Source organism: Alligator mississippiensis, chromosome 9, assembly GCF_030867095.1.
Source record: "Alligator mississippiensis isolate rAllMis1 chromosome 9, rAllMis1, whole genome shotgun sequence".
NCBI classification, from domain to species: domain Eukaryota; kingdom Metazoa; phylum Chordata; order Crocodylia; family Alligatoridae; genus Alligator; species Alligator mississippiensis.
In genome coordinates, this window is record NC_081832.1 from 44,494,213 (window position 1) to 44,638,391 (window position 144,179).

At 46.5% G+C, this 144,179-nt stretch overlaps 1 protein-coding gene and 1 long non-coding RNA gene across 6 annotated transcripts; both read right to left on the bottom strand.

The window, feature by feature from the left end:
* Window positions 1-12,835: 12,835 nt before the first annotated feature.
* CXXC5 (CXXC finger protein 5) lies at window positions 12,836-111,326 on the bottom strand. 5 transcript variants are annotated; one of them, XM_059733431.1, is made up of 4 exons: window positions 111,187-111,326; window positions 64,889-65,036; window positions 28,123-29,107; window positions 12,836-13,804 (listed from the first exon to the last, which is right to left on the bottom strand). In XM_059733431.1, exons 3-4 carry the CDS (start codon window positions 28,909-28,911, stop codon window positions 13,760-13,762), a joined length of 834 nt encoding a protein of 277 aa, XP_059589414.1. In that variant the 5' UTR covers window positions 28,912-29,107; window positions 64,889-65,036; window positions 111,187-111,326; the 3' UTR covers window positions 12,836-13,759. The 5 variants fall into 5 exon arrangements, with proteins under 5 accessions (XP_059589414.1, XP_059589412.1, XP_059589416.1 ...); XM_059733429.1 differs by lacking the exon at window positions 64,889-65,036; XM_059733433.1 differs by lacking the exons at window positions 64,889-65,036; window positions 111,187-111,326 and adding an exon at window positions 110,979-111,150.
* Window positions 111,327-116,226: 4,900 nt separating this feature from the next.
* On the bottom strand, window positions 116,227-119,577 carry LOC109283077 (uncharacterized). Its single transcript, XR_002090105.1, has 2 exons — window positions 119,434-119,577; window positions 116,227-119,058 (listed from the first exon to the last, which is right to left on the bottom strand). It is a non-coding gene; the product is annotated as an uncharacterized LOC109283077 (long non-coding RNA).
* Between the last annotated feature and the right edge of the window lie 24,602 nt (window positions 119,578-144,179).

Here is a 144,179-nt window from a genome sequence, read left to right on the forward strand (position 1 = left end):
CTGAAAGTACATGCTAGCTAATATTAAAAAGGGGCTAGGGTTGTCTACCATGGGCCAAGGGGAGACAAATAGAGCCAACAGTGGGCTGCAAATATGGAAAGGAAATTCAGAAGAGCTTCCTGACACAGACTGAGTAGGAAATGGAGGGGCTTGCCAACTAGTACGACTGAAGGAGACTTTTGCATTGATGTAGCTGCACTCATGTAAACAGTGACTGGGGATAAATGTCTGAAGCCTGTAGAAGTTGCATTAGGATGTGTCCCTTAGGAGCAGTTTGCACCAATGAAAACATCTCTGGAGTACATAAGCCCCAGAGACATTATGGCAATGACCAGAGAAACCCCGCTGGGTTAATTCCTGAAAAAGACAACCTTCCATGAAGCCAATTAGCTGGTCCAGGGGCTCAACTCTAAGGGCACTTCTTGTCATTGGCACAATCTCTGCCCTTTTTTCTAGCAACAGAACTGATCTGGGCTGTAGAATGCACAATTCCACCTCAAACACTGATCGCTAGTTTGTCTTCAGTTTCTCTCAGGGTAGGTGATTGCTAACCCCTGCAGACAGCTGTGCCCAGCAGGAGATGGCAGTTACCCCTCACCCCCACACATAGTGGCCTGCCAGGTTCACACTGTCCTCGTTTAGCTCCCTCTGTTTCCCATATACAGCTTACTGGCTGCATGATCACGTTTCTCTGTTGTGTGTAATGAGGCTGCTACCACCTGCCTGCAGCGTCTGGGTCCCTGCTGCCGCTGCTCCACCTGCCTTGCCACTTTAGATCTCTTGCCCTTCATCTCAAGGCAGCAACATCTTACCATTCAAGCAATGACTCCTAGGGATTTTGCTGTTTCCATCACCTCACAAAGCTCTGCAGTACCAAGCCTCTGGGGGTGGTTCCTAGATTTGCTACTCGGATGGTGGCCAGTTCTCACTCCCCACCCTGCCTCCTGCCTGTTCTCAGCCTGTTCCACCTCACTTGAGAGTCCCAATCTGTGTGATCTTCCTCCATCTCCTCCTTCATCCCCTGCTGTCCTCTATAAAAGCTTTGTGAGCACCTCCCAAGGTTGGGGTGCACCTCTGTAGAAGACCTCTCAGCATCAATTGCAGGCGGCTGCAGGAAGTAGTGCTGGTCCTGGTGCTGTGCGGGGTGGCACTGCTTCCTCTGAACAGTGTGCCAAGGTATCCGTGTGAAGTGTGATGATAAACTCAGCACCAGTCAGATCCAGACACTCTCACACCACTGGCACAACTCCCCTTGACTTCAAACATACAGTAGTTGGTCTGATGGCAGCAGTGCCCAGTGCCAAGATTCTCCTTGCTGTCACAGCTTTGACCTCCTGCCAGTTCACCCAGCAATGCTAAGCAGGAATTCAGCCTATAGGGGCACTAACTCCCCCATGAATTCCTTGCTAGGCCTGCCACTCAGTACTTTACACAGAGCAGCTCAGCAAACAAGAGCATTTTAATCCTGGTCACTCATTCACCTGACCCCCAGTTATCTTTCCTGCTTGGTGCAGGGGGCTGAACCCGATGACCTTCCGAGGTCCCTTCCAGACTTACAATCTATGAATTAAAACTATGAATTCAGTAATAGCCTCCTGAAGCCAGCGACTCTGGCTTAGGTCGTGAATACAGTGCTTTATCCTGTCAGGCAGGGGAATCCCTGCTCTGGAAAGTGTGTATGGAGCTAAGTAAGATGACAGCACATGGATGAATAAGATGGTGGATCTAGCTAGGGTTCATGCCTCACTGCACTCTATTCAGGGCCCTATGCCTAAAAATGCTAATGAGATGTTTCAGGTCACTACCACAGTGGCTTTCTGTTGGTTGCAGCCTTGGTTACCTCTCTGGCCATCCCTCACCCTGGCCTCTTTGTGGGGACTCTTCCACACTAGGTCACTGCAGGCTGTTAGGGACAGCCGAGTCCTGGTGTAACCCTTTAAAGCTATTGCCCCTGAGACATCCCTCCTCTAATGGGCATGTCTAGCAGAAGGAACTGCCTACATGAGCTGTTTTAGAGTAGGGAGCCAGCTCCTTTAAATTCCCTGTTGAATATTAACAGAGTAATTGCAACAAAACACCTGAAACACTGTTCACCCAGCCAGGTTGCGCCTCCCCAGACATCCTGCCTGCTGCCAGTCTTGCTGTGCCTCCTGAAAAGGACAAGTTGGAGTAAAAGACGTGAGCAAGAAGCACACTGAACAAGTAGCTGAACTGCTGACTCCCTCCCTGAGCCCCATCTTGTCCCCCTGAAGTCAGCGGGGCTTTGGCTACTAAGCCCAGAGCAGGATCAGGCCCCACCACGCTGGGAGTGAGATTCCCCATCCGGCTCAGATGAAGCACATTTTGTTCTGAGCTTCCTGCATCCTGCCTGCGTTCCCCACGTCGCTTTGTTCTCCCAGGGAGGGGGGCGTAGAGGTCAGAATGAGGGCAGGCTGCTAATTGCGTCAAAGAGCAAGAGAGGCTGGGAGTGAGGATTCAGCAGCCAAGCTAAAGCAGCAGCAATTCAGAGTCCAGAACATCAGCAGGAGTTGAGAAAGGAGGTGTCGAGTCAGGCTGCAGCCTGTTGCAGAGGAGAGAAGGGCAGTGAGGACAGGAAAAGGACAGAGGAGAAAAAGAAAGGGAGAAAGAAGAGACAAGGAGGGGAGGCAGAAAGGGAGAACAGAAAGCCAGGACACTCCTTTGCTCGCTACACTGATGAACAGTGTGGAAAACTCATAGATAGATGTGCTGGGTGAGGATGGGTAGATAAATCAATGGGTGTGCATAGGAATTATCAGCTAGCTAGAGAGAGGGGTGTAAAGAGAAAGGCAAAGTGTGAGTAGGAATAAAGTGGGGAAGAAAGAAGAAAGGAAAAATAAGAAGTTGGTATGAAGAAGGAAGGGAAAGAAAATGGCAGCAGAACAGAAAAGGGAGATGGAGATGTGTAACAGGGGGCCTGCTTGGGGCCGATCTCTGTGGCCCGCCACCTGTTCTTGGGCTAACCAGCCACCTTCTCACCCACCACGCCTTGATGTTCATTGATTAATTAATAGATGTCGATTAAGCAGGAGGCTGCCCATTTTGCTGCCCCGATGCCAGGGGGCGCTCTCTGCGGCTCCTTTCCTCCTCTACACCGGAGTCCAAGCCTCGCAGATGATACCAGCAGCCCTCCAGCCAGGTGATGTTGTTGCATGGCCTCCAGCAGCCGAACTGCCCTGTTTATATAGACAGCCCCTGATTCAAAATGGCTGCCCTCATCAGGTACCTGGTGGCTGCCAGCTCCAGGCCCTTGAAGTGGCAGGTACACACAGTGCCCTGCCACAAGATGCCCTGGGTGATGAGAAAACAAGGAAGAATGAGAAAATAGGAAACCTGAAAGGTGATGGACCACAAGTACAATGTGTAGTCCCAAAGGCCCTAGACCAGTTGCTTTGCATTGGCCTTTCCAGAAGGTCTCTGAGCTGCCCCCAGCCCTGGGGAGAGGTTGGAGTATTCATCCCTTTCTTTCTAAGTGGCCTCAAGCCACTAAGCACATAAGTCTGGATCCTCAGCTGATTTACATGAGCCTGCCTGGTGCTACTGAACTTAGTAGAGATATACCAATTGGCACCAGCTGAAGTGCTGACCTCTCAAACTTGTGTAATTTTCCTCAGTCACTTCATAATTTCTGTTGCGTTTTTCTGAACCTCCACTAGGATTTCATGTTGCAGGTACCAAAGTGCCCACAGCACACTGCCAAATACTGGGGTGGCCTTAGCAGCTGTTAGTGGGATGATTCTTTCCATGGTCCATGACATGACAGCTTTTTACTTGCAAACGAAACTGGTATTTCTGCTTTATAGCATTGCAAACCCCTATTTCCTTGCTGCTTATTCTCAGCCACCTTTCCTTCAGCTCTTCCAAAGCTTTCCCTTCCACTGAATGTTTCTAGTTTAGGTTGTTTCCTTTCTAAGGATGCCTGTAGATGTGCTGTGAGCTTGCTCCAACAGGCTGTAATTACAGTGTGTCAGAGCAGACTCAATTAATCGAGTCTGCTGGAGTGTGGTAATTACTACGCTCCAGCCAGCCTCTGTCTCACGTATCAGCATCCCCACGCTTCAAAATGGTGGTGAGGACACTTCAACTAAAGCTCATCAAATGAGCTTCAGTTCAAGCGTCCCCACCACCAATTTGAAGCGCAGGGATGCCGATACATGAGATGCTGTGGCACTTTAATTAGAGCGGCTCTCAGAGCCACTAAAAACGCCCTCTGACCCTCCCCAGAGCTCATGTAAAAGTGCCCTAAAGTTTTAACAAGCATTTTTCCATATTGGTTTTTACTGTCCATAGGCATGAATTATTTATATCTGGGCGTTTGCTATGAGTTCATGATCAAGACCCTTGTTTCTATCCTATGTAGTAAATGTATAACTTATTTGGTGATTGTGACAACTGCCAACTTCGTAACATCTAGATTTTGTTTGTATCTAGGTAATCTCCTGCTCCAAATCTTTAATGAGTATATTAATTAAGACTGGAGCTCCCACCCACCCATGTAGCAATACACTAGACAGCTCCCTTTGCTCAATACCTTTTCTTTCTTCTGCAGTTCATCAGCCATTTCCAGTCCATATGCAACCTCATCTCCATACCTATTTGAATTCATTTTCAAGTTTTGTAGGATACAGTATTAAATATTTCCCAACGAGCAAGCTGTAGTACATTGACTACATTTCCCTAATACCCACAGCCTATTGTTTTTCTTTTTTAAAGAACATTGTTGTCTGCCTCTATTTATTCTTCATAAACCCTTGTTACCCATGGCACATGGTTCTTTTATCCTCCCTGCTAGTTTTTTCCTGCAGTGAGTTCATCCTTTCTCATTCATTTCAGATGCCCTTTCTCCCACACTGGCTTTAATCCTTTTCTACATCTCTACCCTTACCCTAATAACACTGATTTCCCTATATGTTTCTCTTCATTCCTTTGTCTCATGCCATTCCCTTCCTACCCTTGCATTCATCTGCTCTTGGTCTCCTCTTGTCTTTCTCTTCCCCTAATGTCAAATCTATGCAACCCCCGTTTCTCTCTACAGTTCAGTCCCTGGTCTCCTCCATTTGCCCAAACCTACTCTCCCCAACTCCTTTCCTTACATCCTCCACCCTTCTCATCTCCCCAGTCACACATTTTACGTTCTTTTCTCCTACCTTGATTCAGCCCCTTCTTCCCTAGTTTCCTTTTCAGCCCCTCTTCTTGCCAGCCCTCAGACTTCTCTCCTTTCCGTCCAGTGGAGCCCTTGTCTATCCCTAGCTGCAGAACAGCTCCATCTCTTCAGCCTGCTGAGGATTCCCCTGTGCTACTAGGTCTTAGTCTCATGAAAACAATGACCAGGCTTACAGACATCAGCTCTGCATAACACCACCTGGAACAGGAACATTGGGACTGTCACTACAATGCCACTTGAATACCTCCCTCTGGAGCCTGAGCAGTCACACACTGGGCTTACTGGCTGGGCTTTGGAGGGAAGTGTGGAACTGGGCAGCTCCCATCTGGGTGTTGCCCTCAGCCCCTGATATCTAGCTTCCCCCAAGTCACATTTTTTTCTAAGACAGCAGAGGTGTCTGGATTCTTCATGAATGGGAATATACTTTCTGCCTACAGAGCTGGCAGGCCTGATGGCTGCAACTGGAGTACAGGAGAGCGAAGGCAGAGAGAGACACTGCAAAGCAGAGTAGGGTGCGAGCTAGATGTGAAAAGCTGGGTAGGTCATTACTGACTCCTTGGACTAATTTCTGCTCCCTGAATATCTGTCATGCGCTGGCCTGTCAGGGAAGCAACCAGGTCCAGTGAATGAACTGGCCCAGCACCACAAAGCCTTCTACTTCCAGCTTTGCTCTGTGGCTTTGGAAACTGGCTTCCCTGCTTCTGTCTAGATTGTAAGAGGTCCAGGAGCTTTCCTTCTCCCTAGAAACCTGTTTCGCTTTGTGTTTGACCCACCTGGACTCTGGGAGCATGTGGAGGATCCTGATTTCTGCTCACAACAGCACTGCTGCGAACATGTACTCCCTCTGTAGGGAACGTGTTTGCTTCCACAGTCCATTCTGCTGATTGCCAGCTGAAGATAAACAGCCCTGATGTGAGCAGTGCTATTTAAGCAGCACCAAGGGCCCCACCGCCCATCTCTCCTTCTGTGACATGGACCAAGAGTGGCAGCAGAGCCAACAAGAATGAAAGAACACGCAGCTGGTGCTACCACCTGTGCCTGTCGAATGGCAGCCAAAGCTGGGTCTCTGATGGCGGGGGAGGTTACAGAAGCTGACTGTGACTCAAGGATCTGGGCCAGAAAGCACTTGCCATGTCCCTGGCTCCAACCTAGAATGCATTAGGGAAGAGGATTATCATTATAATTAATGCCAGTGGGCATGGAGCACTCACTTGCTCTACTGTGGGTTGATTCCCTCCTCTCCTCACCCCCAAGATCTGGCTAGCAAGCAGCTCCAAAATCAAACACCTGTACACTCGCCAGATATGCATGTGGCTGCTGCTGCACCATCTGCAGGGCATGGCATATGCCAGCTGCCTCACCAAGGGTTGTGGAAGGAGGAAGGCTAGGCAAGGGCTCAGCTGGAGAGAGAAAGCCCATGCTCCATTCAGAAACCTCTTCCTCTGTTGCCCAGCTGCTTTCAAGCTTCTCAGCTGGAGGAGATTGCTCCTGCACCTTCCTGGAGGTGTCCGGAAAAGTCCTTCACTAATTGCCAATCAAGGAGGCATCAGCATTTTACTGCTGAGTGCTCTTCTCTCCTTGGTCCATTTGATTCTACAAAGGCCATCACTTTAATAGTAGCTGTGCAGGAGGCAAAAGGAGAAAACCATGCAGTTCTCTGGGGTCTCCACATCTGACTACTGGTATCTTACCTTCCCTGACTTTATGGCTTTGTCTTTGATCTTTCTACCCTGCTTTTCCTCTCAACCTCTCAACTTTCCTGGCTCTGGCTAAGGGAGTAACTGGGATTTCGTTGACTGTTCTGCAGCCCCAACTATTTTTCTCCATTTCTGATCTCTATGATTCTCTGCATTATGAGATGTAAGTCCATGGCTCTGTCATGAACTGCACCCACTAGTCAGCCATTGGGTTTCATATTTATCACCATTCCTATGGTAGCCTGTCAGACAAATGTTGTACAGATGGGCCTTCATATAGATTCAGTGCAAGGGACCGTCACCCAAAGACATTTACATATGGACACCTTATTTCCTGCTTGGCACTGCCCTCCAGTTACAACAGAAGAGTAAGAGCCCTGTATGCACTTGCTGCAGGCCATGTCTTTCACTTTGGCTCCTTATTGCTCTCCCATACCTTCAGCTCAGGCCTTCTTTCCATCCTGGCTATGAGAGCCTTCTCCAGTGTTCCTTCTGGGACAGCTTTACTGTGCTGCTTCATCTTGATAAGCCAAGGCAGTAGGATCTATGTATAAGCTCTCTAGGGTGGGAAGTGAAAGTCTTTGCTTCTAGTTCTGGCTGCGGCTGCCTTAATGGGTCTCCCTGGGCAAGATGCTGCTACTTTGTGCCTCAGTTTTCCATCCTGAAAAAAGGGAAGTTCCAGGGTTATTTCCCTTACCCATTCCACAGGGTTGCTGTGTGATGCTTAACGTGTTAAGTAGATGGGTCAACAGTGTAGTGGTTAGAGCACAGGGGTTAGGTCAGTCAGCTGCCAGTTTATGTTCTTGGTTCAACTATTTACTTTCTATTTGACCTGGAACAAGTCACTTCCAATCTATTTGGGCAACCAGGTTAGTCCCTGTCTGTTGAGAGATATCTGCACCATGCCTAGCACCATAGGGCACAGTCAGTGCTCTGACTTGTAACTAACAATGATAATCATGTCTCCGTCTTTGCATTTCACCATGATTATGTCTCCTCCCTGCCTTTCCCTTTGCAGCAAGGTGTGGGGTTGGAGATGCTGTGCCAGCTGGGTGTGTATAATCAGTTTCCCCTGCTTTTAGCATCAGTGGCTTAGCTTGCACTGGAGATTCATTCACCTTCATATCCCAGCCTCCCTTTGCAGAAGCAGCAAGCATGTGATGCAGCAGGCAATGCCAGAAGGATTGCGATGCCACTATGAAAGCCAGTGGAGAGAAGGGAAAGCTGCTCCATGGAAATGCAGAAGTTGTTGCTCATTAGCCAAGGAGGGAAGTGAAAGCCACTGGAAAGACAAAGGGACCTGTTCACTCTCATCTATCTGAACATGTTCCTCGCTGCACAGGCCCTTCTGATAATGCACCTTGGCCTTAGCACGCTTTTTGCCTTCAAGGCTCAGGCAGAGAACATGCCAGTTTCTTACATGCAGCAATCACATTATTTGTTAGGACAGCCAGCCCTGCTTTACCTTCCTGCACTTCATGCCTTAGTCAGACGCAGACTCCGTGCTTTAGGAAGCTACCTCTCCACCATGCTTTCATACTCCCTTTCTGTTGCCTTAGCAGTAATGTCTCTTTGCCTGCTGGGCAGGATTCTTCTGATGCATTTGGCCTAACGAGGGTGATGGATTTTCTGGGCATTGCTTACCAAGTTGCTGTTGACTGTTCACAGAAGAGCAGGCCTAGAAGCTGGGCGATGTAGACTGATGTCCATATTCCAGCTGTGATTGCAGTCTGATACGTAAGCGGAAGGCAAACCCCGCTCATGAAGCAGTGCTACAAAAGGGATGGAAGTTATAGCCCTGTTCTCAGCTCCCGCTGATCCACGGAGAAGGGGCCAGGTTTCTCTCGCAACAACATGCTAAGCTCACACAGTTGCAGATGTTACCTACAATCATAAAATCATCCTGAATCACCTGCTAAGTGACTTGGGCCATAGACCAAGCTGTTACATTGGCATTATTATTATTATTTAGATTTTTATGACTCAGAAATCCTTTGGAACCAATAGCAAATGGGTTTGAGCAAGATCAGAATGCATTTCCCCTTCCCCATTCCACCCGTGTCAAGTTTCCCTAGGCCAATGGTGATTGGCATAAAAGGCAATTTCCTTTGGGCCATCTGAAAGTGTGTTTCACTCTCATCGCATGTCACCTTATCTATAGAGGGATAAATCCAGGTGCACAGCAGGCTCTAAGCAACGTCCACTGTACCTTAGCATGACGTATTGATGCAAGCTGTCCTCCATACTAACCAGCCTTTGCCATGTCTTGTCTTGACCATAGCTTTCAGCACCTGCAGTGAAGGCAACAAAAGCAGCATGGAGCACTGCAACTGGAGTCACAATACCACTGACTTGTTTCATAACCTTGTCCCATTACTTCCTGCAGGTCTCTCTATCCCTTTCTTAGCCTGTTACTGTATAACCACAGCAGCACACAGAGAATGAGCTATCCATGAAAGAAGAATGACTCAGTTTCATAGTTGGTAGGGTCGGAAGGGACCTAAGAAGATCATCTAGTCCGACCCCCTGCCGTGGCAGGAAAGAGTACTGGGGTCAAACGACCCCAGCCAGATGTTCATCCAGCCTTTTTTTAAAGACCCCAAAGGGTAGGAGCCAGCACCACTTCTTTTGGAAGCTGATTCCAAGTCCTAGCCGTCCTGACAGTGAAATAGCACCTCCTAATGTCTAGCCTGAAACTACCCTCCGCTAGCTTGTGTCCATTGTTCCTTGTAACTCCCGGGAGTCCTCGGGGGAACAGGGACTCTCCCAATGCCTGCTGGTCCCCCTTGACTAGTTTGTAGACTGCCACTAGATCCCCTCTCAGCCTTCTCTTTTGGAGGCTGAACACGTTCAAGTCCCTCAGCCTCTTCTCGTAGGGCCTGCCCTGCTGACCCCTGATCATGCAGGTGGTCCTCCTTTGGACCCTCTCCATATTGGCCACATCCCTCCTGAAGTGCGGCACCCAGAACTAGACGCAGTACACCAGCTGCAGCCTGACCAGTGTCGCATAGAGGGGGAGGATCACCTCCTTGGACCTGCCTGAGATGCATCTGTGGATGCATGACAAGGTGTGGTTGGCCTTCCTCCCCAGGTGCATTACCCTGCACTTGTCAGTGTTGAACTCCATCCTGTTCTCGTCGGCCCACCCCTGTAACCTGTCTAGATCTGCTTGCAGCCTGTTCCTTCCTACTAGCGTGCCCACATCCCCCCACATCTTAGTGTCATCTGTGATTTTGAACAGGGTGCTTTCTACCTCTTGCCCAAGTCACTGATGAAGATGTTGAATAGTGCGGGCCCGAGGACCGAGCCCTGGGGAACCCCACTGCCCACATCCCTCCAGGTCAAATAAGACTCCTAGATGTTTTAGCTGAGAGGACCAACTAGTAGAGACCTTGTAGTTGTATGAAGCTTATTTTTTCTCCTCTTGCTCTGGGACACAGGATTTTGTGGGGCAGGGACCATTTACCTTCAGTAGGGCCATGACCTGACATCTCTTGATGCTAGTGCTAATGAAATAGCTAATGATGGTAATAACTGTCTCACCTGACATGATGCATTACTTTGCAACTGGATTTGCCCTATGTGTAACAACATCTTATACTTGTATGTTATCCTTCATTTGAGGACCCTAAAGTGCTTTACAAAGAGTCAAGAGCATATCCCCACAGTATGCTCTTGAAGAGGGGTAGTGCCATTTTCTCTGCTTCTCAAGACACAGAGGGGACTTGCCCAAGTAACTCTGGGAATAGAGAAGAGAACCCATGTCCCCTGACACTCAGACCCCTGCCTTAGCCACAGCACAGTCCATCTCTAGCAAATATCTTGGGAAGCCCATTTCCTGTGATGAACAGCAGCTGATGCCCACATCCTCTCTCAATAGCCTGCCCTCTCAGTCTAATTTTTCCTTTTCCACACCTGACTCATGACCAAGATGGAGAAGGTCTTGGCTCCACCTCTCCCCACAACCACAAAGCTGCTTCCCAGCACCACTGAGTTGGCACAGGGGGTTGACCTCAGATGCTGCTGAGCTTGTACAACAAACGACCACACTCTCCTTCCCCACCTCCAGCATGGACCATTACAATGTGGTAGCCAGTCACAGCTAAAAGGGGTGTCTCTCAGGCATGAAGCTGTCTACAAAGTCTCTTTTATGAGGGGATTTATGGGTCAGCTCCTGCTAGGTCTAAATGCTCTTTCTAAATTCCCAGAGCTTCACATCCTCCAAAGGACCTGGTGAGAAACCTGCTTTGAAGCAGCACATGGCCATTCGCTATCACAAAACTAGATTTACCAATTCACAGTCTTAAAGTAAATTTGTTTTACTGAACATACAGCTACCCAAACTTACTTGTTAAGAAAGTGCTCCTGTTTCTAAGCACTCATTTTTACTTGTCTTGACAGAACACGTCTAAATACAGTTATCTGTGGCATGTTAATTTTATTGTTTTGCAAGAACAAGTGGCATGCGCTAGATGTTCAAACTCTAGGCTAGTTCAGACTCTAGCTAGTAAATATTCCCAAGTGAGACAGCTTTTTAACAAAACTACTTATATGCTTAAATACTTGTTGATTTAACAAGTGGTGGCATTTATTTCTTGGAACACTGCTGCATTTCCTGCCATGGGCTCAGGGAAACTAATGTGTTTGACTCCACTGGAAAAAGCCTGCATGGTTATTGTGAGACTGGTAGGAAGTACTCGTGCAGCAAAGAGCTATGAGTGTATGGAAAGTGTCACCTGAAAGAGGGAGGAATAACCTTGCTGCAGCTGCTTGTTAGAATGAAAGGAAGAAAGAAATGCTATAAGAATGCTGTAATTCTGGCTGGCTAGGACCTAATCCAACCCTTTGGTGTAGTCAGTGTAGTCTACACATGCGCTTTAGCTTATTTTAATGCACATTAAAGCAACACAAAATGCTCTTTAGCTTATAAGCATTAAAAATAGGTTAATGTACAATTTTCCAGTACCTCAAAATGGAGGTACTGGATTTAATATGCACTACCTAAAGTGCATTAATTCAATGTGTAGATGTGCACAGTAAGAGCCTTTTCATTGACTTTGCTAGGATTGGGTCAGGCCCTTGGAATATATGGCCAAAGGGGAGGGCAGTTACAAAGGACTCAGAAACAAATTTATAATTCTGCTATGTAAAGTAGGAAGCCGCATTGGATCCAAGCAGGGTGGAAAAAGATCAAAGGCAAAGCAGTGAACATTCATGGGTTATACACCTTTTAGATTGGCGGTGCCTTTTTCTGGAATTCAGCATTCACTTAGCACAATGTGTCCACTTAGGATGGGACCTTTACCATGTTCAGGGTAGACCTAATTTTACTCTTGCTAATGCCAGTGGCCACCCACTGACTTGAGAGATAACAATGTTCTAGGCTTGCACTGACTGCTTTTAAAATTTCACCAATAATTTCCAATACCACTTGGCCTCCATTTATACAAGGAATGTAGTGCAGATTCCATCTTCAAGCACAAGTGGTCGATTCTTCCACAAGGTCCCCACCACCAACAACTATACATGAATTTCCAAGGATGCTGTTAGTTTGATTGTCCACCTGCTACCTGTAAAACTCTAGTGATCAATTCTTGTACAGTTTAGGACTCCTGAAGAACTATAATAAACCCAGACTTAACACAGTATATATTTTGCAGAACATGTGTTATACAGTTAACGTAACATACGCATTTTGGGGGAAAAAAACGTCGATTGCTCTATTTGTACTGGCAAACAGTTACAGATCTTTCATTTATTTTTAGTCTGCTAATAAAAAATAAAAACAAAGCAAAACAAACTCCCCCACAAAAACACCCCAAACCATTATTACCAAGAAGGCAAACTTCAGAGGATGCCATGATACAAGGAGCGACGTATCCAAAAGGGACAGTTGCTGTTTTGTTGTTCTCGGACTGCATGCAACGGAAATGGACAGAAATAACAGAGATGTAAATCATGACACAAAACATGCATTCATTTTATTCACAAAACAGCCTGGATCGCTAAAACATTACAAACAGCATTTCAATTTAATGATGGAGAGAGAGCTGGAAAGACGGGGATTGAAACAGAAGAGAAATATCAGTTTTCATAACTGCTTGAAGCGCAGGTCCTGCAATATTTTTTATTTTTCTTTTAACTTCAGTAAGTTTACAAAAATGGTTTCTATAAGTAAACCGTTGCAATTAGGATTTTTTCTGTATGCAGTATTTCTTGTTCTATATTAATAAACTAACAATGTCTTTTTTTTTTAAGACTGCCCATTTTATAGCCATTTTTCTTTTATCTTTAATACCAAACTTCTTGCTGGTTAAACTTACATATGTGAATGGTTAGGAAAAGGGAAACTACATTGCTTTAAACATATTCTCATTTATAAACATGAAGTTGAGGCATTCTAGAAACTATCCACTCTATTGTAGGATGGGAAATAATCAAATAAAAAGTATAAATGAGGGTGTAATTAAACAACTGTGCTAAATTACAGTAGTGCTTATTAGTAACTAGATTTTAAAAGGTTACTGTAAATTTACATTCCCTACACAAGAACTGCATCTTTCACACATAAACAACATCAACACCAAAACACAGAAAGAAACTGATTGTCCATACTCTGTCTATTAAGTCTTGGTACTTTACAGATCCATTGTAATTTTTTTTTATTTGAAAAGCAGTTAAATGTTTTACTAGGACTTGAAGATGTTAAACAAACGCAAAAAAAAATATAAAAACAGGAATGAAATTTGCGAGAAAATATTTTTGGTTCTAAAGAGACACAGGTGCATCCATTCATTTCAGCCAAAAAATTCCTTGCCTGAGACAACACAAGCAAGCAGTGACATTGCACTTGGATGACAGAGCTTTGGAATTCTCATTCCTACTGAAACCATCTGAATGCAGCTCCTGTAGGAAGCATCACCTTCTGGAAAGAAAGAGAGAAAAGAGAACAGGGACACACGTTAGGTCAACTCTATGGGAGACATGCACAAGCAGAGCTGGCCATACAGAGGCCTCCTCTTCACACACCTCTGTTGCCTTTAGACTGTCCTTCTTGGGCTGATCCTGAAAACCTTCACACACATTATCAGTCCCTTTACTGCTCCAACAGGAAATTCCAGTAAAAGTCCCCCCCCAGCCTAGTACAGAAGGGACTACAGGATCTGACTGATCCATCACACGGGTGGGTTTCTTTGGTCATATCTATTGACCGCTAAGGCTGCCACGTTTACGCTACTGCATGGCCCAAGAGGTATTAACAGACTGTATAATATAATCAATTGGGAAGATGGTTTAAGGCACCAGAGTAAAAGCAATGTATGACAACCTACAATCATATGGAGTATACAGTCTGCCCCTGAAATGTAAGGGTTTTGTTATTCTACACCTCATTTGTCCTGCCCAGGAGATTTTTTAGCAGCTGCAGCCTTTGTGGGCAGGCGGAGAAAGTCAATGCAAAAGGAGAAAATCTACATAGGACTTGATAAATAAATACCTGCCTTGTTATCAGGGAGGGGGAGCAGAAATATCCTAATCCAAGGGTTCACAAACCCCCCACCACCTTGAACACGTGCCTCTGGAAATACAATGCAGTATTCTTCCCTTGCAGCTCCTGTTTCAGGCAGTCAGCTAGCCACTCCCTTGCTGGCTGTAATGATCTCACACTGCTCCCTAAGCCACCCCATTGTCTGTCTGCAGATTAGGGCACAAAGGGATCCACCAACGGCTAAGGCGCTCTGAGTGCTACGTGGTACCATGGGAAACGCACTCCAGCCTCTGTGCTCCTGCACTAAACTGCTTTGCGTTCATTATCAAGAGGCCCACCACCCAGGAAGGCTCCATGCAAAGCTGGTGTACAGAACACAAGTTCTTTGCTGTGCCTGACACGTCCTGGGCATTCCCCAGGCAGGATCCAGGGAGGGGCTCACATTTGAGCCAATGCACCCCATCCTGAGCCAAAATTTGAAACTTGGCTAAGATGTTAAGCTCCTTGATCCTTGTATTGAAGCAGCCAGACAGAGATAACCTGAGTTCCAAAGGGGCTGAGCACCCACCTAATCTTTGTCAGAAAATGTTACAAATCATAATTACATGGCTTTGTAGAGTTGGAAGACAGTATAGGGTACCGTGCATAGTAGCCACATGGATGTGGGGTTGGCATATGTTAACACAGTCTAAAACATGCAGCCTACTTTAGCCCAGGAGAGTAAATCCAATGGGAGCTGCAGAAACTCGGCACCTTTTGAAAAAACAGCTGTTTCTATTTGGTGCTGGAATACAGATTCAGGAGCCCAGTAGCAGACACCCAGATTTGAGAATTTGCCCTCAAGATCCTTGCTCCAGAATTGGTCTTACAAGATTCTGGGTGACTCTGACTGTCACCGCTGCCAATGGATGAGTCAAAACAGAATCAGGCACTCCATCCTTGCTCTGGTCAAGTCCTACAGATCTCAAGTGGCATTTGTTTTCTGTGTGGCTTCATTAACAGCTTTGGGATTGGGTCCAGTGCGCAAAAGGCTCAGTACTTTAATGGTGGGCAAACATTCTGGGCCAGAGGCCTCCTGTTCTATTCTAGCAGGTCTGGCATAGCCTTGAGCCTTGTCTACACTTGGAAATGCACTTGTTGCTGACAGCCCTACTCAGAACAAGGTTCACCTGCACTATCTGAACCACTGCTCTATCCAGTTCCCCCTTTGCAGGAAAACTGGCCATAACTGCTCCTTTTCTCAGCAAGGGGTAAATTCCCTAGTGAGGACTCATCCTCTATAGGCTCTGAAAAAATTAAAAAGTGTAAAGGCAGGAAAATTAAGAGTTAATCCATGCCTGCTCCACTGAATAGGCACAGATTTCTTAACAATCAGTTGAGCTAGTAACTAAAGCCAATCCCTTGTGTTCTGCATCAGACTTGTCTTAAAGAGCATGTTGTTCAAAACCTACATCTCTGATGCATCTTTTAAACGGTTCCTTAGAAAGTGAGACTCAGGTGACATCTATTAATTAATGTTCTCTTTTCAAACGAACAGCTCTTTTACCAAGCACATACCCTCAGCTTCCCTGCACAGCTACTGCATGCTTCTGTCCACTGACAAAATTCAACAAGAGAAAAGGAGGCTTGTTTTGAACAGCTATTACTCGGCTTTCAACATGGGTCAGGCCTTAACCCTTGTTTCCTGCTGTGTGAAGCTACAGAGTTAGTTTGTGATATGGATAAACGGCTGCTCCAGGCTGAGCTGAGTCCCAACAAACTTGCTTCACTCAGGGTCTGTCTGACCCAGGGCTGCTAAACTGTTTTTATTCTTAAGAAAGGAAGCATGCCAGCCTGGGAAAAAGATCTCTCCCCTACCCACAAGGGCTCATATTAGAAGGGTTTCACTTGAGAGATCAGAAAAAAAAGCAAAAAAAAAAGGAGCCACAGAGAATGCTTGCTCCTGAAAGGGCATCTGGAAAAACAGCTCTGCAATTGTTCCAGCAGTCCACTCGCTGTTCCAGACACAATAGAACAACCTCCTACTTCCCCCGTGTCTGATGTAGATTACAATGTCCAGCTTCCACCAAGTCGGATACAGAAGAGGAAGGGCAGCCTTTCCAGCACGGCTGGTATGGCAAGGTAACTTTCTTTACAAAGCTCCCCTAGCCTCATGCTGACTGTTGAGTCTGCCCCAAACCTCCCCTTCATTTCAGGCCATTAAAAAACAGGCAATGGTGGAGTGCTTTGGTAAAACAGCTGACTGGAATAAGAAAGCCAGATCCTGAGATGGCACAAATTAGCCATGGAAAAAACCTTTGAGGGCACCTGATCCAGCCCCAACAAACAATCTGTGCTTTGAATCACTGTTCAGCAATCCTGCATTTAAATGATAATGCTTAGCACTTCCTATCAGATGGCAACCTGCTTTGCCAGAGCACAGGAGCACAATCACGCACATCTCAGAGGGGAGCCACCTTCTCCAAGATCAGCCAGAGAATCAGGATTAGAACCCAAGTGCCTACCTCTGGATCAGCCCCTTTCCCTCTTGAGTGCTGCCCACCTAGCTATCCCTGATCACACCCCAGGCCAGGCTCAGAAGATGGCCTCTTGTCAGTGCAGCCCCTTTCATTTACAAAGATCGCTGCAAAGCCTGAAAACTACAGCCACCCTACACCACTCAGAAACACAACAGGGGTTTCCTGAGAAAAGAAGGAAGAATGTATTCATTAAACCAAAGGAGGTGGTTGGGGCTGGCAGGAATCAATCATCCATGCTACGATTTAGCAAGGGCAGTAGGGACAATGCCTCTGATCTGGCAACCAAAAGTGGTCAGGGCCTTTGGTTTACATTTATCATTGGCAACACCTCCAAAAACGAAGTGCCCCTTGAACACCCATGTCCACTGGCTCCATGATATTTAGGAAGAAAAGTGCTGCTTATAGAGGGCCCCACAACTGTGTTGCCGATTGCTGCTCATCAAACTCAAACCTCAGGAGATGCCACCATGTCACTGCACACAGAGTCAACCCTAGGGGTGTGCAGGACCTGAGGCATATCAGCCTGTGTGGGGGCTGGCAAGCGGCTGGAGTGCGGAGCAGGGGGACATGGGGGTGGTGAGCGAAGCGTGGAGCCGGGAGGGGGCTGGCAAGCAGCCAGAGAGCGAAGATGGTGTCATGTGGCAGCCGTGCACAGTGGTGGCACCCTCAGCACAGGGTGCGGGGCCCCCCAAAACGCGGGGCCTGGGGCAGTCACCCCGATTTGCCCCCAAGGGACGGTTCTGACTGCATGAGGGAGAATAACTGAAATAAGGAGATGCCACTTCTTAGCCCTGTTTAGACAGTCAGCTAAGTGAACTGAAATATAAACAACTTGTAATCTTCCTACTGTGATGTGAAGGCACAACCACATGTGATACACAGCAAGAGAGGGGACTGCTTTTCCAAAACTGATGTGGAAAGATCTGCTCACAATGGCAGGTGGCAGCCACAATGTAAGAGACCAAGAGCATCTTGTGCTGGGGGCTGCCTGCCATAAAGGCCAAGAAAACTAACCAAAGCCAGATGCACTTACTAGACCATGGAACCCACCATTAGGGGAGGGTTTAGGTGGTGATGGGGAGGGAGTGCAGGAGGTGGGGGGTGGGATGACAGGAACCAAACATACCAGTTAAATCCCTCCCCTCTGGTTCCTGCAAGTTGAAGGCAGTCTCAGATATTTCAGGAAAACTGCAAAATACTGCAGCCACCTCCAGGTGAGGTGAGTGACCAATGGTAAGACAGGCTAGCATGGAGCACCTTTCTGCAACCATCTCCTTCTGCAGCCAGCTCTTCTGTGTCAAACGCATCCAACTTGATCCAAGCCCTCATAAAACGATGGGCAGACCTATCTGGCCTGGAAGAATCCAGCACATTCTCTTCTCTTTCCCTCTTTACAACCAAGAGGAAGCAGCAGCCTTGGAAAACTAACTTATTTTTCTAGTGAAGGGTTTCCCTGAAACCCAGTGGGGCGTGACATTTTCCACAAAATACTCCAGGGCCTTCCTAGCACTGTGGGAGTGCTAGGTCCTGTCCTACACACGAGGAAGCACCAAGAAATATATTAAGAGGTACTGTCTTTTAATGAGGACACAGGGGATAGGCTCTTTACCCATTCATGTATCATATGGGCCATGGCTGGACTCTGTCCCCTTCCTCTGGAACACAAGATACAGAGCAGGGATGTCCATCAGACACAGATGTGGAATGGATGGACCAATACTCTTAGCTGGTCTGGCTATTCCTGTGTTGCCAGGAGTGGTCAGTTGCATAGCCGCCTGCTCATTCATCTTGCTAATCTCCTGCTGCTGGAGCTGGATCCCAAGGAAACCACTCTAATAATATTAATCAACAAACAGAACTGATGGTGTTGGCCCAGGAAAGAGGCTTGGCACTGTTTGATGAGAACCAGTGCCCTTGGCATCCCTGGACTGTCCAAATAGCAAGGTAGGCATGAAACAGCCTATCCTTCAAGTATTTCAGCAAGGTGGAGAATGCCAAAGTGTCAGCTACTGATGAGCAAGCCATTCTTGGGCGCCTATACAGAAGTGCAGAGGTAGATTCAACAAAATTCCAGTGCATCAGAGCAGACTCAATTAATTGAGTCTTCTGGAGCATGGCAATTACCGCACCCCAGCAGCCTCCTGTGTCTCGTATTTCAGCATTTCCGAGCTTCAAAATGGTGGCAGGGCAGTTAAACTAAAGTTTGTCAAACAAGCTTTAATTCAAGCACCACTGCCACAATTTTGAAGCACAGGGACGCTGATACATGGGATGAGGCAGAACTTTTTAATTAGAGTGGCTCTTTGAGCCACTTTAATTAAGCGCCACCCAACCCCACCCCTGGAGCAGGTGTAAAAGTGCCCCTTGTGCCTGAGCGCTTCACATTGAGCCTGTATGTTTCAAAGAGCCTCAGGGCTGCTCCCATTTTGGTCCATCTGAGTTGTGTGTGCAAACACTCCCCTACATGTTTTAGCCCTAGTAAGAGTGTCTTTACATGTGCTCTGGGGTGGAGGGCAGGGACATTTTAATTAGAATGTGTCTTGGGACCCACTCTAATTAAAGCACCTGCAGCATCTTGTGTACTCAGTGTCCTGCACTTCAAAATAACAGAGGGAGCATTTTAACTAAAGTTTGTTTGGTGAGTTTTAGTTAAAGAGCCCCGCCACCATTTTGAAGCATGGGGACACTGAATACGTGTGACACAGAGGCTGCTAGAGCATGCTAATTAGCATGCTCCAGCAGATTCGATTGAGTCTGCTCCAACACGTGCTACTTAGCATGCATCGGAGCAGGCACTGGGCATGTGTGTAGGTGCCCTAAGTGTGCAAGTGTCTGCATGAACAAGGTTACTTGTCTCTCTGCAGATGCTGTTCTGGGGGGTTGACTGTCCTCTCGCCTGCTTCAGAAGGGAAATTCACACTCTGCAAGAGAACCTGGGGGAGCAGCTCAGTAGAATCTTCCTCCCTGATAGGCAAGGGCACACAAGTCAGATCCCAAGATTATGCCCTGGGTAGAAGTTTGGGGGCCCTGCAGGGACTGGAATCTATGCTCTAGAGTCTGCATAAATGTTGGGCAAAGGCAACTTGACATTCAGGTGTGCAAGGAATTTCCCAGAAGCCTGAACAGGGAGGATTGAGCTGTATTTTCCTTGAGTGACTGTAAGGGATACCACACAGAGGACCTAGATACAAGAGCAGCATCCTGGGTGTGAATACAGTTGAGGCCAGCAAATATAGCAGTTCTGGTGCCTTTTCAGCACTAGAGAAAAAGCATAAGGAGAGCCTTTCCCCAGTGTTGTATGTACCCTGGCTGTTAGATGATTTATGACAGTCTGGGTCCATGTGCATGGTGGTTAATGCACAAATGTTCAGGCCATGCTCAGAAGCAGAACACCGAGGGTCAGGTATCCAGGTTCTAGCCATATTAGTCCAGAGGCAAAAGGAATCAGAACTCATGGCAAAAGGGTGCCTGTTGCCCAAAAGCTTGCAAATAAAGATTTTTTTCTGCATAAATCTAGTTGAACACCAAGGGTAGCATTCTATTCTTTCCTGGTTGTCTAAATAGCCATTTTTTGGTCATCCACAGGGCATTTTTGATATTTATGGTCATGGGGTAATTCTATTCCTGGACATTTGAATGATGTGAGATATGTGAATGTGCTGAATCTGCATGTCTGAATCTAAAGTTATTTTCTGTTGAATCTGCTAATGCTAATGCATGTATAGTTTTACTTTTAAGTTCACAATCTATTCTGTGCCTGCCAGTCTGGCAGCACTCTTTCCCACACTTGTGGCTGAAGCCATTAGTTTACGAATGCCTTGGACAAACATAACAGATGACTACATGGTAAAGTCAAACAAGCATGTGCAGCAGCAGTCATAGTCTGTATGCACACCATTTGTGGAGGTGTAGACTTAAGGAACCTGAAAATGTAGTTATCCAGAATAAATGACTACCAGACTTAGCTCTGGGAACCAAAAAGGGATGTGTGTGCATGCCTGTCCCCACCCCTCCCTCTTTTGCCCTTAGGGCTCAGTAGCTAGGGCACTCACCTGGGATACTAGATGTCCTGGGTTCTCGGCCCCGCACTCACCCAGAGGGGATTTAAAACAAGGCCTTTCTGCTTTCCAGTACACGCTCTAATTACAGGTCAGGCAAGGGCACTCCACTGGAATGATGGGTAACAACCAGTCTTTCCCCCATCTGAGTGAGGGGGACAAAAACCCAGCCTTCAAGTTCTCAGAGGAGTGCCCTAGCCACCCAGCTATTTATTGTGCAATATGGAAGTCTCACTCATACATTTTGCTTCTGCCACTCTGTATACATATGTATGTAGTTAGCTATGTCTCCAGGAGTAGACTACACCTGGGCATGATAAGTACCAAAAATACTCTGTAAATGACCAAAGAATGGCAACTTAGGTGATCAGGAGAGAAAGGAATGCCTCCCACCCCCCAGAACAGGCAGAAACTAACTGGCATCTACTATTGGTCTGATGGATCCGCAGAACTGCTTATCTGTTCCTGGGTAACCAGGCTAATAAGTCCTCCTACCTCCAGGTTTTTGCCAGGTTATTCCAAAATGCTTTTGCACTATGAAAAACCTGTCCCACAATTCTCAGCTTTGGCACAAGCAGTTGAAAGAGATGTGAAATCCACCCAGATTGTCCTATGATACATGGATACAAACACAGTAGACAATAGGGTAGATATGAACAAGCCAATATAATTAACACTTGCTTGAGCACGGAACAAGGCACAAGGCTGTTGCATGGACAAACTGGAACATCCTATTAGCAATCCCGTCGAACATTTTTGATCCTGGTTAACATGGTTTGGTCTATCTCTGGCATATTCATAGATGTAGTCTATGGTGTTTCCAGAGAGCTGCACTGCACTAAGAGAAAGGGCACGCACACAATGCGGACTGAATAACAGGCCTTGGTTAATGAGAAGAGACAGTGCCTGGCACCCAGCAGGATTGTACCACAGCTGGCTTTCTGCACTTGCTTATGGGCAATAAATAACCCATCCCTTCTACACTTAAAATACATCTGGTTTTTCTGGGGAAATTTATCTTGTAAGTTGACAAGTAACCCCACGGCACAAGCATTGTTTCCCAACAATTTCTGCAATTTGCAGTCAAATCACTGGGGGAGGCAAAAGAGCAATTGGAAAAAAGATGCTTTTGTGCTAGTTACATGTCTCATCAGCACCACCAAGAACAAGTGCTGTTTGGGAAAAAGGATGAGAGTTAACCTTCTCGTGCTGGCCTGGATTTCCTGAAGAAATGTCCCTCGCAAAACCAGATGACATTCAAAGGACCTGTTAGCCGACACCTCTGCACACATGTGCCTGAACTACTCTAGCAACACCCTCTTTGAAAGTATTTGTTAAGATTCTTCCATTGTAACCGCAAGGAGCAGATTTTCACTGCCCAGTGTTGAAGATATTCATGGCTTGGGCAGTCCTGCTTGGTAAACCCCAGCTACTTCACACTTCCAATGATCTACAGATCTGCATCTAAATGCACTGTACTATTGTACATGGGGGGAAGGCAAATTCATCTTAATGGAGCCAAGACTGGTGCAACTGTATTTGAAGTCCTGCAGTGGGCAGAGCTGAAACAAACAACCATGGGTAGAGATGAAGCCTGGTGACTCTATTTCCATTTACTGGAGGGATGGATGCAATGAGCTTTTTGGCTTTCACCCTTACAGCTGCAGTGCCTTGGGTTCTGTCCTGCAGAACCTTCATTATTGAGATGCTAACAGATGCCAGTTCCTCAGGCTGCTTGGTGAGCAGATAAAGGTTAATACCAGTGCTGGGAGTTGTGTATCTTATGCCACCATAATTTTTAATTTTATCATCTTACTGCCTGACTTCTACATCAGTACAGTGTACATGGCTCACTCCTTTGTCTGGAAGCTCTTCTTGCTGTTCACTGTCAACAAAAATCTTCTTACACCTCACCCTCTCTTTAGCATGGACTTATGCCATCAGTGCTATCCTTGTCTCAGCACCATGGCATGGCTTGCCTTATGAAAAGCAACGTATCTGATGCCAAGAGCTGGGTGACACTCAAGGAAGTTATCTTGGAAGATGAGCTTCATCCCTTCTCTCTCCCTTCCCCCCCGCCCTTCCAAGGACACTTTTGTCCAGAGTGTAAGGATGGCTCATGAGCTCTACTCTACCACAGAGGGGTCAGGCAAATGGGGGAAGGCAGCCCTACCCTGGGTGTGGATAGTAGCAAGTACTCTCCTGAAGAGCTAGGACAGTGCCCACTGGTGCATTCACACAGCAAGGGACTCCCTTCAATTTCAGCTGTTCCCTAAAGGGGGGACCCAGGTGGCTCTGAAGAATCCTTTTGCCAGAAGCTCCACAGGGTCCCCAAGGCCGGCTTTACAGATAAAGCTCACTAGGTACACGCTAGAGACCATAGAGGCTTCAGCACTCCTCTGTGACACATATGCAGGGTCCAACACTGTTACTTTCACCACAGCAAGCAAGAGAAGTCAGAACTATCAGAAGCTGTGGAATCAGGGAAATCAAATGCTGGAAACACAGCTGCCACTCCAGGCTCTGAAATGCCGGACTTGCAAGGCCTCCAGACAAAGGAGCTACCCTGACCCAGGGCAGGCAAATTCATTCCTAGTGCAAGTGGAGCCCAGATTTATACCTGGGTAGGTGATGCCACTGCCAAAGGCCTAAGGTTGCAGGAGGCCTCCTCCATTGCCAGCATTCAACCTGAACTGAGAAAAATGCATTTGTAGCCTATTCATTGGCCCCATTCTGATTAATGATGAAAACTCCCACCCACCTACAAAAGCTGCATGTGCTCAGCAAATGCTCAGCACTGCTAAGGATCAGGTCCTATATACAGAGAGAGGGTGACATGTGATTAGAAGTAAGCAGATCCTAGATACATCTACTGAGCAAGTTAGTGCCAAACATTGAGTCCCAACTCACTGCACGTCCCAGAGCAGGGAACCCACACCTGGGACCTCGAGCTGCACTAGATAAATGTTGACTTTTATCACTGTTTTTCAGGACTGTTCAAATACATTATGTGAAGAGATTTCAGGCACTGGGCCAATCCCTAGCCCTCTGCCATGACTACTCCTGTGACTATTTGCCATTCAGCTTGCATGACTTGTCACCTGAGGGCAGATAAGCAATGCCTTTATGCTGCGCCTGGGACCACCACTGAGGCACACCCTCCTGCCCACTTGCTCCTTCTTTTCCAGCATCAAATCCCAGAAATGAAATGATATAACCACCTTAGAGTGTCTCTGACCATGTGCCAAGAACTATGTCCAAGGCAGAGAACTCAAGAGTGGTGCTGAGGTGTGAACTCGGGTTTGTTCTCCGCCAGCTACATTGCCTCATTTCCAGGATCTGGCACATACTGGGCAGGAGTCAAAGGGTGGCCTTCTCGGTCCTAAGCATAGCATAAAGGCAGTGTAGTCAAGACTTAAATCACATGGTATTGTTTCTGTTTCCTAACTGAGATGGCAGAAACTTTCCTAAAACAGGTGAATGAGGTTTCAAGACAAGTATGTGTTGCACCTGCCATGAGAGAATTGCTTTCGACAGACAATCACATTCAAGAGTGGGAAAAAGGAGGGAAAAAATGAATACAAATGGTTGTGGATTGCACCAAACTGGGCTGGTAGATCATTCTTTTTTAGTGTTTGGCCTATTTGCTCATTGATCTCAAAAATAGCCAAGTTCACAGAGGAAGGAAATATCATAGAATCATAGAAAGAAGGACCAGAAGGGACCTGTAAGATCATCAAGTCCAGTCCCCTGCCATGGGCAGGAGGTAATTGGGCTCAAATGAGCTCAACAAGGTATTTGTCCAGCCTCCTCTTAAAGACTTCAAGAGATGGCGACTGCACCACCTCTGCTGGAAGTGTGTTCCAGATTCTAGTTACCCAAAATAAGTTTTTCCTTATGTCCAGCCAAAATAGTTAACAAAATACAGTTAACAAAAAATAAGGTGAGGCTGAAAAGATAGTCAATGCAACACAAAGGCCTCTTGAATCTGTCATCAAGAGTAATCTTTGGACAAAGCATCTTTTCCTAGCTATCACTAGCAGTGGAGGCTCAAGTACTGAGGCACAGAAACCACTCCTGCTACATCATCAACATCTCCATTTGGAAGAGGAATTACTGCCACCTTCAGATGGTGCTACTGAGCCAAGAAAAATGAGCAGAAAATTGCATTCTGAAGGAATTTATCTGTCTAATGAAGCACTTTGGCCAACAGTGACAGATGGATTTGGTGGAGCCATAATCACTCATAAAGCCTGTCTAAACATGGGTGATTTCCCAAATCTGTCTGATAGCATAGAGAAGATGAAGTCTAAGAATAGACTATTTTAATAAGAAAGGAGAGAAACAATGAAAGTGCCAAAAACCAAAGGAATTGGGGAGTGCCTGTAGTCTTCATCTCCCCCCAGCTTCAGCGGCTGGAAGAATATAAAGGATCACCTTAAAAAGTGGAAGACTGCATCCCCTATTGGCAGACCATTCAAGTATAGCCCTTGTCTTCTGTCAAGTTCAAGATGAACACAGCTTCTGGGATGACATGATGAAAAGAGTGGCTGTACATACATTTGAGGATCTGCTGTATTTTGATAATTCTGTAGCACCCTAAAGGATGGAAACTTACTTGAGATTTTAGAGCCAATAACATATCAACTGTCAATTCACTTCTACAGGCACATCAAGGTGCACCAAGATTTCTTAATGAGTTACAAGCCCTGTATCTAAACATTCCTGCAAAATCACTCAGAAAGGAAAGGGATCCATCCTTATAGGGACCCCAACCCATATAAATTAAAAGCCCCAAAATCCCAGTCAGTCACAGAGCAGGAAACAAATCAAATGGGTGAGTACTACATGGGTTTCCCATGCTATTTAACTTCCATATAACTCTCATAATGCAGGGGGGAAAAAAAACCTTCCTCAACCTACTGTGAGCTGTGGAATCTATTGACCTGCTTTAGGACTCTTCCGAAGAGCTGAACTTTTTTTCCCCGTCTCCCTTTTTCCAGATCACTGAATCAGCAAATTAGAACAAGAATATAATTTAGCAATACAGCAGTTTTTGAAAGACATTGGTCCCCCTATGTCCACCGCCCAAATAGATTTTTTTTCCCCCTTCACTATTCATTCAGATCTGATGCTAATTGAAAACTTTGAACGTGGTTAAGAAAACAGCAAGTTATCTCTTTTGGAAGACGTCAGAGATTGCATAATACCCTCGCAACATGGTACAATATTTTTCTGCCTCCATGGAGACTGTGATGTTTTTAACCTTCAGCAACTTCATGGGAGCAGTCTTCAGGTGGAGGAGGAGAAAGGCACATACAGATTGCTGGCTGATCACTACCAAAACCTGAATGTGGATTAAATGGAATTTACAGGGAACTTTGTTCAGAGATCTCAGCCTATCCAAGTGTGGCCACTGATCCACAGCAGAAAACAATCACTCACAATTTAGCTATTTCTGCTCAGGACTGTGCTAGCAGGGAGAATCAATTCCTCAGTATCCACTCAGTTCTTCGAGGCCAAGGTTGCATCCCTAATATGCAAGGGAAATACAAGACCCAATATACAAGATCCATTATTGTTGCTACCCATATCATTTTTATGCTAGGGCTTGGAAGATATTATAAGAGGTATGCACATTCCTATGGAAGCAAAAATAACCTAAGGAAAAGAAAGCCTCCTGGCCCAAAAGAATGCTTCTGTGAGAAAGGTTTCCTAGAATTTCAAATTTGAGAAAGCTGGTGGACAGAGGGTAACCTACCCCCTGCATCAGCAACACAGCAAATCCAGTACTGGGGTTGAGCTCTTACAAACAGGCAGACCAAAAGGAGGAGCAAAAAGTGCACCAAAAAGACTCCATCCTTATATCCTATTGTCATTGATCCTTCCTCCCTGACAGGAGTGACCAGCCTGCAGTGTGAATGGCCGCACACATGTGGTATTAATAGTAAAGCACTACAGTTCATTACTATGTCATGTCTGGAACATGCTCAGAGGCACTTCACATAATCTAACCTGAAGTGCACTGGGAACAGGTGGGTTCTTACCTTGATCCACAAAGCCCTTGTTGACTTTCAGAAGTATCTGATAAGGCAGTCCATGTTACCTTGCATATGGCCTCTAAATGAATCACATAACTCCCCTGCACTGTCATTCTTTCAGGAACCAGTTTCCTAAGCCAAGCTGAAATGTTGGTGTAGCTTTTCTTCAAGGCCGCACACTGCTGTCCTGGCTCTCACAAACTTGCCACTGATTTGAGAGTAAAGTCTTAAAGCCTGACCCTGCAACGTGCACAGCATCCTTACGACTCACTGAATTCAGCTGGAGCTGGAAGTTACTAGCATCTGATGACAGGGTCTATCCTGATTTTGATTACTCCAGTGCAAATCTAGAATAGATATTTATTCTTTGGTGCATTTGTACTGGAATATTCAAGATCAGGATCTGGTCCCTGAAAAAACATAGCCTGCCTTAACACTTGGCACTTTTACCAAACAAAGTGGCTGTCCCTGATGACTTCACTAACTTTCATAACCTTAGTCCTTAACAGTTGTCCTATGGTGCTCTCATTTGCTCAAGAATTAAAAGCCTCTTCTTTATTCCCTTTCAGAATAAGAAGCAAATTAATGAATTCCATTAGCATGAGCTTTAACAGTCAATAGTGACTGATCACGGCGGGTTAAGCTCCACAAAACCAACCCTAAAAAATCAAAGATTGAAGGCCAAAACCAAAACACACTGAGGTCCATGGAAAGCCTCCTCATTGACTTGATCATATTATGGGTCAGGCCGTCAGGCCCCTTAGCAGTTTGATTCACTTACCAGTTTAAAAACGGTTACCAAGCAATGGCTAATTTGGCAGGTGAAAATCTGACTGCTAGTATTATGTAGCAAATGGGCATTATAACTCAGAGGGGCCCCTCCAGGAGTCAGTAAGAGGGATAAAAATACTCTGCCAAGGGTTGTACTCATCATGGCAAGATCTATTTCACCTCTAACTACTAACTGGAATGTGGTGGAGAAACATGAGGGGAAAACTACCCATCTGCATGTGATGCTAAATGTGAGAAGCATTACCAACAAAGTAAAAAGGACCCGGTATTTTATTATCTAGATCAGCTTCCAAACAAAACATTGCGTCCCAAGAGGAAGGGTGGTATGTCGGACTAGACCCAGTTACCTCCAGTGCTGCAGAAGGCTTCTTTTTGAGTTCCTCACATTTTCGGAATTTGCAAATCTGATGGCCAGTTTTGCGATTCCTACAACTGCTGCACTGCTCGCAGTTTATCCGTCTTCGGCATGGAGGGCACATGCCACATCTTTTCCGTTTCTTTTTCCCAGAATTGATGGCAGATGCCAATTCATTCTGCATTGGATACTCTGCCAAGCCAGCCATATGGAGCGCACTCTCTGCCAGAAATACTCCAGCAGGGGTCATAATGAAAAGGCCTGGGTTTATGGGAAAAGCCCCCAGGTAAGGAAAATCAGAGGGGCTGTTCATTGTCTCTGCAGCTGAGACCGCTTCCATGTCAGAGATACCGGTCCCGTGGTCAGTCGGTAGAGGAATGTGCTCCTGTACCGCTCTTTTGAGCATATCTGTAGACTGAGCAAACTGTTGTAGGCTGTTCTGTCCTTCTGAGGAGATTTCTGTCGCTCTGTCTGATTTGCTCAGCATATTAGAGATGTTTTTGTGCTTTGAGGTAGAATTACTTTTATCCACAGTTGCTTCATTGCCATTAGTTAAGGGGGTGCCTTTCTCTGAATGTTCACTTACCGAGCTGGTGCTGCCAAAAGTGGAGTAGTGGGAGAGTGGACGGGACTTCTTAAGACTTTTATTCAAAGGTTCACTTATTATCCCACTTTTGTTTCTCCTCTCAGAGTTGACAGGGGGATGAGAGTCATCTTGGTTATTTTTTTCCAACATGTCTGGTTTGTTCCCAGTATCTTGATGGGAGCCAGGATTGGACATGGTGTTAAAAAAACCCCAAAAACAAAACAAAAACCCCCGAACCCCACTTGCAGTGGCAACAAACAAACAAACCAACCACCGAAAAATTATATAATGAGAATAAACAGAGGGAATCCTTCCACGGCTGCTGCAAGGGTCTTCAGTGCAATTTCAGTGCAATGACATAGTCTGCTGCTCTGATACAAAACATACGACTCTGGAAGTAGAAAATAATAGGCAGTTAGTACTGGCAAGTGCAAACATGCTTTCCAAAGAAGCTCTTCCTCCCCCTGCACTGAAAATCTCAGTTCTGTTAGCAAAGAAACTAGGGAGGAATGGGCCTCGATTCCAAACAGCTCCTCTGGTCTTTAAAGTTTAAAAGGTCAAGATAAATATTAAAGGCTCTAAAAAGAAAGTCCCAGCCCATGACCATCATGGTCCATTAAACCTCCAGGATCTTGGTTCTCATCAACCACCAGTGGAAATCAGGATAACCCCATAGAAGTCATATCCACTGCTCTCACTGACGTAATGGGTGAGCAACAGGTCCTTGAGGAAGCTGCAGTCACCTTTGCGCTTCCCTGAAGTCAGGGCTGCTAGCTTTGTCTGTGGCGTAAAATAGAGCAGTCGATTCTCTGGTCAGCAATGGGGAAATCATCAGACTCCTCACAACACTGCACCAAGGCCAAGTTGTTGCAAGAAAGAACATGGGAGTCATGAGGGTATCTAATTGATTTCCCCCATTAATGTGAACCTATTTTCATGGTGTACCCAGTCTAGGTAAGGACTGAACGTCATTTCAGCTGGTATTTCCAGCCTGTTTCTCTCCCCTGCCCCTTTGTTAACCCAGCACTGCTGCTCTCCATGCTCCTGAGGTTGGATGAGAGGATGCTTAGCTTTAGTTTTATGAATGAGTGTTGCTTACTGAAATTCAGTTTGGAACAGCCCACCCGGGGCTCTAGCACAAAGCCTGAAGGTCAGGTTCATAATAGGCTAACAATGTTGCTTCATTTAAAGGTTTGCAAAATGCTACGTGAAGGGATGGTGAGGCTTCCTAAAGCCTCTTGGACCTAACTCTGATCTCTGTTTTTCCTGTGCAGTGCCACAGGACCTGCCCCTCTACAAATAACTGAAGAAGCAAACTGGATGGTCATAGGAGGAGACACCGAGGTCTGTGACTGCAACCCATCCTACACAAGTAAATATGTTGGTGCAGGTCCACTCATTAGCGTAGAATTCATGGCCACACACACCCACACACAACAAAGCCAGAGTAATCAGGCTTTAGCTGAGAAAAGCTGCAAGGCTTAAGGGCACGGAGCCCATCCCCCACACAGAGCGAGCAGGCTGCAGGGCTTCTCAGCAATTCCTTCCTGACTACAGCTCCAGTCCATGAGCTGGTAACCAGCTTCCAAAAGAGCCATAGCCACTGCACAGGCACAAGCAGGAATTGCCACCACCACCACTAGCTTTCCAGAGGCTCCTTCACACAGGCCTACCAGCTTGGAGCCCATCTTCTTCCTGCACGAGGACGTGAAGATCTCCTGCACAGTTGCTCTGCCCACCCCTACATTCACAACATGGCTGTCATGGGACTTTGCTTCACAAAAGGTAATGGGCAGACTTTCCCTGCCCTACCCATCTGGAGCCATGCTGTAGCATCTCTTCTCTGTTGCAGCAACGAGCCCAGATTACTTCCAGGAGATAATCATTGGCACACTCCTCCTGACTTTTATCAATCCATCATTCTTCCCTTTCTTGCAGATATTCTTCAATTAACACATCCTATTCAAAAGGTCTGCACTGCAAGACTAAACTAGTGTATCTATCTCTGTCCTTGGGGCCTACAGAAGAGAGATCAAGTTTGCAAACTCTCAATAACTCAAGTCTTACACAGTATACAACCCTTCCGTCAATATATAACTACATGGGCACTGTGATACCAGCTCAAAAGCTGAATATTTATCTCGCCATGGCCAGATCAGTGTACTGGGAAGCCACAGTGTAGGAACAGGAAGACATCCCAGTTCACCCTGATAAGGGAAATGGCTTGACTGATAAGAGAAGCGTTCCTACCACTGCACTAGTATCACTTTCTTCAGCTCTCATGTATTATAATTTATCATGCATCGATGCAGATTCTGCGTTTTCAGCCTGCAGGGTGCAAAAATGGGTGAAGGGTCATGACCATGTTGCCGTTCTCATGCTGGTAAGTGGCTGGGCAGATCCTGTCTAGACAGAAGCGGGGTCTTGACTTGGAAACAGGGTTCACAATATGGGAAAGGCTGAGATATGGGATACTTATAAAGTTACAGGGGCTATGGGACAAATTCAGATAAGCAGGTGGGATGCCCATGGAAGACTGTGGGATGCTTGGTGGCGATAAAGACAGCAGCGAGAGCTAGCTAGAAGGCGCATATAGGGGATAATGTACAGTGACTTGCCCTGGTCTGTCAGAGTCCATGCACAAAACTCTAACAAGAACTACTGGAGGCAGCGGGGCCCCAAGTTTCTTTTAAGCAGCACTCTGGTGTGACACACCTTTATTACAAAAATGCCAGGCACTGAAGCAATCTGGGGCCGGGAGAGGGGGCGCAGCAGGAAAGGCATCTAACAAGAGGATGTGAGATAAAGCAGCCCAGCCTCCTTATCTAACACCCTCCTGCTACTGCTTTTCCTGCTGCCCCTCCTCTCTTCCGCCCCCTCCGCATGGAGGTCCCACTTGTTCTGCTCACCTACCGGCTGTATAGCTGGCAGCCAACTCCAAATTTACGCCCAAACTTGACATTCTAACAGTTGCTTTGAGTCACACACAACCCAAATGCACATGAATGCACATGTCCAGGCCTGGATGTCTGCACTGGAGACAGAAGCCAACATAGGGTATCCAGTGCCACCATGGTTATCCTAAGACCATTCCCAAGAAACAAGCCCTGTCGACTCACTCCCACTCCATACATGTTGAGACTGGTCCCCATCAGAGCCATGCCAGGTTCTGAGGAACATGTCTGAGACCCAGAGTCTGGCAGTGCTTCAAGAAACCAACCAGAAAGCAACTACACTACATCTTTTGGCAAGCATTCAGTGACTGTCTCAGGCATGGGCAGACAAATCTAGCATTGGCAAAAGGAGGCGCTGTGTCACTGGAGTGGTCCTGACTACTTACAGCCCCAACAAATTAGGCCCAAGGATTCACACAACCCTATCATACATCATGTACGACCCTGCGTCCTAGAAGTGCCCAAGTGCTGGTGGCTTGGAGCTTTTTTTTTCCTGGTGCAAAGCCCACATAAAAGAATCTGCAGACCACCTGTGAGGCCATCAGCGGATCCTTGATGCCAAACAGAGTGGGAGGTGGGTGACTACTATACTGTTGCAAAGCTGATGCCATGCAGCTCTCGCAACAATCTTCTCCCCTTCCTGGGCATCCAAGGGGTCTTGCCAGAGCTCTCAGGGCATGGTGGTCTCTCTGCACTCTTTCTCTGCCAGAATAGCAAAACCAGGCCTGTCTGGGAGTTTCCAAGATTTATTATGGCCCTGACCTTGCTCAGCTGTGTCAGAATACAGACTGTTCCATAGCTGTGTGCAATATAGCTACAGATCTACAGGCAGATTGTTGCAGTTATGCCACGGCCAGTCAGGAACGCCATAAAAATGGGAACTGATTTATTCCCAAAGATGCCTGTTGCTGCTGCTTATCTGGAAAGCACATACTCCCACTGAATATGGAATGGATTCCCCCCTGTCATCCACAGCATGGCAGACCCAGTCCCTGCTGGGCATCCAAGTTCCTCAGGAATAGGCAATTCGTAGCTCTTACAATCGGGTGGCTACAACCCCTGCTGAGCTCAGAAGCTGAACGTCTTTGGATAATTAGGAAGGCTCCATAATTAGGATAACGGACTGGCCAGCAGGCTGTTCCAATTAAGCAGCTTCTTCTCTATAGCCAGCCACCTCTGGGGCACAACATGGCAGGTGCAGCAGTGAGGTGGAACAGTTCGGACCCACAAGTGCATATGAAATGCACATGTATCTGAAACTGATATGGCAATGTAGGGATGTAGAATGCAATTACCTGGCTTGGAACTTTGCCAGGACATGAAGCCTCATACTCCAACATTTGTAAGTAATGCCCTGGGATTTTTAATGACTGTCTAGGGTCAGAACTGGTGGTTTTACAAACTTGTCATTGAACCTGGGGATTTCTAAACTTGACAGGTGCAATTTAGTAAAAAAAATTCAGCAACTCCTCCCCCCAGCCCCCTCAAAACCCAGATGTTTTCTTTCCAGTGTGTCCACGTTCTGGAAGCAGGCACAAGGGCACAGATGAGCTGACTCAGCAGAAACCTAAGGGCTTGTGCACAGCAGTGAATCAGTCCTCGATTTACGGGCGTGTTCAGCTCACATTTCTCTCCCATTTGTAGTCTTAAGGAGTTTAAGCTGCAAATGACATTGCTAGGACACCTTTCCAGATTCCTGAAGTTTCCTCTTATTAAAATCTTGGGATGTGAATCTTGCCTGAATATCTTGTTAGAAAGAGTCAGAATTAAATTTGTCATGGCAAGGGAAGATCTTTGAAAGTTGAAGTAGTGGTGGCCAAAAAATTAGCTACTTTTAAGATGGAGCTTGATTGCTTGATGAAAGGCATTATATGATGTGGTTGCCTGTGATAGCAGGGGACAATATGATGACCCAGGCGACTTCCTCCAGACCTCTGTTCCTAAAATAAAGAAAGCCTGTTCTGTATATTCTAAAGTGATCAGGTTATAAAGCACATTTCCAGTGTATGAAAAGGATGCCATATAGAGAGAGGTCAGACAGGCTGCAAACAGAGGTCGCCTTTGTGCTGCCATCAATTTTATCGCTGTACAAAGTGAAGCACACTGATGTTGATGCCATTTGACATGCCACAAATGCCTGAATTTGTGGCTGTGACAAAAGGCAGTATTAATTTGTGTCGCTATTTTGTGGCAGATGTCTGTGTGTTTTCAGTCAGAAGAGCACAGGCAGCCCAGAGCTTACCTGGGAGCACCAGCCTGGGCATCCTCATCTGCAGAAACATCTCCAAGCTGGAATCCCCAGGTGTACGTGCTCTACAGGCAGTGAACCCCAGGTCCCCCACTTGCAGAGGCAAGTCCAGGAATCAGACTCAGGGTGCACCTCTGCAAACAGAGAAATCTGAGGTTCCCCCGTTTTATAGAAGAGTGTCCTGAGTGTTGTTCCATAGGATCAGGCCCCTGCAACTCCTGGGAGCCACAGTGGCCTGGCCCTGCAGGACAACAGGCAACATCGGTTTCGCCCAACGAAGCCGACCACTACATCTCTAGGTCACTAGCTTGAATACAGTTCATGGTTAATCAATACTGATCAAAATTTATTACCAGGTCATGTCAGCATAATCAGAATCACTATCAAAGCTGGAACCCATGCTCGTCCATCTTGTATTTATCTACGTGTATATGTGTACAGATTTGTACCAGTCCGTATTAAACTCAATCAGGTATTTACAAAGGTAGATCCTCCTTTGTGTTTTACTGTAATGGTCTAAGCTCTACAGCTAAGTACAATAGGGAATTATTTTCCTCTTAATAACACCTGTATAAATCAGGAGTGACTTGACTGAAGTCAGTGGATTTACTCTGTTGTAACCCTGGTATGAACAAGAGAGTCAGGGCCAGTGCTACAATACCATTTTGGAACAATAGTATCTTTTCATCAGGGCTTATCATTACACAGCATGAAATCAAGGGAATGGTTTTTGTTCAATCATCACTGGTTTACAAAGGAAAGCTAAGATTGGGGATGTTGTGGGTTCAAAGAGAGGAAAGAGTCCCACCTCTTCTCTGCACAGCCCTGATCATCGCAAACAGGGGCCCTTATTCACCTCATGATGCAAGCAACTGAAATTTGTTGCATCTGCTCCCAGGCAGAAGCCAATGGCCACATCTCAGATACATGTAGGCACGTGGCTAGGTATACACAGAAATCCAGAGGAGTTATAGCAGCATGAGTGGTATATCCAAGTCAACTTTCATCTAGCTCTCTCAGGTAAAATGAAACAGTCTAGAATCCAGTACACACTGCTCAAGCGAATCTGGAAGTCTGTATAAGTAGCTCAAACTGAAGTTCATGCTGCTGTGTCTTCATTGCTTTTGTTACCTGAGCTAGCTAGACGAAAGGGTGTTCGGGTAGCCTGCCAATGCTGCAATCACTTTCCAACTGCAACATAAATGAATCAGCTGGGTAGGTACATGCAACCTTTCAATGTGGCAACTCACATTTCCCAAGCTGAATATGGCTCATCCCATCCTGCTTTTATGTTAATACTATCCTTTCATAAGTTAGATAGGTTACACAAGGCCCCTTTGCTGGCTGCTTTATTGGCGTAAGTTTCCATGAGCTCAAGCTTGCTTCATCAGATGCTGTGTCCTTTCACAGCATCTGATGAAGTGAGCTTGAGCTCACAAAAGCTTATGCGCTCTCTTTGATTTAGTTAGTCTACAAGGTGCAAATCTACCCTGTCCTCTACCTGACTTCAAACTAGCATGGCTGACTACTTCTCCCTGCTTTATTGGTACAATAGTTTCAACTGCCCTTTATGTCAAAAGGCTGGTGCTCTGTGGGAACTGCGGGAAGGAGAGTATTCATCTGCAGGTCTGTTCTCCTTGGAGCATGATAGATCCTTTCTGGTTGGTAAAACAGGGAAAATGAGAAGCAGCAATGAAAAGAAAAGGGAGTGAACACAGGAGAGGGCAGGAGAGGGGACATAGTGGATGGAAGAGACAACGGCAGGAGGGAGAACTTCTAAGAGGTCATCTAGATTCTTCTAGCAGGCCATGGTGGGTCTGGTTTTGTTATCCCTGAGGGACAGGTCTAGGCCATGGTGGTGTAATCTATCTGAGCCAGTGAGGACTGAAGACCTCTGTCTCAGGGTGTCCGCATCACTACAGTCCTCCTGACCTTGTCACTGACAGTGACACTGCTACTTAAACCAAGATGCCACCTGCTTCTCTACTGATGAGGCATTTGCAGGTGTTTTGCAGGTGAGATCTTCCAAATGGCTCAGCCTTGGCTTAATTCTTCTGTCACTGACATCAAAAGCAAGTCTCCCATGGGCATCAATGGGAGAAGAGTTAAACCAATGCTTTGAAAAACCCACCCTGCCTTTCTACAGCACCCCCATCAAAGGATGTGAGCACACTTAACAAAATAGCCACCCCCACCTCGCTTGAGGTCCCTTCATATTCCTGCCATAGAAACACCACCAAAAGCAAGAAGACATGCCCAGGGTCACACACTGAGTTAGCAGCCTGAGCCAGGAGTAGAATCAAGGTCTCCTGAACCTTAGCCACAAAAACTGGGGGAAGCCTGGGAACAGTTTCAAACGCAGTTCCCCCTTTGATACACCCTTCCAACTGCTGGAGCTTCAGATTTCCCAACTGTGGGCCCCACTGTCCAGATCTGCCTTGCTGTGCTTCTCTGCTTCATAGCCTCCTGCCTCATTGCAAACCACAGCTGCAACCCTTTCCTTGTCCTCCTTGGAACAGGCACTGCATCCTCCTCTGTGCTGGGAGAACACTTACCACATGCTAGGCATGTCTACACGTGCACCTTACTGTGTATTGAAGTGTCACTGTCTACACATGTACTGCAATTAGGTTGGTATGGACTAATTTAGTGCACCATCAGATAGTCCCATCAGCACCCTCATGCACCAGTCAGCCATTCCACAGCATGTGGAGCCCCATCAGAGCAGCCCTGGGCTGGCAGGCTGATCTCCTGGGTCCCCTGCCAGCCCAGGACTGCTCCAACCAGGCCCCATGTGCAATGGCAGGGACTAGCTGAGGCAAAGGTGCTTCAGCATGGGGGCTGCTGATGCCTCAGCTAGCCACTCCACAGCACATGAAGCCGTTAGAGCAGCCAGCACAAGGCTGCTCCAACAAGGCTCCACGTGCTGTGGACTGGCTGGTTGGGGCACAAAGATGTTTCATCTTGGGGACTGCCTGCTGGCTATTCCCGCACTGAAACACCCTTGTGCCCCAGCCAGCCCATCTGCAGCACATGAAGCCCCACTGGAGCAGCCCTAGGCTGGCATGCTGACCCCTTGGGTCCTCTGCCAGCCCAGACTGCTTCCACAGGGCTCCATGTGCTGTGCATGAATAAACTCTGAAACTAATTGCTCCAGAGTTTTTTGCTCCCAAGCACACATTCAAACAGTGCACCCTGGAGCAAAAAAATCTCCAGAGGAATAAGCTCCAGAGTTTATTTGTATGCATTAATTGCACATGCAGACACGTCCAGTGGGTACAACTGCTCTCTGAAAGAGAGCAGATCACAGTGCCCCTGTCCTGCTGTAATCTCACTCTGGATTATGTAACCCTAGGAAGTCTCAAATTATTATAATTATTATTACAACATTAAATAATACTGTACTGTAGTAAAGGTTAGAAGCCCTGCTCATAGAACAGATCCCCACTGTGTTGGGCCCTGCACAAACACAACACAATGAAAACCCCTGTCCCAATGCACTTATCTAGTTTGCCTGAAAATTGTTCAGCAAGATGTACCATATTAGAGCACTGGTCAAGGCTTGTACCCTGCAAGGAGTTGTTCTGGAATAACTAGTTCACATTAAATTTATACCCTTCCTTATTCCAGAATAACTTTTTTACAGAGTAAAAAATAATGCATCCAGAAGAGGCCGTTTGGCAATGAAAGGGGCAGGACATAGAAAGAAGGATGCAGAAGGGGTAACAAGGTGGGAAAGGAAAGAAGGAGAGAGAGAGAAAGAAAAAGGAGGAAAAAGAGAGAAAGAAGACTAGCTGGAGAAGCTGAGCTAGAAGGAAGTAAAGGCAGAGAACATTCAATGGGCACTTCCCCATGAGTGGGAACATGTATTTGCTCAGAGACAACTAGCAGTGGCACACATTTGTGCCACTGCTAGTTGTCCCCGGCCATGCCCCGACACACATTCTCTGGTACACAGGGTGAGAGGTAAGGTCTGGCCCCAGCAGCCTTACCTGGGTTCCTGGGGGCCTCCTGGGGATGCAGAGACAATGATCTGGGCATGCAGAGCCTGGCTGACAGCCGGAGCATGGCTCTGGCTGGCCAAGCTCTGGTTTCAGGTGGCACACATGGCTGCAGCCAAGTCATGGACTTCCTGGTATCTAATTTTGTTGCCACACTGCAAACATGCAATGCAGCTAGCAGAATCATGAGCACTGCATGCATTTCACGTCACCTCAAAACAGGTACATGGCCAATGTGGCCATGATCAGAATAAGGAAGCTGTCTCCAGGGAGTTGATTCAGGTGCTGAGAGGGCAGGAAGACTTGGCTGGATTGCTGACCACTGCAAAGGAAAAGTCAGGCTCACTCAACTTCTTCAGATGAGCATAAGTGAGGACTGCATCAAGCAAAAAGGGCCTCACATCACCCACGAGTGATCCCTCTGGCTATGCAAAACTTATTTGGCTCCCTGCAGGGAGCCCTGCCCAGCCTTCCTGGCCAAGAAGAGGATGGTTGGGATACAGGTTAGAGGCATATGGGGTAAGCTGTAATGTATGGGGACTAGAACACCCAGCAGGAGAGGGGCAATGGGGTTCAGGGAAAGGTTGGAGCTGGAGCATCTACATCTATGCCTCTGCACCAATCATGGCAGAATTGGGGCTTCTTTAAGCAAACTGAGGGGCACTCCCAGCACCCACAATTCTGTGGGATTCAAATCTTCAACAGAAGTAGTGTCTTACCTATATCCTTTGCCAATTATTTTCCACCATCATTCCTCCATTCCTAGTTCCGCAATGCCTTTTTATTCTTATAAAGCCCCCCAAAACTTGCCCTAATCTTCTCTTTAGAAGAACAGAAAGAAAGCAAGCAAGTAAGCAAAAAGCCCACCGCCTGGACTTGCTTTCTGCATTCCCTCCCCCGACAAGAACATTTTCTGGGCACAGTGTGTCATCTGTGCTCATGTCAGAAGGTGCTTAGTTTCAGAGACAGCATTAAGCATCATGTGATACACCCATTCATTCAGTCACCATACAGGGCAGCTTAGCAGGCTGGAAGAATGCCAGGGTTAAAGGGGACACTGTCAAGGTCAGGCAGCCCCAAAATGGACCTACCAGGCTTAGAGCTGTTTGAAAAGTTCAGGCAGCTCTTGGGAGTTCTGAATTATGCCCCTACCCACTCCCAACCCACCTGCCCCCTCTGCCAAATTCAGCTTCTGCAGCCCAACTGCTTATGGTCACTCCTGCAATGACAAATAAGCCAGACCCTCAGCCCAGCTATTCAGGAGTAACTTCTCTGTACCAAGTGAACTATTGCACGCAGCCCACCCAGCCACAGCCAAACATGCAACAGCAAGTGAGCCAGAGTGATGAGTCCAGAAACTCATGGCCAACACAACACATTCATGACAGCCAGCCCCGAACGTGCAACACAACACAGCAGCACTTAGACACACCCACTTACCAGCCTGGGGATCTTAATAACAAGCCAGATCACGTGATCCAACAGGCCTCTAGCCAATAATAAAGCAGTGCCCTCACACACACACAGGCCACCACAAAGAAGATGGAGACAGAGTATTTTTTCTTGCTGCACAAGGCATGACAGGAGACAATGGACTTAGAGTACTGCAAAGAAGATTTACCATATTTACTCAAATACAGGATGACGCTAAATATAAGATGACCACCGAATAATTAGACTCTATATATGGAAAATGTATACATTTGTTATAATTTTCCAAGTACAGAATCTAATTATGGGAGGTTTGCTTTGAATTTGTCCCCCAGCTACTGCTACAGCACAGAAAATAAATCTGTGGGTTTAGGTGGCCCCCTTACCCTCTTGCCCTGTCAACTTCTTTCCCATGCAGCCCTTTTACCCCCTTGTTACTCTCAGACCCTGCTCTCCCCGAGCACATGGAAGCGAGGGGCAAATTTGAAAGCAATGGCCTTGAAATAAACATATCTCTAGTAATTTGCATGTACAGGCAAATTATTGTGGATACTCATGGACTTAGTTCATTGAGAATTGAAGCATTTTACCTTTTTTGAAGCTGCTGAAAGTTTAGTCCAAAGCCAAAAGGCTTAGTTTGCCATATAGTTCACTGGGCTGGGCCCCAGAAGAGTCAACAGTGTGTCAACCCCATAGTGGCTCAGTACTGCTCAGTATGTGTGTATTCCAGATACGCCCCCTCCCCACAAAGGATCCATCTGCTAATTAGCTTCTCCCACCATGACTGAAACCGGGTTTTTTTGTCATGAGTCCTGGGATCCTACAAAAATGTATATGCAGATGAGGTGCAGGACAACCTGATCCAACTTCACCTCATGGAAGGTGGCATCACACTAATCATATATGACAAGCTGAGAGAAGGGGTGACAGAGGAATTCTCGGTGACCTGTTTGGGGCTCCATTTGGTGATGTTTGCCAGACATTTAAAGTTGATAAAGAAACAGGAATCATTAGAAATGGAGAAGAAAGACACAACTCAGCTGTGGGAGTGAAGAGGAAGTCAAAATGTATTCAATGCAGTGGCTCACTATGACTTGGAAAAGAGTTGGGGCTAAGGAGGACTGCGTGCCTGTGCCAGGGCCTGCTCTGTTATTTGGAATAAGTTGCTTCCTCTTTCTCTGCTTCACTAATCTGTTAAAAGGGGCTATAGAAATATATTTTTTTTTTAAATCTGTAAAAAGGCAATAAAAATGCCTACCTCGTTTGTAAAAAGCCTTGAGATCTGTGGATAAGAAGAGCTACGTATTACTATTTCTACCTTCTATGATTTCTTCTTCAAGGGCCATTTGTTCAAAAAACCACTCATGACACAAGGTACACGTATGGCTGTAAAGAACATGTCATGCAATGCAAGAATGATACAAACCACAGTGTTCAAGCTATGTCCCAAGCTTTCCTCTACCAACATACTCTTTGTCCCACCTTCCCAGGGGAAAAAAACAAAACCACTTATTTTGCACTGAGAAGCATTGGTAACAAACAGAATTTGCCTGGAGTTTATCACTGACATCTCCAAATAATCACCATTCCACAAAACATTCTTTGACGACAATTTTTCTCTGTGGAATAGTCTGGATGGTTTGAATCTCATAGTAATATTTATTGTCTTGACTATAATCTCTGCCCCTTATAGTGTTTTGCAAAGACAGACAAATACTATATGAGAAAGAAGAAACATGGAGTAGGGAAATGACTTGGTCCTACAGTGTCAGAGCTGGGACTAGACCCTGGTCCCAGCCACTCCCCGGCCCATTGATGCCACTCCTGGGCCCATTTCCATGGGGCCACACAATGTACCAGAACTTACAAACCAAAAACACAACTTTAAACCCCTACATTTGTCCCATCCCCCAACCCTTTACAATGTTCCAGCTTTGGTTTTCTTTATAGCAACAGAACCCTGAGAATGTAGCTCCTTCTTTCTCTCTAAGGGGGCAAAGAAAATAAAAGGTTCATGTACTTGCTAATGCCTCTCGCCCAAGCAAAAGAGGTTCATGCTTTTAGATCTAAAGGCCCTGGGTTCCATACTCCCAGACAAGACCTAGCCAGTGGCATCATTACAGGATAATGTTACTGTAATACTAACCAGTTCCAAGAAAGCCCTTAAAAGAGCCCAGGCTCTGCTAACATCTCTCATTCCAAAAAGCCCCAGCACCTTAAGATACAGCCATCATAAAATGACAGGCAAAGATCTTTCTGATTGTTGAAATCATTTATCGTGGGAGGGGAAAGAATATACAGTTCCTTGTATTAATGTAAAGACAACAGATTGTGATTTCCAATCTCCCTGTATTATTTCACTGTCCAGTGCCCAGCATTGCTGGAAAGTAATCAGTTCCTTCAGATGTAAAAACTCTTGTCTTTAAAAATAACTTCTGCTTTCCTTTAATTTTAAATAAATCACTCTCCTCCTGTAACAGCCACTGTTCGCTCAGCCGTGCACTTAGAGCTACTACTGTAAAACATCCAGAAAAAAAGCCTTGATGCTGAAGTGCTCCCAGGCTCATGAGACAAAGGCAGAAAATAAAAGTTCCGCTTTTTAAATTCTTTCAGAAAAACTCTGTTTCCCATTGTGCATTGATTAGCAGTCTCTCGGTGCCACTGCATTGTCTGATACTTAACAGGCAGAGGTGGAGCAAGCAGAACGCAAAAGGAAAACAGATGTCTTTTCAATCTCAAAGACGAGGAACTGCAAGTCCATAATTGTGTACACTGCGGGATTTCTGTCCGTCCATCACCTCAGAAAGCGCTGCAACCGGCCACACAGTTTATCTATCCATCTATCTGTCTGTTTATCGGGGCATCTGTAATGTGCTCAGCCGTGTGGTAAGATGCAATAATTAAAAGAATCATTGTTGTCCAAACACAGAGCAGTTTTTCATTCGTGTGTCGCCACTAGTGTTCCATGCAGGGGGAATGATTTCTTATTTAAGAAAACTGTGAGGTCCATACTTCTTTTAGCTTCTTCATTTGGGGACAGACTTGTACGAAGGTTATAGGTAGTTTCACAGCCATGGGTCTTTTACCCAGAAGCCCCTTTGCCTAGTACACCTGGCCTCCATCATCTGTAAAGACCCCTTGCAGACTGTGAGTGTGTCTGCTGGTAGCATAAGAATGGTCCCTGTGTTAACAAAGTCCTAGTTTACTGAAGGCTTTGTACTGAGAGATTGGGATCTTAGGATGAACCTAAAATTGTAAAGAGACCTGAAGCCCCACCAGGATGCTCTCTTACCAACCCGTGGCTGTCAGAAGAGAAGCTGTAGCACATGGAACTAGCCCAAGCTAACTAAAGAATACACTCCAGCAAGAATGGGATTCACCAATTAAGGAATAAAAAGGCAACAATTTTTGTGAAGGGACATACACAAGGGTCCAATAACACATACCTAGCACACTGCAAAGCTAATGGATATGGTGGAACGTTCAGCTTGTAACCTAAAATTGATATGCACTTCTCAGAGGCCCCTATACTACAGAAACACTGATGGATACTAAGAGAAAGCAGTCACTGTCTCAAAAGAGTGATATGCACCTACAATAAAGGCTGTAGTCAAATCCATTTGACCTCTATGCCCTGATACACAAAGCAATGAGCAGGCCCCTTCTCTAAGGCGCTCCAGGATCAAACTCAGCTCTCAGATATGTGTGTTCAACTGCCACTGTCTTGAATGGAAGTTGCACTTTCCTGCCCCAGGGAAGAATTTGGCTCTTAGTGATGAAGTTTCAAAGCAGCCTCTGTTAACAGCACAGCATCTCAAGGCTCAGTTCCCAATCTTCCGACTTCTATGGCATAATCAAAGCCAGAATTGCAATGCTGCTACTCCACTTCCCTTCCCAGGTGATGCAGGTCAAGTAAAAATTAGCTATGATTACTAATTACAAATCCTGGCCTAACTGCTGAGAGGCTCTGACAAAGGCAGTAAGTGAAATGCATGAACCCCATGCTGCCAAATTCACTGGAACCCCTCTAGACACATTCAAATAAAGACCAAAATCTGAATGTGGAGATCTCAGGGAACTGTCTTACTCTTTGACAGCCATTAAGTTAACCGGATTGCAACTGAGCACACAGGAACCCAGGAAGGAAAAGAGATCAACTGCTTTCTGTCAGGTCCTCTTCTCACCATAGTTGGTTCCATCCTCCTCCAAACGCATTTTGGAAGCCAGATGGACCCAAAGAAGAATAGAACAGGGCATTCTTACAGTTATCTTGCTAAATGCCCCTTCACACTTATAATACAGCGAGAACCTCAGATGATACATCGCACCTTTCTCTTTCCAATGAACATCCAATGAACATCCACCACTGCCAATTATACAGAAGCCTTCCAGAGCTGAAAAGACAGGAATGTTAACACCATGCCCATTCAAAACCAGCAACAAATAAGCTCTGATGATCACTCTCTAATAGATACCTTTTCTGTGAAGACCCAGGATCTCTCTCTCTATGCTCCCAAAAAAGAGGCAGATGATCTTTTAATGCAAATAACCCTGTATAAACATTTGTACTTTGAAACAGATCTAGGAGCAAAATCCTATTTGACTGTATTTGTCCAAAAGGACCTCATCCAGCTATATTAGTGCCATTTTTGTCACTATTCGTGACCCTACTCCATGTGCACAGTGGATGTGCAAGTGTTTACAGCTGAGCATGGATGGTAGGTTGCACTCTGGCTGGGCAGGTTCATGGCTCCGTAAGTGTATACATGTGTGTAAGTCCTGAAATTTTGGCCCAAGAAAAACGAGGAGGAGAAGAGTGCTCCTATGCTTCAGGCTAATAATTGAGTGGTTAAGGTGAACCACAAAATCCAGGTTCTAGCCCTCCCCTCACCTAGACAGGATTTGAACTGGTATCATTCTGTATCTGCCAAGGTATTGCCCTAATGGCTGGGCTGCAGATTAGGCATTAACCAGCATGCTCTCCAGCCTTCCCCTTGAAGATGAACTGATGCATCTTGCACTTCATATTAGTTGGATAAAATGCATGGAGAACCCATAAAGAAGTTCCCCATTGGGAGCAAGGGTGCAGGTTAGCCCCCTTCTTTTCCTTTCAGAACAGCAGCTCACTGACCCATATGGCCCTCCAGCTTGTTCTTTTTCTCTAGGCCTCACATAATCTCCCCCACCGCTGGCTGCCCAGGGGGCCAGCTCAAAACAAAGAACTGGTAGGGACCTGAATAATGTTCAACCCGTGACCTGGCAGCTAACACGCTATGCTGGGAAGTCAGAAACAATGTAAATGTGAACCACCTCTGGTTAGCGGGACTTAACACCTGGGTTTCACACCTACCAGGCAAGTATCCTAACTATTGGTTTAAAATATGGTAGGACCATCCTCCTCCTCCTTCTCTAGTGTCTTATACCCGCTAGTCATGGGTTTTTGCCTGACTACCATTCCATAACATACACTCAAAGGCACATGCATATGGAGGCCTGTACCTGCCCAACTAGGGCTCAGTCAACTATGTATACTCAATAGGCATGCAGACGATTACACAAATGGAATAGGATGACAAATTTTAAGTACCAAAACCAGCAGTTACAATTACACAGCCAGGTAACTGCAATCTGGGTACATCAAATGAAATAGGATTCTACTCCTAGTGCCCACTTAGTCCACTTAGTAACATTAAAGACAGGCCAAGTGGAGGGATGCTTCATTTAGGTCTGCAGTATACATGAGTGAATAAAAATCCTGAGACAAATGCTGAATGCTATCTTATTATACTTCCAGAGAGCAAACTGCATCCCAAAGTCTTTAAGGTAGGGGCTGTCAGCACTTATAAACACTAATATTTGTGCTGTATATAGCACTGAACACACTATTGCTTGTTGGCAAATCATCATCACTGTTAGCTGCAACAGCATTTCAACCCAACTGAAACACTGTTCTCTCCTGTAGGCCATCACCTGGAGCTCCTCACATTCAACATGCCAGTGATAAACAGCTGTCAACAGTCCTGTCTGGCCCAGGAGAAGAGATCGTTTTACAGATGCAGCAAGACTATCATAAGCTACAATGATGTTTTGCCAGGTAACTTAATTGCAGCCCCTGGGTTTTATTATTTCTCTTTACTTAATAACATAACATTTCCATCACTTGGAAACTTGGGCAAAAAAGTCAGATGTTGAAACAGAATAGCTCCCGGGTTCTGCTTGGGCTAGCTGGAAAAAGATGAAACCTTGTCCTACACCAAAGCCTGGAAAACTATCAGACAAAGGGAGTTTGTATTACAGGGAGGACCCCATCTCTGAGATGGTCTGTCTCCATTCCTCTGGAGTGCTCTTTGAAGGCCTGCAAGCCCCAGCAGCTCTGCTAAACTCAGCTGCGATAGCCTGTTCCAGGACACAGGTAGTTTCGAAGGAGGCCAGCTCCCTAAGTAGAAAGGTTTGAGCAATTAAATTCAGCAGCTTGACTTGTACCTGGCAGCAGATGGGAAGCCATCATGGGGCATGGAAAACAGGAGTCACTTGCTCCCACAGACCTCCTCCACTAAGCGGATAACCATGCTTTGACTACAGCTTCCAAGCAGGCTTCAAAACTAGCCCTGACTAAAAAGCATGTGACAGCCTATCCAGGAAGTGACAAAGATATGGGCAACTGCCTCGCAAAGGACTACCTACACAGTCTGCATGCTGCTGACTGAGTGTGGGAGATATGCTGCCCTCTAGCGACAGGTAACAGAGAAAAAAGGGCCTACTATTAGTATTAGCCAGGGGAGACCTTTGTTAGGCCAAGTGGCTGATGCCTATGCTTCTGGATCTAAATGTCCAGGTTTTTAATCCCAGCTCCTCAACAGCAGAGAGCTTTATCTAGTAACAATATCTGCTGTCAATGACCTGTAGATTGACTGTATCATCACTGCTGCTGCACTGGGGTTCCAAGAGCCACAAATATATATGCTATTGTTTGTGCTTTTCAACCCAGAAACTTATTGGTACCAAACACCTCATTGGTACCAAACACCAAGAAGAAGTGTTGCAGGAGATATTTTCCATCTAAAAATTAGATAAAACCATGCAAGCCCCACAGAAGTCTATGGCAGAAGTCCCACTGACTTCCGGTTACCATGAACAGGCACAATCTGAGCCTATGTTACATGCTCAGAGACTGCTAACCTTCTCGGCAAAAGGCGACCATACTCTATTACCTATCACACTCCTGCTCTATTCCTCTACAGCAGTGATGCTCAACTAGGGTGCAATGGCACCCCAGGGTGCCTTAAGATTCTTGCAGGAATGCTGTGAGGTGCCACACAATACTAACTATCACAGTTAGGTTTGAAAGCATGATTCATAAGATAAAACCAGAGATTTCAAAGAGAAATCCAGAGCTGTGGTCTTTCTGAGTTTTTTGCAACAAAAAAAACTGCTCTATTATTTTTCCATAGTCAAAAAAAGAATGAAAACTAAGAACTGGCATTTTCCAAGGGGTGTCACAAGTCTAAAAAGGTTGGGAACCACTGCTCTACAGAGGCAGTGTCTACATGAGACGCTGACTACTCAGTAGCTTGAGACTACTGTGCACCAGCGTTGCATGACAGAAAGCATGATGCAATGCTACTGCATAGTAGTCTTGGGCTACTGCGCAATCAATGTCACAAAAAAAAAAACATTCGATGATGCTACTGCACAGTAACTCTGGTTACTGTGCAGTCATTTAGTACTGTGCAGTCAGCGTCTCATGTAGACATGGTCAGAGAAGACCACTTTGGTCTCATCTGCATGGCACTTGTACAGCCTATTTCCAGCTAGGCACCAGGAGAGTAAGGAGCCTGTGGCATCTTGTCTCAGGAGAAACAGACTCAGCTCTGACCACCTTCTACTCAGCAATATCCAGTGGGCCCCAAGCACCTCCTGATACATGACACAGCTACATGCAACTTATCTTCAGACCAGTGGGACACATGAGTTAGTTATTTATTTTATGGGTGGTAGCTATATAAATAAGGAGACTTTCAAATGTCAGACTACCAGGAGTTTGTCTGAAATCCACTTATCTCTGCAGCCACTTAGAATATCCAGGCCCAAAATGGTTATGGAGATAACACAATTTGAAATGTCCATCAGAACATTTAAAGACTTCATTTGCCCTATGGACAGCTAAAGACAGCTGCTCTCTCCCTCTCCCCTCATAGAAGCTGTCTAGCAGCAAAGAAGTTGGTTAAAGCCCATATCCCAAACCTTCAGCACCAGTCAAGAGGTTGCCCACCACCTGTGGGCAACCTGTGATCCTGCAGATAATGGCACTTTAGTAGTCTCTCATTTCTTGATATGCAGCTCATCTACCTACCCTCCTCCATCCTCCCTTGCCAAGCAACTGCTACACTTGCTGCCCAAATCCTGCAATGACTGTAACTAAAACCTACCAGATTCAAATTCAGGAAGGCAACCGATTTTTTACCCTTCCCTCAACATCAGATTGAGCAGATCTGTTTGCAAGGGTTCGTCTCACAGTCAAGAGACAGCAGCAGAATATATCTGTACTATGACATGGTTCTCAGTAGGTGACATTTTCATTCTCTCCCACCTTTGCTGGCTGGCACTTTCCCCTATTCAGATATTTGGCAAAAATATATTTTTTGGTGGACAGCAACAGACTGACAGCCCTGAAGATGACCAGAGGGGACCCCTCTTAACAGTAAGAGAGCAGTTAAGGTTCTCTGGCCTATTCAGTCCTCAGTCTACCTGCACACACTGCAAATAAAGCTGCTAAATAGCACCAGACTGTGCTATGAAGGAGGTAAGACTGAAAGATCTACTCATTTCTTCTGGACATAAATTGTACGATTCTGTAAGTCTCTGTTGGACATTTAGCAACATGAATGTGTGTCCACTAGGACTGAGACATCACAAGTTGCCATAGGATTCCATGCTATGGAATATGTACCCCAGACACGTAACAGGTAGTCCCTGTCCATAACATATGACTAAGTCCAGCTTCATGCAGATTAGTCCATTCCCAACACTCAGAGGAAAATTATCAGTACCTCTTTGGCAAAGATGGAGATGAATCCCATAGACTGGAGGAAACCCAGCAGAGAACTGAAGGAGCTGCGTGCAGAACCTCCAGCTTTCCTGGAAGCCAGAAGTATTGCAGAAACCAGGAGGGTGAGATCCTCCAAAGTGTTACATGTGGCAGCTTAGAGGCTTAAGTGGGTATGAAAATTTCACCAGGGAGCATAAAAAGGACTGCAAACTGTTACACAAAGTCACTGGAAGTATTTCAGATTTACTGTGATCCATGCAAGAATTTGCTTGGGGAAGGCACATTGTCTTTACAAGAAAGCAGCTACCAGGTAAGACCAATGAGTATTATGTTACAGACCTATGTATAAGAGCTAAGGCATGTGACTTAGAGCAGTTAACAGATGGGCTAATTAAAGCATGAATTATTTGAGGTATAACTGATAACCAGGTCAAAGCAGATTGATTGGCACAAGAAAAGCTTTTAGCAGTTAATAAAATTGTCACAGCCCCATTTGGATGGAAATATTTTGAGATTAACAAAGAGCACACCATTTCTGTCAATCCAAGATCCTAAAGGTGGAGGAACAGGAAAGATTACTAGTGTACTAGTACTCAATTTTCTGTGAGATTATGCTGTTGCACAACACATTAAGTAGCAATGTAATAACCCACTGTAAATCAGTTTGCTCATGACAAGATTCCAGTTGAGCTAGCAATAGATAGTGGCCAACAATTCACAAGTGGCTCATTTCTCAAGTTCTCTGATATATTAGTTCGAGTACCTTGTGCCAAACCCTTACTATTCACCTTCAAATGGGCTAGCAAAAATGTCACTGAAATGAAAAAAAGCTTGAGAAAAGTCCTACCTGATTCAAAGGATTCATGTTTAATATTATTAGTGCAAAGCATATCACAACAAATTTTACAATGCTTGGTTAGATCACCATTTCAGAGAAAAAACCTTATCTAACAAACAACTTGAGTCAAAGACAATAAACCTATAAGCTTATAGGTTATATAAACCTATAAGCAGCCTATAAGTACATAAGGGATGTGCATCAGGATCTGGGGGAACACCTGTTTACCAGAGTACCCCAGGGGATGACAAGGTCCAACGGTCACAAACTGCTCCAAGACCATTTTAGGTTGGACATAAAGAAAAAATTCTTTACTGTCCAAGCCCTCAAGACCTGGAACAAACTCCCCCCAGAGGTGGTGCTTGCACTCTGGACACTTTCAAGAAACATTTAGACGTTTATCTTGCTGGGATCCTTTGACCCCAGCTGACTTCCTGCCCCTGGGGTAGGGGGCTGGACTCGATGATCTTATGAGGTCCCTTCCAGCCCTAATGTCTATGAAATCTATGAAACTCTGAAACAGTTTTAACTATATAGTGAGAAACTAAAACAGAAGGAATACCAAGAATGCCAAACACTTACCCCTACTGCATGTGGGAAAGAATGTAAAAATTCCAAGCAGAAAGGGATTGGCAAGATGCCATGGTAACAGCTGTACCATTCGCGCCAAAGTTATATGACATAACAATCCCTTAGGGTCAGATTGGCAAGAAGTACAGCAGACATCTAAGCAAAACTAAGGAGGGCAATGGCTGTTGTTTTTTTGGGGACCCTGATATAGTTCATATGTTGGCAGAATGAGCAGCTGCCTACCCAGACAATACCTGCGGTGTCTGAGCAGTGGTGAAGGGGTCTCAAGTACAGCTCCAAAGTCAGGCATTTGAGCCTGGTTTGATGCTCCCAGTCAATCCAGCTACAAACAGAATGCAAATGGATGGGTTGTTTTGGGCTGGGGAATCAAATTGCTACATCATTCCCCTGTGCTGCTGGTCACAGGAATTGACATGCCTTAGCCACATTGGCCCAGTGTGCTGTTAGGCTCAGGTAGCTCTTTGATTTTGATTTAATCGATGGCAATGAAGACCTACCAAGAACAGTCATCACAAACACCACATGACAGATCTTTGTACTCAGTGCAGAGCAGTCCACTGCAGAAGCAACTGCTTCTACAGCACAAAGAGGTAGTGCAATCAGAAGCCTACAGTGTTCAGAAATGGTCGCTATTGACAGATATTTAACAGGACAAAGAGTGACTGTCTTCTCTCAGGAGGATTCAAGCCATCCCCATCCTAGCAGTGACCATTAGTGTGGTTTATCATTTATTTGGATGAGATTGTGGTTATTATTTTTGCTTGGCACTAGATTTCAGTTACACCTAGTTTTTTTAAAGAGAGAGAGAAAGGCTGATTTAACAGTAACTGCTGAGAATCTCTGGACATCAACCTCTGCCATGCAACCTTCATAAGCCTGACCCTGACCACATGACAGAGGCTGGGAAATAAAGATTAGTTTCTTGTTAGCTCTACTATGTATCATACCTTCACTATGAGACCCTGAACTTGCTGTGTTTAGACCAAAGAGCCTTCAATTGGTAACAACTTCTGTATCCTACTGCCAACTCTCTAAGTCACCCAGCCCCATGGGATAACAATTCCAATGTCTGAATGACAAAGAGAAGGCAGCCAGAAATCCAGGTTAGCAGAGGTCATCTCAGTAATGATAAGCGTGTTTCGTCCTCACATGACAAAGGGAAGCCTGAGTGTGGTGAAGGCATAGGCTGGGTGCCATTCCCTGCTCCTCTCCAAGCAGATCCAAGTTGAAGGGCTGGCTAGGTCCTTTGTCTCCAGACTAACAAACAGGCTAGAAGTATGTGGCCCAGAAACAGCATCTCACGTGGCTCTGTGGTGAACTCTGACCGCACCAGGAATGATCCGCATTGCCTCTGTGCCACATCAGGAATGTCTCTGGGAAGCAGGCCCTGCCCACTCGTTCTCACTCCATATGAGCCAGATCCTGAAAATAAGGCACTGTAGCCACTGCAGAGGGTCTTCAGCCCATGCCCAGCACCACTCTGTCCTGTGAGTGCTTGCTGCCATGCACTCAGGGCTGCTCTAAGGCAGCCACATTGCCTCACTTCCAGATGTAGCATGTGCAGAGCAGAAACAGGGGGACAGGAGTCTGCTTTACAGGGGCACACCAGAGTACAACACAGAGGGGGTAGAGACAAGCTCTGAAGGGCTCTGCCTGGGGCCTTACCCTGTCTTCAACAGTCAGGTATAATAAGGCTTTGGGATGCAGGGGAGGGAGATACAAGGACCCTGAGGACACCCACAGGGTTTTTCAAGGACTCACCAAGATGAGGTACAAGAAAAATTACAGCCAGGCATCTGGGATTAACCTTGGAGCGTTCCGTTGTCTAAACAAACCCCAGAGGTACAATTTGGAGACCCCCAATGTTCGCCACAAACACTGCAATCTGCTCTTCTGTGCAGCAATAGTCGGCAAGCCCAGGGCACATTCTACTGGCAGAACGCTAAGACAATGAACCTCTCCTTCCATGGTCAGCGGGCTTTCAGCCCTACCGCACTGCATCCTGCGAGACAGAAAGGGCTTGCTACACAAAACTGTTCTCTCGAGCCTTCCCTGCGCTCAGTGCCACTTGTCATTCGAGCAACCCCGTGGCCTTTAGTTGCCAAGGTTCCAGAGCTGTTCCGGAATCGGAGTTAGCTCAGCTTCTGCCCTGGAGCAAGGAATCTGAAACGCTGCCACTGGAAACGAAACAGAGCATCCATCATTTTTCTTGCCAGGAATATATCCAGCCCAAAAAGAAATACTGCCTGCTAAACAGTGCAAAACAAAAGCCCTCAATTTCATCAGCAATGCAGAGCCAGCTCCTCGCCTATCGGTCATTTCCACGAAGGTCCTGATTGTCTGCATTTCGAGACGGAATTAAAAATCACCAATGAAACCTACACAAAAAGAGCAGCTAAGTTTGGTCGCAGGCTGCAGGGAATGAAGCTCTCTGGGGGACGTGCTCAGCTCCGAGTCGTGATAGCTGCAGGGCACCCAGCAGAATGCCACACCACACCCAGGATGCATCAAAAAAATCAAAGGATGGGAAAAGGACGCAGGTGGCAGAGCTGGGATTTGAAGGAATGAGAGCTTGCTTGCCTTACCCCTGCAAAAATAAAATCCAGCTGTTCTCATCTGTGAGTCAGCTTTGAGAACAGCCTTTGGGAAATCATTAGTGTCCAGCTATCAGCCAGAGCAGCATTCTTCACCCCCAGTGAAATGGTCTTTCTTAACAGTAACCACAGGAAAGTGGGGAGGTTCCTTCACATGCATCCCCAGCCCTCAACACAGGCAAGCCAACCTAAATATTAATAAGAGACTCTCCATCCAAGGAAAGGATGAGTTTATGCAGAGTCTTCACATCATAGTAACGCCTGTCTTAAACACCCAACTCCCAAGGGACTCACACTGGGTGCATCTACACGAGCTATTAATGCAGCTCAAACTCCAGCACAGTTCACACCGGCATCAGCTGCTCCCAGGCGCAGCCTCTTCACATTCACCTAGGACCACAGCAGTCTGAGATGGGGCAGAGCAGCCCTGGGCTGGCCCCAGGCTCTGGGTGGCAGCATTAAGTAGTGGAGGAGCTGGCTGGGCACAAGAGTGCCAAAACTGCAAAGCCATGTTGGTGCCACCCTGCCAAGCCTACTGCCAACCTAGGGCTGCTCCACCCTGGCTCAAACTGCTGCAGTCCCTGTTATCAGCCACACATGAATTTCTGCACACTAAACGACTCCACTGTAAAATGGCAGTTTACTGCACCCTAATACTGGTGCATGTGTAGACAGTGATGTTTTACTGCTGAGCTAATTAGGCAACTACAGTAAAGCACACATGTAGAGCACACATGTGGATGCACCCACTGTGTCAGTCTGAAGCTAAGCTGGAACAAATGCAACTCTGAAATAACATGGATCAAATTCTGATGCCCCAGGTCCATCTTCACTTATGCAGAACTTTCATTTAAAGTCAATCACCATATGCTGCAAGGCCTTCTTCAGTCTTCTGTGTTCTTGGGTGCTCATCTGACCATCACCCCCTGGCATCAGAAAAGATCTCATTGGAGTCAACAGCAATTTTATGGTATACAAAAAAACTAAGTTCCTGATTCCAGAACGTACTTAACCATGAGCGTAACCTGAAGCCCCCGATTACTGTTGTTGCCAACAGTGTTTACCACCGTACTTTTAGGCATGCGCTTAAGTATCAATTAGGACCTGAGTAAGGAACTCAAGATTTAAGCATATGCTACAGTAGAAAAGCAGAGGGTGAGCCTGGTTCTTCTGCTGACCCAACACCTTCCAAGGAAGTGCCCTGGGGCCCTCTCATCCAAACCCCAATACCTGGAAACACAAAGCTCCCTGGAACACTGGTCCCAAAGCAAATGGAAATTACTGCAGTAAAAAAAGGATGAAAATGCCACTAGGGATAAATGGGAAAATACTTGCTGTGTGCGCCTTGCTAGGACATCTAGGTGAGAATGGATCTTTGCAACTTTGCAACTTGCAGCACTGTTTCAAAGTGAGAATTCCCTACTAGTTTATTTCTAAATGTATAAAATGAGCCCAAATCTGTTTCTCTATGCTGGTACACAATATGTTATTTAAACAATACAACCTACTGTCTGAGGTCACTTAAACAAATCTTCTCCTTCAGACTCAACTCTCAAAGCCTTCTACTGTTCTCCACTTCAGAAAGCCACAAAGCTTGTCCTCTTGAGCTACTGTCCTGATCCTAACTCTGTCAGGTGACCTCTGTACTGTGTTTTGCACACTGACTCACTGAAATAATTTTTATTTGCTTTGGAGTCCCAGGGAATCTCGTATTGCTAGTTTTTTTCCCAGTTCTGCTAGGAAATGTGGTGCAAGTCACTTTGCCTCTTAATACCACACAGTCCTCCCAATATTTGTCCATTTGGACTACCGCTCTTTGGAAACATGAACTACCCATCACTAGGTATCTGCCCAGTCCCTCACCTGACTTGGAATTCTTAGTGTTATTTTAACATAAACAGAAGTAACTTTTCTGCCCACATTTTATAAGGTCTTCATCACCTGATACTTGATGAAAACAACAGATCCAGCAGATCCTTGTCCTCAGGAAGAAGTCTGAGCACGAAGGCAGATGTTACACCACATCCCAAAAGTCAACAAATCTAGGCTCTGTGAAAGTGACAGAAAATATGAGGAATCCACCATAAGACATCCCATCCCCAGACACTCACATCTAGGAAATAACAACAGCTGTATGGACTGGCACACACAGGGAGATGGGGGATGTCACAAGTGTGACATCAGATTCAACAGGAACCTATTGTGATGCCATGAATAGGAAATTCTGCCTTCAGCTACAGATGAGCAGAGGTGCTGATCTGCCTTTACTTAGCTTGTATAACTGCAGCTGTAATTTAAATCTGTGCTGAACTCCATCCACTTGGGACCAAGTCCTGCTCTCAGATAGGCAGGGGCAACTCTCTCCGGAGTGACCAGCAGTTCTGTCCCCCAGGGTTGAGAATGTTCCCAAGCCCATATGCCAGATCTCACTGCACTGAAAATTTCCATCAGCTCTTCTAGTTCTTGACACTTGCTTACTGAACAGGAAACCACTTCCCAAGAACAATACCAAAGTACTGTATGTATTTTCCCTCCACCAACCAATAGCTATCAAGATGAATAGGCAAGAAGGACATCAATCCCAGGCAAAATAATGGAAAAGGTCACATGAGAATCAACTACTAAAAAATTAAAGGAAAGCAATATAATTAATGCACGTTCATACCATTTTATGGAAAATAAGTTAAGTCAAACCTGATTTTGTTCTTTGATAAGCTTACAAGTTTAGTTGATAAAGGTAAGTGTATAGCTATAACATACTTAGATTTCTGTATGGTGTTTGTCTTACTGTGACATGACAGTCTGATTAAAAAATCAGGAGTCTGTAATAGCAATAAAGCACGTTAAGTGAATTAAGAACTGGCTAACTGGCAGGTCTTAGACAGTAGTCATCAACAGGTACTGTCATCATATGAGATAGACTCTAGTGGGGTCCTCAGGAAACACTGTTAGGCCTCATTCTTCAGTATTTTTGCAAATGATATGAAAGTGAGTTTAACGTTTCCAGATGACACAAAGAGTGTGTCTTTGGAGTGGCAGGTAATGGTGAGGACAGTAATGACTTACTAAGTTACGATCATTCAAACAAAATGTGTTTGAATACTGTCAAAGGTAAAATAGTATTTCTAGGCTTAAGGAATGTAACCCAAACCTACAGAATGAAGGACTCTGTCCTAGGAAGCAGTGAATCTGAAAAGGATTTGATGGGGTTCATATTGGACCAGCCACTCAACATTTTGAGTTCCCAAAGCAATCCTGTCACAAAACAGGATGAGCAATCCTTGAACACATAAATAGGGAGCAAGAAGTTGGGGGGAGGGAGGTGATTTTATCTTTCTGTACAGCACTGGCTGAGTTGGAATACTGCATCCAGTTCTGATGCCCACATTTGAAAGAAGGATATTGAATAATTGGAAGAAATTGGCAGAAAAGAGCCACAAAAATCATTCCAGATCTGGAGAAAACGGCTTACAGGGATAGATGTAAGAAGCTCAATGCGTTTAGATTGTCAGAAAAAAGACTGGGAGAATTGATTACAGTATGTAAGTAACTTTACAAAGAAACAGTAACAGTTGCCATGTGGCTTTTTATCTAATAAAGGCAGAACACAAACCAATGGTTGGAAACTGAAGCCAGGCAAATACAAATATGAAATCAACCCATTTTTAAAAAATGCAAGTAAAGAACCACTGGAAACAATATCCAAAGGAAATGGTGTGTCTCCCATCTCTTGATGGGGGAGACACCACCAGTGCTGGACACCTTCCTAGAAGGTGTGTATTCACCAAAACACGCAAGTTCATTTTAATCAAACACCAGTGACTGGGCTCTGTGTAGGGGTAACTGGGTGAAATTCAATGGTCTGTGACACAGCCACAGTTAGATTATCTAGTAAATAACCTAGCCTTAAACACTATGAATCCAAGAACTGTTTCTCAAGATAGGTATATGTACTTCTGTCTTTATCATTGCTTACCCAATTTCAAAAGAAAAAGAGGACTACAAGTGCATGCGTGCAGACTGAATGACACCGCAGCATGAAAAAGCATTTTCTGTGCTTCACAAGAAGAGTCAAGTCTTGCACACTGGCTTTCTGTTTCCAGATTTATGAATACCCCACCTCACCATCTGCACAGTCAGGTTATTTGGCTAATTCATATGGGATGATGCAAAGCTTTAGAAGCAATTTTCACTTTCCTTGAAGAAGATACAGGGGAATGATTCTGCACTGGCCCCCAGGAAAAAGATTAGGTGAGCACACAGTGAGATATGGTAGCACAAAACCCATCCATAAGTGGGCTAATGCTGTTTGGGTCTGCATACACATCATTACCATGGAGCAAGGAGGGGAAAGGGAATACTCCAGCCCAGTATGACTCATCAGGGATACTTTATTTTGTCCTGGGCAATTCAGTACCAGGAAGATACAGATAAGTTGGAGGAAATTCAGAAAAAAGCATCAGAAGTAACAGGGGCCATAAGGGATTGATTTATGAGGGAAGATTAAAAGAGCTAAATATATAGTTAGCATGGCTGATAACTCAGGGAGGCCATGATAAATCGCAAGCCCTATGAAACACTTCGAAGTTCATCTCCAGATGGGTCCTCCCAACCTAAGATGCTGACACACGTCTCTACACCTATCCTGGCCTCCAAGAGCAGCAAGCCCCCACCACTGACTACATGTAGGATCCTCCTAATGGAGAGAGGAGGAAGAGAAATAGGCAAGGGCACCCTCTGGAAAGGTTAGGCTGAACAACCACTACCTCAGGCTGGATGGACAGAGCACAGGCTCAAGTGAAGCAGTAGGCCCATGCAGCCAGGGGGTTGGAGTCAGGCAGAAAGCTATGTGCCACAGAAAACTCCCGAAATGAAGCTGGAGCATGTACTCCAGGGTTAGAGCCTGGGGGCTAGTTTATAAATGCAGTGTGTGGTTAATCAAGCTAGCACCATTCTGCACTTGAGAGCTACCCTGGTATTAGGGGACAAGCAGACTTCCTCCCCAAGAGACTACGGCTGTCTTGCTTCCATGGATTGAGAGATAGAGAAAAAAGACACAGGGAAAAGAGGTATCTCCAAGTAAGTCCTTCCTAACATGCTGGTGATAATGGCTTCAGTCTACTATAGGGGTGCCCCTCCTCTCTGTAAGATCCATCACAGGGCAGCAACAGAGCCCAAGAAGAGAAGCTCCATTACCCATAATGAGCCATCCAGGTACTGGAGACACAAAAGTCTCCTGGGCTACTGAAAAGGATGCAGGGACCATGCTGCAAAGGCTAAAGTTCAGGGTTCGGGAACAGCATTTTACTGAGGGACCTGGCTTGGAAAAGTAGTCTGGAATCCACTGCATCAGGGCCAGTCCCTCCCCCAGACAGGGCCCTTCCTGAAAACACCAGATCTGGGCAGGGAATGGGCAAACCTCTTTGAAGTCCTGCCTTCTAAAGAGATAGCAAAGACAGAAATAGGCCCCATGAAGTGGGAACTGCCATGTAGCTACTGTGACTAACATGTTCCTCTCCTCACTGTCTATTCAGGTTGAACCATCCTCCTCTGCTAGCTTCTTTCATCAGCTTTCTCTTCTCCCTTTTCTTGTTTTCTTTACCTAGATGGGATGTGGAGGGAAGCCGGAGCTGTCACAGGCTTCACATACTTCAAGAATCAAGCAAACAAAGAGACCGAGGAGTAGGAAACGGGAGAGCAGGAGTTATCATACCTAACCTGGGGTGACATTTCTTTTGTTCCTTTGCTTCCTGGTGGCAGGGACACATTACTGAGTGGAGGATCTGAAGGGCAGGATGCAGAGGGACACAGAGAGCAGGAGTTGACACTGAAATTAGCAAATAATAAATCATCAGAGAAGATGGCATTTTCTAAGCATCCGGGTCATCAAGAACAGTTCCATTCAACACCTGGGATCTGGCCTCAGAGGGCAGCAACTGGTCACAATCCTATGAGGAGCTGAGCACACTGAGATCTAGAAAAGCTGAGGAAGACCACTGGTAGAACCAGTTGAGTTTGTACATCTCAGAAGATGCTCTGGCAGTGAGAAATAGCCTTTGGGAAACAGAAGAGTTGGAGAACTGGTTGCTTTTTTAAGTTTCTTGTGAAATTCTTCTTGGATTTTTAGGTGGGTTACTGGAAAACTAAAAACACTGATAAATCCTTATGCTAAAGATGGCTTTTTTCAAAGTCTGCAAAATAGAAGCAACTTTGAATTTTTTCCCCCCTCATTTTTTAGTTTTCACCGGTTCTACTGAGCAATCTATAGATTCTGGCCTACAGAGGTAAAATAACCTACTTGGGTTTCCGATTCCTCACACTGTTGCACAGACCCCATTTAAAATCATAAGAACATTTTTTAAAATCAGATTTCACCTGGAATCTGCAAAATTACCCAGTTTCTTCCCCACACACTATCACTTGTAATACCAACTTCCGCATTGGAACTTAGGTTCTGACTATTTTTTTTGTCTTGCAGCCTTGTCATAAACAAGATGTTTTTCCAGAATTGTGCACAAGCAATGGCTCTTTCCACTGCTGCAGCGAGGTCCTCTTTCATACAGGTCTCACCAAGGAGTCAGCAAACGAGCAGGTGCTTCATGGTCTGCACTTCACTGCATTCACATATATTCATGTCGTTAGAGTAGTCCCACTTGATCATGTTAGTTTTTGATCTTCCAGTTTGTGTGAGTAGGCAATTCAGGTATTGCCATGTTGGCCAGTCTAGATCAGCACCTCTGGGAAGGTCCTCCTGGGGTTCCAGGTCCATTTCAGAGCACCAGATTGCACATAATCTTTTTTTTCCATAACCTCAGTTGTGCCCTGTCAGTCTTTGTGTCCAACAACGCACAAAAGAATTCTGGTCACAGAATTCTTTTGTGCTTTAAGTTACTTCTATGTGACCATAGAGTAGATGCCTAGGGTCTTTCTTCTGTCACAATCGTTCTTTTTAGCTTGCTACCTTTCTTCTGATATCAGGTGGTACAATGCCAGCCAGTAAATATAGGCTATCCTTTGGTATTGGCTTTCGACATCCTGTTATCGCAAGACAACTGTTGTTTAGAACTGGATCTAGTTCCTTGGCATGAACGGATCATTCCCATACTGGACGTGCATCCTCTGAAGTGGAGGCAATAGCAGTGGCTCATAATGTAGCTGGGGTTCACTCCCCACTTTGAGATGACAAATTTTCCAAGTATGTTGTTGTGGTCACTGACCTTTCCTTTTGTCTTCTGTACATGTGCTGTGAAGGTAAATGTTTGGTCCAACATAATCCCCAAGTACACAGGGTTCAGGTGATTAGTGAGGAGGATTCCATCCCAGGCCATGTTTAATTTCTGCTCGGCTTCTCTATGGTGTAGATGAAAAGCTGTGACCTTCATCTTGGTTGGGGTGGTGTGAAGCTAGTTCTTATTGTAGTAATCTGAGAAGTTGACCAGTACGCATCTCAATGGCAAAGTCCTCAACAGTGGCAAAGTCCTTTTCTTGTGATATGATGCATAGATCAACAGCATATATGAAGTTGTTGTATTACTGTGTATGGGTTGGTCATTAGTATATATGTTAAAAAGGATTGGTGCTAGCGTGCTATCCTGCGGCTGGCCATTTCATTGTCATCTCCAGCAGCTCCATTTCTTGCACAGTACTACATAAAAATGTCTATTCTCCAAAAGAGATTGGATGAGCTGCACTAGGTGGTAGTCATGCATCATATCATAGACTTTGCCAAACAGGTTTCAGTGGCTGACTGTGTTGTATGCCTCCAATAGGTTTACAAATATAACTCAACTGACATAAGGGCCACAGCAGAAGTGATCATGTTGTGGCCAGTCAGATACCAACAAATCTGCAATTTCTACTAAATACCTTGTCATCAACAATCTCAAATATACATAATGCTGATTTTGCTGATGGCACAGAAGGCAAAAGACAATGCATCTCCCATCTATGTCAGCCCAACTGTAGATAAACAAGTGCTCTCATACTTCCTGAGAAATCAGGGCAATCAACTAGTTACCTCAGGTGCCTCTACATGAATGCACAGAGCCTGGCAAATGAGCAGGAAGAATTGAAAGTCCTTGCACAGTCAGGGAACTATGACGTGACAGGAATAACAGAGACTTGGTGGGATCTCGCATGACTAGTGCAGTGTCATGGATGGGTATAACTGTTCAGGAAGGATAGGCAGGGGAGAAGAGGAGGAGAAGGAGTTTCACTTTATGTAAAAGAGCCATATGATTGCTCAGAGCTCCAGTATGAAACTAGAAATAGGCCTGTTGAGAGTGTCTGGGTTAGGGTCACAAGAGAGAGAAACAAGGATGATGTTGTGGTGGGGGTCTGCTATAGATCACAAGATGAGGAGGAAGTGGTGAATGAGGCTTTCTTCAAAACAGGTAGCAGAAGTTTCCCGATCACAGGCCCTGGTTCTCATGGGGGACTTCAATCACCCTATCATCTGCTGGGAGGGCAATCCACCAGTGTGCAGGCAATCCAGGAAGTTTTTGGAGAGTGCTGTGCACAACTTCCTGGTGCAAGTGCTGGAGCAGCCAACTAGGGGCTACGATCGTCTTGATCTCCTGTTCTCAAATAGGGAAGGATTGACGGGGAATGTAACAGTGGATGGCAACTTGGGCAGCAGTGACCACAAGATGATAGAGTTCAGGATCCTGAGAAAAGGAAGGAAGGACAGCAGCAGAGTAAGGACCCTGGACTTCAGAAAAGCAGACTTTGACTTGCTCAGGAAACCCATGGGCAGAATTCCTTGGGAAACTAGTCTGAGTGGGGAGAGGAGTCCAGGAGAGCTGGGTGTACTTTAAAGAAGCCTTACTGAAAGTGCAGGAACAAACTATCCCAATGCGCAGGAAACCTAGCAAGTATGGCAGAAGACCAGCTTGGCTTAGCAGGGAACTCTTCAGTAAACTAAATCACAGAAAGGAAGCTTATAAGAAGTAGAAACCTGGACAAACAACTAGGGAGGAATATAAGAGTATTGCTCAGGCATGCAGGGATTAGGTCAGGAAGGCCAAACCACCCCTCGCAGTGTTAAAGGGGCTTCACACAAACTGATCTGCCCCAGGCCCCGCACCCCACTGTGGTCGTCTCTGACTGTGTCCAGTTTTGGGCCCCCCCACTACAGAAAGGATGTGGACAAATTGGAGAGAGTCCAGTGGAGGGCAACAAAATGGTGAGGGGGCTGGGGGACATAATTTATGAGGACAGGCTGAGGGAACTGCGCTTATTTAATCTAGCGAAGAGAAGACTGAGGGGGGATTTAATAGCAGCCTTCAACTACCTGAAGGGGGTTCAAAAGAAGATGGAGCTAGGCTGTTCTCAGTGGTGGCAGATGATAGAACAAGGAGCAATGGTCTCAAGTTGCAGCAAGGGAACTGTAGGTTAGATACTAGGAAGAATTTTATCACTAGGAGGGTAGTAAAACACTGGAACAGGTTACCTAGAGAGGTGGTGGAAGCTCCATCCTTGTTGTTTTTTAAGACCCAGGAAGACAAAGTTTTGACTGGGATGATCTAGTTGGGGATGGTCCTGCTTTGAGCAGGGGGTTAGACTAGATGACCTCCTGAGGTCCCTTCCAACCCTAACTTTCTATGATTCTATGGTACAAATTCAGTCTGGGCCCACTCCTGACATTAATGGGTGTTTTAAGTTAGGGTAATCAAGGAATGGGGGGGCCTGATGCATCAGTCAGGGAAATAAGCAGGTATGGTGATAAAGGGCATATCTCTTCTTGGTTGCCCCCAAAAAACCCATTCACTTTAAGAACAAAGCTGATCAGAGAATTTGGTCCGCGAAGTGTGGATTTTGACATTTCAAATGCAGTCAGCCATATTTTGGGGGTAGGGAAGATGTTTCTGCTATGTGATAAAAGCCAAGGATTCTACTTACAGCTTTTTAGGTCTCAAACATCTACACTACCAAAACTCATACTAGGTTAAAAATTGAGCTGACCATGACTTGGCAAGCCCAAGGTAAAGTACAAAGTCCTCTGGGCTATTGTGACTCATGCTTGACTGGCCTGACCTGGCTATCTCAGCCACCCATCCTTTCACTGCATGAACACAACATAATGCAAGGTCTCTTCTAATGGTACAGCAGCCAAACAGTGGCAGAGATTAAAGACAGTGCTTACAAAACCAGTCATGACTGAATCCAGCTGAAATCTATAGGCCACTGCATCTGCTGAATGTAAACTCCAGAGCTGTCCATTCCGCCTATGGGGCAGGGAAAAGGGTATTGCTGTACTAGCCCCAATTCTGGGCTCCCCCTGGCCCTCCCCCTTGGACAGCTGATAAGAGACCAAATTACCTCCCAATTCTACATGCTGCAGTCCCATAAGACCATAGGCAAGAACACCTTGCCAGCTCCACATATTTGTGAGTTGATCTGTATTCCTTCCCAGTTCCTTATTTGTATGACTTAAAAGTGAACTGAGATGCTTTAAAAATGCAGAAAAAGAGAAACCCCTCCTTAAGATTTCATGGTTCTTAAATTACAGAAGGATTTGGAGAGAAAAAAAGAACCCTAATTTTTTCCTTTGATTCAGTGTTTTAACAATGTAATTATTTCATCACTGACATTCAGCAGCATGGAGACTTCGCCTGCTATTCCACAGGCAGCGGCCAATGACACCAGGGTTTAACTCCTGGCTTCCTAAGTAACCCTGGGCTCCACATTGAGGAGGAAATCCTTAAATCAGAGCCCCCATCCTTGTCACCCCCACTTCAGTTTCCCCTCTGCAAAACGGGGATCAGAATCCAACCTTTCTCCCACTGCTCGCCTCTCTCTTCTGTTCACATTGCAGGTTTGTAGGGACAACTACAATTTCTTTCTCTGTCAATGTGCAGTACACAGACCACTGGAGCCTCCAGGTACATTTCATCATGGACTGAAGAGAAGCAGCAGGAAGGCCCCACTGGTAGAAAGGCAGCTCCTCTAACCAACACTGGGGATGGAGATGCAAATAACTTAGCAAGGCTTTACTATACTTCAGCTGCTCTGGGATAACTGCCTGTGCACATGCTCTTCCCCCATGGGAAGTGGAAGCTAAACAGTGCTAATTTACACCTCTTTCATTCAGGGCTGAGATACTCCAGCTTAGCTTCCAATTTCCACAGGGTAAGTGTGCAGTTAGGCAGCTACCATGGAGCACCTGATATGCAGTAAATCCCTGTCCTCTTTTACCTGACTGTAAATGCATGTTCATACCCACTGTCACTAACAGAAGGGAACAACCCAGAATTTCAAAGTCCTTGTCTGCATGCGGAATTGCATCATTTTATTTTAACCTATACATTTAAACCAATTTAGATAAATCACCACAGTCTCCTTTTGGTCTGAGTGATGTGGTGAAATTCAGCTGAAGTCAAGTTGGAATAGATTTAAACTAAACTGAAGTAAGCCACTCTGGTCCTGAAATACAAGCCACCCCAGAGATAGCTGCATGGCTTAAACTGAACTGGTTTAATTCAACCAGGGTAACTCTGCGTGCAGACTAGGATTAAGGAAGGGGCTATATGAGACAGCTGTTGTTTAATTTAAGAGGTGAACCAAAACCAAGTTAATTAAAAATGATGTACCCTTCTGTGAAGATGCTCCAGTAGGACCAGACCTACTCCTGATTGACTTAAGCCAATTTAGAATCAGCTGAAACTGAGACAAAATAAACCCATTTTAAATCTAAATCACAGCATTCTCATAGGGGTTTGCACTGGTTTAAACCAGCGCAACCTCCTAACATCCACAGCAAGGCTGTTTGAGTGGCTACCTGGTGATACACACGTCAATAGATGCTCTGAAGAGCTCCCCCCGCAGGAGTGGCAGGAGCTTGGTAGGTGTGGTACTTACACAAAGCCTCAATCCCATCACAAGGGCAGTTTCACAGACTGTACGTGCAACTCTGTGGCTAACTAGCCTCTGCAGTCACTATTGTTCTTGTGTGAAAATGGCCAGTAAAAACAAGCTTGCACTGTTTTATTGCTATTGCTCCTGTTTGCAAGGCAGGGGCACCAAGTCCTTCAGCTGAGGTTATGCAGCCCTTAGACCTGGTTCCTAAGGTAAGGGTTGACTAGCCATTAACAGCACTATGCATGGAGAATGGTGCCCGTATGCCTGCATCCTCTGTCCCCTTCCTCGCTAGCTCAGATGTCCCCGTCACACACACACACACACACACACACACATTAAAAAAAATCAAGCCTCGACAGCCCTCGAGGACAAATAACCCAGCCCACAACATCTCCAGGTACTTCAGGCCTCCCTCCCCAACCCCTTCCAGAACAGCAGACCCCCCACTCCTCCATCCCCAGGTCCCTACACAGGACCCTGAAGTCTGCCTACAGAGCCACATGGCATTCTTCACACAAAGCCCCTGCAATCCTCAGCCTGGCTCTGGGCTCCTTTCTAGCTAAAACGCTGATTATTTCACCCTTCCCTCTTCTCCCCCCCCTCTGACCTTGGGAGCGGTTGTCATGCAGGCGGAGGGGAGGCGCGACAATTAACAAGCGGGCTGGGGTGGGGTGAGATCATCGACTGGATGAATGGGCAGCCCGGCACAGCTGGAATTCGGAGTGCTGCAGACAGCATTGAGGCGAGGCATTCATCTGCAGAATGGGAGAGATGAAAGCGTTTCCTGCACTGGCTGCCTGGCTGACCACAGCCCCAGAGACCCCTCGAGCCCTTCTGTTGCTGCTTCGGTGGGAGCCAGTGATTGAGACGCGTGTGGTGGGCACATGCTGAGGAATCGCAGGGCTTCGCTGACTATGACTCTTTAATCTTCTGGGCCTGCCGTAGTCACAGGGAAAGACTTAGCCATTGCAGGGGAGAGGGAGTGACTGGTCAGGCAGATGCAGAGATAAAACAGCACAGCACCCTGTTTCTCCGAATCATGGCTTGCCTTGGTTAGATGCTAGGGAGATGGGCTGGACAGATGGCCTGGCAGGAAGAAGCCTGCTATCTAAACACAGGATAAATGCCAGCACTGCCCTATCAATGCCCCTCAAACCTGCCCTAGAGGGACTGCCTAACAGGGTTGAAACATAGCAGTGCATTCATCAGGGTGTCAGCTGTGACAGTGGTTTTCGAATGACATAGATGTCCAGCCGCTAAGATGGACAGAGCTGCCTGCTCCCCTCACACAGCTGCCTGACTGAAACACCCTCCCGTCCTGGGTGAGCATTGAACCAGCAACCTCAAGGCATCCCAGTTTTCAAAGCCCGTTACCACGCCCCTCCAACACCCAGCCCCCTTCAACCACTTCCAACTGATCGCTTTACATCTATGAGAGCCTTATCAATCTGCGTTACAAACCAGACCAGCATGGGGCAGGGACAACCACCAAGGCAAGTGCCAGGCAAACACAGGAAAAGCAGAAAAAAGCCACAGGCAGAGAAAAGGAACAGAGAAGACGATAAATATCAAAAGAGGAAAGAGAGGAAGGGCCAAGATAAAGCTCCAAGAGGAAGGAGATGCATGTACCCCTTGCATTGTCAAGCGCTTACATGAGCATCAGCCACAGCTCTTCATACCCATGCCAACACCACCCCCACTACTCCCACCCGCCAAAAGCAAGGGGAGAGCTGTCAGGGAGCAGGGAGGGCAGAGAGGCAGCGCTGTACAGAGACCTACTCCCATGCTCACTACAGAAACATAACTCCAGTCACAGGCAGAAGCAGCTTTTTGTGTAACGGATTCAAAGTGTTAGGCCCCTCAGATCCAGGCAGCCAGGCTGAACCACCAAGCAGAATATCTGTCCATGGTACCCATCCACAAGACCTTCCACCAGGCCCTCCCCTTCCCACCTTCTCAGAGCCCTCTTCTGCCATGGAGCTGGTTGATTTGATTCCAAAGTCTCTCTTGCCATGTCCCTGTCTTGATCTCTATCTGTTTGTCCCTGAACTGTGAGCTTGGTGGGGCAAGAAGCAACCCATTTCAAGTCACTAGTAAGTGCCCACCATATGGCAGATGGCACAGCTAATGGACAGGACTGTGATCTCCAGTCAAGATCATAATAAGCCTGGGACCCCACGTGTCCCATTGCTAGAGCTGTGGTTCAGGGTGAAACTGCATTTCACAGCAGCACTCTGACTCAACTGGTCAGGGCTCTGGTGTGCCCAGTATGGCCAACAGGCTTTTCTAATACCTTCCACAGCATCAGAAAGCAGCTCCCCTGCCCTGTGCTCTCAGTGCTGGGCAAGCATCATGGACACAACCATGGAGACCAGAACATCAGGGCTCAAATCCCAGCAGGTAAAGAAGGTTTTTCAGCTACAGTTCAAGGGTAGCTGAAACATTATGACAGCACACACTGGGACAATAGTGCTCCAGGGCCTAATGTTTTGTGGGCAGCAATGCACCCATTAATGTTTTGTGGGCAGTGAGGTGCCCACATGGCATCTAGTTTAAGAACATATTGGTGCAGGGGCAGCACCTGCTAGGCAGCCATGCACCTTCCAGTTGAGGGAGCCATGCATGTGGAGAGGACATTGCCCATCCCTTGGCACTGTAGTGAAGTGCAATACATTTCCATTCCTCTGGGACAAAACTGTTAAAGGGGGGAGAATCCTGCTCTTTTCAAGTCCTATGGGGAACCAGGACAGGAATGTTTTTCAGATGGGGTTTGTCCCGACTAAACAGGCCATTTGTAGCCTTAGTTTTAACTAACTTTGAGGTCCACCACACATGTTCTATCAGCATCTCTTAAGTCAGTGGAAAAGCTCCTTACCTCCAGTGGGCCTTGGAAAGGGGTTGTATTTCCCTTGTAAAGCCCACTATGGTTTAGGGTTTGATCACCCTGTGGGCTGCTTCTCTCCTTGGCTGGTCTCACAGCAGTTGCAACTGTTAGAAACTGTTGAACTAATAGCCCCCTGTATAAATGGGCAGGGGGCATTGGTGGACAGATGCTCAGCTCTGGAATGCTGCCACCTCTTCCCCCTCCCTGCACAGCTACCTTTGGCCTGACAGTGCCTGGCTTTGGTGACCTTCAGGTCAGGCTGCAAAGATTATCTATTCTCCCTCAGGATAAGAGGGCACAGGAATGGAGGAAACTGTGAAGGCTGGAGCGTTGGACACTGGTTAAATATGTGCTCAAAAGGCATTAATGTTTTGTGTGAGCCCCACAGCTCTGAATTGGCAAATTTTCAATACATCAAAATCAATCCACTAACTCTAACTGCCTGTATTATCTTTCAATTTAAGGATGAGTGGGGCAAAAACCCTAAGTTTGCCCTTAGCTTCTGAAACACACTGGCCTCATACTGGGCTGAGGGGATCAGGAGGTAGGGGGAAGGGAGAATTTTTAAAGTGTAACACCCGGTGTCACTCCATATGGCACACGAGTGACAGACGGGAATAATACAGCAGTGAGATCGCTCATGTGGCTATCATGCAGCGTTGTATCAGCACTTTCTTTAGAAATCCTATTTTTCAGGGGTTTATAACTCAACCATAAAAATTTGCTCTGGCAGAAAACTTTGCATACAATTGTATCAGTCTGGGACAACTTTGCATCTCAGTATGCTCCAGAGCTTTTTCCTTGTGTGAAAGCAGGATCCTTAAAGATCAGCCCCCTAAAATACTAAAAAAAAAATATGTGCATGAATGTATGTGCATGTGTATGTGTATATTTTGCTTTCCTCTAAGTCCAAGAAATAGCCATGTCTTTAAACTGAGACATTTTCAGGTTATTACTCCCTAATGTAGACTTGTGCCTTTGGGTATTTTCAGAGGGGAAAAAAAACCCTGAAAGCGGCTGAGCTACTGAGATTTCCATATCAGCTGCAGTACACGCACACTGCATGGAAAAAATCCTTAGGAAATTTCTGTGAAAAAAAAAAGATCCACACAACGTAGAGCTAGCTGGACACAGCATGCCAGTGGGGTCTGACAGAGCTGTTACGGTCTATCGGGCCAATAATCCACAAACTAAGACGGATTTATTGTACATGGCAGATCATAACAGCTCCAAAGAAACCATCACTGTCGACGGTGCTTAAAATTCACTTTCTTTTAAAAAAGGGCCAAAATATGGGTTTACAAGATAAGATGCACCAGTTGTTTGGATCTGCCATGTAGAGAACCCCTCCCCCCAAAAAAATCCTTCCAAACCCGGCACCATTGCACTGCCGGCACTGTAGTCAAAGCACTGTTGTGGATTACCAGGATGGTTTTCACCTCTGCTGGTGAGATGGATTTGCAGTACCATTGTTTCCACTGTGATATTACCACTGAACACATGGGAAGATAAAAGGAGCATGTTAAATCCGACCCAAGCCTTGCAAAAATCCAGCCCAGCTTAGGGGTTTTTTCAGATAGAAAGAAAGTTGCAAGAGGCAAACCTCAAAAAAATAAAGTTAGGAGGTTTGTTTTAAACCAGCATCCAGAAATTGGGATTTTCAGGAGTTTGCACTGCAGTTACACTTACCACCCAGCAAAGCTAAGCTAGAGAAGGTTTAAAAAAAACAACAACCCACAGTTTTGGGGGGTTTTTGTTTTATTTTTGGCAGCTGCAATGCAGACAACATACCCAGATAAAAAGTCCAAACAGCTGAGCATATAAGCAGTGCAAGGTTGAAACCATAATTGCTGAGTCTGTTCAAATCATTCAAACCTTGGAAATCAGACCGGACCTGAGCAAAAGCTTACGTTGGAGATGATAATATCAAAATGGGATGAAAGAGGATAAGCTAACGGGCTTAGCAGGCAGCTCGTCTGAATTGGTCTCTCTAAGGAAGGGCCCCCGTGCTCCTGATTTACACCAGTGTGAGAGGAAAATCAGGGGTGCGTGTAACTGATCCTCCTCTCACATGCCCCAGCGTAAATCAGGAATAACACTAAGAAATGACTGGAGTTATTCCAATGTAAATGCAGACAACCAACCATCATGTTTTCAATGCATTTAAGATCTGTAAGTTTCTCCATGCCCAAGTGTTGTACAAGGTGCCGAAAGTGCATAGGCCATCCCACTGAGACATTAAGGAGGATAAGCTACTTCACAAAGGTCAGATCATAATGTGATGTGTGGATTTTGTCCCACAAGCACAGGGAGGACTGAAGCATATGCTGAACCAACTAGTCTTTCAGGACACTTTTACACATGTTCCAGGGATGGGAAGAGTAGTGCTTTAGAGTGGCTCCGAGAGCGACTCTAATTAAAGTGCCACTGCTTCTTGTGTATCAGTGTCCCCATGCTTAAAAATGGCAGTGGGGATGCTTGAACTAAAGCTCAATCAATGAGCTTTAGTTCAAATGCCCCCGCCTCCATTTTTAAGCATGGGGACACTGATACACAAGGTGTGGGAGGCTGCTGGAGCGCAGTAATTGCCACACTCCAGAGACTCAATTAATGAAATCTGCTCCAACGCACTGGAATTTCCTGTGCATTGGAGCAACCTCCACGCTCATGTATAGGCACCCTCAGTTTCCATAAAAAACAGATTTGCTCTGGAGAAGGGAGCTATTACATCACCTGCTGCAACTGTGGCACCTGCTTTTAGGTAAAATGTTACTGGCATCATGTATTGCGTTACAGTGAAAACACTTATCTAACATTAGTTAAATATGAAAACACTATATCGAAAACGTTAGTCTGTGACAACATCTGTACTACAGCACAAGTAGTAAAGAGCTAGAAGCAAAAGTTTAGTGACTAGAGGAACAGGCCAGAAGTCTTGATTTTTAGGCTGTTGCCCTGTCTCTAGTGCCAAAGCATGGGCTAGCAGAAGTAATTAGAGCAGGAGACTGACAGGCAAGACTCCTGAGTTCTCTTCCTGACTCTGGGAGGGAAGTGTTGCTTTCTGGTTAGAGCTGGTGAATAGGAGTCCAGACTCTTCAGCTCGTTCCCTGGCTCTGGGAAGGGAGTTTAGTCTAGTAATTAGAGCAGGAGGGCTGTGAGTCAGCAAACCATGCATAACCTCAGTGATTTTGACAATGAGGCAAAACATGGCAGTTTCAATTGAGAGCCTCCGATGAAAGGGGATATTTATATATGCAAAGAATTAGAAACTCGTAACAATTGCGCTGTCGGTGACCAGCCTTACAAAACATGCTACTTTACAATGACTGTCCAGCTGCCAAACACTTGCAGGAATGAGTTGCAGGCTTTTAAAAATAATTGGAAATAGAGATGTATTTGCAGACTAAACTTACAGTAACAAGGTGCTGAGAGGAGGGACTGTACTGGACTTGAGTCCTTGAAAATAATGACAAGCAGGGGAGAGACACAAGCCTGTCCCTTATCCTGCATTTGAGGCTCACATGGAAAGATGGTTAACTCCAGCCTCAATATCTGACCTTGACAAATGCCAAGCTTCTGATGCCCTAGAGAGAAGAACAGACCATCACAGAGATCCTCCCTGCACAACTGCAGCATGCTCTGAGAGTTATATTAAGGGTGAGTGTTGGCCTGGCAGCAAATCCAGGCTCTAGGTGCAGATTTCCTAACAGGAACATCTCAGTCACACTAGTCTGCCTGACACTACTGCAGTCAGAGAGGTAATAGAGGAGGGAAGAAACAGGAGAGAGGGGATGGTTTGGAGCTGGAGTTAAAAATCAGGCCTTCCACATAAGGACGGAGAGCATTTGCCAGAACACCCAAGAAATAATAAAGAGGAGGGTTTATTTAACCCGGAAATTATTGCCTAGAAAACAATAATTAAACATCAAATAAGGAAATGAACTCAGCAGGTCAACAGGCAGGATTATGCCATCTCCTTCAGGATGGGGTCTATGGCACATTGTAGCCACAACTGCCCCTTGCCAGAGACCTCCCAAAAGGATGCATCTGGAATGAATCCACAAGAGACCAGCTCACAAAACCAAGCTGATGGTTCTAAAAACCTGTGCATTGTATGGATCTTAAGGGGCAGGCAAGAACCAAATCCTGAAGATATTACTGATGTCTTATTCATGGAAAACACAGGCCAATGCCAAAAGTAACTTTGTTTGAGAAAGGCCCAAGTACACAGCAAGCAAGTTCCCCCTAAAAGCCAGGGGCAGGGCTTATTGCATTTCTGGACTATTTCTTTGAACTTCAAACCAACACTGACTTTTCTCTTCCAAATGAAAGGGCAGTGTGAGACGGACTTGACTCTGATCTCACATCCATCATGCACCAGCCCAACACAATAGAGTTACTCCTGGTGAGAGAAAGATCACAAGCAAGAACAAACATGATACAGGGGAAATCTCAGGTACAGTCCCAAAACCTTTCCTTCAAAGCCTCTTCCAGTTTAGGCAGAACAGAAAGGCAGGCAGGCTGGTGAAAATAACTTATCAATCTTGTTCTTCTGGAGGGCTGCATTTGTCACAGCAAAACTGAGTCTGGTGAGGCCTCAGACCAAGATCCAGAGGCATTTTTAGCCACTGGAGGTCTCCTTTGTCTATACAGCATGTAAGAACCAGACAAGGCAAAGAGTCCCAGAGCAAGACTGAGACACAATGAGGATTGCCTATACTGTTAAAAAAGCCCTGTTGGAAGGAGCACATATAGACAGATTCTAAGTACTGCTGTTTGGCTTCTAGCTTCATACAAAACTTCATAGGGGGGATGAGGGAAAGAAAAGGAGAGGAAGAGGAGGAGGTGCCATGATAATTTCATTTAAAACTAATTAAGCTGTGTTTGAGTTCCAGCATTAACCAAGAAGTACAGTACAGTGCTGGCTTTCTGAGGGCAAAAGTTTAGCTGAAGAATTTTAAGTCTCTTGTTGAACAGACAGACACAAGGCAGCTGATGTCAACCAGGATGTGCAGCGATAACTACGAGGAGAATTTGATCCAGTCTTCAATTCTGAAAAATTGTCCATGTTTGCCCTCCCGTTCTGCTTTCCTGCGTACAGCATGCCCTCTGGTATGGGGAAGGAGGGCAGAGTTATACGTTCTATGGATCCCATTCAGTCCTTCAGTAGTCCCATCTCAGCCAGTGGACTTTCACTGGTCCTAGAGGAGAATCAGTCTCTATATTCCAAAGCCAAGTCACTTGTCAAAATGCTACTGTGCAAATCCTGTTCCCAGTGCCTTGTCTGAGCAGTTGGACCAGCCACGGGGGTCTGTCCTGATGAGTGCTAGAGACATCCTCCCACCCATCCACCTCCCTCAAACCAGAAGCACAGCTGTTCTGCAGACACTGAAATAGCTCTTAGGTTGGAGATGCACTTGTGTGCACCCATCCCTACTCTCATGGAGAAGCTGCATTCTGTGCACTTTAATGCAAGAATGAGCTCCCCACCCCATGTAACTGGTTTGTAGAATTGCATGTGGATTCATAGTCCCATAATACAGAAGCCCAGAAGACACAAGGAATGTCACAGGAGGCATGGTCACACACAAAACACCGGCATGGGAAGCATGCACATGGCATTTTTTTGCATCCAACAAAAATTATGGCTCCATCACCACATTAGTTGTTTGACAATTATAAGCAGAGATATCTCATAGGACTCCATCCAATCACATATACTACAGCCAGCACTGAATTGCAGCAAGTTCTGGTGTGGAACATACAGACACAATGCTCATGAGTTTTGGACTGCATATATAGGAGAATACTCTGTACAGCTGTAGTTGCAGAAGGAGTTAAGGATAGCAGAAAGTAATTACTAATACTACAAGCTGGCTAAGAAAATGGAGCTTAATGCCTCTATTTATACCAAGAACTGTAATGGTTTTAAGTGGGCAGGACCTAAGTTTTCCATTTAATGCAACACCTACATTTATAATATAGATTTTCTTTTGGCAATGAAGCCCCTGATTATTTTTTAATTAGAACCCAGGCTATGCTTCTTATCAGATTATAATCAAGATATATTCTTATGGTAGGTCAAAATTTGGACCAACATTACTTGTCAGCATCTCTTTTAATTCCACTGCTGCCACTAGGCCCTTCAACAAGATGTTTCAAAGTTTGTTCTTAATTGGTTTCATTTTTGCCTCATAAATGATTCACCATGCTGGTGCTGCTTAAGAAAGAGGGTTATGACAGAACATGGTTGGAAGAGGTTTCCTTTCCGACACAGCAGCATTGCTGATAAAACAGAACAGCACAGCCTGCAGGGAGGAAGAAAATGACTGATACAGGGCAGTGGGGCTAGGGTGTAATGGAAACTCTTAGGGTTACCAAGGGAAACATCAGCTCTGGTGATGGGGGTTTCTCTCCAAGACCCTGATCCTGAATTAAGAACTACACAGATGTAGGACACTCATGGGAGGATCAGGACCTACCTTGAGAACAGATGGAGCCTGACTGGTATACACTGCACAATGTGGATGGTTACTAGGGTCAACAGTTCATCGGTTCAGGGCCTGAGCTCTGAGAGAAAGGTGTATTCAAAGATCCTATAATGGAGACAGGAAGCATCTGCAGATAGACACTGTTTGGACCCCAATGCACATATGGTGGGATCAAGTGCCAAAGACTCGCACAGAACTCCGTGTTGCTACATTTCCTGTTCCATCAGCTTCTTTCAGGCTGGGATCCCAGGGGCTACTGCACCCAAGAACGGGGATGCAGATGTGGTGCCACAGGCAGAGAACTGAGAAGGAAGTTTAGGGTCATCACCCATGACACCCAAATCTCCAACATGCTGCATAGATTCCATGGTTTCCCAGGTCTGGGGTGGCCATGGCTTACACGACTGATGCTGCAGGAGGAACAGGGCACTCCCCTTCTCAACCCTGACAGAATAATCAGGGAAGGGACCCTGGCCTGATTCCCTTCTCAACCCCTAGCACAGCTGTTACAGCAGCAGAGAGCAATCCCACACCTAACTATACCACCCTAAGGCTCCTATTTTCATCTTGCTTAATACTGATTCATGTTGTTGCAACTCCACTGTCACCCTGGCTTACGATACCACGTCCAGGATTACAATCAAGCCTTTGTATAAGCCTTGACAGCTCTTGATATGCTTTGATCAGTTTTCTAACACATGGTGTTTTTCTTAAAGCCCCTGCTCCTGGAATCATGTGATTATAGGGAAATCACAGATTTCATTTAATAACAAAGTCTGCAGCCCTCATTGCCTGCAGAGCAAAGCTGGTAAATGTGATCACTAACGGTTCAAAGAACAGATGGGAAATAAAAAGAATGCAACGCTCATTGTTTTTAAAATCCCAGTTTGCTGTGGCCTGGCAAATGGTTTCTCAACAGTAATATTGACATTTTCAAAAAAAAAAACCCACCTAAACTCAAAAGAAAACTTTTTATCCTTTTAATGCAAAGGCCCCTTTGCCTTTGAGGCAGGGACTCATGTGGCACATGGGTGTGTTCAGTGTATACTGCAGCACAGGAAACAAAAAGTGCAAAAGGGTTAAAAGCACATTCAAGTTCAGAGGCTCTCTGGGCTTTATTCCTTGAGTGTCTCTGAGCAACACAGGTAAAGCATATCTGTTTTGTCTGATCCATCTCAGGACAAGAAACTCTACGAAAGTGGAATAACACTGAGCTAAAACCAGTATAAAGGAATGTAAAATCAGGCTTTAATTTTGGTTCCAACTGTGCTGCCCACTTTCTTCTGGCTGCTGGTAGAAGCCTCTTTGCTTTGAGTACAAGAGGAGCAGCTCAGATAAGCCCATGACAGCCCTCAGCCTAGGTAATTGGTACCAAAAGTGTATATGTTGCTCCTCATCCACTACAGGAAGCAATGAAGGCTGGTGCATACCAAACCGCATGGCTCCTGGGCTTAGAAAACGGGCCCGGGCCAGTCTATCTAGAGAACTAGCCCTTCCCCAGTCCAGGCTAGTGGACCTGTGGGCTCTGTGAAATGAATTGTTGTGATCCCTCCACTCCCTAATGAACTAAAAATGACCTCTCTGGATCAGGGCTGAAGCACAGCAGATGGGAGAGGCTTGTGCTACAACCATTTGGTGGATAAACAGAGGTCGGAGCCAATCAGCAGAGCGGTGTTCCTAGCCACCCCCAGCCCACCCTGGGAAGAGGAAACACGGTCTGTTCCACAACATTCACTTGCCCTTGAAGACCCGGCACCCACTCTAATCAACCTTCTTCTAACATTGACCCAGAGGCTGCGGCTCCACTGATGTATTAACTATGCTCATTTCCATGGATCTGCGAGGGTGTGCGTGACTCACTGTGCTGCCTGGCTTCTACAGGAAAAAGCAACCATGGGTCTGGTACTGAAGCTCCCCCATCACAGTCTGGAGCTTGTAGCCAAGTCTGCCGACACCCTCTCGCCATCTCTGACACAGGCCCCTCTTCCAGCCCAAGGAGAGCAGAGCTCAGGCACGTAGCAGCTGCTGCAGATGGGCATGCAGTGGTGTGGAGACAGCCTGCATAAGACAGACAGCTGTTGAGGTACGCATCTGCATGCTAGCCTGCTTCTGGAGGACTAGGGAGAGGAAAGCTCCTGGTAGACAGTCATACCCCGACTCCTCTCCTCTCCATGACTGGCAAAGGCAGCTGGTCAGAAAGGGAAACAGATCAAAAGGCTTCTGATTATGGGAGTGAAGGCATGAAGGTAATCCACGCTAAGCAAAAGCTTTGACCCTGAAGGGCTCTGTCATGCCTCCCTTGCCTTCCCTTGAGCCCCCATTCTATTCAAGCAGCTTTCTAAACACGTTCTCCTCCCATTGGCACAGGGTTGGCATTCAGGAGGCTAAATGACTCCCTGTGTCCTTTCCCTACACAAATACAGCAGAGGAGCTACCATAATTGGGTCCTAGAGGAACAGAAGACAGAGCAATAGGGAGGCCTTCAATAAGTGACTTGAGGCACTGCCAAGCTAGGACAGCTCCACACACCTGCTCCTCCAAGGGCCCAACCCTGAACCACCAAAGTCAGAAGTAGCTAAAATTACTTCAACGACTTGAATGTGAGCATGATCCTGCCTGGAGATCCAGCTCCCAGATGCCTCAGGACCAGGGGGATGAGAGAGAATGCCTTCCCTTAGCCCTGCACATAGGCAGGACAGAAATCAAGGCAGGCTGCAGCATTTTCACCACTGACCAAAGAACTCACGTTGCAAAATATTCAACAACAGAGTGAGTTGTACCCTGAGCTGGTGCAATCGGTGAAGCTTCACTTGTGCCAGTGGGCCTGCCCTGATTTATACCAGCTGAGAATCCATCCCTCTGACACAACTCCATTCAGTCTGGGAGACTGCAGAAGCATCACTGAAATGCAGCCACCTCTGGGGTTCACCAACATGGGGCAGCACTATATTGCAAATTTAGCACTGGAAATGAAAAATACTGTTGAATCCCCAGGGAAGTATACGGGGTGATGGGGAAGATGGGTAGGGAAGTATAATTTAAATACTGACACTGGACTCTGGCACAGAGATCAGCACTAAAGTCCCCAGGAAAGAAAAATTCTTCCCTTCCTGTATATGATGAATTCCCATGAACAGGTAAGGGCAGAACATGCAGGATAACATAAGTGCTGGAATAGATGGGCCATTCTCAGATGCTACCAATAATCCTGATTTATAATTCCTGGTTTATGTTCTGGTAGCACCCACAAGCCCTGAAAGATGACTGGGGCCATATCAACTCCCAGCAAGAAACAGTTGCTGCCCCAAAAAGCTTGTGATCTGCAGCAAGACAAGATACAACAAATATATGTAAGAAACCAGCAGAGGGAAGATGTCAGTAGCAGTGACAGAAACAACAGCCATGAATGATGTTGCTAATCCTTGCTGGCTGCCATTCAGGGAACCCACAATGAAAACAAATGGCAAAGCCTGGTACGTGCATAGCCACCACTGCCAGTATCTCCCACCCTGGGTGGCAAAACCTAGACACCAACATTTATATTTAACCACCTAAGTAAGGGGACAGATTTCCAGTAATGCTGTGTACCCAGAATCTCCTCTGGAGTTCAAGCCAATGGAACTGAGCTCCTCTGAAAATCAGCCCCATGCACAGACTGAGGCATCTAGATTTAGTCAGCCAAGTTCATGAAAGCTCTCCTAACCTTTTCTCACATAATCCCATGACACTGGGTAATGGACGTAGGGGTCTGACATGTGGGCTGAAGCTGTGTCCTAGGATAGGTGCTATGTGCCAGCAGAAGAAGAAGGTGGCCTGCATCTACAATCCCTTCCAAAACCAATGAGGCTGGGATGGCCAAAAGGAGTCTGGGATTCAAAACAGGAGTGGGAACTTGACCCTTTTTAGAAATCCCAGCTGCTGTGCCCAGCACCACACCACACAGTGCCCTAGGGGTCAGACTAAGCTGAGCGGGCAGAGGAGGATTGTTGAACATTTGCCAAAAAAAGCTGCCTCAGGTGCAGAACTAAGGGGGAGAGCTAGTGAGCCAGAGGCCTATGAAAACCATGTTAAAGGAGGAGAATGGGCCCTGCTCAATTCATAGCTTTTCATATGCAGATATACCAAAGACACTGAAACCATGGCAGTTCCCAGGTGGGCATGGACCACTGAACTGCACAACAGCCATGGTTCACAACAGGTGCTAGTTGAAACAGGAGTTAATTCGGGGAGGTCCCATGGCCTGTACTGTGCAGGAGGGCAGGAAAATTGATCACAATGGTCCCTCTGTCCTTATAATCTGAGGATCTGTGAACATACCATATCTGTAGCCTTGAATGTGATGTAAAATGAAAGTAAAAACATTAAAAATCCCTCTGAAACACACCCCTCCTCCCCTCCAGAATGTGCAGGATTTAATAGCACCTTTCACTGGAACATCTCAAAGTGTGTTGCCATGTTCAACCTCACAGCACTCCTGGGAGACAGCTATTATTATTCCTGTTTTCCAATTGGGAAACTGAGGCAAGGAGCCATGACATGAGACAACTCAAGGTTAGACAACGAATCTGCAGTGAAGCTAGGAGTCTCATGTTCCACTACCTTGATCAAATCAGTAGGCAAACTGCCTCACTTAGGCCATTTACTTCATGCTGGAAAAATCCCAGCCCAGGTACATTTTAATCCACCAGCCCAATTACAGTGGTCAAGATTTTCAGAAGTGATTAGTCATTCTGGATGTTTCTTATTCTTTCACACAACTTAATAGACCTTAGAAAGGACATGGCATGAAAAGCATGGGGGCTGAAATTCAGTCCCCTTTAGGGCATCTCATGTTGGATATCTAAAAGCTGAGGCAACCAAAATTGCCAGCTGCTTTTGAAAATTCTCTGATACGCTTTATCTAAGCATAAGCAGCTGGAAGGTGCGGAGGCTGGGCTGGCTGTCAGGGGCACTATCTTGGCCAGTAATTACTACTTTCATCCATGCTCAGCCATTTTTCAATGTCCAGAGCACTCCTCTGCATAAAAAAGACAGTGTCTGAGCCAAGGCCCGAAGGGGAGGGGTTGATGTCCAGCACAACCATCTTGGAAGTCTTCTCTGCACACAATAGAGGTAATGCCACCTCTCCCAAAGGTTACTGCTTGGCTCTGGGGCATGGAGCTTTCCCTTACTAGGTCACCCTTTCAGATATGACCCATGTTGGAACTCACTGGGTGAAATAATCATCTGATGGTCATTGTGACAAGTGAGTTTGGTGGGTCCATATCTGGTTCCTAATGAAAAGGTTAGGGTAGCCCGTCACATTTATCTTTAGTTGCACCTGCCAAGGTGGTGAATTACCGTATTGTTTGAACCTTCTCTTGTTTTTCTGTTTCTACTTTTTGCTTGGTCAGCTTATAGTCTTGAGCTCACTTATGTATCATTTCTTGTTTCAGTATGAAGCTCACAACTATGGCCATCACTAACCAAGGCAACCTCAGCAGACCCCAATGAGCAAGCAGGGCAAGCAGCTTTATCCCAATGGTGCAGGGCTGTGACATGCCACAGATTCGATGGCTGAAATTGGACAAAGCCTGCCCTACACTGCAATGAACAAAGGCCTTTACTCTCCAGATATCATTTTGGCCTCTGTAGCCAGCCCTGAACTTAACTGTATGAAAACTGCTATTAAGAAACACTGGCAATGAGGCTTACTGAAGCAGGAGCTAGTGAGAGATCACATCCTTATCATGAAATCAAGATAAACAACAAAGGCCCACATAGCACTACCCCCAAAATTAACCCAGGAAGACAAAGTTCAGCTTTGCCTGGAAGGAAAGTTAACATGGAACGGGTGGGGAGAATGAGACCATTCCAGTCTCCAGAAAAGACACAGCTCCTGTCCTCTTGCATTTACCACCCAGAACAGTCGGCAGTTTCAGCTGCTCTGATCCCAGTGGCTGTCACGAGAACAGGGTGACAGATGGTCTCTGGGCCAGACTTGACGTACAGGATCTAAGTGTTTAAAGGTGACCTGCAAAGCAAAAAGTGGGTCTGCGTCCTTTCCCCAGAAAGCCCAACAGAATGCTTTTTAAAAGATATTTGCCATAAAAACACAGCTCGTTTAACTGGAAGTTTCTATGGATGACCAGAGAATTAGTAAATTTAAACATCTCCAATACCAAGGAAGGAAAAGATGATTTAATAAGGATGGGATTTTTATTTAACTACCCATTTCTTTTCAATGCTTATTCAACTGAAACGTCTGTCAAACAGTTATGAGAAAAACCCTCTGGGTGGAAAATCTCCTCTGATGGGACAAGTTTACATGGTTCAGAATAAGTCAACACCCTCCCAAACCCCTCAACAGAGTTTCAAAACATAACCACTATGTGCTAATGTATGAGAAAGAAACAAAAGCACCCTTAATTCATTCTATGGTCCAGTTGTATGAAAGCTGTAGCACTGGCTTTCAAATCAGATATGTCCCTGAAGGACCAGTGCATCCTGCCTTCACTGGAAGGGGAAGTTTATCCAACAAATCTTCGCTCGCCTCTAACGTCTATAACAGCATGCTTTGTGCATCCACTTGAGGTTCTTAAGCACTGCCCAAGCTTCACAACCTCCTGTGAGGTATGGCATAGATCACTGTTACGGCCCCTGTCTTACCCTGACGGAGATGGATGAACAGAGAAGTTACATGACATGCCTTACACATCAAGCTGGTGACAAGGGAGTAGAATGCACGGGGCCTATTTCCCAGCCCTGCTCACTAAGCCCCTGGGCCATGCTCCCACTGTATGAATTCAGCCTCCTAAGCATCCAGATTTGTGGACGATTTTCCCAGTCTCTGCAGCACTAATTAGTGCACTCACTAGCTGCCCTTCCCTGCAGCCAGGTGGGAGACTGCAGCTAGAAAGAGAAGCTCCTCATGGAATCGGTTCCTAGAAACCGGCAAGGACTGCAGGGTCATTAGTTCTTGTCAGCCCCTCGCCAGGCCTTTCATACCCAGCATTCATAGTGGAGGTGAAAGAGCCCTCTGCATTCCCCATCCCCTCTGGTCACCAGGCTGATGATGCATGCAAACTGCTTCAGCTACAGCATTAAGGCCAACAGAGCAGGGCTAACCCACAGCAGGGGGCAGGCAGCTCTCCTTGCTGAGCTTGGGTGCACAAGGAAATGGCTGGTCCTGGTGATCTTGCATTAGTGCTTGGATTGATGCTGAAAGGGAGGCTCCTAGTCATGTCTATTACATGTCCAGTGGGAGAATGTAGGCAAACTGCTGGGCAGCACTGCACTGTGTGAATTTTTACATCAGTGCAAAGCACCAGTGTTCAGAGCGTGGGACTGGGATTTGCGACACCTACGTTCTATTCCTGGTTCTCACCTTGTGCATGATCTTGGGCCAGCCTCTGTTTCCCTCTGTGTCTCCTTATGTGTCTCCACACCCTTAGACTGTAAGCCCTTTGGGCAAGGACTGCTTCTTTCTATCTGCTTTTACAGATTTGCACTGCTGCAAATGACTCCATCAGGGCAAAAAGAATCAAAGCCAGACATTACCCAAAGGAGTGATTTCCTCTCAAATCAGTGGTAAACAATGTTCACGGCACCTAACATGCAGTTCCACTTGATTTCAAAGTGCTGTACAGCCATCAACTATCTCCACAAAGGGGACACGGGTCAGGATTATTAGTCCCACTTTACTGATGGGGAAGACTGAAGTATGGAGGTGAGGTGACATGCCCAAGGCCACATAGTTGGCCAGTGTCAGCGATGAGAATGCAGGGATTTCTAGCTTCTGCACTCACTCCGCAAGTGAGTGCATTCATCCATCACTCAGACATTTTTTGATCTATTACCCACCTCCACAGCAGAGAAAGCAAGACAAGAAATTTTCAAATAGCCCTGCAAAGGACAGATTCAGTTGACTTTGCTCTACAAGCATGCCCCCATGCACCCCATTGAAATTGCAGGCTATGGACTGAAATGTGTGCGCAAAAATCCTTCTGCAAGTGGCTTGCACATGCAGCTACAGGGTAAAGCTCACGGATCAGGCATTGATTTGTATAAGCAACTAACTGGATGCATCATGAGCCTTCAGCTCCAGCAGCAAAGTCATTCTATGTTGTTCCAGCCAACATCTTTGATTTTTTTCAGTGTTCTGAATGTACATTTCCCTGTCAGGCTTCTGGGTTTGCAAGCAGAGTCAGAGAGAAGCCAATACCACTGGTCTCCTCACCAGTGTGTTGGCAGATTGGCATGCTGGCATTTAGCTGCCAGTCAGCATTATGTCTCCTTGGGTAGAGGGTAGGTGTGAAGTGACTGTCAGCCTGTTTCACAAGTGGGCAAGAAAATGGCTTTCTCCCACCAGAGAATACCTTTTATAGGATTTTGCAACTCACCGTTTCAGCTACCTCCGCCCCCTGACACGCATGTGGGCACACATGCTTTTGGGGCATGGCAACTGTCTCTGCACTATGGTGATGTAGTGATGGTAGGTTTCAGTGAGAAAGGAGAACTCTGTAGGCTCAATGTGTCCAACGTGAAAGCTAATGTTTTCTGATTATCAGATAATCTGGAACATGCACATGAACATGATGTCAAAACCCAACCTTCACAATGTAAGGACTTGTCAGAATAGTATCCAGCCATCAGCTAAGACATCCCAGGGTGTCACTGTCAACTCACCTTGGCAATGCTCTTCCAGCACAACCTCCACTAGACCCACCTCCCGTAGCCTCCCCTTCTCCTCAGTGTTCCACTTCCCTAGACCGTGGCCTCCTGTTTTTCCTCTCTGCATCTGGCCCCCCAAGTAAATTCCACCAATCCTGTCATTCCTGTAATGCCTCTGTCCTGATGACTCATAATAACATCTACCTTTGCACCCCCAGTTGAAGCCCCCAGCTTTCCCTGTCTTTCCTCATGGCCTCTTGGCCACTGCATATAAATCAGCACAACCTGGTCTATTTTTCTACCCGCCTACATCCTGTCAAAACCCCCCTTCTTCACTGACAACCTCAACCCCAGTACTCCAGCTCCCAGGTTTGGAGCTCTGTGACTCCTGTTTCCTTCCCCCCCTCCCATATAGACCCTTCCCCAAGTAGAACATTGCTCAGATCCACCCTATCTTTTCCATCTCTGTTAGGAAAGGCTCATACCAGTTTCTCTCCTCCACTCCTCCAGCACTCACCTAAATTAACCCTCCTCTCACGTGGCTGATAGACACCTTTCCCTTCCTCAAGTCCTTTCACTGCTCCTGCCCTCCACAGAAAGCTCAAACTACTCCTCTTCTATGCATTGCTCCCTCTCCCTCTATTACACATAATTTTTATCTTTGACTCCTCACCTTTTCCCTGCATTCTGCCCACTCTTCATGTCAAGTAATCTTTTTTACTCCACAAAGTAACTCGTTTCATTGACACTGATTTGCATCCTCCTCCCTTCTGCGTGGGACTGCTAGGATACTCTTGGTATGTCCTCATGGACCTGGAAGCTGCCTGGAGCCAGACTGCCTTTGGAAAATGTCTCTAATGCATCATGCAAAAGGATGGAATTATGGAAATGGATTACACAATTATTTCACAAGACTAAAACCCATGCAGGGTACCACACTGATAGGCCCACAAAGTGGCCTCCTCAGGCTCCTGAAAGAGCAGGAACAGCTCACCTATAAGCTTCCATCAATCTCGATTTGGCAGGATCAACTCCAGATACAGCTCCAGGTCTGTGGCTTTTTCAGCCGTTAGTCTCTCAGCTGAGACTGACAACCAAAGGAGCTTTCTAAGGCCACCGAGAATGGTGGCTTTGGGGATAGGATTGTCTATCCAACAAGCTCACCTCATTTCATATATTTCAAATGACAAAATCTTTCAATCTACTGATCTAGGCTAGACTTGAACTAGCAACCCAACAGAGAAAGGAACCGTTCAGCCCTGCTGGTCACAATATCCTTCTAGTCTCTTTAAGCTCTATGCATCTCCCCATCTAGCCATTGGGAACTTCCCGATCCCAGATCAACTAAGTTTGGGTCTGCAGCCACCTTTCCACATAATGTGATACTCCCCTTTCAGAAAGGAGGGTACATTTTATTATCAGAGCACAGCACTAACACTTTAGAAGACGGTCACTGTCCCAACAAGTTTACAGGCCAGGAACGAAGCCAAGACTTAATACTGGGACATAATATTTCCTACTGTTAGCTTCAGTGGGCAGTTAGTGCTTGAGAGAATCAGGCCCCAAGCAGGAGACATCAACAGGGAATACACACACCCAGCAGAAGGATGAGAGGGAAGGGATAGGTGGGTTACCCGTAGTGAGCTGGCATAAGGATCATTTTGTCACAGGTACATCTCCTTGGGACCACAGACATGCAGTTTCTGAAATACTGAAAACATTTTATTCCAAAGAGAAGATAGGTTTCATCACCTTGTCTGGGGTACAAACCGCTGCTAGCACCAAGCTGTTCTCCCAAGTCTGACACGGGTATACAACCACACTCACTTCCATGCCCATCTCCCTCAAATCCTCTCTTTCCCTGCTCACCATTACCTTTAACTTAACCAACAGGGCAAAACCACTCAAGAGTTAATTTCCAACCATCTCCAATTTTGTACAGTGAGACCATCTGTTGCCCCCCCCCCCCCGCCCCCTCCAAGCAAGAAAAACACCAGATATAATAAAAGCCAGTAGGAGAGTCCCTAAAGCCACTGCCTTTCATTCCTGTTCCACACGCTTTAGCCAAGAGAGGGCTAATCCCAAATGAAGCATGGCCTCTGTTCTAAAAAGTCCCTTGCAAACTTCCTATATCGGATGCTGAGTGCAATGGTCAGACAAGTCTGGGCTAAGCAGTGTTGGGATTGTATTTCATGCACAAGCACAATGCTGTTGTGCTTAGGCTTTACAAACTGCAGGAAGGTGTACAAACCCCACGCTCATTAGCAACGTGTTGGGGAGATTTATGTTACAAAAAAATGTAGGGGCCTGATTTAGAAAGATACAGAGCACCCGCAGCTCCAATTGGCTTTGATCTCCTCTAACTTGCAGTGGTGTAAATCAGGAGTGACTCTAATGAAGTCAGTGGCGCTATAGCAAGTAGGAAGAGAATCATGGCCTAGCCAGCTGGAACAGCCTGTCCTCTCCGCAGACGCTGTGTGCCTTTTAACGTGCGGTTTCAACTCCATTTCTTCCACAGTGCCGACATCCCAGTGAGCTGCTGACCAGCTGTACATACTGGCACCCCCTCCCACGTCTCCTCATCTTCTCACCCCCTCTGACTCCTGCACCTTAGTGTTCTGAATCCTTCACTGATGTAAACTGGCCATACAAATTTACATCTGCTCATGATTTGGCCTTCTGACGATACCCCTCCCGCTGTAACTACTGGGAGTTTTCAGACAGCTCAATGACCCTGTTACACAATTATAGCTTACTGCACTGTAACACTCACAAGGTCTTGTTTCAATTTCCCTTACCTTGGGTACCTCCATGAATGGATTTACTCCTGATTTACACCAGAAGAAGGGAAGCATCAGGCCTAAAGAACTGTCGGATCAGGAAAAGACCATCTGGACTAGCAGGGTGACCCTTTTAGCTTTTCTTTTAATCCCACCTTACTGCTTCCCCAGATAAAAAGACTGGCATAATGCTTCCGTAATGGCCCCAGCACGTGACCTTGTTGGGGCCGGGGGTAACTCTGCGGGAGCTGACAGAGTGAATCCAGTGTGGGCTTGACTGACAGGAAGCTCTGACCCCAGTGCCTCACACTGATGCCACAACAGTGCATCAGGCAATGACTCCAGGGCAAGGATGAATTTTCCTAGTGGACATTTCTTGGACTCCCTCCTACTGTCACTTGTCAAGGCCACTTCCTTTAGCATCTGGAGTCTAGATGTTTATAACTTTTCAACAGTGAGCAGGAGTGACAATATCTTCACCCTGGTGATGTACCAAAGCCAACTTGTTCATTCTGCCTCAGTGTGCACCACATAAAGGGATTGTCCAGCTCATCACGGAGTCACACGTGCAAGCACAAGCTTTCCAGCAGGTACCAGATTAAGCCTAAGACAGGGATCCAGCCAGAGAGGAGAAGAGGCTTTATCTGATGAATATTCAACATGCAGCTGAAATTCCAGGTCCCCAGCTAATCCTTAAAGATCTTTACTCCATGGGGAATCTTGGGTTGGTTAGTGGGATGCAGGATCAGAGAAGCTCAAAATGGAAAAGACCGCATAGTGCAGATTATGGAGTCCACCCCCCGCAAGAAGAAAGGCTCAAAGACAGGACTTATTTGCTACTGCATTACCAAACGCTCACATTTACTCTAAGTGTTTTCCAGCATTCTCTGTTGAGTTAAACGTCCTTTCAGATTAGCTGCCAAGGCTCTGGACTTTCAGCTGAGTGTCAGTTATTTGCAGGATTAGACTAGTCACAATTACTAAGACATTCAGTGCTGGTGCAGGTGAAGAGACGACAGCTGAACTGCTTCCATTTTAAAAATCCACAGCCTGTTTGCTTGGTACTTGAAAACATTTTGAGAACGGCCAGCCCCGCTCTTCCCACAGCACAGCCATAGCCTCAGCCTTCCTTTGTTGCTTCAGTGAGTCTGTTTCTCACGGGCAGAGGGAAGAGAAAAATAATATCTTTTGAAACAGAAAAACGGGACCACAAGATCTGGCAGGAGGTCCCCTAGGCCATCTAGGCCTATTCTAAAAGTGACTAGATTTTGTGTTGATGGTGTCCATGGGAGGTGAAAACTACAAGAGTCTACTACGTACGTTCAGAGAAGACAACGGGACACTTTCCATTAAAGTCCAGTGGCACAAGACTGAGCCATGACACAGGCTTTAGGGCTGTTGACTTTGCCTCTCCAGAGGTGCTGGGAGGATCTCAGAAGATATGCTGAACCTCAGTTTATTAGACACATTTCTACATGGTACAAAAGTGATATTTAGAAATCACTTAGTTCTCCACCACCATTGAAGATGCCGCCACCTCTGGGTTAGAGCATGGCCACTGTTTCACATCTAACAGTAATAGGTTTAAAAAAAAAAGCAGCATACAATCCTAAATCCTACTGAAGCCACAAGGGAACTTTAGGAAGCTCAATGGAATTCCTCAGCTTGGAGTTGGGCCAGGACGCCTCTTTGCTCAAAGCCATGGACTCTTTTAACAGTTCAATCTAAGCACGTGAAGCCTTAACTTTAGGCCTTATCGAAAAGACAGTGCTCCCAGTAATGCAGCACTTCTCTGTAAAATGGGTCCATGCTGCCTCCACAGAAACCCACCTGCTACCTCAGCACTGATCGTTTCTCATCTGGGCACAGACCCTGCATGGCTAGGATCACAGACAAAGGTGTTGCTTCTGGAAACACTCATGACCTGCATCTTCCCCTTTCTGCAAGTTGGAACTGGCTGAGAGCAGCAATAACAGCTGCAGCCTTTTTCTCATCCGGACTTCTGAGATTCAGGCCTGATCTGGTTACCTTCCTCTGCTATCGCTGCAGTGCACGCAGAACAGCAAGGGCAGCCTGGAGCTGCCCCAGCCTCCCCAGATGTACTGAGGTACCCCAGGCAGTGCATCCAGCTGCACCCCACTGGAAGCAAGAGATAGCAGGAGGAAGGGCCCAACACACAGGCACTTGGGAGCCCAGAATTCATGTCATGCCCTCCTTTATTTCTGATCCTGACAGGCTATGTGCCAATGCCCCTCCATACCTCTTCCCCCTCCCTATCACATAACCCACAACACAACAACAAACTGCCAGCCATGTGAATTCACCCCATTTTAATCTTCATGGTACATCAGCATGAAAAAACTTGGCTGTTTTGTCTTAATCTTTACCTCAGGTCATATTTACTAATCCTTTCACTAATCCCCCAACGCCTTCACAAATAAAAGGCCTCATCCTGCCTGGAGCTGAGCATCTCCTGAGAGGTTCTGAGAAGCTGTAATTCCCACTGGAGACAAGGGGAGGTGAAAAGGCTATGCACCTTACAGAATCAAGCCTGAAAAGTTCACTGGGGAGAAAAGACATAAATCCCAGAACACATCAAACCAATGCAAAGACGCCAAGGTGTCTCCATGCTGCTGCTTCAGTCTTCAAGGTGACACTCTCCCTCCCTGTCATGACGGCTAACGAGTAGAGGGGTTTTTTAAGGGTTCTCATTTAAAGAAACAACACCTAAGCACCGCAAAAAGGGAAACAGAGTTACAGGAGGGGATCTGAAGCCAGCGGAGAAAGAATGTACAACATTCATTTCCCTCCTCTAATCTCCGCAATTCATTTTAGCTTATGAGCTTTCAACATTTAAACAAAGAGGACAATAAATAATCCGCTTCTTAAAAGGTACTTGGGAAAATAAGTGTGAGGCTGCATTACTGCTGCTTCATTTGGATCGTGGCAATGGGCACAGACCTGTTAGCTCTTACAGTGCATCTCCCCAAACCCGCGGTGGATGTTCTACAAGTGATGAACTACAAGGGTAGTTCCCTAGGGTACATTCTCCAACGTGCTGGCCAATCCCACCTGAAATGCCCAATGCAACAAGGCCGCCATAACACTCCTTGGGAGGTTTCTTCTCACTCTGAGACTGGGACCTTATGAAAAGTTACTGGTGTTGATTCTGAATATCTCTTTGCTCCATTTCATCCTGTTAATCCTAGTTCTATCACCTTGAAACTCTCCCTCCTTGGGGTCTGGCTTGCACCCTGCAAATGAAGCAGGTGGTTAGTGCCTTCCCTGTAGTCAATGTTTAGCCAAGCGATAGTTCTGTTAACTTCCAAAGCTCTCATGCTCTTCATGCCACTGCTAAAGGACAGGCACAGCTCACTGACTTTCTTGGCCAGGTACTCACACACCCTGACAATAGAAGATGCTCATTAATACAGGTCAGTTCTCCCCAGCCTTGGTACTTGGGCTGGAAATGAACGTGTATTAATAAAATGCATCACTAAGTCAAATTCAATGCCTCTGCTATCATTATTTGTTAAGAGAAGTCCCACCTGAGCCCATGGTGCCACTGTGCCAGGTGCTGTACACTCAGGAGAGGATCTCTGCCCCAACCAGCTTACTATCTAAATAGCAAGAGGAGAAGCAGGCCCTTTTTACCCCTGGAAAACTGAGGCCCTTAAGGGCTAAGGGACTTGCTTAGGTCACACAGGGACTCTGCAGCCATATGTTATAAAACCTCCATCTCCTGAGTCCCAGCTACTGTTTTCAAGGCAAGACATCCTTCTTCACCGCCAGCATCACTGGTGGGGGGGAAGTCCAAGATGGACATTTGTCTCTATCCTCCCATGCCAAGCACTATGCCCTGGGTATCTTCTATGCTGTATCCAGGGACGAGGAGGCTCTCTCACTGGCATGCAGCTGGTTCACTCTGCTAACACCTCCTGGCATTGGTAGCAATGCTTGGTGAGGGACAGCAGAATGCGGGGGATGCCTGCAGTCCATTGCCAGCTCTGCTACTGACTGACCATGGTGTCCCTGTGTAACTTACCCTCTGTGCCTCAGTTTCCCAATTGGTAAAGCAACAAATCTTCCCTGTCAAATGGAGCTGCTGTGAGGCTTCACGGGGATATCTGCAAAGCACAGATGGCTGACCAATTCCTATTTGTTCGTCTGAACACCACTCCTCCCGTTTGGGAATCATGCCCAACTCTTCAAGAGGAAAGGGAGAGTCTGACTAGCGTGCATATACCTGCCAGCTCAGTCCCTCCATTTTGAGACCTTCCTCTCAGGCAAGCCAATTCCATACCTCAATGCTTCACAATGTAGCTTCACAAGGATCCAGTTCCCAGCACCATCCCCATGACCAGACACAAAGGCACTGCCTCGGTCTTGTTGCCCCCTAATGCAAATGCCCCCTGTCTAAAAGCATGACAGCAGCCACATCCCTGAACATGCTGCTGAGCCTGACTGGATGCACAGACCCTCTGGGAACTGCTGGGAGCAGGCAGAATGTCTGCATGCTCCCATGGGCTGTGCCCTAAAGCCACCATCAAGCCCTCGGCGTTCTGCTGGCCACAGTACACCTTGGAGCCTGCTGGCCTGTTGCACTCTGATGTAATGATTTTTTTTTTTTACTGTGCAATCTAAATTGTTTTGTCAGCAGCCCTGCAAGGATTGGAGCAGAATTACTGGGCGAGACAGCACGCGCTTGGACAAACCCACTGGCCGGCACGCCAGGCTGGAATTTGCAAGCTGTCCTTATTCATTAAGGTGCTAAAGCCACGCACCTCACTGCTGCAGTGCTCCGGAGCCAAACAAAATGGTAGCTGCAAAGCAGCCTAGGTCCTAGCAACTGGTCCTCCTGACTCCCTCACCCGCTGCCACCTACTGCCCCCGCTCCCAGGCAGGCCAGCTTTTCCCAGCCTCCCCCCAAAATCCTTCTGAGGAATAAAACAGACCCCAGCACCAAGGCTGAGATGGAGATATTCTATACCGCTGCGGATTTCCCCTTAGAGGCTGACCCATGGCTGTGTGGCCAAAGGGGCTGGGCTGGTAATGAGAGAGGAGCGTGCGGTTTGTGGAGTGCTCTGCTTTATTGACTGGTCGCATGGAGCCCTGTATAAATGGGGGGGTGGATGTGCCGTCAGTGCCGCTGGCGCCTGGAACTGGCACACCAGCCTTTTAAAAACCCAGCCAGCTGGGAGTATTCTTTTCCCCCCTGCTTTAAATAGCCTCGTCGGCTGCTCTGAGAACAGCTCGTTTGACAGACTCCGATGCCCCCTCTCTCCCCCGCCGTGGGGCTCAGTGCAGAGGAGGCCATTAGCGCTGGGGCAGCCGGAGGGCGTTCTCCGAGGAGAATAAGCCGGCCCAGCTGGCTCTGTTTCCATGTGGATCCTGCAAATGAGGTGAATCCAGGGGGCATCCTCCACACAGACAAGCCCAGCTGGTCAGCTCCCCCCTCACATCGTCTCTCAGGACAACAGGGCAGAGGTGGTGAGATTAGCGCTGGGAGGTGTCAAGCACTGAGACAGAGAATTAAAGGGTCACATTTTGAAGGGACTTGTGTTGCCTGTTTATGCCCCAGAATTTACTTGCCTTTTATGGGAGACAGATCCCCTAGCAACACCCAGGGCACGTCCCCAGAGTTCATCTCCCTGCTGCAGCAGGCCAGGTGGTGGTGTGGGCAGGAGGGCAGCGCCATGCCTCAGCCTCAGGGGTCGGTGGATATCTCTAGACAAGATTCCCATAGAAGAACACAGAGATGGGAGCCAGGCTCGACAGGCTGGTACCAAATGCACTGGCCTTGCCCACCCAAACCGAGGGAGAACTCCGTTTGCCAATACCATGAGTGGCTCTCTCAGCCCCTCATTGTCAACACATGCATGCAGGGCCTTTGCACAAGGCCACCTATGCAGGGCTCTTGCACGAGGTGAACAGCTTTGCCACTTGTGGATCAGGAAAATCCCATCCACCCAACTGGATGCCCACGTGGGCCTTCCCTCCTTCCTTTTACTTCCCACCATCCTGTCCCTTCATTAGACACCTCAGGACCCTTCCTCCTCCAGAACCAATGGGCAAAGTCCTCAATCAGTGCCTCCACACATAGTGCCAGCAGCACCCTGCACCTACCGTGGCTGATGACTTGGGAAACTCCTTGACTGTCCTGGTTACTAGCACTCATAGGAAAGCTGCCTTGCCCATGAACCCTGTCTATTGCTAGTCTCCCAATTTTAGAGATGACAGTCCCAATCCTGAGTGCAGCTACATCAGTGTAAACCCAAAAGTACCAAATTCAAACCAGTGAAGTTCTGGCACATTTACGCAGGAATAACTAACGGGGGAGCTGATCCCACACCAACTGTATTGATCTCTTCCCAAACTGAAGCCATCTCTAATCCTGTGCCCTCAGATGTCAATAAGACCTTTGCCACAAACTCCTCCCACAGCAGGACTGACTGACAAGTGCTCTCTTTTTAAGTGAGAACTAACCTGGCCTTTCCTTTCATCTCCAGTTCTTCAAGCCTGGCATCATCTGTCACCTTTGCATGACAGCAGCCTCCTCCATGCAACCGGCAACCCAGCCAGCCCAAGGGGTTCTTGACAGAGATCTAACCCGGGCCTACTCAAACAGCAGAATCCAGCTTTTCTTCTGCCTTCTACAGTTTTCCTCTAACAACTCATTCTCCCAACTGTCTTTTTCTGCTGCTCTTTCCATGATATTCTTCTTCTCCCCCACTCTGCAAAATGCCCAGATCTTTTCCCTGGTCAGCACAAAGGAGAACTCCATAGACAAGTGATAATTTAATTAGCAGTTTCATAAAGGGGTGAGTATGTCTAACAAATCTGAATGAATTTTTCAAAGTGGCAACAAAGCACACTGATGATGGAAGCCGTGGACATCAGAAAAGCTTTTTGATACAGCGCCACACAAAAGACTAATCTACAAGGTCAGTAAGTATGGCATAGAGGGTGAGCTACTTGAGTGGATAAAGGGCTGGCTTGGAAATCAAAGGCAGAGGGCTCTTGTGAGCGTTAATAGTTTGGGAAGGAGGGAGGTGAGTATTGGAGCCTCACAATGATCAGTGTTAGGGCCAATTTTTTGTATTCGCTTTGTCAAGCACCCGGAGCAAGTACAGTGCAGCAAGAGGGTTGTCTGCTGAGGACACAGAGACATGGCAGGCAATAATTTTCCAGGAGGCCAGAGGCTCACCTGGAAGTAGACAACTTGATTCTGCAGTTCATACTGGAGCAATGAAAGGCAGAACAGCTGAGCAGGAGGGAAGGGAGGAAGAGATCTACTGGTTGTGGGCGGGGGAGGAAGCCTACAGAACCCAGAGCAATGGAAGGAAAAATGGAAAGAAGACAGGAAAAACTGAAGCCCGTAAGAAGAGAACTCCCCCCTCTAGAATCTCGGGACAAAAGTTCACGAGCAGTCAGTCTCCCAAGCTGCTTGGGGCTGAACAATGATCTATGGGTCATTTCACCTAATCAAGACAGGAAGTGTGGTCCTACAGGAAGGACACTAGACAAGGGGGCCAGATATTATTCCACCCATTAGGCAGCTAGAGAGTGATCGCCTTCCAGCTTGCTCAAGTGCCAGGAAAACCATTACTACATCTACTTTAATAACATACCGTCATCTTAGCCCTAAGAATAAGTGTATAAGAAAGCAGTGAGGAGGAGGACACACTCCCCTTTTTTATTAACTGTTTTTCCAGGACTCAGACAGGATGAAATAAAATTGCATGCAGGCACCTAATCCACTTAGGTGCCTAACAGATGGAACAGGATTGGCCTGAGATCTAGGATCAGTTCCTGGCCCTCCAGACTCCCTGTATGACACCAAGCAAATCACTTATCTCAGTGCCTCTACTGACTATTCCCCATCAGATCAGATGCTCTTTGGGGCAAAGACTGTTTCTGGCTACATGCTAGTTCTATGACCAACACAATGGGGCCAAGATCTCAGCTGAATGCTACATGACAGTTGACAGTAAAGTCTCCCCTTTGTCCTGCAATCACCATGCCATGAGGCACTGACAATTCCCACCCAAGCCATGTGCAGGTATGCAGAGGGATTCGCTGGAAGGTGTTCATTTGCCAGGATAAAGGTCGCATGTAAAACTCTCTTTCTGAACACATGCAAGTTCTCAGCTCCCCAGAGAAGCAGCTCTCTGACCCCCAAAGATAGAGGCAGGGCTCGAGGGTGTTATCCGAGCACAGAGCCCTGTCTGAAGCAGACATGGTGCCATTGCTGATCCAGGAAACAGGGAGAGGAAGCAGCTTTCACTTCCCTTTGTGCCTGCCCAGCTTCAGAGACTGGCACTTACAATGGCATTCACTTGTGGAAGCTTATGCACCGTGGAAGTGAGGATGCAAGGTGCTGGTAGTAGAAGCTTTCTCCCTTGCATATATGCCCAAAATCTGTACAGAACTTCATTACTGACTCCAAGATGAACATGAGCCATTAATGCCAGACCACAGCCAGCAAAGCCAACTGCACCTTGTCGTGCATCCAAAGATGCATCTCAAGCCAGTCCAGAGAGGTGATACTCCCCCTCTACGCGACATTGGTCCGGCCTCAATTGGAGTGCTGCATTCAGTTCTGGGCGCCGCACTTCATAGATTTCATAGACATTAGGGCTGGAAGGGACCTCGGAAGATCATCGAGTCCAGCCCCATGCCCAAAGGGCAGGAAGTCAGCTGGGGTCATAGGATCCCAGCAAGATAAGCATCCAGTTTGCTCTTGAAGGTGTTCAATGAAGGCGCTTGAACCACCTCCGGTGGCAGGCTGTTCCAGACCTTGGGGGCTCGGACAGTAAAGAAATTCTTCCTTATGTCCAGCCTGAAGCAATCTTGAAGTAGTTTGTGACCATTCGACCTCGTCATCCCTTGGGGCGCTCTGGTGAACAAATGTTCCCCCAGATACTGGTGGTCACCCCTGATAAACTTGTAGGTGGCCATCAGATCACCCCTGAGCCTGCGCTTTTCCAGGCTAAAGACCCCCAGGGCTCTCAGCCTGTCATCGTAGGGTCTGCTTCCCTGACCTCTGATCATGCGCGTGGCTCTTCTCTGGACTCTCTCAAGCTTCTCCACATCCTTTTTGAATTATGGAGCCCAAAACTGGACGCAGGACTCCAGCTGCGGCCTCACTAAGGCCGAGTACAAAGGGAGAATGACGTCCCGGGATTTGCTTGAGAAGCATCTATGGATGCAAGCCAGCGTTTTGGTCACTTTACTAGCCGCAGCATCGCATTGCAGGCTCATGTTCATCTTGTGGTCAATGATGACCCCCAAGTCTCTTTCTTCCATAGTGCTAGCCAACATAGCACAGCCGAGCCTATAAGGATGCTGCGGGTTTTTTTTCCCCAAGGAAAAAGCATTGCATTTATCGGCGTTGAACACCATCAGATTCTTGTCTGCCCACTTGCTGAGCCTGTCCAGGTCAGCCTGGATCACCCGCCTGTCTTCTGGTGTGGATGCTTTGCCCCAAAGTTTGGTGTCATCAGCGAACTTGGCCAGTCCGCTTCTGACTCCAGTGTCCACATCATTAATGAAGATGTTGAACAGTATGGGTCCAAGGACAGAGCCTTGGGGGACCCCACTGGTCACAGGACACCACGATGAGTGACTTCCATCAATTACTACCCTCTGGGTCCGACCCCGGAGCCAATTTTCCAGCCAGTGGATCGTGGGGGACCCAAGGCGACAATTGGCCAGTTTCTCCAAGAGACGATCATGGGACACCAGATTGAAGGCTTTTTTGAAGTCAAGATATATGACATCAATCTCTTCTCCCTTGTCCAGGTGATAGGTCACCTGGTCGTAGAAGGAAATGAGACTGGTCAAGCAAGACCTACCCGCAACAAACCCGTGCTGGCTATCCCTTAAGATGTTGACGTCGGCCAGTCCATTAAGGATGGCCTCTTTAATAAACTTTTCTAAGATCTTCCCCGGGATAGAAGTCAGGCTGATGGGCCTATAGTTAGCCGGATCCACTTTCCTCCCTTTCTTGAAGATAGGCACCACATTGGCCTTCTTCCAGTCTTCGAGCACTACACCAGAGCGCCAAGAGTTTTCAAAGATCCGTGCTAGAGGCTGGGCTATGATGCTCGCCAGCTCCTTGAGTACCCTGGGGTGAAGATTGTCAGGGCCGGCTGACTTGAAGGTATCCAGCTTCTCAAGATGTTCCTTCACAAAGTCAGCATTAATGGAGGGCAGGGGATCACCCTCACTCGGACTTCCCAGCCCTGTAGCGGGCATGGGCGTCCCGTGGGGCTGATGAAAGACTGATGCAAAGTACCTATTTAATAGGTTGGCTTTTTCCTGGGCATCAGTTGTCAGTTGCCCCATCTGGTTCAGCAGGGGCCCAATGTTGCCCCTGCTTTTCCTCCGGCTCCCCACATATCTGAAAAAGGACTTTTTATTGTCCTTGATGCTCAAAGCTAGCTGGAGTTCAGATGCAGCCTTGGCTTTCCTGGTCTGCTCCCTACAGGACCGGACCAGTGCAGAATAAGCCTCCTTGGAGGTGACTCCCATCCTCCATCCTTTGTAGGCCTTTCTTTTTAGCCTCAGGAGGTCTACTAGGTCCCTGGAGAGCCAGGGGGGCTGCTGTGCCCTCTTGCTGCCTTTCCTCTGAGATGGAATAGACTTAGTTTGTGCATTGAGGATCGCTCCCTTGAGGAGCAACCGCTCTTCTTGAACTCCCCTCTCCCTGTGGTCATGGTCCCTTAGGGCCTCACTGACAAGCCTCCTGAGCCTCCTAAGAAGGATGTGGCCTGCCTTGAGAGGGTTCAGAGGACGGCCACCCGCTTGGTTGGAGGGCAACAGAGCAGGCCCTATGAGGAGAGGCTGAGGGACCTGAACCTGTCCAGCCTCAGAAAACAGAGGCTGAGGGGGGATTTGGTGGCTGCCTACAAACTCGTTAGGGGAGATCAGCAGAAAATAGGAAGGATCCTATTCCTCCCAGCACCACCTGGGGTGACGAGGAACAATGGCCAGAAGCTGCTGGAGAATAGGTTCAGGTTAGAGATTAGGAGGCACTGTTTCACTGTTAGGGTGGCTAGGATCTGGAACCAACTTCCTAGGGAAGCGGTCCTTGCTCCTACCTCGGATAAATTCAAAAAGAGGTTGGATGAACACCTGTCTGGGGTCATGTGATCCCAGCATGTGCTCCAGCCAGTGGCGGGGGGTCAGACTAGATGATCTATTTAGGTCCCTTCTGACCCCTAACTACTATGAAACTATGAAACATAGCCTTAAATATGGCCACAGTCAATATGAAGTAGCAAGATGCAGCCATATACTCACATTATTCTAGTATATGCTGGGCCTGAATTGTCAAGATATATTATACATATTTGTATAGGGAATAGCTTGACCATTCACTGCAATTGGCCACCCAAATGACCAAATCACACAAAATTTGTGCATGCAGTTCCTGATTCGCATATCCAATGGCTGAGACTGTGCATGCAGTGTAAGAGTAAAGCCAGTGAATTATTCTCTGTTGTAGCATACACATGCTGAGGACAGTATAAAGAGCAGAACTGAATAAAAGTCCTGGGAAATTCTTCTTCCACATATTATAGAGAGCCAAATAATGAGACCATATTTGAAATGCTTTGCATATTTCTGGTCATCAGATTAGAGAGATGAAGAAGGTAAAGCAGAGGGCAACAACAATGCTACCCAGAGTCAGTGATCTTCAGTCATTCACAAAGGTTAGAGTAACTAGGTCAAAAGTCTCCAGACAGGAAGAACAAAGAGCTAGTCTAGTGGAACAGCCAGGCAAAGGAGGATCAAAATTCAGGTGCCGAAGTACCAGCCTGGCAAGAGTCTAGAAGGAGAGTGGAGGCAACATGTGGGATATGGAAGGTGGGGGGTGGGGTTCTTGACTGATCCCATCTGGCCATTACAGGGAGTAGTACTGGCAGGCACTGGAAGGTAGGAAGGGTGTCATTGTGCAGATTGTTTGAGATATGGAAGGAGCAAAGGAGGAAAACTCAGCCCTTGAGGCTGGCTCTTACGGAGGCAGGGGATAGAGTAGAGAGGAGCCAACTATAGTCTACAAATGATATTACATGACAGGGTACCTGGGATAGCAAGGGACTGGATGCCATGACCAAGGCAGCTCCTTCAAGTCCTCTGGTCCTGGCCCAAGGAGGATGGCCTTCCTCACTGATGCCCTGGAATGGCCAGTGTCTCTTACACAGATGAATTAGCACATACATCAGATCCACACACTGTCTGTACATTTGGAGCCAGATCTTACCTGGTGTAAATCAGGTGATAACCTGAATCTGAAGATACTGTGTTGATTTCCGCCAGCTGAGGAGCTGGACTGAGAGGTTCAGTAAAAGCCAGATGAAATGGGTATATCTGGGAATGGGATTTTAACATTGGGTTTTAAGCCAACGTGCCCCCCCCCCCCCCCCCCCCGCAGCTAGTTTTGGAGACCTGAACTATAAAGCTCTGAGTGCACAATTAATCCCCACTGTCTCTAGCAAGGGCTGGTTTGGGCCTGTAACTGGGAACATGATCATTACAAATTTTAAACCAGGACCCCTGGAGACAGAATGCTAATACTTACTACACCCACTGGAACACACTCCCCAGGGAAGGGATGGATCCTCTACCTCAGAGGTTGTTAGAGATACAGGGTACTTGAGAAGGCCCTAGGGGGTATGTGCAGGCGGGGACAAAGCGCCATCATGCACCATCCCACGCTGCTGCACAGGTACAGGCACTGGCCAATCGCAAGGGGTGGGGGGAGCACGCACGTGGCAGCTGCCGCTGCTCTGCATTTGGCCGCACACCCCCCCACCCACGTCCGGCCGCTGGGGGTACACTGCTCTGTGTCTAGCCGCCAGGCATACGCTGATCCAAAAAGACTGAAAAACACTGCTCTACCTCTTGATGTCTCTGGATCCAGCATGGATCTTTTGGAAGACATGCTCTAGCTAAGAGGCAAGTTACTGGGGTCAAGGCAGGGGCAAGTGGGCAATATGTAATGGCCTGAGATATACAAAAAGTCAAGACTATCTGCTGTCTTCTAGCCTTAAACCCCATCAGTCTAAAACTACCATCATCTCTTTAACAACCACAGGTCTCAAACCCTCAAGTTCACATTTCATCCAAGGGACAGTATCTTTAGGCACTCATCCCTCTGAACAACCAACAGCATGGCCTGCAGCCTCCCAACCTCTCCCTATAGATGGCTTTGCTACACACTGACGTAGCCTCATACCACCAATTTATCAGGTGAGGACAGCAAATGTCCATGGTTGCAGAACCGCCATACAACTAAGGCTGGCAGACAACCAGCCATACAACTAAGGCTGGCAGAAATGTAAGAGTTGGTTGATATTCTCAGCAACTAGAAGTTCAAATGGAGGCCTAACTTTGAGATCTATCTTGACCAGAACACTGGAACAGACTGCCTAGAAAGGCTGTAGAATCTCCATCTGCAAAATGTTTTAACTGCAGGTTAGACAAATTGTTGCCTGGGATGCTTTAGACCAGCAGTTCCCAATCTGTGGTATGCATACCACCAGTGGTACACAGACAATCTGTCAGTGGTATGTGTTAACAGTTTTTTTTATAATTACATGACAAAAATTTGCTGGGGTACTTAAGGTTGTATTGTTCTAAAATGGTGGTGTGCAGCCTGTCAGAGTTTGGGAACCGCTGCTTTAGACAGAGCTGGTCCTGCTATGAGCTGGGGTCTGGAGGGGATGACTTTGCAACGTCCCATCCAGTCCTGTTTTTCTATGATTCTATGACTATATGGGACCAGATCGTCAGCTGGTGTAAAAATCAGCAGAGGTCCCCGCGTTGTTTTACAGCAGCTGAGGTCCGCTCTTTGCAAGGGTGACTAGTTATAAATCCAAAATCCTAGAAAGCTAAAGCAACACTGGAGTTCTATTCTATATTTAAACTGTAACTCCAGCATCAATACCTCTGTGGAGTAAACAGCAAGCACTGAAGCTTCCAACCAAGGCAATAGATACAAAACCACTGCAAAGGAAAGATGCTCATGCAGAGCCAAGAGAAAACCCTAAAGGAAGGAGGCATTGTTAACTCACACACCATCTAATGGTGCTGCTGGAAACAGAGAAGCTGGGACATCCCGTGAGCAGGAGACCCACTAGCACTGAGTAACAATCTGCAGCCAACATAACAGAAGCACTAGAGCGTCAGAAATGAAGTAGTCTCGTGGGGATAACAACAGGAAGTTTGGGGTGAGTAAGAGAGGCTTTGGCTCAGTTTGTGATGGAGGGAAGTGACAGGTTAAAAATAACAAAAGAACAGAAAACAATGATGGAACACATTCAAAAGAGAAATCCCCAGCAGAGAACAGCAACAGCTGGAGCAGCGGCAAGAGCCTGAACTGGGTGATCCATGTTAAAGGAAACATACGCAAAGCAGATCGCGGCAGCAGGGGAGCAAAACACGGCTTTTGTGGTGAGGAGCAGGGAGTGAGAAGAATGTTTGGGAACTGGAAGAAAGGTCTGGGAATGGGAACCCAAAAGGGGAAAAAAAAAAAAAGACGCCTGAAAAATAACAGAAAATCTGACCCAACAGGAAAGGGAATCAATGAAGTCAGCCAGGATGTAAAGGCCAAAATTAAAAATCCATAGGGCCACACGGGAGTGCACTGTTTGCTTTAATGCAAAAATGGCCACCTGAAAATCCTGTTAAGACAGGGTTCTGGACACTATATACAAGAAAAGCAAAGTTCAGAGAAGCCAGAGCTCTGCAGGGGAGCATGCCTGACTTCACCATTGGGCCTGGTCCTGGTCCTGGATGGAAAAGATCATGGATCATTTGATGCACCAAAGGAAGAGAAGAATTATGGGGGCAAGCCACAGGGCCAAATCAGCCCTGCCACTTGTAAATGCATTTACACCAGAATAGACAGATCTAAAAGCAACTGAGTCAAACTCAGCTCTCAGTTACAGTAGTTTAAATCTAGACCAGTTCCACTCACCATAATGGAGCAACATCATATAAATATCTAATAGCAGAATCTGGCCCGTGACTTGCTGGATAAAAAAACATCCCTCCTTAGGACTCTGAAAAATATCTTGGCAAGATAAGGACAGTTTCTAAGTTTTCGTATCAATTTCACTGACCCATCTAAGATCTGAGGTTAGCTCAAACTGAACTGTCTGATTTTTTCAGGAGGCCACCAACCAGTTATGGGATAGAAATGATTTTCAGGCACTACTGACCAGAAGTCGGAGTCTTATCTCACAGCCAAGTGAACCTGTAGTCACACTACTGAAGTCAGTTCAGTCACGCTAGTGTAAAGTTGGAGTGGGTAAGCTCAGACATTATATATGAAAATTTAAACCAGTGACTTAGATGTGAAAGACTGCAACTCAGTGTGAAGGGCAAGGTACATTTAACAAATACATCCTCTAGCTGAAGAATTAAATCTCGCCCTTGACAAGAGGTATATTCCATGCTCTAAGTTCTTTCCCATCTCTAACTTCTACAAGTTCTATGAGTTTTCACAGGAAAACTCCAGTGTAGCAACATCAAGAGAGGAAAAGGAGGGACTGATAATGGTTTCCAAAGACAAATCAGTGATACCCTCAAGATTCACCTGCTTTCAATGCTGCTTTATTCTAATGAAGTGTGACTCTCCACTGACATGGATAGAAATGGCATTGTAGATTCCCATGTTTATTTGATCACAGGTCCCATACCAAACCATGTAACTTCACAAATAAAGGGCATCACCCTAATTATAATAATGATAGACCAAATTATACCCTTGTCAGCACCTGTGCTTTCAATAACATCTGAAGATACTGGGGTTACATATAGGTATAATAAAGACTGAATTTGCCCTGCGTAAGTAGCAAGTGTGCCCTTGGGGAAAAAGTTCAACTGGACTTTCAGGTGCTAGAGGAAGCATACAGGAAATTCCTCAGATGAGCTGGTCTTTCATGGATTGAATATGATAGGCACAGCACCCAGTCATGCCACCATAACAGATACCCATTGCTGGACCAGGGCCACACTTTAAGACTTCTTACTAATTACCCAGAACAGATTACACTTGCCAATCATTGAAAGCCTTAGAAAGCCAGCTCTGTGATGAAAACAGGGCAGATACACTGTGCTCACAGTGCTGAATGAGAAAGATCATTGATCATTTGATGCAAAGGAAGAGAAGAATTATGGGACATAGCATGAGGAGAAGAGCACCAGGGTCACATGAGATGGTAGGAAATAGATTACAGCACGTATAAACCATGTGTGCAGTGGGAGAATCGCTTTGAGATATGGAGACCCCCGATTCTGATCTCATCTGCACTAGTGTAAAGTAGAATTCCCACTGAAGGTAGTAGAGTAAACAAGGATCAAGTGTGCTCAGGATCAGGCCCTCTCTGTTAATCCCTGGAAAACAACTTGTGGCTAGTGACAAACATTAGCAGTGTGATCATCAGCGGTTTACATACTTCCACAGCATGCCAGGATTCCCATTGCTTTATTCTACTGCTTTAAAAACTTGTGACCTTAAAATCCTTTTATTCTTATAATAACAGGCTGCCACATGTGTGGAGAGGATTGTCAGAGAAGGCCCTGTGATGCTTCTGAAACTTAAGAAGGGCGATATAGGAAGGAAATGCTCTGCACTTGTTAACTAGCTACACTTCCAGAGGCAGGAACAGTTGCCCCAAAAGGATTACAGTCAGCTCCAAAGTGCCATACCTCCCTGATGGGGAAGAATGCACATCTCCAAGAGGGAAGCAATAGGAGGATGAGTGAAGATGCGATGTGGGTAACTACCCGCCAGGGGAGGGTGTCTATGGGCAATAACTATTCCCTACCACCTACTGGCTTATAATAAAACCTGGGTAAAAGGTGCATCCCCACCCTATAGCTCAAATCCTGCACCAACAAACCAGCTCTGACGCCCCCCAATTTCCCTCCCAGACCCCTCACACATGCAGAAAACGCACTCTGGACCCCCACCTTCCCCAAATCAAAGCATTCCAGGTGCTTCCACCTCTCTCAGGCATGTCCCAGGCTCATTCCCCACGCCCCTGCTAGTGAACTCAGCTTCAGAGCTCACCCCTGCTGCCCTCCCACAACAATCAAGTTCTAGATTGCATATCCTCCCAAATGCATGAGAGCTGCCCCCACCCCCCATGCAACACCCAATGACCAGGCTCCCTGGCCTCAGCACTCAGGTGCCATGGGGCTGCAGAGCTCTGGGAGATATAAGAGTCCTTGATCACTCAGAACCGCTCTCAGGTTTCAGATTCAGACACCGGAAGGGATCATTCTGAGCTCCAGCTCTGATCTCCTGCACAACACATGCCATAGGAGCTGGGCCTCCCCTAAGCCCATAGCTCCTCACTGAAAAAGAGCTGGTCTCGTGGCAAAGAAACAACCCTCTTGACTCCCTCCTTTCCTGCCACCCGCTTCTCTCAATGGAAGGGATGCCTGTGACACCCTCTCCCTGATCCTCTTGCCCTTTTGCCCAGGAGTAGTGGCACTGAGCTGGCTAGCACTCCACTTGGCTCCAGGGGAGATGCCTCTGGCTGTCTGGCCCCATTCCTCACCCTCACCAGGGCAGCCCTTGTACTCGCCATGGGTGAACAGGTTTTTCAAGCCCTGGGAGTGCAGGTGTCTAAGAGGCCTGGGAAATTCAGCGCTGACATGCTGGCAGGAGAGCAACAGCAGGAAGGTCAATTTACCTGCCCCCAGTTGAAGAACAGCTTCTGCCCCCCCCAGCAAACTAACCTGTTAGGGATTCCCGTGGGGCTGCATTCACTCGCACCAGCTTTCCCCTGGTGCAACTCAAACTGGCCTCAGTGCAAACACTCCTGACTGTTGTCTGGGTAAAAGAGACGAGTCAAATCCCCTTTGGAGCCCTGCCCTTTTCACCCTACCCCTCCTTATGAATCACTCCCAAGCCAGACCGAACCCCTGCACAGCTTTGCCTATTCCCTCCCCATCTGGCTGCACACCTAGGCAAAGGGGGTCATTTTTTCCCCTCTTGCTGTTTGCTCCAATCACCTCTTACCCTCTGCCCTCCCAGTCCTACCTTCCCTCCCTTTTCCTTTCCCCAACAAAGGACTCCCCTTTTAGAGCTCCCACCTCCCAGCTTCGCCACCCAGCCCATCTCCCCCTGGACAAAAAGGAAATACGTTTTTATAGAGAATGCTTGACACCCATCGCTTCCTTGTCCACTGGGTCTCATCACTCCCCTTTGCCCATCTCCTCCATTTACGCTGTAAGTTCTTCTTACAGGGACTGTCTCTTACTCTGCACAGCTCCCAGCACAACAGGGACCCAATCCTAATTAAGGCCTGTCAGGATTATGGCCTTCAAGAACACTGCTAGTTATGAAAAAGGGGTTCACAGCACATTTCTTTTGTGCTGGGTACACCCTCAGGAATAAGCTTTCTTCATACCTCTTCCACATGCCTATCTCAGCTTCCTCACTCAGTGGGAAGTCATTTTGGTTTCAAATAAACAAAAAACAGGGTTTGAAACACTAGTGGGGGGGGTGCTAAATACCCTCTGAATATCCTTTAACCCCCTCTTGCATGCAAGGGAGAAGGAAATTTCATTTCCGGCCCTGCTAACCAAGCAGGGGAAGGACCCAACTGAGGCAAAGCTGGAGTCAGCCAGAGACCAGGCTGTTTTGAGCCTGAAAGGCCCCTCTGCTCCTAGAAGTCAAAGTTGAGACAGAGGGGGAAAAAAAATCTTCAGCACTATATTCTAGTTGAGCAACAGAGCATGATTAAACGATGGAGGCTTTTCGTGGTCTGGTGAGTTTAAGCTATGAGCTGAAAGTTTAACTATTAATACACTTAATCAAGGGGTCGTTCCTTCACCAAGGGTTTGGAAAAACAAATTCACCATTGGTGGGGGTGGGGAAGGACTGGAGCGGGTCAGCGCAGCCCAGACCCAACACTCACCAGAAGCAAACTGCACCCCCCTCCCCAGGCAGAGAGCGGCAGATCTGTGCAGAGACCAGGGGGGACAGGCAGGCAGGGACTGGCTCTGGCCTCCTCATTGTGAGCCTGAATGTGGCCATTAAAGCGCATGATGGAGTGGCAGACAGACAAAGTGTGGAAACACACACCGCCACACTGGCAGGAAATTCAGAGCCTTCCAAGCGCGGAAGGTATTTGAATAGCAAAGGTAACAGGAGGAGGTGCCAGCTGCAAAGTCCCAGATGGAGCTGGATTCAGCCCTGCCCCCTTAGCACAGGGCTGGGCTACTGATAGAAGAGATGGGCCCTGGCCCAAACCAGCCATCTTGGCTGCTTGGCATGTTCTGCTTCGACCCTCCTCTAAAGGATCCCCAGGCCTAAGCTGATGCCATACTGGGAAAGAAACTCTCATGCCAAGGATTGTGGAGCAGGCCCTCAGGGGTTGTAAACTGGCATGGTGCCATGGAAGGCCAAGCAGCTCCCATGCGCAGAAGTCCTGGCCCTGAATTCAGCCTACAGAGTGTGTACACAGCCCCTGCCAAAGCCTCTAGGCTGAATCCTAAAGGCGAAGCAATGGGCCTTGCTGCATGCGGCAGGTCTGCAAATCCAGGGTGCGGGGGTGGAAGAGCTGTGCAGAGGAAACAAGGGAAAGCAGCATCCTCCACTACTTCCCTCACTTACACCCGGCTGTCCACTCCCCCTCTGGGGGCAAAACAACCCTGACAGCAGCAGACACAAAGGAAGTCAAGAGCTGCCTGGGGCTGTCCTGTACACTCCAAGTCCAGCATGGACTCCAGACTTTTTACAACCAAGACAGATTAAAGATGCCAGGACGATCCCTAGGATCAAGTTACTCATGTCCTCAATCTTTCAGTGCAAGCTGTGCAGCTGTGGCATCCACATGCATGCCCTTAGGTCCAGGGTCTGGATTGAACAACAGTTGAGAGCAGAATCAGGCCTGGTGAGCATAATGTATGCCTCGGCTCATCACCCTTCACAGTCGGCTTGGCCCACTGCATTTCTGACTATTCAGATTTCCACTTCCAGGCCCCAAGTCCACTCTCAGGCGTGCCGGTGTAAATCAGCAGGAGATCCATGGAGGTCAATGGAGTCCAACTGAGATAAGCAGAAATCAAGCCATCCTGCTCTTTTTTCTATGGATGCCAAAATTTCACTCAGCCTCAGGCTGGGCTTTACCACAAATTCAGTCACTCCCTCACTGCAGCCTTCCCTGCGGTGGGGGGCTAAATCCCCTGCTGAGGTGAACTGGCACAGCTCCACTGAGGGTGACGAAGAACAGAAAATTTGGCTCACAGTGGTTAATTTCCCAGAGGAGGCCCAAATGTCTTATTCCTCTCCTGCCAAGCACAGCTCTCCTTTGGCCAGCTCAGACCCAGCTGCCCACTGAGGCACAAATCAGATGCCGTTCACTCCCCTGATGGTGGTGGCCTTACACAGGGGTAAGCAGATGTAACAAGGAAGAGAATCAGGCCTATGACAGCTCGGGTCTTCCACAGTGAATCAGGATCAGATTTGGACTCCACCTCGCTAACTGTGTTCCCAGCCCTTCTGCAAGGCCTAAAGAACCAGCTCCCCAAGTAGTGTACCTCTTCCGCACTGGAGTAAGTGGGGCGACATGGATTTATGGCAGCAGGGGCTCTAGCCCAAAGTGCTCTTGCCAGAGCTAGGAAGTGAAAGAGCAAATGTAGTTGGTTTTTTGTTTATTTAAATTTGCCGTATTCCAAGCCGAATTAACCACAACAAATTCCAAATCCGTGAGTCAGTCCAGAACCATAAGTGACCCTACTACGGGCAAACATCCTCCACCCCCATATGGGGCTTCAGATATTTCCCAAACTGTTGGTAGGCATCCTACTTGCAGGCCCAAGCCCAGAGACTTGTGGTTTGGATGTCCCCAAGTTTCACTTGCCCCCAGCCATACAGCCCCAAGAAGTAAGCTAGGAGGAGTCTTCCATTTCCATAAAGTGGGCATAAAGCCAAGACCTTCCCACTCCAGCAGCTAAGTGGTAGGTTTACTATACTTCACCTTAGTAGGTACTATCCCTGTGCCAGGAGAGCGGTCCTCCCCGGAAGCGACTAGGAAGACCACCTCCACGGCCATGGTGTTTCCCTTCCTAGGCAAGCGTAGGGCTACACTTGATCTGAGCCAACAAGAGGCTGTCAGGAACTTACTACAAAGATATATTAGTGCAACTCATGTTGGTCTTAGAAACAAACCAGAAATATTGTACAGAGCGTGATAATATTGTAATATTGTACTGAACTCAAAGGAGTACGGGTTAAGCCCCTGAGCTCCCCCCAGACAACCCTCTATGTAACAGCTGGGAAGAAGGGCAGAACTTCCTCATCTAATCCATGGAAGGGTATGGAGCTTGACTCCTCACAGACCAGCAGCCACAGGGTCTGTAGGCAACAGACACCATTCAGCAAAGATGAAGGCTCTGACTGGGAAGGGACAACCATGGTCCACTGTGACAGAGGCTCTGAGTAAGAAGGGCTGGGCAAATCCCCACCCCAGCCAGCACCATGTTAGCACCACCCTCCTGCATGACTCCTGTCAGCTGCATCCTTTATCAAGGGGGAACAAGCAGTTTTTTTGGAAATGGGCACCTATAATACGCTCCCTGTGCCAGTTAATTTCACAGGCACACTTTGGCTGTTGGCCTCGTCAACTGCAGCTGGATCAGTCCTTAGATTTCAGGGAGTATCATGCCACTGGAGTGGGACGGTGCCCAAAGTGAGAACTTGGGGCCAACTTCAGCACTGCAGAGAACAGATACAACTGCACCAAGGTCACTGGAGAGACACCTGACTGGGGTGATGCTGGGTTCATTTGATTGCCCAATCTTTCCCACAAAATCCATGTCAGGAATGAGCTGGCTCAAAGCCCCAAACAATTTGCCTGTTTTCCCTCCAAAGCAGCAATACCCTCTGAATAATATGTGTGCACTTCCATTCAAAGAGCTTTACATTGAGAAAAGCTCTTCCACACACGTCTCTCACACACGCATGCACCATCAGCAAAACCAGGGCTTCCCCCCTCCATTCAGTAACCTCTGCATGCTTCAAATGCCCTTGTTTAGCCCAGTGCAGACAAACACAAGTATCTTCTTTTATAATCTGTCTAATCCACAGCAAGCATTCAAGTTTTGCAATGTGCACTTTGCATTTGCCGTAAGTAAACAGAACTCCCAGACAAGTTCATTCAAAGAGTTTCATTCACATTCCCAGCAGAACTTTCAAATCGTTCCTAACATTTACTACACCAATTTCATTTGCCTAGCACTTTAAACTGTCATTTCCTCATAAGCCACCTTGCCAACTGTAATGTGCAGAGAAAGAACAGAGACTAGAAAAATGCAGAGAGCCAGAGTGAACTTTACCAGCAGAAAGCTATAGGCGGCTCTTTTGTTAGTTTACTTTTATTATCACGCTCTGATGGGTTAACCCCCACAACGGCTCTGGAGGTCAGATCGCAGCGTCCAGAGAGCCGATAAAACACGCATCTGCATACACACAAAAAAGGCATCAACTCGAATTCAAGTTACCAACTAACTCCACTCCCATGGCAAGGGAATACTGCACACTACTGACTGCTCCCAACTCTATAGGGTGGCACTAGTAAAAACTGCATGACAAATTCATACTTGGCTGAGGCAGGGGAGTTTAGCTGCCTTTGCTCACTGTTTCCTTTACTAATGTGAGCAGAATCCTTGTCAAATGACACTTTTAAGGTTTTCATGCTCAAAGAAAAAATGAAGAGCGATTTGTATTTGACATTGCATGGAGCATTCCCATCACTGTCTAGATGCCAGGGGTTATGCTTTTAAGGAGTTGCTTTGCACGGGTCCTTTAGGAGAGAAATAAAAAGCAGAGGAAAGGAACACTGTTTTCTATGTCCAACTGAAGGGAACTTTACAGTCCAGAGGAAAAACCTACTTCTGCCTTCTCATTAACCTGAGAAAGATAAAAATGTTGCTCCTTGGTTGTCCGTTAAAACAGTCCATGCTTCTTCCAGAGCAGGTCTTGAAAGCAAAACTGTCACTATGAGTATGTTTAAAAAAAACAAACAGAAAAAAAACCTGTAATTACAGTAGTGCTGCCTAGAAGTGAGGAAATTCAGGCTGGGACTTTTGTTAAACCCCATTGCCCCTGCAGCCTATGTACTGCATGGAAGACCACCCAGTGTTTGGGGAATTCTCCAGTCCAGAGAGGGGATAAACATGGAGCTAACAATGAAGTTGCAGTCTGAGGGCTGAACTTCCTAGCGCTCACAGGGTCCTGTGTGCAGCCGCAAGCTTGGGGGCTCCTGGATAGCTTTGCTGAACCCCACTGCACCTGTAGCTGCAAATACCAGCATCCATGTTTCTACCAGCAATTTTAGAAGGTGCAAGAGCCTCAGGAAATGAGGCAGGGTCCCCATGCCAGGCTATGAGACCCAAGAAGTTTTGAAAATGCCCCAGCTGGGCAAAAGAATTAAAGGGCCACTGTCACTGCTGTCCCATTTAAGGCCTTCTCCCACAGGAATCAATAGCAAAACTCCCACTGGCTTCAGCAGGGCAAGTGTAAGCCACTTCTCCTACTCCTATGCTTCATTTACCTTTCAAGGTGCATACTGATAAGAAACATGCCCCTCCTTTTCATGCTGTGGGTTATACCTAGGTCCCTTGTGGGGGATTCCAGTCATTATTTTGAGACCCTGTGCTTTCCCAGCCTGCTACAATTAAATGGCCCAGTATCTACAGCCTTTTACTCCTTTGAGAAGGTGCCAGTCACACCAATCTTGCCAGTCACTTCATGAGACTATCTGTGGGAGTAAAGGCTGCAGGATTGGGGTCAAACAGCCCTGCACACATGTGATCTGCTATCACAGGATGTGTGTACAGCTTTGTTTATGTTTAGGACCCAGCCTTAGTAGCACTTTTTTTTTTAATCAATCATTTGAGCAAAGGATGAAATGACCCAAACCAAACAACAGGCTGGGATAGGAAAGACATCCCTCATTGTGTGGCACAGCCTTAAAAAGAGAAGTTAACCACTAGGCCTAAATGACTTGATAATATTGGGCTGAGTTGTGTGTACTAATCACAAATACAGCAATCATTCACAAAAATCTACCAGGGGTTTACAGCTACCACCCTGCATGCTGGATGCCTATTATATATATTACAACATTGTACATTGCCATCCTCTGCTTCCATTTAATCTTTTATTCCTAGAGTATGCTCAGTGCCCTCACATCACACGCAGGGGGAGTTGGAGCTCTAGCAGCCTAAATGGCATATTACCCATCCAAAGGAAAAATGGGGAGGTGGTATACTTTGCAACGAAAAAACCCCAAACTTCAGGTACTTGTTACACAGGGCTCCCATCTCCAGCGTAGCATCCTTCAGCGCTCAGGTATTGCAATATATATGTGGGGCGGAGGGGAGGGGAGGAAACGGGGGGGATTCAGTCTCTTGCCTGGATGATAAATTAGCTTTAAAAAAAGGAAGAAACAAAGATAAGAGGCTGGCTGCTTTAAAAAAGAAAAAAGAAAAACTATAGATGCCTACAAGCAAGTGACCCCAACAGTGAAGACTATAAATACCCTGTGATCTACAAAAAAAAAGAGCAAAAAAAAAAGCCACCCGTGAAACTCCCGAATGGAAGTGACCCGAGCAGGTAAAGCTTCTCCCCCAGCAGCCACCTTTCTTTTTCCAGCTAATTAACTCAAACCTAGAAAAACAACCCTTTCGCCCCCCCACCCCGGCAAGTTTGATGGAGGCCGGGAGGTGGGAGGCCGGGCTCGGCGGCTGCACCGCCAGCCCCTGGGAAGCAGGGCTCGGAATCGCTGCCAGCCCCTGAGCTGCAGCGGCGCTAGCGGGCGCCGCTCTAATCCGCTGCTCACACAAGCAGAAGGGTCAGCTCGAGCGAGCAGCCTCCGACGCCTGCTGCTCTCAGACACCATTGTAACCTGGGAAACAAACCAGTGATTAGATCTGGGGGAGGCGGCGGGAGGCGGCGGGAGGCGGGGGGCTCCTGATCAATAATGCAGTGTCCTGGGATAGAGGGAGGGAGGGAGGGAGCCCGGCGTCCGCCCGGCGCTGGAGACTGACATTTGCCATCGCCTGCCCCCCTCCCGGTAATGTCCCGGGGGGGAGGGGGGGAGCCGGCACAGGCGAGCTCAGTATTTCCGACCAAACTTTGCTCATTAAGGCGGCGCCGGCACCCACCGGGACAACGCGCGGCGCCCGGAGCGGGCTCGGAGCCTGCCCGCAGGAAGCCGCCGCGTCCCCCCGAGCCTGCCCGACGGCGGGCGCGGGGCTGCAGCCGGCCGGAGCCAGCGCCCGAGCGGGGGCGGCGGAACCTGCGCCGCCCGGACCGCGGGGGGAGAGCGCACCCTCCTCTCCCGGGACGGCCCCGCCGCCCCCGCCCGGGCCCGGCCACCTCGGCGGCTCCTCCGCCCGCGCCCGCGCCGCCCGCTTTTTGTCCGGCCCCGGCGGGCGGAGACGGGCGCGGGGCAGCCCCTCCGCTCCCCGCAGCCGGCTCCGGCCCGCGACGGCAGCGAGGGGGGAAATCACCCGGCAAACTTTTTCCCGAGACTTTCCCCCAACTCCGGCGCCGCCGGGCGGGGTCCGCCTCCAGCCCAGCGCACAGGCCCCTGCAGTCCCGGGCACCTACCGGGGAAGAGCGATCCGGAGCCGGAGCACGAGCAGCAGCGGCAGCGAGGGGAGGAAGGAGGAGGAGGAGGAGGGAGGAGGGATGGGAGCTGCAGCCGCCACCACTCCGGGCAGTCTGTGTGCGTGTGTGTGCGCGCGTGTGTGTGTGTGCGCGTGTGTGCCGGTGCCTGCGTGTGCGCGCCGCGGCGGCCGGCCGGCCGGGTTACACATCCACATCCAGAGCATGCAAAAAAAAATTCACACCTGCCCGAGCCCCGTCTCTGCGCGAAGAGGAAGGGGGAGTCGCTGCCCGCCTCGGCCGGGGGCTGCTCAGCGGCGCCGGGGGGCTGCGCGGCACGCCCGGCCGCGGGGTCCCGCTGGGCAGGGGCCAGAGAGCAGCGGCGCGAGGGCGGGGGCCGGGCCGGGGGCTCCCTCCTCCGCGGCGGCAGCGGCTCCTTCCCCGCAAACCCACCTCTGCATCCCTGCTCGCCCGGGAAGTGCACAGACAGGCGGACCACATTGCATCGCCCTGCCGCCGTCGCCGCCGCCGCTGCCCGGGGCTGCCGGCAAAACCCGGACCGGACCCGCCTGGCCCCGCGCTCCCGCTCGCCTGCTGCCCTCTGCCTGCCGCCTGCTGCCCGCGGCCGCCCGGCGCCCGCCCCCGGCCCGGCCCCGCCGTCCGCCAGGCGCAGCCCCGGCCGGGCTGGACCCCGGGCCGCGCCCACCCCCGCTCTCTGCCCTCGGGCGGCTCCCGGCGGCCGCGCTCCTTCCCGCCGAGCGGGGCTGCCCAACTTCCCCGGCGGGGGCGGCCCCTCCGCCTCGGCGGCCCAGTCCCACCCCGCGGCATCACCTGCTCCCGGCGGGGCTGCCCCTGCCCCTGCCCGTGCGCGGGGCAGCGCGGCTCCTGCCGGCGCATCCAGGCGGCTCGCGCTGCACCCGCGGCTCCGGCGGCCCGGCCCTGCTCCACGTGGGGCCCGGCCCGCGCGCGGCAGCGGGTGACAGCCCCGTGCCCGGCTCAGCTCGCTCCGGGGCAGGCGGCACTGCCACACCCGGGCGGTACTCCAGGGAACGAGGCTGGGCCGATGTCTGGTGTCTTTTGCCTGGGCTAGAAGTGAGCAGCGGGACCGGCTGGTTTATGAATGGAGATCTCGCCCATTGAGCGGGAATTCAGCGTGGGAGGGGAGCAGTTTCTACAGCCCCAGTCCAACCCCCCCCCCCCATGTTATTGCATTCTTTAATAATGTATTTTTGTATCAGTTGTCTCGGCTGCTCACCCTCCGACAAAGTTTGGTGTTAGCTCGCAGCATCATGTGACCCAGCCTGGGTAACAGAACCCCAGGGAAATAGTGGTGGCTGTCTCAGATAATAATTAATTAATAAGAGGATAATGTAATAACACTAAGCTCTTATATAGCACTCTCCTAGCACATTGTGCAGTTCCTTTATCCTGTGACGTTTCTTTCAGTTCTTCCTATTTACTTTTAAAAAATCCCAGTTTAGCACCTCCTGGAACCCCCGCCAGGGCGTGAACCACCCTGCACAGTGCCCTGTTGACTTCAAGGGTCTGTGGACCCCTACCCCCCAAGCAGTTCTAAAATTAAAGCTGGATAGAAACCAACTCTAGAAACCAGCTACGGTACAGTTGTTGCACATTTTCAAGCACTAACTTTATAGCTGGTTCGCTCTTCGTAGCTGGAGTGTCATTCTTATTGTGTGATAATTACTTTGGACAATTGTGTCATATACACAATGTGTAGCAGGGCCCTTAGGATCAGAGTCTTAAATGGCACAATTTCCGTGGACCTCTGAGGGAACCAAGATGTGAGACGGTGACAGGCAGGCAGAGCAGTATATATTGAGGAAAGGGAGAAAGAGGTGTGTGGGGGATTGGCAGAGTGATGATGCTGATGATGATGCTAATACCTTAGTTTCAGATTGTGAACCACGTGGATCCTAAAGCAATGGGCCACTGGATCCAGACGCAATAGGCCACTATCTGACTTCATGAAATAAAAGATGATCATTATTGCCATTCTTTCTGTGGCACCTTGGTTTCCCGCTTGTTTGCTGGTTTTGTGACTGATGCCTAACAAAGCCACAGAAGAGCTGGGATGCTGCCATGAAAGCTGAGCATGGAATAAATCTAAATGAAAATGCCTCCAGCCCAGCATCCTTCAGTTGCCATGCCCAAGTCACCCTTTGCTGTATTTTAGGTCAAAAGGCCATGTGACCTCTTCTCAGCAAATTTGTAGCCAGTCAATAATTGCTGGTGCCAGAAACTATTGACGAATTGGAAGGGCAACAGTGCAAAACTGTCTCCAGTCACATGAGGCTGTGGTAGCCAATGGTATGGTAGCTGGTAATCAAGGGGTGTCATTAGTAAATATGTCATGCATAATTTGAGGAGCACTCAGGCTGACTGATCAGCTGCAAATTCCTTTTTCAGTCTTTATACTGCGTTGGTGAACCAAAAGGGAAAGTGATATTTCCTGATTTTGCTGCTGTCTTCAGTTTGGATCTCAGGTGGTCTCTGGGTTCCATTTTCCACTATTCACTCCCATACCACTTGTTCATGTGCCAAATAGCTTCAAGCCTGATGAACCTGCTCAGGGGAGTGAGGTTCACTGCACAGGGGTTAGGGTTGTAGAACCAGGCTTATAATCAGGATGTTTTAACATGCACACGAGTTCAACAGGCTGGCCTCTAGCATTACAGCAGACCTAGCTAAACAGCTGCTATAGTTCAGGCTAAAATGCAATTTCACAGAAATCTCCCACTTTCTCCCTGCTACCTTCTTTTGGGCGGAAGTGTTCTAACTTCTTACTCTTACTTTATTTTATTCATCATTTATACAGCACAGGTGTGCAGTCAGCACTAACCTAACAAGGCCCTGACCCTCAACTGGAGGCTGTGGGTGCTAACTTAATGCAATAAATACGGCAGATGTTGACAAAAGCGCAAATGGAAGACAAAGCATCCAATTCCCATTGACTTTGAAGGAGATCAGAGGGTCTAACAACCCCCCCCCAAATAACTAATAATAAATTAATAATAATAAATTATTAAATAATAATAAACAATCCGTATGCTGAGTGCATTACAAACATCTCAGTAAATCATATCAGTGCTCAAATGCTTGTGGTTAGAGCTAACCACACATTTTCTTTGTAAACTTTTTAAAATAAACTTTTCTTTTTCCTCAAAATTTGCATAGGGCAGGTACTTTTTTTTAAACTTTAGTTTCAGATTTTCATAAAAAAATTGAAAATCCAAAAGCTTTTCTTCAGGGAAAGGGGGGAGAGTTAACAACCAAAACCAGAAATATTGCAGTCCACAATATATTTTTTTCAGCCTTTAGCAAGTGAAAAGCAAAAAATTTGAGCTGAAAACTAATTAAAAAATTGGTTTTCCACAGCAATCATTTAGCTTTCTGTCTTTGAAAACCAAAACACTTCAAATGTTAGGGTTTTCGCTTCCAAAAAAATCCCAAAACTTTCTGCTGAAAAATGTTGACAAAAATGAAAACTCGTGTTTGTTTTTGTTTGTTCTTATTGTCATAGGAATCAAACTCATTTGCCAAGGGTCTCTATTTACAGTCTTAAATAAGACAAAGATACAGACAGTGTAGTGGGGAAATGGGTATAACATAAAGGTGATATAAATAAGCTACTTGTGTTTAACACGTCTTGCTAATTCCAAGGGAGTTGCATTTTCAAAAGCACTCCTTGCTGACATAACTGCTATCACTGAAGTCAACAGGAATTTTACACCAGATTCCAGTGGGAACAGAATTAGAGCAATGCTTGGTGCTTTTGAAAATCCCTCCATCTGCCTTCAAAGACTATGATTTTGATATTCCATATCCTCAGAAGGGTACAGACAAGAACAGCTGTGTGAGAGAAAAGAGGCAGGTAAAAGTGCTATTACTGCACTCTACTGGCAGGGCAATTTTAAATATTAAGGTAAACATTTTTAAAGTGTCTAAATTACTTAGGCTGACAAGATTCTTTGGGTAAATCTGATATCTTTTATTAGTCCAACTCAAATAGTTGGAAAAATTCTTCTTTGCAAGCTTTCGGGTACAAATACCCTTTGTCAGGCTGAGGAAGCGTCTGCAGTAGGTCTGTGTGCTGTCTCACATGCATACTGGTTTCTGGCTTCTTTACAATTTCAGGAAGAGCACAAACCATCTGCAAATGCTTCCTCAGCCTGACAAAGGGTATTTGTACCAGAAAGCTTGCAAAGAAGAGTTTTTCCAACTACTTGAGTTGGACTAATAAAAGATATCGGATTTACTCAAAGAATCTTGCCTGCCTATGTCCTTAGACTAACATGGCTACAACCTATACCTCTAAATCAGCATTTCTCAACCTATGGGTTGGAACCCAAAAGTGGATTGCAATAATATATGAAAGGGTTGTGAAAAAAACTTTAAAAATGGATTCCTCTTTAAAGAAGAAAAATGTGGGAAACCGTGGTTTTTCCCTTGCAGGCTGGCAGAGTTTCCCCCCCCCCCCCCCCCCCCCCCCCGCTTGCTTCCCCACACACTGGGGGACTGGAGTCTGAGGGCAGGGGCAGCAGGTCAAGAGCGAGGGGCAGTGGGTTGGGACTGACCATTGATGTTTACAAATGGGTCCTGGTACAAAAAAGGTTTAGAAAGAAGCACCACTCTAAATGACTTGGGAACCTAAATCCTGTTTACAGAAAGAACTTTGAAATCAATGGAAGGCAGGCATCCATGCAGTTTTAAAAGTCCACTAGGTACCAATGTGCATCAACAGGTGCCTAAATCCCTTTGAAAATCTGGCCCTTATTCACATGCTTTTGAAAATTTCACGTTTTCATCCATAAAATCAAAGGCTATTTTGGAAAGCTGCAACTTATCCCAAATCTCACAGGCACAGATAAGAACAACCTAGATCCGCATTTCATTGTCAAACCATGACACCATACCTGTATGGAAAATCACTTCTATACTCTAAGACTGCACAAAGATTAAACTGATAAACAACATCTTTTGGAATATCATCTGCCAATACAACATAGGGCTGCATATGCATAACATCATTTCTAGCCACTAAGACTTTTTATGGATCACAGGGATTTCTGTTTAAGGTATGTGCTTGGTCTCCATTGTTTCAGTGCCTTATAACATCCTTGTCAAATAGAACATTGCTATTATACCCATTGTACAGATGAAGAACTGAGGCATGGAGAAGCTAAGTGACTTGCCAGGGATCATGTGAGAAGCCTGCGACAGAGCCTAGGTTGGCTGAATCTGGATTTCCTGAGTCCCACTCTTGCATGCTAACCATTGGGCCTCCCCCTTTCCCATCCCGTCTCCCAGTCAATTATCACATATGAGCAGACTCAGACTAATTCAGTTATTAACATAATTTCCTGTATTTTTCTCTCAGAACACTGGGAAAACATCCACTAAGTTATGCAAGAAGTGGAGCTGGTAAGCCTTTCCTTTATGTCATTTTGTAACTTTAAGAATGCACAAGCTACATGACAACCACAAATTGTTGCTTTATTCGTTTGCTACGCATGAACTTAGAGTAGCTGCTGTAGGTCTGTCATACATAAGGTAGAGATCATGTTAGCTTACATCAGACAGTTCAAGGGGTTTGATGGTAGGCACTGTGCATACCCGTAGCATGAGATGGTCTTACATAAGGTCAAACAGAAAGCCGGTTTCAAAGCCAGGTTTAAACCTAGGATCCCACTGCAGCTACTTAATCACAAGAGCATTAATGAGGCCAATAGAAGATTCATTCAACCCGAAGCATCACACGCTGCTCACACACAAAAGGTTCTGCTTTGGTACAAGTTCAGATATTGTCTTAACAATGGTGCCTGGGACTGAAACACAAATGGGTGTTTCAGGCATTTGGGAAAATCTGTAAAAGGATGGAATTCTTCAAAACATTCATGCTCAAAATTGAAAACTTAAAGCATTAGAGTGGTCTACATGGGATTCTACTTCACCCTGGGTGCATCTACACAAGATGCTTTACTGCACATTAAGCTAATCTAATGCTCAGTAAAGCCTCACTGTCTACACATGCACTGGACTTACTGTGCATTACATTAGTCTAATGCACCATTTGCTAGTACCAACACATATAGGTACCAGATAAACAGCACGTTAGGTAATGTGCAGTGGCACATGTTTAGATGCTGACCAGGAGCTATTTTGCAGCCCACACAGCTCTCCTGGCCCCATGCACATGGGGACCAGTCCCATGTGCACAGGGCGAGAGACAGCTGCCTCAGCAGCTGGCACAACTCTCCGGGCTTTATACACATTGGGACCAGCCCCCATGCTCCCTACCAGCCCCTGGGCTGGCACCTGGAGGAGCCTGGAGCTCCCTCTGAAGGGTGCAAGAAGGCAGAGTAGGACTGGAAAAGCCCTGGAACAGACTGCTCCCATTGGGCACAAATCTGCACCCAACAGGGTACACATGTATACATGTTCCCAGGCTCAGTTTACTGCACTTTATTTTACTGCACAGTAACCTTACTGCATGTTAATGCATGTGTAGACACTCCCCTTGTGCATTAGCACATTAACTATTGCAGAATAACTATTCTTAATAAGTGTATCTACATGCACAGCTGTTAGCTACTTCCCTTGGAATCAGCGCGTACAATAGAGCAATGCCTGCTTTTGAAAGAAGTGTGCAGGATAGCAGGTGGATAGTTCACAGTGTTTTGTCTTACTGCCAAGCCTAGTGGCCCTTTTTGCCACAATGCTTTGTGGGGCACTTATTAGAAGCCACTAGGATTCTAGGACTCGAGATCAAAGTTACAAATTCCCACGATGTCTTTCCAAGGATCATCACTGTTTTGTCAGGCAGCACCCTGCTCCCTGCCACCATGCGGACCACTTCCACTCACAGATGGTGCTGCAGGGGTATGTGAGATCTTGCCACTGGGTGGCTTTCAATTTGTAAGCCAGCTGCCATGCTGCTGAGCAACTCACAGTTGCAGGAGGAAGAGGCCGAAGAGGAAATCCAGCAGCACCTTGTAGCTGAGCTTTTTCTGCACCAGGAAACAAGTGTTGACTGGTAGGGAAGGACTGCCCTGCAGAACTGGGATATCCAAGAACTAGGAAGAATTTTAACGAAGATTTCTTAGAGATCAGAGTAGAGCTGTCCACCACAATCTGGGTTTGGTCGTAGCCTCCCAGGAAAAAAATTCTTTTAATCTTCTCAGAAAAAGAAGAGCTCCAGTGGTACATGAGCCCAGCACCACTGGACTCCGGTTCCTGTACTTTGCTTTCTCAGCATCTAAACTTCTTCTTGCCTGTGTTGCAGCACTGAGCAAAGTGCAGGGAGTGACCCCTCTTGGCCATTTGCTGAGATAGAGGATCGTATATCTGCTTATTATGGTGGCTGCTAGCCTGTCAGGCTTATGCTCTCTTCTCCCAGATGGTGAGCAAATACAGGACGCCTGCACAACTCCAGACAGATGCACAAGGCATGGCTGCTATAATATTGTTGTAATAACAATGGTGCAAGGCTGAGGTATGCGCCTCACAGCCGCAAATGGACTAATCCTGGCTACATGCCAGGTTTGAATGAGAGAACCAACATCCAGTCAATGTGACCCTACAGCAGTAAAGGGCATGCAGGTAAACAGGCCAAGCCTAGCAGGAGGCAAAGCAGTGTGGGATAGCTGTTGGAGGACTGCCAAAGTAGTGTAAAATAGATAGGTGTCCATACAAACCTTATTCTACACTAACTCATTCAGAAATACATTCAGTCTGCTTTCAGAATGGATCACAGGATTCATACTAATTGGCCAGTTCATTCACAACAGGCACTGTGTCATACTAACACAGGGCATTTCCATTTGAAAATAAAAATGTCAGTGTGAAATAGACCTGCCATGCAGCGACACTTTGCTTTCTTAGTAACAAACCTTGATTCCAGGAGTTGAGTTTCTTCATCTTTCAAATGCTTGTAAAAATCTCCTCATATCTGGATAGGGGAAATGTCCTGGGATCAGGTTTTGCAAACCCTGGCACACCTTTTCCAAACAACTCATAGAGCTGGGAAGTCCCTGTGAGCCTGCAACACTAATAACAAACAAATGGAAGGGGCTCCTTTCAGACACAGAGGTCCTGCTTTAGGACAGCATTAGCTCCAGTCGTACCCTGGTGTAATCAGCTGAGTTACACCTGTGAGAGGGAGTATTGCTGTGGAGCTGGTCATTTTTCTGAGCCAACTTGTGTACTCCTGGATGCTGGATGTCTTACATGCTTATCTCATTACATATGAGATTAGAATTTGTCAGCCTTGTTTCCTCACTGTAGCTTCATATGGGAGTGACTCCACTGAAAGCAGAGAAATTACATCGACTTAAAACTGGGGAAAGACATCAGAGAATCAGGCCCCACACTCTCACTTCCTGCTGAAGTAATAACTACAAATAAGGGACCCCAATTCTGATCTCTGTTCCACTGGTGTCAGTGGAGTTATACCAGCCTATGAGGTGTTGTTACGATCAGAACATGACCCAGACAAAACCATCTTTTAAGTAAGAGATACCCAGGTGTGCTGTGTAAGAAGCCACCATAAGGACTTGTTAATTTTTAACCCAGCTGCCTCCCACAGGGTGAGCACTAACCACAGCAGTGCATTCCAGTTAGAGTTATCGGGTACATGCAAAGGTCAAACAGCAGCTTCCCCAGGAACCAACAAGCCCTTACTGTAAATCAGCCATGGGGTGGAGGGATACATCTGTGCCATGCCTCTGCAACAAATTCATTCTCCTTGTCAGACAGCCACATATTTATATAGCAAAGACCCTGTGGGCTGAGTCTTGAGGAACATGCTCCTGGGAGGCATGAGCAAAGTACGCTGCTGCATTCCGGGAATGGGTAACGATGCCCACGGTTTGAGACAGTCCTGTGGTTAATTTGCAACTATGCCTACAGCTGCATAGGAAATAGCCTGGCTGGCACTGCCCCCAGGGGCAAGCCCAAAAACACAAACCGGCTGCAAGAGTGGTGGGCAGAAGTTGGCTACCCTGATGCAGCTGGCTTTGAGGGGCAACAGGAGGAGGAGCCACACTACACAAGAATAACCTCTAGGGCCTCTAGGCAAAGAAGTAAAGAACAGATTGACTTTTATTAGTAAATGGTAAGGATGGTAAATCCAAAAAAAGATGACAAAGCCGATAGGGAAATACAGAACGCCCGGGCGAGGGACTAACAATAGAAGGATGGGGGTGAGGTTGGGAACGCACCTACAGTACATTCAACTGAAACCCCATGGGGAGTTTGAGAGGTGGAGCTGACAAGGGGCAGGAGGAGAGTGGGACTGGATTGGGGAAAAGCCCCTCCCCCCAATTTTTATATTTAGCTGGCAAGGAATGGTTACCCTGCTGTATGAGGGCAACAGTCCCAGGGGAACACACAAATCTAGCTTTGTGCTCCAAGTGTACAGGTGAGGCCCACTACAGGGTGCAGAGACTGTTGGACAAAGAGATTGGTGTTTCCTAGGGGAATTACCTGCTGGGCAGGAGGTGGGATCATTTGAGTTGCCCACCTTAAAGGTCCCTTATGCACATACTCAGCTAGGTCCATGAGAGATGGGGCCAAAGTGGACAAATTCTATGTTTTTGGTACTTGAAGTCCAGTAAGCAAGCAGTGCTCACTCAGGAGCTGAGCTCACTCTGCAGCATAACCTGAGCTCTGGTCCTTGGTACCTATTGCCTGCTGAGGGCCAATGGAGAAGAGCTCACTGCTGACGGTTATGGCTAACACCTTAGCCAGTTGCTGGCTTCCCTGAAGAAAGGAACTATAAAGGCTTTGCACAGCATCCTTTTGATGCTGACACTCCAGCAAATTTTTGCCCACTCTTCAGTCTTCTGTGTTAGGATGAAGTGCAGATCTCCTAAAGCTAACCAGTTTGTGGGCCTGGAAATGTCTCAGAGACTTTACTGGTGGCATAGCTAGATAGATAGCTAGATAGATTTATCCCAGCACTGGATGAAAAGCTACCAGCAGCCACTGATGCCCTATTCATGCTATGTCATTGGCCCACCTGGGAATTGTAGCAGGACAACTTAGGTAGTTCTGTTCCTTCTGACCAGAAAGCTGACTCCTTATTGGTGTCTGGATTCAGCTGAACAGGTGATTTTTTTGACCTAGAAAACCCCAAATGGCAAAAGACCTGCCAGCGTGACAGACCCTCCTGCCTTGTGTTCCACTGCAGCAGCTGTGATCATCAAGCTGCAGCCTTTATACAAAGAAAGGGGTGGGACTCCATACAGGACATTTTCTATAGAAGGATTTGATTTGGAATTCTCTTCCCTGTCTGGTCTGAAATCGGCCAGATCTGACCTTCAAGGCACATTGCAAAAGCCATCTGTTTGTTCAGGCTTTGCAGGAGGTGAGCTGTGATGTGGCAAGGGGTGGGGGAATTACCATATCATTTCATATCTTCCTTGTTGGTGGTGGCTCATTTCTGGTAGGGGGTAAAATGATTCAGCTGATTCTGCTAGTGGTTGACTGAATTCTAAAAATGCATCAAAAAGCACCAATGGCTAAGTCTGTGGACCTTAACAGACTTTAGAGATAGGGAGTTTGTATGAAATAAATATATGGTTTAGGGCCAGGCACATCACAGGAATGCTTTTGTCCGTGTGCCAGGGAATCGCCTGCAGCCCTGGGGAAGGCTTTACCTTATGGATCACCTTAGTCCCTTGCTAACCTCTGCATATCAACACCTGGGAATGCCCCAGAAAGGTGAAACCTCTTTCTTTTCTGTGTACAGAGAAGCTGCGGATCAGGACAAAGCAAAAACCTGAAAGGACCAGTCCTTGCAAAGGCAGGAAGCTGAAGCACACCCAAGAACCTGAGGAGCAGATTCTCTTGACTGGCCAGAGGATGTTCAGCGTTAGTGCAGAGGGGAATGTGCAATGGTGACTAGATACAACCTGGCTGGCTGTCCACTCCTGGGGCTGCCTCAGGCCCAGCTGTCCTTTGACATAAATCAGAGCAGCCTGAAGGCTCTCATATTCTGGACCAATAGCCTCTAGGAATTGCTCAAGCAGCTAAAGAACTGCCAGACACAGCAACCCCATTTTCCCTCGCCACTCTCCATGTGGTGGAGACGGGGAGGAATGCAGCAAACATGCTTCTATCCCAATAGTTGCCAGCTTTTGCTCATCCATGGGCAACAAGACTGAGCCGGGAACTTGCTGCAGGCAGCACCCTACATTGCTCCACTTGTCAACCTGAAGAACATGTATGTGTGGAAAGCAAAGCTCCCTATGGCTGCCAGGAATGAGAAGGGTCTGATGGGCAACATGTTGCCTCAAAGCCACAGACCATGGTTTTGTGCTATTGGAGGGTTCCACTGTACAAGAGAAATTATCCAGGGGCCAGAGTCACCTGTGTCAGGACCCTACTAAAGCTGCATAAAGTGCTCAGAGACCCAAAACCCAAGGCACAGCACATTCTGAGCACCAGACAGCATAAAGAGCAGGGGATTGATGTGGCCCGCTGAAACATTTCATTCACAGCAGATCTCCAAAAGAAGAGCAGAAAAACATAGACATTTAATTGAGATTGCAGTTTTAGAAAAGATTCATAAGTTAAATTATTCCCCCAGGATATATAAAAAGTTACTTATGGCAAGAGCTAAATTGGGCATGATTCAATCAGGAGCTGTCGAGAAGCCATTACGCTATACAAGACGGCGCTGTTTTCGTACGCACATGGTAATAAGGCTAGTACGCTTCTTTGCAAAGTGGTAAAAGCAAGACAGGCATCTGAGCAGATGGATTAGATCTGACATGCTGCTGCTCCCTTTGCATGTATCAGTCACTCAAGGATAGCAATGAATAAAGGTCAGTGCTTCACTGGGCAGGACACTGCATGGCACAAGAGAGTCACTGGCCCCCATTGCCAACAGGACAGTACTATACAAGATGGTGCTGTTTTATCAAACAGGCCAGGGAGGATTCTTGTGTCCATTTTATAGACCAGAAAGAGAAAATTAAGTGACCTGCTACAGACCAAGCAGAAAAAGGCTTGAGCCCAGATCTCATGAGTCCTAACCTATGGCTGGCACCACAGAACTGTCCTTGCTCTCTGTATGTTCACGTAATGGAAATCTGTCTGAATGGGCAAAGGAGCCCCTGCCACTTGTTGTGTGTAACCCCTATACCTCTATTTCCCTCCATGCATATTTGGAGTTTAGAGCAGATGATGCTTCCAGTGCTGGAGATTGCAGGGCTTCCAGTCCTGTGAGCAAAGGCCAATGAAGCTTGCCTAAAACAGAGCGTACAGCCAGCATCTGCACTACCCATACTGAGAGCCCTCTGTGGCACCAGTCCCCTTTTAATGGGGAGCAGATCTAGGGAAAGTGCTGACCAGGAGAAGCCCTTATGGACACAACTGCATGGGAGGGGTGCTCTAGGAGCATGTATTCAGGGGAAGGCACAGAGTAGAAGCAGGTTTCTGGGGAGCCTCCAGCTTTGATGACTTGTCTCATGGTACTCTGTGGGTGAAGGAAGCTCCACCTCATAATGGAACAGGACCTCACAGCAATTTCCTCCTGTAATTCCTCCCCAGCAGCATTCCCTGCAGAAGAGACTACCCAGCCCCTGGCTCTATATTATCCATGGCACTGACCACTGGGAGTCAAACTGCTGAGTTTACTACTGTAGAGCATGAGGCTCAGGCATCGCTATCTCCTGCAGGGAAACCTGATCATTGTTGCTGTCACATTCTGCAATAGCTGCAATCTATGATCTAAATTCAGAGGGGAGCATCAGATGGCGTAACATACACCTACCCCCACCCCCTTGTCTTTTAAGTTATACCAGCTGGACACTTGGAGGGCCAACCTATCAGCTGGTGTTATTTGGCATAGCTTCACCACTGATGTCTTTTGTAGCTACATCAGTTTACATTGGTTGAGACTCTAGCCCTAGTGGCCTACATGGGTATAAATCCAGAGTATCTCCATGGAAATCAGTGGATTTGCAGCGGTATAGCTCAGAGCAGAATTTGCCCACAAGTCTGACCTTTAAATTTGGTTCTGTGCATTGCTGTCAAGTATGGCTACTAAAATATTTCATTACAGGACTCTATCCCAGGAGGCTCAAAGGCCATCATGGGACTGGAAGGGACCTCAAATATCACCTAGTCCAACCCCCTGCATGAATGCAGGATGCACTGTTCCTATACTATCCCCAACAAATCCTTTTCCAGCCTCTTCTTGAAATTCTCCAGGAAAGGAGATTCTAAAACTTCCCTACTGTCCTACTGTTCTGACAGTAAGAAAGCTTCTTCCAAGATTTAACCTAAATATGCTTTGCTGCAGTTTGAATCCACTGCTTTGTCTCCTACCCTCTACAGCAAGGGAGAACAGTTGTTCACCCTCTTCTTCATGGCAGCCTTTCAAATATTTGAAAACTTCTGTCATGTCCCCCCTTAATCTCCTTTTCTTCAACAAAACGCACCTAGTTCACTCACCCTGTTTGCATACAGTTTGCCTTTCAAACCTTTTGTCATTTTTGTCACTTGCCTCTGGATCTACTCTGATTTTTCCATGTCCTTCTTAAATTGCAGAGCCCAGGACAGCACACTCCACCTGAGGCCTGCAACCAAGATATGGTCTATCTATCCAAGCTCTTATAGTGCAATCAGTGCTGCAGTAGCAATGTTAGTAGATAGAAATGAGTTCTGAAGCTGGTGATATTTTGAAGATAAAGAACATTCTCAGTCATCACCAAAGCACTGTCTGCCATTTTCATTTTGAGGTATAAAAGACCTTTCCATCCCCAAAATGGAAGGCTTGATCTACAAGCCCTACCAGCGGGTGGGCCTATCATTAAGCAACCAGGATCTTTTCTCTGCCTCAAGACATACTTCTATCCTAGACGAGGCTCAGCCAGCTGCCTGCACCAACTAAACAGTCTTGATCAGGCCTGCTTACAGGACTGGGATGATATTGTGGTGAGTGTGAGAGTTAGCACTATGGATTTGGGTTTCACCAGTTTGTTGATGATGTCTAAGGCTATGCCACCTTCCCAGATCTTGAATGGCTTCAAGCACGTGCTGCATGTGCAGATCTCCTCTACCTCAAAGCAGGTGAGCAATCAGCCAATAACATTGCCTAAAGTCCACCCTTTAGAAAAGAGTGGACCCTCTCCAAAGCACCACCATACACACACGTTAGTCTGGGGAGTGGAATTAGCAGCTGCTTGTGATCAAAACTATTGGAAGCAGCTGATAGATACAGCAGTACCAGTACAGAAAACTGTCTTCTTTTTATCCCTGAAGACCATCCATCACCGAGGCTAATGTGTTTCTGCATGACTCTGCAGACTGTAATGGATAGAAATAAGTCCTGTTATGTCCTGATATCATTTCCTTCAAAGGGAGATTCATAGATTCATAGATTCTAGGGTTGGAAGGGACTTCAGTTGGCCATCTAGTCCTATCCCCTGCCCCTGGCAGGCAAGAAAAGGGTCACCAAACCTGGGATTGTGTGATCCCAGTCAGGTGCCTGTCCAGTCTTCTCTTCAAGACCCCTAAGGATGAGGCAAGCACCACCTCCCTTAGAAGCCCATTCCAGATCCTGGCAACCCTGACCGTGAAGGACCTCTTTCTAATGTCCAGTCTAAACCTACTCTCCAATAGCTTGTGGCCCTTTTTCCTTGTTGTTCCAGGGGGTGCCTTGGTAAACAGATCATTGCCTACTTCGTGTTGCTCTCCCCTTGTGAATTTGTACACCGCCACAAGGTCTCCTCTCAGCCTTCTCTTGGAGAGGCTGAAGAGGTTAAGGTCCCTTAGCCTTTCCTTGTAGGGCCTTCCCTGCAGGCCTCCAATCAGATGAGTGGCTCTTCTTTGGACCTCTCCAGGTTGCCCACATCCCGCTTGAACTGAGGTGTCCAGAACTGGACACAGTACTCCAGAGGGAGAATCACCTCCCTGGACCTGTTTGTAAAGCGCCTATGGATGCACGACAAGGTGTGATTGGCTCTGCCAACTACTTCATCACATTGACGGCTCGTGTTCATCCTGGAGTCAACAGTGACTCCAAGATCTCTTTCTGCCTCAGTGGTGCTGAGAAGGTCGTATCCCAGCCTATAGGTGTGATGGCAATTTTTTTCTCCCTAGATGTAGCACCTTGCACTTGTCCTTATTGAATTGCATCCTGTTGCTCTCCGCCCACTTCCCCAACCTGTCGAGGTCAGCCTGGATCTGGTTCCTCCTCTCCAGGGTGTTAGCTTCACCCCATAATTTTGTGTCATCCATGAATTTGGACAGGGTGCTTCCCACCCTGGAGAGAGGTTAGGGACAGTACAGAAATCATGTAGGTCCCTGCTGTCAAAGGACAGCTTTTTAATGGCACAAAGTGCAAACTCAGAGTGTCACTCCTCCTTCTGTAATCCCAGCACTCCTTCCTCTATAAAGGAAACTCTGGTATCAGACCCCCCCCCCCCCCCCCCCAACCCAGCTCCTGAATGGTAAACTTCCCCAATCAGAATGAATATGGTTCATTGGCAGGGCATAGGCCTGTGCTCCCTGGACACCACACGGGCACACGCTGTCCACCCCAAATGGTATCTTTATGAAAGTATCTTTACGCCCTCCTGATCCATAACTGCCCCCCTGCCACAAGACACCAGCCCTAGAATAGGTCATTTTCTAAGCAGAGGAATCAGCTCGCTCACAGAACCCACTGATTAGTCTAGTTCCAGGCAGAGGCCGTCTGTATTAGCCTCCCTGAATATCCCATGACAGCTGTGCTGAGCAGGGCTTTGTTACACCTCTAGACAGAAGTGGTCATGGCTCTGGGCCTCCACCACCACCGCACCGTGAAATGACTGCACGCAGGACCAATACCATTCTCAGCTGTCCTCAGCCCGTGGCCTTCCTCACCTTCTAGCCTTATTATTTCTCTACGTTCATCTGTGACCCAGGGGTCTCTCCAGCAATAGCTGGCCCAGGAAAGACTGTTAAGAGCAAGAGTAGCCACAGCCCAGAAAAACCTGGGCACCCTATGATAGACCAGTCCATTTCTCATTAATAATATGGACCAAGAAATCATGGCAGAGAGAAACAGCCTATTATTATGAAATGTCAGACCTGCCTTTCCTTACTTATTGAGACCAACTGGATTTGTTAAGGGGAAAGAATTTCCACCATATCACTCACATATCATCTCATCTTCATGGATAGATGAGCAAAGGCAGAAGCCTGGTAAGACAATGAGCTGGGAAGTCTAGATATCTAGGTGTTAGTCACAGCTCTACCACCAAGTTGGAAAGTCCCTTTGCTCCTCTGTGCCTCCCTCCCCCTGTGTGTCCATGTAGGTGATAAATCCCTCTTAGTATTGTTTCCTCACACATCAAGCATAAAATAGGTTTTTCTCAGTTTAGGTGATGTTTTTGTTTCAAGTTAAGTAAAGCAACAAAGAGAATAAATATATAAAGTTGCCATGAAGGACAAGAGCAAAATGACTCCTTCTGTAACATTCTGCATCTAATCTAAAACAAAATGGTGGATGCCTCAGAGTTGCACCGACTCCTCTACAGCTACAGGAGAAACACTGCAAAAAACAGAATGACATTGCCTTTCATAACAGACACCCACCACAATATGCCTCTTATGAGTATTGTGAGGCTTAAATAAGGTTTGCTAAGAGCACCGAGATCCTCAAAAAAAATTGCTGGAGGATTGCATGGCATTAGTATGATTACTAGGCCAATGTTTTTGACATCAGGGTCATAAGTATTGAAGACGTTGAGCTTTTCAAAAGAACATACAGAATGACCTGTGTGGGATGAATTAAAAAACAACTTTCCATATTGCTGTTCAAAATCAAAGGTCAGTAGCCAAATTCAAGACTTCTGTGGAAATCTAGAGAAAATTTCCTTCCCTGCCATATATGGCAAAACCTTTTGTTCCTAATAATTGAGGAGCAGCTCAAGCCTGGACTTTCCTACCGCTGCATTCAGATCATTTTGCTTCATTTGATTCAGCTGAAGCAGATTCCTTGGCTTGCTCTCCCTAAGGAAAGGCATACACAGACTTTGCACCATCTGCACTGGAGGAAGCAAGAGTTTTTGAGGTAATATCATGGGATGGTTCCAGTTTCCACTGTCCAGCCTGAGGTAGCCCAACAGGTCTGGATGAATGAAAGTGAGGCCAAAAATGTGTAGTTAAGATGGTGAATACACACAGACGCATGACCAAACAAATCAAGCAATTAAGAATAGTTCAGTGATACACTTTTAAAACTTTCCTCTAGGCTTACCTATATCTCCCACAAGCAGCATGCTAGTGCTAATTAGCAGTATGGATAATATGGTAACACCTAAAAGTCCAAGCTCTATCATGCAAGGTGCTACAAAATGATAAAACAACAAGATGATCCCTGTCCCGCAGAGCTTGCACTAGACAAGAAGTGGATCCAATGGAGAGAGAAGCACAAGGATAGATAGATAGAAAGCGCAGTGCCACCAGCGAAGGAAATCTCTGCTCAGTGGCACCCTCTGCACCCCCCGTGCAACCAAGTTCTTCCTCATTACTTTCATTTCTACCCAGAAGAACTTTTACAATCTTTTCTCCAATGCCTGATAAAGGATGTTTATGCCTGAAAGTTTGCAATTATAGACTTTTTTTTGCAAAAATCTTGTTGATCTAATAAAAGATATCATCTCTACTACAACTCCTGATTGCCTTTTCCTCATTCCAGAGAAACACACAGGAGTCTTTACACTGGGTACACCCACTCTCTCCCAAAATATGTCCCTTCACTTGTCCTATGCTCCCGTTACTAGGAGCCCTTGGTCATCCTCAGCTAGAACTGGTTAGGACCAGCGCACCCATTTTTTGTCAGAAAGAGTTGATTAGATGAAACTTAAACTCTTTCTGGGAATGTAGCAATTTCAACAGAAGTTTTGTCAGGCTAGGCGAGGTTCCTCAGGGTAAGGGTGGAATTTCTGGTCAAAACCACAGAGAGGTAGGGGGGCGGAAAGTTGGAGAGAAAGAGAGAGAGGTAGGAGGGGGAGGGAAGGAAGGAGGGGGAAGGGGGGATGAAGAGCAACCCCCTGCAGAAAAGCCAACAGCTTAGTGGTCAAGCCACTCTTCTTGAAAGAGCCTTAGACCTGGGTTTTCCACATCTGATGCAAAGGCCCTGACCACCCAGTTATTGGGTGTTCTGTGGTGAAGCATACTCTCTCCCTCCCTCCCTCTCTCTCTCTCTCTCTGTCAATTTTAAGCAAAAAGCTTCTAAAGGTCTTGGTTTTGTTTCAGTGCAGAATGGGAAGAATTCTGAAATCTTGGAAAGACCTGCAGGGCAGGAAAACCATTGTCTGCCCAAATCTAACCCATCCCGTTCTCTAAAACCTTGCCAGCAATGCTGGCAACCTAACCACAGCTAGCAATATCCCCCCCTAATAAACAAGAAAGAAGAGAGTGGGAAAAACAGAGAAGGGATGTCTGGCTAGGCAGAGAGAAGCAGAGAAAGGATGGCAGAAGGAAAAGCACAGACAGAGCAAAGAGGCTAGAGCTGGGGTGGCTCAGTGCTGCAGTTCTAGTGACTCTTACTGAGTTCAGTCTATATATATAAAATGAAGTATAGGTCTGTATGTATGTATGTTCACTTGTAACTCAAAAACGGCTAGTCCTATCTACTCTAAATCTTCCAAAATCACTGAATACCACCCAAGGAAAATTATAGGCGAGTTATTTTTCACTTGACCCTTTTGGGGGCTTCCATTGACTGGGAATATTTTGCTTCTCAGATAACAAACTGGTACCACTCCATTTTGGATGCAGTGAATTCAGTTCATTTGTCATTATTATATTGATGCCTGCCTTTTTTTTCAACTCAATTGTCATTATTATATTGATGCTTGCCTTTTTTTCCGCTCCACATTACATATTAAATGTTAAATATATCGTGCTATGTCCCTTAAAAATAAACATTTTGACCTAAATATGTTGTACTAAGTTCTTTGAAAATAACAAATTGCAACTATAATTACAAAAATAACCCAGGTGAAGAACAGGTACTTCTGATATGGATGGATTATTGTTCACTTGACCCTTTTGGAGGCATCCATTGACTGGGAATATTTTGCTTCTCAGATAAACTGGTGCCACTCCATTTTGGATGCAGTGAATTCAGTTCAATTGTCATTATTATATTGATGTTTGCCTTTTTTTTTCAACTCAATTGTCATTATTATATTGATGCTTGCCTTTTTTTCAACTCAATTGTCATTATCATATTGATGCTTGACTTTTTTTTGTTCCATGTTAAATATTAAATGTTAAATATGTTGTACTATGTTCTTTAAAAATAAACAATATTTTTTACCTAAATATGTTGTACTAACTCTTTGAAAATAAACAAACATTGCAATTACAAAAAATAACAACCCAGGTGAATAATGGGTACTTCAGCTAGTATAAATATAATGTATTTATGCATATCTCAATGCTTTTGCAGAATAGCATTGTCCTTCTTGCCTTGAAAAGCTATAAAGCAAACTGTATTTTCTATAGGGGCCCAAGAAAAAAAGGAGGTGTGAGGCTTGTATTAACTCTAAAACTTGAACATTTCTGTACAAATCCTGATGAAGTCCTATCTACATGCTGATTCCATACTTCTCAGGCATGTCAAGAGCAATTGTTCTCAGTCGCTTGTGAACGCCAATCTAAGTTCCTTCTGTCTTAATGATGAGCCTCTAAGAAAGACTAGGATTTTTTCCATTCTTTCATTTTGCATCATAATCTGCGCTGGGGCTTGGAAACCTTCTGATCCAATAAACTATGCAAAGCAATATGAACTATGAACAGTAATTAATGATCAGTTGCTATGTCCCACTTTAGAGGCAGATGCATGTTTGAAGCAGTTCATGAGATTTCTTTGTATGTATGGTACTTGGTTTGTACAAGTCTGAATGTTGGTTAGGGACCCTTGGGACAAAAGAGGGTCTAGAAGTTGAAGTGATCTTTATTTCACCTCATACATTCAGGGAGGCCCCACTGTCCTTGCTAGATCACTCGTACCACTTTATGGTGGGAAATAAGGTTGCCTTTCCATCATGTTCAAGAAATTTCTAATCACACATGGTCAGCAGCACTGCCAACAACAAGTGACAGAAATCATGACTCAGGCCCTTATCTTCAAATTCCTTTAGGCACACAGCACCAAATGAAATCAATGGGAGTTTGACATCCAAATAACTTGGAGAATCTGGACCTCTGGCCACCAAATATCATGCAGTTTTTAAAAAGCAATTGATGTTAGCGTAAGAGGGAGACATTGTTCCTTTTACGGGAACGTCCAGGCGAAGTGCCCACTTGTTGAGAACTTTCAGTTCAACCCATAGAACCAGGCTACCTATTGATTGTTAAGCCTGCCCAGGATGCTAAATGCCCGCCGTGGACTATAGCGAAGTATGAATTACTTGCTGAGAGTGGCGGTGGGTTCAATCAGATTGGGATACCAAAAGGCATAATTGTCAATTAAGTCTTTCCGGCAGGCAGCTGATAAACGGGGATTGTTAACAGCCAGGTGGAAACATTGTATATAAGATTGGCGGTTTGATCAGAAAGCTTCCCCAGAAGGGGAAGACAAGCTAAGGCTTTGGACACCAGAGACAGCAAGCAGCCCTGCGCGGAGGCGCAGGCGATGAGAGAGGGAGTCACCAAGAATTTCTTGTTGAAGTGGTGAGTGTTGGGGTATCAAGCCCGTTTGAAGACAGATAGCTGATTCAGCCAGACAATTGCAGCTCCGTCCAGATTCATGGCAAGAACTTTGTTGCTATGAGTTGATAAGCGGAGCAAATTTGGAAACGCCCACCCAGTGAGTATTCATTGCAGGACTGATAAGTTAACCGGGAACTTGTGGAGAGAGCCAGCTGAGGGACTGACAACTGGTGGCTAGCTGAGTTACACTGCTTGTGAGCAGGCATTACTGATACTTGTTATTAAAAATAAGTGAGTACCCCTCTCGTGTGGTGTTTCCCTTTTAATTACTCCCATCAAAGTCGTGGCAGGCGAGATTGACACCAAGACGAGGGTAACGAAGCTATAACATCTTATTTTTTGCCCTAGAAGAAGAACACGTTCACAGTTAGACTCTTTTTTTCTTTGCATTCACTTGTTTAAGCCTTTTGGCATCACATTTGCAAGATCTTCTCCACAATCACAAGAGCTAGAAACATACTTTCCTTAAAAAATGAAAACTGGGATTCTTACATAATCACCTGAGTCCATAAAACTTCACTATGCATGCTAAAATCATGAGAACTGCTCACACTACACCATGACTGACAAGAGGAAAAATGCAAACAGCTATATTCTTCCTTAACCCAACTGAATGAACAGAGGTAGCAACCAAGGCCAGTGTCATTTAAACCCCAGGACTCAGAGCTGTTAGTCAGTAATGAAAATAATCTTCCAGATACTGCCACTATCTGAGAAAGGAAAGGTTCTTTGACCATTCTTCTGGCGCCTAGCATGTGTGTGCTATTCTTGGTGATGAGAAGAACATCTGACTCTTTTCAGGTGATCTCCTGATTAAACTGACACCAACGCAAACCATGTTTTGTTTCTCCATGGTTTGGGGCCAAATCCTGCAACTATTGGTCAGGCAAAATTCCCACTGGAAGACAGGAAGGGAGGGCTGCTTTGTAGTTAAAGCAAAAGGCTGGACACTCATGCCTGGCTTATGTACTGGCTAACCTGAATTGCAGCTGCTGGTTATGGGGGAGCATATAGTGATGGTGTCCTTGGGAGCAGTTTGTGGAAGGGGATGGGAGAGGCTGGGAACAGATGGAGCTATGGCATCACCTCTGTAGATATTATCTGCCTGAGTTGGGGTAGGATACCTCTTCCTTGAAGCATCACCTCACGTTGGATTGTGCATAGTGGCATTGGTTAGCTCCAGGAAGCATTCTGAAGAGTCCTGCCCTCCTCCATGTGGCTTCAACAATGCCCCAGCAAAAGACTATGAGTCTGTAATGTGCTCTCATCCAATGTTCAACAGAGTTAACAGGAATCTTTCCATTAATTTCAATGGGCATTAGATAAAAACCTGAATATGTAAAGTACATTATAACATGCAGACTTAAGGTGCTAGTAAAAAGGACAGAGGAGGATTTGGCCTTTGGTTTAAACAATTTCCAAATCTCTACCCCAAATCTTGAACTGAAATTTCCACACACAACAATTACATGCCACTAGCAGCAGGTTATTTTTATAAAGACCCATCCTGCAGTGAGAGCAGAGCAGTAAGAGCAACAGTAAATCTTCTCTGCAGCTGCTGGGTCCTGCCAACCTACCCCTTTCCCCCAAATTTATGGAGGAGTGGGTGCCTGCCAGGGAAACTCAGTAAAATGAAAAGGTAGAACAAGCACGACTTGCCAGCTGTACTGGTGGGTCTTTTCTGGCTTCTTTTTTCCTTTTCCATTTTAATATACTCTTTTTTTCCTCCCCATCAATTTCAGCTTTCTCTAGCTCTGTCACTATATTTTTCTCCCTTTTCTTTTGTACCTTTCCATTTTTCTTTTTTTCCATTTTTTTTTCTTTCTTGCAAAGCAGAATCTCATTCCTCTCATCCTTTGTTTCCTCTCTGGGTCTGGACAAATATTTATCCCTGTATAACTTATATCTGTTCTATATACCAAGGTAAATTACACTGAGATACAGAGCAGACAGACAAACAGCTATCCTGGAAGAGCCTCCTGGAGTAAATATCTGTTATAGTGCCTCACCACTACATGGCAGAAGAACAGGTAATGACTTGTTTGTCTTGAGCAAAAAGCTACCATGGGATAAGTTGCAGACAGATCAGACCTATGCCGTTGTAACTTGTGTTAATGTTGTTTTAGACCTTTTTCCCCCTGAAGCAATTCTACGTTAGATTCTGATGAGTTGCATCATTGTAAAGCTATATGTCATATATCAGTTGTGTTCCGTTTGGTTCCTCTTCTACAGCACTGTAAAGGCCAAACACACTGGCATAAATACTATATTTTTAAGCATGCAACACGCACCTTTTTCTCAAAGGACAGCTACTAGAAACTGGGGTGAGTAATATTGGCAAGGAAATATGGTTACAGCAGTTTCTACCACTTAAGCTACTGTCAAAAGAAAGTGAAAGTAATTCTGCACATGACCCACAGGGACCAGGACTATGAGCAGGCTCAACCCCCTTGCTGTTGGGACCCAGTTACTTGCTACAAGGAAATAATTTTTTTCCTTCATTTCACCTTTCAGAAAAAAGTGCAAATCTTATACCAGGGCATGTTGTAGGCAAGAAAATATAGTATATTCTTCATCCAAAACCTTAGATGGTGCTGGTGATCTGATTGATTGTACTGAAGCAGAGTATAGGGGTCCCTATTAAGGATCAGCTAGGTCTTATACAGATTCAGAACAAAGAGATAGTTCCCACCCCAAAGAGTTTCTGAACTGAATGCATAGTTGCTGTTTCCCTTTCTAGCATGAATCCTATCTCACACCATGTTCCCTCTGGCCAAACAGCACAATCTGCCAAGGCCTAAGTGCCAATTGTGTGACAAAAACCCAAAACAAAGGACACTGACAAATACTTTGTGCAGGAAGTACTGGGGGACTCATCTCTTCAGTTTAAAAATAGCCCCTTCGACCACCATGGTTTCATGATGCTTTATTTCTGGTGCAAATCATGTTCAACAATTACAGTCTGGGGAATCCTAATTCAGAGATTAAAATGAAGGAGGTTCCTAGTAATAGCACAGAGCTGAGAGGAATGTCCTGGCACCTTTTCCATTCTCTCTCCCCTTTTTGCTCTCCATGGCTCATATAAAAAAAGAATTGCAAATGACAAGGACAGGATCCAGTCCAAGTGCTAGAAACTCTCACAGTTTTCAAGCAGAAATCCCATCCCCCTCCTGGCTGTTCCTCTGCGTTAGCTCGACATCTCCCAGTGCCTGTCATTCCCACCCCAAGGAGTTCATCAGCATCAGCTGAACGGGGCTCCACAGCCAGACACAGCCCAGTCCTCAGCAGAAGTAAATCCAACAGAGCCTCACCATATCCAGCTAAGAAGTACAGTGGGGAAACACGCTCACCTCGCAAAGAGCTGTGGAGAGGGACAGACCTCATAGGAGATAAGCAGCAGCTCTTTTGAAGAGAAGAAAGTGGTCTCTTTTAACCTGATGGCTGAGTGCTAAGTTTGCATTAATGTCATTTTCTGCATTTTATTATTTTTTCGATTGAGAAAAGACAGTAAGCAATAAAAAAATCCCCCAATCTCCCCCACTCCCAACGGAGGTGTATCTGTAACAAGCATACAGGGGCAGTTGATGGTTTCTGTTTTGATCGGTCTTAGCACTTCCTCAGGATTGCTGTCCCTGAAAGGACCTGCTCAAGCTAATGTTGCTTTGTGATGTCTTTGCATTTCACAACAAGGTGGGTTTTTTTTAATATAGTTTCATGGTTTTGTTGTTTACCTGGTTTTACCTGAGGCATATTTCAAATAACTGACTGCCTCACCGCTATCCCTATTCCTATAACTATCCCATTGAAATAGAAATAAGCTGTTATAAAGAAAAGCAACTTTAAGAATGACTTTCCATTTTGTCCCACTCTGTTTTACATCCTGTTTTTCAGATCAGGAAGCACCCACAGTCTTTTTTTGGCAAACATGGCTGCTTCTCTACTAGTGCTTTCAAATCACTCCTTTTCTCTGCTTAGAAGCAAGCATAAATGGCTCTGAGATCAAAGTGCTGTAGAAAAGTAGATGTAGCCATGTTTTCTGGGTTGGAGTAGAAGCAAGAAACTGTGGTACATGCTTCTGAGCATTAGAGGAAATGTAGGGAAAGGGCCAAAAAAAAAAGAGGAAGAGAAAAAAGCAAGATGGCAGAACTTGATGAATTCCCTTAAAGAAAGGATTTACTTTAGTCCTGTTGGTGGTATGATTTGCATCAACCATACCATAAAAATCACACTCCACTCCAATGTATGTTGCTAGCTTTCTGTTTCCTCCCTCTGACCATGTGCCAGATGAGACAATGTCGTCTTCTTCCCCACAGCATGGCTGAAAGTCTGGCACTGGAAGCCACTTCAGTGTATGCCACTCAGCAGAGTCCTATGGTATAATACCCACTTCACAATAATAACCTGAATCCTTCAGGTGTAGTCCTGAACAGAGTCCCCTTGGTCACCTTTTTGTTTCCAGGTTGCAATGCTTTTACATTTTGCTCCCATTCATTTTGCCCTGGAAATGCTGTAGCAGCCCCCCTCCAGTGCTAGTGCAGTGACCTGGCAGGCTGTCCAGCTGGTATAGTCTTCAAAGAAACCTTCTGGCCACAAATTACAAAGAACCTCACAGACTGTAGCCACATGTTCACTTGGTGCTTGGAAAGCCTGTGTAAATACCAGTGAAGGAGCATTTGTGCTATGTGCTATTCATTACTGCATCGGTCCGTTCTCATACCTATTAAGGATATCTCATTCATTTTTCCAAGACCTCCTGTATTAAAACTGCATAAGCCCCCAGAGTTATTACTATAGAGAAGTCTTGTGTAAGGCCAGAGAGAACCTGGCTCCAGCCTTGGTCTGGAAAACATTGTACTACCACAGTCCTTAGCACCTTGCCCTGTCTGGCATTCTCATTAAGCAGATGCCTGCAGCCCACCCCTTCGTGTTCATTAGGACTTTCCCAAAACTCAACCCATCTATGGCGAAAGCTCCTTTCTGCTGGTCACACCCACCTCTTTTTGGCTGTTTGTTTATACAAGGCTTTTGGCTCAGTGAGCAAGTAACCAGATGACATGCTTAGGGCCTGTATTTTACAGGAGTTCCAATGATCAAACAGTCCTTTTCATCCTTAAAAATCCCTGAATGCAACAGCCAAAGCGAGCTGGAATGGCCTTGTGACATGTCCTCTGGTTGCTCCCAGGTTTTCTACCATTTTCAACAACTTCCTTTTTTCTCCCTGTCTTAAAAAGTGAATTCAGTCCTGGTAAAGTCTGGCTGCCCTGGAGACATGCTCTCTATTCATAGGCAAGTACAGCAGCAGCGCAGGCTTCTCTAACTTGTTTCAGCCTTGTGCCAAAAGCTCGTCCAGTCTGCCCACTAAAAATGGGTACCTAGTCAGTCAGCCTGGAGAGTCAAAGGTGCATAGACATGATGTCAACTACATTACTTGTGACTGCTGACTACAGAAACTGGTGTGCCTTAGCCATTCTGACCCTACAGACTTCTAGGCATGGGTAGCCATTTGACCTCTTTATTCTATATTTTCTAAATGAAAAGTTTCCAAATCAAAATTTTGTAGAACTGGAGACCATGACCTTTTTTTCTCAGATCAGGATAGAAAGGAATGTTGAAATGTCAGAATTTCCTGCAGCAGAGAAGTTCTGGTGTCTGACCAGCCCTGAGGCCACTGACCACTAAGACAGTACCACCTGCACCATGGTACGTGTTCACTAGGCCATGTCGAGATGACAAGCATGTCAGTAGGTAGAGTGAAGGGGTGTGAGCCCTGGCTGATGTGGATGTGCTGGCACAAGTCTGTAATGTAGATGCAGTAATGCTGGCAAAACTGCTAATACGCAGATGGCTTGTCACACTCCTGGGGTGTGGCTGGCTGTGCTAGCACAGCTTTGCCAGTACACCTGCCTCCATGCTAGAAGGGCTTTGTTGGTAGAGCCTGCCAGAACTCCAACACCAAAAAGCTCTCCCAGTGTAGATGCAGCTAGATAGATACTGTATAAACAGTAGACTGGAGAAAAGGAGGTGGACTTCCATCTCGGCCTGTGTACTTCCTAGACAGTGCTTACAAATAATGCATCTTGGAAGAGCATCCACCTTCAGTGCACCAGGTCAGACTCTAGTGCTCTCACGTCTATGCTATAGTCCTGGTAACTCCAGTATGCTTTGGGCCAGGACTGTAGCTCCTTAACAGTAGTTTAAACACAAGGCAAAGATCCTACATACACAAAAACTGCAACTGATTCTGGGGCTCAAGATGCAACACAGTTACATTGGTTGTAGTAGGGTCCTGTCGGCTAGTGCAGATGCGTCTTATACTGTATATTCTATAGGATTTCCAGTGTAGGAAACATAGAGACTACATGAAAAACTTAGCTGGGATTCTCAAAAGTTTTAGGAATGTTAGGCACTCACAGACATCCTGTGAACTCATCTATGTAACTCTTTTAGGTTCCTTTGAAAATCTCAGCTTCTCACCATGTTGAAGCCAGACCAAGTTAGTGGCTAAGACAGGAATAAACTATTAGTCCAGACTCACAGCATCCTGCCCCATAACTACACACCACTGCACTTAACCCAGTGTGCGTGGGTGCTGTATGCTACATTCCTGCAGTGCCAGTCATCAGCTACTTTGGGGCCTTCGTTAGAGTCTGTGCACAGCTAGCCAGTCTCACCAGACAGTCAAAACCTCTAGCAGAGCCACCAGGAGGCTTCACATGTAGGAAGCGCCCAGGAATATTTCTGATTCTGGTGCCTTCTGCATTTAGTCTGGGTATAGATTTTATGGTTCGTATATAAATGTTGACACATTTTGTAAACTCAATTCACAGCAAACTCATTTGTTTCTCAAGACAAAATATATTTTATTTCAGGTTGCACACTGAGAATCTTTAAGCTGCCTCAGGGTTTTGGACACCAGTCCCCCAGTGAGATCCCAGGTGCTTCAACAGCCTTGGGGGTGTGAAGTTCCTTTTTCTTAAGCTTTCGGTCAGCTACTAACTTCACAGCACAAGCACATTGCTCAATGTAATTTAAGGGCCAGATTCTGCCACCCTTAGTCACTCAGGAGAGATTCCTCCTGAGGAGAGGATAAGCATATGGTACAAGTTTCACAAAAGGTGCCAAATGGAGCTAAGTGAGAGCTGCACCATTGCCAATACCGAGCATCCAGAACGCTGAGTCAGGCCCTAAAAATCATGAAATTGGCTCCAATTCACAAGATATTTTAAAAATATTAAATGTTGGTTTCTTTTGATCACACTTCCATTCTGAGGGTCGTCTTTGTCCTGAGCTGGGCAGCAGTGAGGCCTATAGGACATAGCATTGGATAGGGCTACAAGAGACCTGGGCCCAAATTCTCTTGCCCTTTATGTACCTAAATGGCGGTTTCCCAACTGCATAAGTGGCATTTTTGGCACTTACACTCAGTGTACTCTTCCATTACTCATGCAGAACAGAGGCATGAGCATCCACATGACTAGTGAGCATGTTCAGGAGACTGCATTCTGGCTGGGCAGCTACATAGAAACACAAAGTTATACAGCTTCACAACAAAAAAGGGAACTAGAACAGGGTGCTAGAACAGGACCAAGACACCCTCCAGAAAATACTATCTCTGAGCTTTCATTCATTTCTTGACTACAGAAAGATAGAGCAATTCTGCTGTTGAAAAGGACTCAGAAAGACCACAACAGATCAGAACGTTTTTGACATGCTGGATTCTTATTTGGTATCAATGGGTTTAACTAGTGAATCATATATAGGTATTTGCATGCCTATCGTTGTGTGGCACCCTTTAAAGAATCTCAAGCAACCCCAAGATACAACAGCACCATTATCCTAGACCGGGGCGGGCAGCTATTTTGGGCGGAGGGCCACTTACTGAGTTTTGGCAAGCCCTCAAAGGCCGCATGATAGGCAGCCAGGGGCAGATAAATATTAATTTTCTAAATTTTTTAGGGTCCCTGCAGGCCAGATAGAATGGCCTGGTGGGCCACATCCGGTCCCCAGGCTGCATTTTGTCCACCTCTGCCCTAGACACAGGCCTGGCTGCTTGCAGACATTAAAAAAAAAGTGCACTTTACCAGAAGCAGCAGCACCTTACTTCAACTCAGCTTTGCAGAGTCTCCAAAGATCAGGCGCTTCAGTGGGGCTTTTTGGCCCTTTTAGCTGAAGCTGATTCAATCAGCTATTAGATAAAAACTCCAAAAAAGTCCCACTAAAGGACCCGATCTTTACAGATGTCAGAAGAGCCAGGATGAAGTGACGCACTGCCTCTTCTGGGTATGCCTGGGGCTTGGCATAGACAAGCACTGAGTTTAAAGTGCTAGGTATTTTTTTTTTTAATGTCTGCAAGCACCTCAGAGTGCATGGGTTTTGTTTCTAGATCTGGCCTGTTGCTGGGCCTTCGACAAGTCATTCAACTCTTTGCCTCAGTTTTTCCATATGCAGTATGGGGGAACATGATTCTGCACTACCTTGCAAAGGGCTTTGAGAGCCATTGAGCTACATAATTGGTTATTATTATTGTTATTAATACTATGCACTGAAGCATGAGTTTAATTTCCCTTTTGAACTGTGGGATTGTTCCATTTCTAATATTTAATATAACTCTATTATTGCTATCAATATAAATGATAGATCATTTATTATATGCTCTTTAATTTATGTAATCAAATCTCTTGGTCTCAGCAATATTTTGTGACCATGAGTTCCACAGGCCAAAGGGTAAGGCCTGATTCATCAAAGCATGTGCTTCCCTTTAAGCCTGAGACAGCCCCTACCAAATCTGGCAAAGCACCAAAACTCATGCTTAATTTTAAATACCTGCTTCAGTTCCACTGAAGTCAAGAGAACTTAAGTACATGCTTAAGTGCTTTGCAAATGTGTGGACATGGAGCCTATGGCAGGATTAGGCCCAAGTGAGTGATGACTATGACACAGCCTGATGGCCACAACTTGTATGTGATTTAGTGGGCACATCTACACATGCACTCGACTAGTTACTGCGCAGTCCCAGCAGCGCATGGGTCACTACCGCGCAGTAGCATGAGTGTCATAGCTCGTGCCCAATGACACAACATCACCATAGCAATGAGCTACTTCACCATAGCCCATCGCTACGGTGACATAGCATCTCGTGCAGACGAGCCCAATGGATTAGAAAGTAAACTGCTTTACTGGGGTGCTTAATTTCTACTGATACTAGTGGAGTAACAACAGTCCGGCAAGTATGCCTCCTACATATCAAAAGAGGACTTGAATACAAGTCCTCAAGAACTGCACCTTTGAATCTTGACTCCTCCATTTGTTAGTGACTGAAATAATCCAGTAACAAATAGGAAGTAGATGGATAATCTTAAAAAATCCTATGGCTTTCAACATGAATGGTATCAAACTCAAAAACCATCCTATTAGAACCAGATATACAATAGCTTTCATTGACACATTGTGGGTGCATCTACACATGCAATTAATGTGAAACAATAAACTCTGGAGCAGTCTGAGGCAGAGTAAACTGCTCCTGGGCACAGTGTCTACATGTGCACCCAGGACAGTATCAGTTTGAGCCAGGGCAAAGCAGGCTTCTGGCTTACCGATCTGACTGGGGTGCAATTTATGTTCAAAGCCAGCATCTACATGTGAGTTTCAGCACAGTAAATTACCCCACCCTAAGACAGTACTGTCCTTGAGCAGAGTTAATTAGTTTACTGTGCTCTAATACCAGTGCACATGTAAACAGTACTGCTTTACTACACAGATAATTACTGTACTCTACAGTAAAGTGCACGTGTAGATGCCCCCAGTGAGTAAAGGGAGTAGGGACTGATCTTGGAGGCCTTGATGAATGACAAGCTCTCAGCTGATCCTACCAGTAATAGGGAGATAAAATTTATGGCATATCATAGAAAGAGTTGGGAAAGTGTATTAGGTGAAGTTTATAGTGTGTTTTGAAGAGCTAAAGCTCTCTATGTATCGTGTTATTAAGAAGGGACATCTCACAAAGAGCAACCCAACACTAAGAAGTACGGCTTGGGTCTTTTCTGGTTGACAGTAAATCAGCTACCTTTCCCTGTCCCTCCCTCTGCTTTACTTGTGGCTGGCTGCTGAGCATAATCACCATGTTTCCTTTCCCTGTCATTGTTTTCCTGACCATCTTTGCTCTTCCATTTCTTCTGATTTTGTAACAACCTGAAATGGTGGAAGTTGTGTGAAGTTGTGGAAGTAATTGTGATCCAATAGTTATTTTGTTTCCACAGAAAGTCATGTTGTAGTGAAGGCATGAGACTAGGAGACAAGATATTTAAGTTCAACACAGCTTTGCCACAGACTCCTTGTATGACCTTGGGCAAGTCACTCAATTTCTCTGTGACCCCATTTCCTCATGTGTCAAACAGGCATAATACTTTATTTCTTGTCCACTTAGACTGTAAGGCCTTTAGAGAAGAGATTATATCACTACATGTATGGACAGCATCCTGGCTGGCTGGTAATACAAATACAATAATTGGAAGAGGACTCTAAACTACAAGTAGTCTGCTGTAGGGCTGAAAGTTGTTGGCACCTGAGAAAAGGCCTCAGAATGGGGGCTGGGCTTTGCTCATAAGCTAACTCATTTTCACTGGAAAAACAGGCTCATTTTCCCTTTAAAAATGCATGCACCACAGTGAAATTTTGGTTTCAAATGGGGCCATTTTTGATTAAGGGAAAAAGCCTTGAATTTTGAGTGGTTTTGCATTTTGACACAAACATTTCAGCCACCTCCAGCTGTGAGAACACACCTGGGACATCTTTTCCTCTGCTTCATCTTTACAGACCCTCTCCTCGCCTCCTGCCTGGATGTGAGTCCCTGTAGCCAACTTAGTGAAGCGTTTTCTGGCCCTCTGTTCTCACTAGAAAGCATTTGGCGGTACTTCTTATAAAAGACACTTTACAAAATAAACAGCATTACAAAGCTGTCAGGCAGGGACAATCTGAATGAGGGAGATTTCCCAAATTTAAAAGGGAGATTTTAAATGTCTCACTGAAACACACGTGGCCAAATCCTTCATCACAAAAAGGGAGGCCTTAAAAAGCTGCCTTAAAATTAAATCTAAGTCAGGAGACTCCATTTCAATGAGGAAGCTTCAGATGCTCTGGCATTGTAAGCACAATGTCAAACTTCGTGGTACAGCATTCCAAGGTTTTTAGTCCTACACTATTTACTTTCCTTCATAGAAGTGAAGGTGAATTTCAGAACCTGACAAAAAATTGGTGAAATAAAGCCCAAAGGGGGAAGTGGGGAGAACAAATTTCATAAATATAATTAAAATTTAGATAGACAGACAGAAGAGAACTAGTAGGAGAGAGATGAGTTATGTGTTAGGAGAGAATGAGATGGGATATGTACAGAGAGGGAGAGGGTGTGTATAAAGATACAGACAGGGAGTGTGCATAGAGAGCAAATAGATTGATTGAGCAATGTGAAATGAAGTTTTTCCTTAACTTGCCTACCAAAGCCTGAGATTTGGGTTCCATGTTTCCCCTAAAATTACTGCTATCCTTACAGGTATTTTGGTTGTAGCTGTTTTGGTCTAGGGACACAGGCAGACCAGGTTCTTTGGGTAAATGTGGTATCTTTTTTTAGACCAATTCAAATAGTTGGAAAAATTGTTCTGTGCAAGCTTTCAGGTACAAACACCCTTCTTCAGGCAGAGGGAGTGTCTCTGTGTTTGCAGGGTATTTGTACTCAAAAGCTTGCAAAGAACAATTTTCTAACTATTTATTAGGCTAATAAAAGACATCCCATTTAACCAAAGAACCTTGTCTGCTTGTTATCCTCACAGCAAAGTCAAAGACTGGAGTTTTCAAATAGGCATGAAAAACACACCAGGCACTTAATTGCCAGTGACTCCCAGCAAGCACCTAACTCTTTTAAGCAGAGCGCTTTCACTGCCCCTCTTGGACAGCTGTGATGTTCTCCACAGGACAAGAAGCCCTAAACCAACAAAGAAAGAAAGAGGGGCTTGCTAGATATTTTGTTGCTGAACATGTCAGCTGAGCTACAGAGAGCAGGGGGACCTGATCCTGAATCCACTGGGGTTCAGCAGAACCAGATGCCCTGTCCTTCCAGGAGCCCCTCACCTTAGGAAGTCCCCCCACCTAGGGACAGTAACAGTTCTTCCCCTTGGTTGACAGGCAGTAGGAAGATGCCTTGGGTTGGGACTGAGGCTGGTTCTGTAGGTGGGGGTTACTCTGTCCCTTGCAAGGATAATGCTCTCTGTAGGTAACTCTGTGCTTTTTCATACAGGAATTGCATTTTAAACAGTTTGCCACAGGTCTCCAGAGCTAGAAATGAACCCTCCTTCAGAGATGACTGTGGCAGGCCCGGGGCAAATCAGCCTGTGCCAGGCCCAGACATGGCAGCAGTAGGGGGGAGGGGGGAGGGGTGGCAAGCTGCCGGATGCAAAGTGCGGGGCTCGGGGCAGTCACCCCAATTTGTCCCCTGCCGGGATGGCCCTGCCCTCCTTTATGTAGCTTATTAAGAATTAGAGCAAATAAATTAATAAACAGTCATTGTAAAATACACGCATGTTATCTATTAGGACCACACTTGTCCCATATGAACTCCTGGCTGTCATAACAGAGGAGCTTTCTTGTTTCTCTCTTGTATTTTGGTTCAGGGATGAGCTCTTCGTAGGTGTTTTCCATGAGCAGAGAGTCCTTTT

What these genes read in the sequence shown, in the direction of transcription:
- CXXC5 (XM_059733429.1), bottom strand. Translation starts at nt 28,911, where the DNA reads ATGTCCAATCCTGGCTCCCATCAAGATACTGGGAACAAACCAGACATG. An exon ending in AGCCTTCTGCAGCACTGGAG is followed by an intron (nt 13,805 to 28,122) that starts GTAACTGGGTCT and finishes CTTTCTTTCCAG; the next exon opens with AAGGTGATGCTTCCTACAGG.